Source organism: Megascapheus bottae, chromosome 6, assembly GCF_031878675.1.
Source record: "Megascapheus bottae isolate mThoBot1 chromosome 6, mThoBot2.hap1, whole genome shotgun sequence".
Taxonomy (NCBI): domain Eukaryota; kingdom Metazoa; phylum Chordata; class Mammalia; order Rodentia; family Geomyidae; genus Megascapheus; species Megascapheus bottae.
Window position 1 is genome coordinate 67,694,749 of NC_143514.1, and position 143,024 is coordinate 67,837,772.

At 44.7% G+C, this 143,024-nt stretch overlaps 3 protein-coding genes and 1 non-coding gene across 5 annotated transcripts; all 4 read right to left on the reverse strand.

Moving 5' to 3' along the window:
* Window positions 1-9,354: 9,354 nt before the first annotated feature.
* On the reverse strand, window positions 9,355-33,527 carry Ppp1r8 (protein phosphatase 1 regulatory subunit 8). Of its 2 annotated transcripts, XM_090335462.1 has the most exons (7): window positions 33,420-33,527; window positions 31,206-31,266; window positions 22,662-22,815; window positions 19,016-19,236; window positions 16,480-16,624; window positions 13,379-13,443; window positions 9,355-10,705 (listed from the first exon to the last, which is right to left on the reverse strand). In XM_090335462.1, exons 1-7 carry the CDS (start codon window positions 33,473-33,475, stop codon window positions 10,352-10,354), a joined length of 1,056 nt encoding a protein of 351 aa, XP_090191588.1. In that variant the 5' UTR covers window positions 33,476-33,527; the 3' UTR covers window positions 9,355-10,351. The 2 variants fall into 2 exon arrangements, with proteins under 2 accessions (XP_090191588.1, XP_090191589.1); XM_090335463.1 differs by lacking the exons at window positions 22,662-22,815; window positions 33,420-33,527 and having other exon boundaries at window positions 31,206-31,254.
* On the reverse strand, window positions 27,683-27,846 carry LOC150062245 (small Cajal body-specific RNA 1). Its single transcript, XR_016536060.1, has one exon.
* Window positions 33,528-37,196: 3,669 nt separating the features above from the next.
* Window positions 37,197-70,464, reverse strand: Stx12 (syntaxin 12). Its single transcript, XM_090335464.1, has 9 exons — window positions 70,228-70,464; window positions 58,038-58,107; window positions 55,279-55,378; window positions 52,999-53,136; window positions 51,219-51,262; window positions 47,781-47,886; window positions 44,080-44,152; window positions 41,094-41,176; window positions 37,197-38,984 (listed from the first exon to the last, which is right to left on the reverse strand). The coding sequence occupies exons 1-9, from the start codon at window positions 70,343-70,345 to the stop codon at window positions 38,892-38,894; spliced, it is 825 nt and encodes a 274-aa protein (XP_090191590.1). The 5' UTR covers window positions 70,346-70,464; the 3' UTR covers window positions 37,197-38,891.
* An 8,992-nt stretch (window positions 70,465-79,456) lies between these two features.
* Window positions 79,457-105,213, reverse strand: Fam76a (family with sequence similarity 76 member A). Its single transcript, XM_090335465.1, has 9 exons — window positions 104,838-105,213; window positions 103,644-103,708; window positions 98,707-98,761; window positions 96,710-96,862; window positions 94,080-94,231; window positions 89,606-89,692; window positions 83,630-83,765; window positions 81,304-81,405; window positions 79,457-80,359 (listed from the first exon to the last, which is right to left on the reverse strand). Exons 1-9 carry the CDS (start codon window positions 104,916-104,918, stop codon window positions 80,273-80,275), a joined length of 918 nt encoding a protein of 305 aa, XP_090191591.1. The 5' UTR covers window positions 104,919-105,213; the 3' UTR covers window positions 79,457-80,272.
* Window positions 105,214-143,024: the final 37,811 nt, after the last annotated feature.

The window sequence follows — 143,024 nt, forward strand, 5'->3', positions numbered from 1 at the left end:
TCGGGTGAGATTTCATCAACCAATAGATTTTAGAACCGTTAAGCAGCTAAAGGAATCCGTTGTGGCTTATGGACCCCAAGCGCCTTTCACTATTAGTATGTTAGACTCAGTGGCAAATTTAAATTTGGTTCCCAATGATTGGAAAAAATTATGTAAGGCAGTGCTGAGTGGAGGACAAGATTTGATTTGGAAGACTGGCTGGCAGGAGTTATCCTTAGAAACAGCACATAGAAATGCACGGCCTGTTTCCCACAAAGAAATATTGAGATGCTTACAGGTGAGGGTCAGTATGCCGCGATAGAGGCCCAGCTTCAGTATGAACCAGGAACACATGCGCAGATTGCTACTGCAGCTACCAGAGCATGGAAGACTTTACAAGGTTCTGGTGATTTACAAGGTAATCTCTCAAAGGTTCTTCAGGGACCTAACAAGCCTTATGCAGATTTCGTAGATACTCATTCAAACAGCTACCGGTGTCTTTGGCGACACTGACACTGCGATGCCACTAATACTTCAGCTGGCATTTGAAAATGCAAACAAATGGTGTCAAGCTGCCATAAGACCATGGAAAGGGAAGAAGGGTTTATCAGTTTACATAAAAGTAAGTCCATAGGGACATTAATGATGCAGTGGTCACAGGACAGGTGATTGCAGCAGCCATGAGGGGTGTATCTCCCTTGGGCCCTGCAGGGGGAGCTAGACAAAGAACGTGTTTTCACTGCGGCCAACTAGGACATTTTGAGAAGCAATGTCCTAATAAGGTGCTCCAAAGAGCTTCAGTGTGAAGACAGAAAAGTCCCCAGTGTCAGGGATCTGTTCAAAGTGTAGAAGGGGTAAAATTGGGCAGATTAAGTGTAGACCTGTCACTGGTATCGATGGGAACCTGGTAAATAGGCCTGAGTCAAAAAACGGAAGGCGGGGCCCTTTGCCTTGGGGCCCGCAAATGTACGGGGCTATGGAGATGCCAGTGCACCATACTCCAGGCCTAATCCAGACCATTCCTCGTCACAATCCTTTCTTTCCATTGACTCCCTCGTCCGAGGAACCTCAGGCAGCGCAGTATTGGACCTCTGCTCCACCTCCCAACTCGTATTAACACCTGAGATGGGAGTCCAATTAATTCCTTCAGGGGTGTCAGGACCTCTCCCTCCAAATTCAGTAGGCTTACTTCTTGGATGTAGTTCGCCTACTCTTTCTGGCCTTCATATCTTTCCAGGGGTTATAGATTGTGATTATACAGGTGAAATTAAAATTATGGTGAGTTCTCCCTGCGGTATCTCAGTCATCAGTCCAGGAGATAGAATAGCCCAATTAATCTTACTTCCAGGTATGCATATGCCTCAAAACAGAGAATCCAAGGGATTTGGGTCAACTGGGAAAGAACAAATGGTTTGTTGGGTGCAGGATTGTTCAAAAAGGCCTCTGCTCAAATTACTTGTGCAAGGAATGAACATTGAAGGTCTCCTTGATACTGGAGCAGACATATCCATTATCAACGCTCAACATTGGCCTAAGCAATGGCCTCTTCAGAAGGCTGATTGCACGCTGAGAGGGTTAGGATTTTCACAAAGTCCTGATCGGAGAGCTCAAGTTTTATCCTGGCAGGATGAGGAGGGACATAAAGGCACTTCTCAGCCTTATGTGTTGGCATCATTGCCTATCACATTATGGGGCAGAAATATATTACAGCAAATGGGAGTACATCTTACCACAGAGCCTGTCAAGAATCAGGATATTATCCAGGTAAGAAGGCCTGGACAATGATGCATAAACAGGGTTACCTGGAAGGGAAAGGTCTAGGAAAACATCTTCAAGGAAATCCTCAACCTCTTTCCATAACCCAAAAAAATGACCACTGTGGAGTTGGTTATCCTTTTTATTAAGGGCCACTGCGAAATCACCATTAAAAATAACATGCAAATTTAATAATCCTATTTGGGTCCCTCAGTGGCCCTTGTTAAAGAAAAAACTCAAAGCGGCCCAATAGTTAGTACCAGAACAATTGCAAGCTGGCCACATTGAGCCTTCTACTTCTTGGAATTCCCCTATTTTTGCAATAGAAAAGAAGTCTGGAAAATGGCGACTTCTTCATGATTTGAGGGTTATTAATAATTCTATGCAACTTATGGGTCCCACCCAACCTGGCCTCCCTAATCCTGTAGCTATTCCAAAGGGATATCAAATTATTACTACTGATATTAAGGATTTTTTTTTCTATTTCATTACATCCTGAGGATGTTCCAAGGTTTGCCTTTTCAGTGCCCGCTATAAATAATGAAGGTCTTTGTCAAAGATTTTATTTTATTTTTTTGCCAATATGTGATCATTTTTTTTAAAATTTTTTTTATTGTAATTAGTAAAAGGGTTACATGATATTTGCCATAGAAGGTGCATTAATTCACATACATTGATACCCTTTCACATGTCTTGGTACCCATTTCCCTCCCCCCCCTTGTCAAAGATTTTAATGGAAAGTCCTACCCCAGGATATGGCTAACAGCCATAGAGAAAGTTATCGTGGTGTAATAGTAATACATTATATGGATGATATTTTATTAGCACACCCTAATTTAAATTTACTTTTAGAACTTTTTGGCTTGATGTCGGATATGTTATGGACTTCATATAGCTGAGGAAAGGGCACAATCAGGTTCTTCCATTCTGTATTTGGGATATCAAATTATATGTATTAAGCCACAAAAGATTCAGATTGCTAAAGATAAATTGATTAAATGATTTTCAACATCTCTTAGGGGATATTAATTGGCTACGGCTTTCCTTGGGGCTATCTTAAACCCTTATTTGAGATATTACAAGGGGATCCTGATCCCTCATCTCCTAGGGAGCTTACTCCAGAAGGAAGAGAAGCCTTGCTTATTGTAGAAAAAGCTATAGAAAGAGTTCATTGTGATCATATTGATTTTTCTAAAGAGCTCATGTTTATTGTAATTTATTCTGCTTATAAACCTACTGGAGTTTTTTGGCAAGAGGGCCCTCTTTTATGAGTCCATTTTTTAACTTCTCCAAAGAAAACTATTATGCCTTATCCATCTATGATAGCTGAATTAATTATGCAAGCCCTTACTACTTCCCTTAAGGTTTTTGGAGTTCATCCTTGTAAAATTATTACCCCTTATACATTTCAACAATTGGGACGTTTAATCGGAAATACCAATGAATGGGCCATTATATGATGCTCTACTCAAGCCTGCTTTGATAATCATCTTCCTAAATCTAGTTTATTATCATTCTGTTTAGAACATCCGGTTATAATTCCCACTATAGTTAAAAAAGACCCCATCCCAAAGGCTTTGACAGTATTCACAGATGGATCTTCTCTCGGTATTGCTGCTGTACACATAAGTCTGCTCAGTTAGTAGAACTGGAAGCTATTATTGTAGCCTTACAACGCTATCTTTCTGTTCCCTTAAATATTTTTTTCTGATAGCTTATATATTGCTCAACTTTTTCCTTCTCTGGAAACTGCTAGACCTATCTCACCACAAACTCTGCTTTTTCTGTTTTTCCAAATTCAGAAAATTTTGTGGTGATCCTGTTTTTACTGGGCATGTATGAGCTCATACAGGATTGTTAGGTCCATTAAGTAAGGGAAATCAATTAGCTGATTTGGCTACGAAAATTATTTTCATTTTTTCAGTAATGGAACAGGCTACTCGTTTTCATTCTCAATTTCATGTTAATAGTATGACTCTTAAACAGCGCTTTAATATTACAAAGGAGCAAGCCCGAATGATTGTTAGATAATGTCAAAAGTGTGCTCCCTTCCTTCCAGTGCCTCATCTGGGTATAAATCCAAGAGGTTTACAACCCAATCACAGTTGGCAAATGGCTGTTACTCATGTGCCTAGCTTTGGTACTCTGCAGTATGTGCCTATTCTGGATTCACATTTGCTTCCTCTCATGCTGGAGAAAAGGTCAAGGATGTCATATGTCACATGCTGCATGCATGTGCATCCATGGGGATGCCTAAAAGTATAAAAACAGATAATGGTCCGGCCTCCTTTGCTCAGTTTTGAGCAACTTTAAATATTGTCCATAAAACAGGTATTCCTTATAATCCTCAAGGACAAGGGATAGTAGAGGGTGCACATCAGACATTAAAATTACTTTTAAAACAAAGGGGGAGACTGGAAGACTCCCAAGGATAGACTTGCTATAGCTCTTTTTACTTTAAAATTTTTAACTCTTGATGCTGAAGGACGTTCTGCAGGAGATAGACATTTCAATCCTCCTAGAAGTCATAAACCTTCAGTATTGTGGAAAGATATTCTTTCTGGAAACTGGAAAGGACCAGACGGTGTCCTCATGTGGGAGCGAGGAAGTGTTTGTTTTTCCACAGGATGCTGACAGTCCCATTTAGGTGCTGGAGAGACTGAGATGCCAGACGGTGGAGACTGCTCAGAAGCATGTCGGTCAAGATGAAGACTCTTCTACGAGTGCGGCTCCCCGAGTGAATCCACGCAGCAATGACGACCCTGTCAACGTCGCTGAGGACCACACTGCTAGGACCTAAACAGTCTTAGCCACTTCCTCTAACCAATGCTTCTTCAGTATCTATCCTCGTTTTCCACTGATTTTTTCTATTGCTTTGCTATGATAGTTTGCTTGTGTGATAGTTTTTGTTTCAATCTCTGTAAGTAATGCTTTTTTAGCTGATGTTGGAATGCTTCCCTGTCTTCTCTGGCTATTGTAGTCAGAGCCCCTCAGTATACACCAGTGCCTGTACAGGCGGAGGAGAATGCTTTCCCGCTTATCAGTAGAGGAGACTTTGGTATTTTCCTGACCGTGGCAGTGGCCATTGCCACATCTGTAGCTGCTGTTACCGCCGCGAGTATTGCCCTTGCCACTGCAGTTTCTACAGAGAATGCTTTGAATACTGCATTGCAGACCCCAGAAGCCATTGAACATCAGCATGTGAGGACTGGAATTATGCTTGGTCAATGAGTCTTTATTGTAAGAACAACTGAATATTCAGGAGCAGGTGATGAGCACCTTTTGTGTAGCTGCTTGTTCCAGATTTTGCTTGACGGAACTGCCATATAACATTTTCAGTTGAGCGATTTAACCTGTCTAATGTGCAGTTTGACAACTTTTCTATGTACACAAATAATTATTGTTAATCAGACACATGTTGAACTTTAGGTGATTCGTTATCTTTACTAGAGACTATTTTGGGACTTGATCAAAGATGGACAGAATTGATGAGTTTGGATTTTTGTGTGCTATAATTGTAATATGTTTGTATTGCTTGCTTAAAATAATACAAAGTCAACGCAGAAAGTGAATGCTAATGTGACAGGTGTTTGCTCCCATGGAAATAGGTGCATTCCCTCAAGTCTGGTTTGCTTAAATAGACGGCTGTAGTCAATGACGGGCAAGTCCCAGCTATTAGCCTATCAACCTAAGACAGGAGCCAAGTAAAAAGGACTTGGTGATCCCATGACGGGTAAGAAGACTAATGAGCTTGGAGACACCCAAGGCAGGCACAGCTGATCTAATACGGTGGTAGCCCCACATATCCTAGGTTTTGTCTTTTTTCTAAGGAGGATGTTGGGAGCCGTGTAAAGCCACATCCTGATCACTCTCTGCTGAGGCTTGTAGTAGGGATAAAACACGTGGACCTCTTTGTCCTGTCCATCTTTTATACTGATAGGCTCCCGCACCCAATATAAGGAGGAGGGATTTGGGGAATAAAGAGAGAGATTTTCCTGCCTTGAAGCTGCGTGGCGTCTCTGTTCGTGCTCCGGGGTAAGAAGGCTGAGTGCGGGAGGACAGTGGGCCCTTTCCTTCATGGCTTGGACTGGTCGGGGTGTGTTTTTCCTCATCCCCCCTACTAGTAGAGAGGGACCGGGGATGAAGGACCCCGACATACAGTGAGACCAAAACAAAGAGGACAGTCTTAGGAGAAAAGCACCAAAGTGTAATACCTTAGCACTTTTTTTTGCCAGTCCTGGGCTTGAGCTCAGGGCCTGAGCACTGTCCTTGGACTTTCTCAAGGCTAGAGCTCTACCACTTGAGCCTCAGCACCACTTCTGGCTTTTTTCTATGTATGTGGTACCGAGGAATCGAACCCGGGTCTTCATCCATGCTAGGCAAGCACTTTAACCACTAGGCCAAACTCCCGGCCCCCTAAGCACTTCTTATGTACATAATATACAGAATGAAAAGAACCCCAAAGATAAGGAAACAAAGGAACCCATCTTAATCTGTCTTATCATTTTGAGATGACTCTATTTTTTAAACTCATATGGTAGATACGCACAAGCACACCTGAGGGAGTGTGAGAAGAGGGCACAGAATCAGTGGCAAGCAGATGAAAAAGTGCAACAGCGGGGGCCCAGCAGATGCACCAGACAATGAAATGAAACTAAGCAGTGCAAGGGCAGTGATGGGAGGGAGACAATGAGAGAGGAGGGAACAGCTAATACTCAGCAAAAGGAAAGAAATGTTCCTATCACCCAATCTGGAAGAAAATTTATTTTTAATATTCGAAGAGTTAAACTTTTTATGTAAAACTTGAGGTTTTTGTAGTTTTCGTCATTTGTAAGTTTTGTAGATTATAATAATGCTTATTGTGAAAGTAAAAATTTGTGACTCTAGCTAAGTATTATTACCCTCAGTATTGTGAAATATATATAATTAAGCTCAATAATCTTTGGAAAAAAAAAAACCCAAAACAATGATGCCCACCTAGGTATAATGACGCATCCCTATAACCCTAGGCAAAGACAGGATTGTGGTTCAAAGTCAGCTAAGGCAAAAGGTTACTGAGCCAGGGCCCCTGTGGCCCTCACGGCTGCCTTGCCAGAGCCAGGTGCAAGTCAAGTGCTGCTGCATCACCATGTGTCTGCTGTCATTTTGGTACTTGGCCAACCTCCTTTCAGAGATGTTGGGGGAACTGAGGGTTCTATAAACCAAATGCTCTCCAGGGTGTTGAACTGTGACTTTTTTTGTTGCTGTTGTGTGAACTCAAGGCCTGAGCTGTTTTTTGTTCATTGCTAGTTATGTGGTCTTTCCTGCCAGGGATGCAAGCTTTGAACCACCACCTTCAGATCTCAGCCTTTTTTTTGGTGCCAATCCTGGGGCTTGAACTCATGGCCTGGGCACTGTCCTTGGAAATGTTTTGCTCAAGGCTAGTGCTCTGCCACTTGAGCCACAGTGTCACTTGTTTTTTTCTGTGGTACTAAGGAATGGAACCTAGGGCTTCATGCATATGAGGCAAGTATTCTACCTGGCCCAGATCTCATCCTCTTAAGTAGCTAGAATTACAGGTGGCGTGAGATACCAGCACCCAACTAAGCAGATTCTTTTCTTTCCTTTTCTTAACCCAGGGGCCCAGGGGCCTTGGCTAACACAGTGGTTCCAAGGGTGGCCATGGGACCACCTGCTGGTGAACTCTGGAACTGCATGTATGTCTCAGCATTGGGAGCTTCAGGTGAGTAAGCAAGAATGGTTTAGCAGGTCTGAGGGAACTCTGTAGGCACCAATGGGCATTGGCAGCATTGCTGCACCTGTCACGGGCTCTAGTCCACTTGCCCCATCTTTATCTCCTTAGCACACATTAGCTGTACAAGGAAGGTTTCATTGTGCCATTTCCACACATGTAAACAATGTACTCAACCTCCTCGTGTCTCTACCCACTTCCCAGCCACAGGCTACCTCCGTACCATGTCCTCCTTACCTTTCACGGAAGCCCCTCCACTCCCCAGGAGAACTTCGCTCCACACTCCTGGGATCTTCCTTGATTCGGGCCTTGCTCTTCTCACCTCATCATCCCTCCATTACAGAACAGACTGTGTGCAGCTGTCTCCTCTGTGTCTGATCTCCAGATGCAAACATAGGGAAGCTCACCCTTGACAGCTGTAGGAAGTGAGTCCCCACAAACAAGATGGCAGCTGTCCGGACTGGGTCTCCTATCTCTGACTCAGAATTCCATGATGTGCACGTAAGAGAAGTGTATTTTAGACAAGCAATAATCAAACAGCTGATCCTGAACGGGGATCCCCATGGGCGCCAGCTGGTCTGTCAAACTGGGCTCCCTAGGCTTCCCCACTTTCAGCCTAAAGAAAACACGGACTCCATGCTCTTCCCTCCTTGGCTCACGGCTTCACACAGCAGGGGCTGACCTCAGTCATCCAGACTGGACAGGGACAAGGGGAAACTGAGGCTACTCCTGTGTTGCTGCTTCCTTGGGTGGTCATCTTTGAGGGGCACATTCATGCCTCTCATCCTAGATATGAAATGCAACATCCTGCCCGCCTTGACTGGGGCCTTGCAGGTCTGTTCCATGAACACCTGAGATGCCAGCACTCACTTCATTCTGAGTAGAGGGAAGGAGGAGCGCAGGGTTGAGAGATGTGGCATACATTTTCCTCACTGGGAAGGATATATTTTGTCTCAAATACAACTACTACAAATAACACCTTAAGTGTATTTCTAGTAAGTTATCTCTTTTACACTTCAGAATGGGTCAGGAGTTTGGCCTAGTGGTAGAGTGCTTGTCTAGCATGCACAAAGACCAGGGTTCCGTTCCTTGGTACCACATACATAGAAAAAGCCAGAAGTGGTGCTGTGGCTCAAGTGGTACAGTGCTAGCCTTGAGAAAGCCCAAGGACAGTGCTCACGCCCTGAGTTCAAGCCCCAGGATTGGCAAAATAAGTGAGAAGTAGAGCTCTAGCCTTGAACAACAGCAGCAAAAAAAACCCAGGAGCAGCACCCAGGCCCTGAGTTCAAGCCCTTGCCAGGATCAAACCACTTGAGCCATACCCTCAGCTCAGCACTCTCAAGTCAAGGGGTTTCATTGGAGTGCTGGAGTACAGGTGTGACCCACAACTCTGGCTTCACCCATGGGATTTGGAATGTAGTTGCCATCTTCCTCAGGGAGCCATAGCTGCCTCATCACACAGTGCTCATAGGGACGAGATTCTAGTACACAGAGCCATCCATGGCCACCTCACTCTGGCTGAAATCCTGCTAAGCTGAGCCATCTCTCACCTTCTTTGGCTCCTGTGCCAAGAGCCATAGCATCTGCACATGCAGAATGGGGACCAGGCTTCCACCATGCTCAGTCCAGCACCAGTGCCTTAAGGCCCGGTCTCCCCTGGCAAGTCCTGCTCCATCCCCTGCTCAAGGGCAGCCAGAACTTCTCATACCACTGCTGTGAGGCCTCAGCCTGTGGGTTCCAGTTTCGAATTCATTTCCACATTCTCAGGGCCATCTTTACCTGTGGTAATAAGAGGGAGACAGAGCACCACCTCCCAAGGCCGAGTTTCTGGCAGATGCTCCCCAGGGGATGGCAGCAGTGGTGGAGAGGTACTTAACACTGCACCCAAATGACAAAAGTTACGTTTAATTTACAATGTAATAAAGGTTACAGGTAAAAAGCTACACATAAAGCGTGAAAAGGCCTATTACACAAATGTACAAATCTCTGTACAAAGCTCCTCCCTTTGTCTCCTGTGTTAGCCAGTGCTGCTACTGCAGCTTTGAGTGAGCAGAGCACTCAGCCCGGGGTGGGGGGGGAAGAGCCTCCAAACCAACTGCTAAAAGTCCTCTAAGAGAAACCAGTTCCTTACAAAGTAAAATCTTTTCCTTTTAAATTTGATCTGCCCCAACCCGTCACAGCCTTTAAAAACTGCCTTCCTAGCACACTCAAATAAGAGCAAAATAATGCCTTAGAGAGTAGAGGACAGCACTCTGGAATTAAATTTAAAAAAAAAAAAAAAAAAAGGCAAGTGGAGTGCTTCAGGTTGGACAAGAAAAACAGGTAAAGGTCAAACAATACTGTAGGTTAAAAAAGCCTAAACCTGTGCCAGGGCACTGGTCACAGATGAAGGGAAATCAAAATGTTCTTACTCCAACAGAAAGGACAAAAGAGAAAAGCCTAACTATTGGACCTCAAAACCACTGACCCAAGAAAACACTTTTGAGTTTAAACCTTAGCTTAACTGATCAACCTGAAATCCGTGGCAACTCCTTTGCTACCTGGGACCTGAGAGGCCACGTCACCTCCCCAGGCCCGGACTCCATCTGTGGCATGTGACTCCACACAAGAATCACGCTAGGGAGGAGAGGAGGGGTAGAAGAGCCAGGGCAGGCTGCTTAGAAGCACCCATGAAACCTCTGTCTATAGGACAGCGTTCTCAGGACAGGTGTTTGTGGGCTAGAGCAGCCCCCGCCCCCCCGCAGGCTCAGAATTACATGGTTTAGGACCCAGGAGACATTCAAAGACGATACTGCACACATGGACATTTTCCTCCCTAGTTCATTAGTTCTGTCACCCTTCCACCCCCTGCCCACCCAATCCCACGCTTCTCCATTACCACAACTATCAAATTAGTAAGGAAGGGGTGGGCTTCTTGCCCGGCCATGCCTCTTTTGCATATTTCTTCTTTTTGGGTTCGTTTACAGCTTCAGGATTATAGACGGCAGGGTTTGGTGTGGGGTTCATGTTCACTGCTGATGGCACAACAGGAGTCAAGTCCACGTCAGGGGCAAGATTTGGGTAGGGCATGGGCAAGCCACCGATGAGCGCTGTCCCGTGGATTCCGTGTGGCTGGGAGCCGGCTTCACTGTGCGTGGGGGGCAAGCCCCCATAGAGTCCTCCGCTGAAGGCAAAGTTCTGCATGCGCCGGCTGCCTGACTCCTCCAGGCCCAGGGTGCCGTGGCCCTCGACCCGCTTCTTCTGTGGTTTTCATGAGGGGATAAAAGAAGAGGGGAGTTAGGAAGTGAAAGCACTACACAAGTTTGGTTTTGTACTCAGACCCAGGAACACGGCCTTCTGGCCTGTTCGCGTTTCCAGACTCCAGTGCATGCTCCTGAAATCTTAGGGTTTAACAGACCTCCCACTAGTCATCTCACACCTTGGTTCTCAGTAGCACCTCACTGCAACGCTTTCACCATCCGATACCAAATGAGACATTTTTCATCTATCTAATTTAAATGACTAGTCTTGGAAGTGGTGCTATGGCTCAAAGTGGTAGAGCTCTACCCTTGAGCAGAAGAGCTCAGTAACAGCACCCAGGCCCAGAGTTCAAGCCCCAGACTGACCAAAAATTAAAAATAAAAAAAAAATTAATAATGCTGCGTATCGATGGCTCATGCCATCTCAGGAGGCTGAGATCTGAGGATCGGGATTCAAAGCCAGCCCAGGCTTGAAAGTCTTTGAGACTCTTATCTCCAATTAATCACCAGAAAACTGAAAGTGGCACTGTGGCTCAAGGGGTAGGATGGTAGCCTACCCCTGGCTGAAGAGCTCAGGGACAGTGCCCAGGCCCAGAGTTCAAGCTACATGACCAACAAAAAATAAAGAGTGAGGTTTTTTTTTTGTTTTTTGGTTTTTTTTTTGCTATTCCTGAGCTTGAGCTCAGAGCCTGGGCACTGTCCTTGGACTTTCTCAAGGCTAGAGCTCTACCACTTGAGCCTCAGCACCACTTCTGGCTTTTTTCTATATATGTGGTATTGAGGAATTGAACCTTGGTCTTTATGTATAGTAGGCAAACACTCTTACAACTAGGCCAAACTCCCAGCCCCAATAAGAGTGAGTTCTGAAGCTTGCCATTAATTCCAGATAGGATACAACTCCACTTACATTCAAGTTACCAAAAACAGCCAACTTGCTCCTACAGGACACATAAAGCTTAAAAAAAAGCCCAAGGACAGTGCTCAGGGCCTGAGCACAAGCAGGGGAGTGGCAAAAAAAAAAGAAAAAAAAGTGCTCAAGGCCATTTATTACTCAAATCTGCATGCATGCATGCATGTATGTATGCACACATCACTAAAACAAAAAACCCAAATACAAAATATATATTTAATGTTGCTCATTGATTATTTTACGTACATCAAACCACTAGAGAACTAATGTAAAATACAAATAGCTATTGACTTTATATTTTAATGACAATAGAACATTACAAAAGTAAGAATAAAGAGAGATAAAGAGCTCAAAGTTAAATGTGTCAGGAATATAATGGAGTACTGCAGAAAAAAAAATTTTGTTTTACTTTGTATTTATTTGCTTCTCTTTTTATGGTACTAGGGAATGACCCTCATCTGAGCTATGGGCCTCAGCCCTTCCTCCTTTCTTCCCCCCCCCCCCCCATTACTGGGGCTTCAACTCAGGTCCTGGATGCTGTCCCTTAGTTTTTTCATTCAAGGTTAGTACTCTGACACTTGAGCCATAGCTCCACTTCTGGCCTTTTGGTGGTTAACTGGAGGTAAGAATCTCATGGAAGGGGGTGGGGGGGGAGGGTAACGGGTACCAAGACATGTGAAAAGGTATCAATGTATGTGAATTAATGCACCTTCTATCTGGCAAATATTATGTAACCCTTTTATTAATTACAATAAAAAATTAAAAAAAAAAAAAAAAAAGAATCTCATGGACTTTCCTGCCTGGGCTGTCTTCAAACCACAGTTCTCAGATCATGAGTATTAGGGTTATAGATGAGAGCCACTAGTGCATGGCTTTTCTTTTCTTTTCCTGGTGGTGGGGCTTGAACTGTGGGCCTGGGTGCTGTTCCTGAGCTCTTTAGCTCAAGGCTAGTGTTCTACCATTTGAGCCACAGTGTCACTTCTGGTTTTCTGGCAGCTAACTGGAGATACAAGTATCACAGATTTCATGCCTGGGCTGGCTTTGAACCTCAATCCTCAGATCTCAGCCTCCTGAGTAGCTAGGATTACAGGTGTGAGCTACCAGCATCCAGCTTTCTTTTCTTTTTTTCCTTCCTGTCCTGGGTCTTGATGGGCCGGGGCACTGTCCTTGGACACTTTTTGTTCAAGGCACTCTGCCATTTGAGCCACAGCACCACTTCTGGCTTTATCTGTGTATGCGGTACCAAGGAATTGAACCCAGGGCTTCATGCACACTAAGAGAGCACTCTATCACTAGGCCACACTTGCAGCTCCTCTTACTTTCTTGTACCGCATCAAAATTAATGAAAGCGTCTCTTGGCTCGAGACTCCTTTACGATTAAAACAAATGAGCAGGAACTCTGATATATGTTGTCAATTTGGACTGTCATAGATGAGTTCCACACCTGCAGATTAAATCAACTAAGAGCTGAAAATACTTGAGGAAAAAATAGTACCGATCTTCATTAATTTATTTTTTCACCTGAAACTCTTCTGTGATACTCCAGGATTCTCTACACAGAGGAAGGTAAAAGTGTTGCTACAAAGTAAAAAGTGGTAGAGGAGCACAAACTATGTTTCAGAGTGCAACATATTGTAGTATTTCTCTGCACAGCACAGTGTCTTCTTTCTTTTATGTGTAGTGCCGGAGCAAAGCAAGGCCTTGCTACACAGTCTACCACAGAGCCTCAGATTATGTTAAATACTGTTAAAGTGTGTTTCTTACCTTTACTGGAACCACTGCTGTTTGCACCATGTTCCGGAAGCGACCCACTGAGGGATCCACATCCTCTGCAGAAAGAGAGGAGGGTACAGGTTGGGTTGGCACTCTAATGGGAGGGATAAGGGCAGTGGGCTCACTACAACGACTTGTTTAAAAAGAAAAACACAAAGCTGGACACTGGTGGTGGTTGTAGGTTCAATCCCCAGGAGTGAAAATAAATAAAACCAAAACATTCTAGAGCAACCTGTGGAAGCTCTTACTCACACTTAAGCCACACCTTTATTTCTTTTTGCTGGTTCTTTTGGTTCAATGGAGGTAAGAGTCTCTCAGGACTTTGCTGCCCAGATGGGCTTTGAACCACAGTCCTCAGATCTCAGCCTTCGGAGTACTAGGATTACAGGTGTCAGTCACCAACACCAGGCATACCTCATCAGAAAATGATCTTGTAGCCATTAGAACAAATGGATGGCCCAGAGCGTGGCTATATACTAGCTTGCACCAAGCACTGGGCTCGATTCTGCAGTACCACATATACTGAAAAAGCAGGAAGTGGTGCTTATGGTTCAAATAGTAGAGCGCTAGCCTTGAGAAAGCCCAAAGACAGTGCCCAGGCCCTGAGTTCAAACCTCAGGACTGGCAAAGAACAAATGGAACTATCTCTTTCAGAGGAATGTATCAATTCTTCTAAATCTAAGCTAAGGATCTACTACTTCTTTTTCTTTGAGCCAAAACTTGGTAACCTGTGACTCTAATTGTGGTTCATTCCATGCTGGCCACAGAGCTGGGTTTCCTCTTCTCCCCTGATACATGTGTCTCCAATATTCCCAGCATTCAAGGGACTACATTCCACAGCTCTGAGCATCCTCCCTCTCCTCTACCCCATAATAGACTATACAATACATCTGGGGGAATTATGGTCTAGCACCCAGCTGTAATCTTTTCATTTTTCCTTTTTTTTTTTTTTGCTGGTCCTGGACTTGAACTCTGGGCCTAGGTGTTGTCCTTGAGCTCTTCAGCTCAAGGCTACTGCCCTACCCTTGAGCTACAGCCCTACTTCCCATTTTCTGGTGATTAATCAGAGATGAGAATCTTTCAACTTTGTAGTGCCTGGCTGACTTTGAACCATGATTCTCAGATCTCAGCTTCCTGAGTAGCTAGCATTATAGGTGGGAGCCACTACACTAGGTCTTGAGCCTTTTGCTCAAGGCTAGCACTCTACCATTTGAGCTGCAACACCATGTCCAGCTTTTTGGAGTAGTTTTGAAGATAAGAGTCTCATAGAACTGGCATTGGTGGCTCACTCCTGTAATCCTAGCTACTTAGAAGACTGAGATCTGAAGATCTCAGTTCAAAGCCAGCCCAGGCACTAAAGTCTATGAGACTCTTATCTCCTATTAACCTCCAGGAAACTGGAAATGGGACTGTGGCTCCAGGGGTAGGGCGGCATCCTTGACCTGAAGAGCTCAGAGACAGCTCCCAGGCTGAATTCAAGCCCCATGAGCAACAAAAAAAACTGGGGAGGGGAGTTTGGCCTAGTGGTAGAGTACTTGCCCAGCATGCACGAAGACCCAGGTTCGATTCTTGGTACCACATACATAGAAAAAAGCTGGAAGTGGTGTTGACGTTCAAGTGGTAGAGCTCTAGCCTTGAGAAAGTCCAAGGACAGTGCTTAGGCCCTGAGCTCAAGCCCAGGACTGGCAAAAAAAAAAAAAAAACAAAACAAAAAACAAAAAACCAAACTTTAGGGCTAGGATGTAGCTCAATGGTAAAGCGCTTGCCTAGCAAGTGGGACATCCTGGGTTAGATCCCCAGTACCAAAAAAGAAAAGACTAAATAAAAATTTCAATTCTACCATTACTGTTTAAAACACACATATTTACCACTCAGCAGCATCCATCTACCAGAGCAGTTGAGATGAACAAAAGCTCCTAAATGAATACTGAGTGATGGGAAAACTGACAAACATAGTAGCCTTCCCTATAAACCAATACTCTCATCTTGCTGAGCTGGCATGTGTACTACATGTAAGTGACTTCCTTACAGAAGCAATTCTTCAGTAAATGGTGGCAGAGCTACTAATAACTTTTTAACGATAGTAATGTTGGGCTGGAGGTGTGGCTCAAGAAGTACAATGTCTGCTTAGAAACTGTGGAGGCCCGAGTTCAAAATTCCAGTATCACCAAAACCAACCAACCAACAACTTCCATTAGGATACAGACATACTGGGCAAGCAGAAAAGAAGCAGCCTTATACGATATACTGAATTCTTTAGTTTTTCCTCAAGTACTTTCTTGGCTTTTTCACTCAAAGATGATTGCTACCACTTAAGTCACATTTCCACTTCTGGTTTTTTGCTAGTTAACTATAGGTAAGAGTCACACAAGGGCTGGGAATGTGGTTTAGTGGTAAAGTGCTTGCCTACCATGCATAAAGCCCAGGGTTCAATTCCTTAGTACCACATAAAAAGAAAAAGCTGGAAGTGGCACTGTTAGTCAAGTTGTTAATAATAAATACTAGACTTGAGCATAGAGAATTTCAGGGGTAGAGCCCAGGCCTCGAGTTTCAAGCTCCAGGACTGGCCAAAAAGAGTCAGACATATTTGTCTGCCCAGTCTGGCTTCAATCTGTAAACCTCATATCTCACCATCCTGAGTGGCTAGCATTGTAGGTATGACTCCAGTGACTCCACCTTTCTTCATTCTTTTGTTTCCCACAGAAATCAGGCAATGCTTGAACTGACCTCTTATCTCAATAAAGTTTTTTCTTTTTTTTTTTTTTGGTGGGTCATGGAGCTTGAACTCGGCCTGGGCTCTGTCTCAGCTGAAGGCCATTATCCTACCCTTGAACCAAGCCCCATTTCCCATTTCTAGAGGTTAATGGAGATAAGAGTCTCAGGTCCTTTTGTGCCAGGCTGGCTTTGAACCTTGATCCTCAGATCTTAGCCTCCTGAGTAGCTAGGATTACAGGCGTGAACCCTCACACCTGGCTTTTTCTATGTATATGGTACTGAGTAATCAAACCAGGGTCTAGGTGCATGCCAGGCAAGTACTCTACCACTAGGCCAAATTCCCAGCCTGCTATTTTTTTTTTTTTTTTCCATCTCACCTGGGTTGATGATTTCATCATCCTCACTGAAGGTCACTCGTGAGTTCTTCCTCTTCCTCTTTGGTCTCTGGATGTCCAGATTTCCTTCCTCAATGGTGAGGGTCGAAATCCGCTTGTTGTGGGCAGTGTTGAACTCTGTCAGGTTCTAGGCCAGGAAAAACAATAGTTAGTATACAAGGAGTTTCATGGTGAAGCATTTGTGGCTTACTCTAACCTTCAATGGCAAACAAGACTCCCTGTGCTTTTAGAAAAGATGAATGATGTCCTAAAACCACCAGTACTCAATACTAACAAATATCACTGAAAAAAGGAAAACATCATGAGGAGTGCTACTCAGGAGGAGGTACACTTGTCGCCTGCATAAATACCCTTGAGATTCTTGTTGGTTTTTAGTGAAGGATGACAGATTTTCAAGAAGAGGATTAAAGAAATGTGAGTGTGAAGAAGAACCAGAATTTAAACTAAACAGAATTTTAAAGTAACAATTGAGAGATGAAAAAGGACATAGCCAGGTACTTGTGGCTTACGCCTATGATCCTTGCTACTCAGGAGGCTGAGCTCTGAGGCAATTTGAAGCAAGCCAGGGCAGAAAAAGTCCACAAGACTCTTATCTCCAATAAGCTATTCAAAAAAGGCTAGAAGTGGTGCTGTGGCTCAAGTGGTACAGCACTAGCCTTGAGCACAAAGAAGCTCAGGAATAGTGCCCAAGCCCTGAGTTCAAGCCCCAGGATTGGCAAACAAACAAAAAACATACAACTGACTGCTTCTCCTAAGAGCTTTCTCCTTTAAAATTCTTAAGGACACTGCTGCCAGTGCACTTCATTTTTGGCATTACTATTTCATCACTGCCCTTCCTGCATCTGCCCCAGTTCTGTTCATTAGCATTCATTCATCTATCTTGATAATTAACCTGGCCTTAGCCTTGCTGCCTGTGTCATCCAAGCCACTGGATTTCTTCCAACCTGCAATGCAGTTTGAGATGTTATAACATTTCAGAATGAAGCCCCAGAGAGAACCTAACACATTGAACTAAAACAACATGGAAGGGCCAGGAATTTGGCCTCAGGTAGAGTGCTTGCCTAGCATGCATAAACACCTGGGTTCCATGCCTCAGTTCCACATACATAGAAAAGCCAGAAATGGTGCTGTGGCTCAAGTAGTAGAGACCTAGCCTTAAGAAAGCCCGGAGGTTCAAAGGCATCCCAAAGGCATCCGACACTAAAGAATGTGAAACTCTTATCTCCAATTAATCTCTAGAAGATGGCAAATAGGGCTGTGGCTCCAGGGCTATGGCAGTAGCTTTGAGTTGAAGAGCTCAGGACCTCAGGGATTCCAGAGCCAAAAGCAGTCTTGTTTTCTTATCAGACTCTTGGGCTATTTGGACAGTATCAAAGAAGCTTGATAAATGGATGAAAAATATCAATTTTGTTAAGCCAGTGGTTTTTGGTTTTGGGCTTTTTTTTTTCTTTCTTTTTTTGCCAGTCCTAGGCCTTGAGCTCAAGGCCTAAGCACTGTCCTTGGGCTCTCTCAAGGCTAGAACTCTACCACTTGAGCCACAACACCACTTCTGGCTTTTTTCTGTGTATGTGATACTGAGGAATCGAACCTGGGCCTTCATGCATGCTAGGCAAACACTCTACCACTAGGCGAAACTCCTGGCCCCAAGCGAGTGCTGCTCAAAAGAACTTTTTTTTTTTGGCCAGTCCTGGGCTTGGGCTCAAGGCCTGAGCACTGTCCTTGGGTTTTTCTCAAAGCTAGCACTCTACCTGAACCACAGCACCACTTCCAGCTTTTTTCTATATATGTGGTAACAAGGAATTGAACCCAGGTCTTCGAGCATGCTAGGCAAGCATTCTACCACTACGCCAAACTCCCAGCCCTCAGAAGAACTTTCTATGGTGATAGAAATATAGTGGTTCCAGGGTACTGAATGTGGTTTGATTCCTAGACTTCTGGTAGATACCAAAACCTACAAATGCTTTAAGTACTTCAAATAAAACACATATAACCTAGGTATATTCTCCTATTTTTGAAATCATTTCCAGATTACTAGTAGTAATATAATGCAAATGCTGTAACCCCCCCAAAAAAACCCACCTTATACTGTATTGTTAAGAGTGATATACATATGTACTTGTTCTGCACATATACCATTTTTCTCCCTCACTGAAAATCTTCAATTTGCTTTTAGTTGAATCTGAATACAGAACCTGTAGACAGACTTGCCTATATTCTCAACACGGTATCCACATGTGGCTACTGAATACTTCAAATGTGCTTATAGGCTACTTCATTGGACAGCATAACTCTTAAGCTGTCACAAAGGTATGAAAATATAAGCCCAGGATCCCTAGGAAGGTCTCTGGTGGCAGGGAGACTCAGCCACAGTTGAAAATATCATACCATCAGGGGCTTATTAATGGGCTCTTTTAAGAGAAGCTCCTGCTGCTAAGTCACTGGACTTCACGCTACATAAAACAGCTAAATACTGGCAGAACCAGGGTTCCAAAGACAAAACCATGCGACATGGAATTACATCAAGCTCTGTTTCCTCTTCTGGAAGCCCCAGTAAGCCCTTGAGTTCATCATCCTCTCCACCCATCTTCTCATCTCCTTTCACAGCTGATGGCAATGTCTGAGGCTTCTCCCGCAGCGTGTATGCTCTTGTGGAGGCGCCAAACGAGACTGTAGAATCGATGGGGATTTGCTGAGGTTTGTGAGGTTCCAGCCGAATGTGACCTAAGAAAGTGCCATGTGCTGGGAATTTTCAAATCAGAAATGTAAGAGAAAAAAGAAAAAACAAAAACGAAGTTTGAATTTTAGAAAGGATAGATCATCTTTGACTCTCACATTGTTAGCTCCTCCCAGAACCACTAATGCTTGTTTTTTGTTTTGTTTTGCCAGTCCTGGGGCTTAAACTCAGGATCTGAGCACTGTCCTTGGGCTTTTCCAAGGCTAGTGCTCTACCTCTTGAGACATCACAACACTTCTGGCCTTTTCTATATATGTGGCACGGAGAAATCGAACCTGGGTCTTTGGACGTGTAAGGCAACACTCCTGCTCCGCCTCCCCACTTTTTTGGTCAGTCCTAGGACTTGAACTCTGAGCCTGGGCGTTGCCCCTAAGCGCTTCAGCTCAAGGCCACTGCCCCAACACTTGAGCCACAGTGGCACTTCCAGTTTTCTGGTCATTAACTGGAGATAAGAGTCTCACAGACTTTAGTGCCAGGGCTGGCTATGAACCGTGATTCTCGGATCTCAGCCTCCTGAGTAGCTTGAATCACAGGTGTGAGCCATTGCACCCAGCTCTTATTAGTTTTAAAGTCATAAAAAAAAAATGACACTCAAAAAAAAAAAAAAAAAGACACTCAAGAGGCCAGGAATTTGGCTTAGTTATAGAGTAATTGCCTTGCATGTATGAAAACCTGGGTTCAGTTCCTCAGTACCACATACATAGAAAAAGCCAGAAGTGGTGTTGTGGCTCAAGTGGGAGAGCTCTAGTCTTGAGAAAGAACAAGGACAGTGCCCAGGCCTTGAGTTCAAGCCCCAGGACTCGGGCGGGGGCGGGGGAGAGAGACTGTTTAGAAAACCAATTTGTGTGTGAGAAACAGTATTGATGACTGAACCTAGAATCATGCTGTGCATGTTAGGCAAGAGATCTATCCTGGCGCTACAATCCCAGCCCCTTGTTTTTAAACAGCCTGTCACTATGCAGCTCAAGCTGGTCTAGAACTGGGTATGCAGCCCAGGATGGCTTCAACCTTAAAATCACCCTGCCTTCAATTCCCAAATACTAGAATTACTAATATATAGAAACATGCCCAGCAGAAAACAAGTTGTACTGATAAAAATGGCACAGAAACTTGACTCTCTTTAGATTTCTTCCTTCCTATTTTTCCTGCTCACAGCTAGCACTCTACCATATCACCCACATCTTGGTCCAGTTTTCGATAATTGGAGATTCAGTCTGTGGGACTTTTATGACTGAGCTGGCTTCAAATCATGACCCATAGATTTCAGCCTCCTTCAGACAGGAGCCACAAGCACTCAAACTCTTTAGTTGCATGAAGATATATGGTTTATACATCTTCAGACTCGTTCCTCCCTCCCCAAAACAAATACCACTGTCTTTTCTCCGCAGTCAAATAGGCTTGGTCACATGCTGTATCTAGAGGAATGGTTCTAATCCAGCCAAAGCCATGCAACCCAAGACAAGAGATGAGCATGACACCCTCTTCCAGCCCCAACCAGAGTACCAGGAAATTTGCTAACTTGTATCTTATGTTTTCCCAGGTCAAGAAAGGAACTTGAGGGCTGGGAGTTTGGTCTACTGGTAAAGTGCTTACCTAGTATGCACAAAGACCTCACTTGATTCCTGGGTACCAAACACACAGAAAAAGCCAGAAGTGCTGGGTGAGGTGGCTCACACTTGTAATCCTAGCTACCCAGGAGGCTGAGATCTCAGGATCACAGTTCAAAGCCAGCCCAGGCACTAAAAATTATGAGACTCTTATCTCCAACTAATCACTAGAAAAATGGGAAGTGGGGCTATAGCTCAGGGGTAGGGCAGTAGCCTTGAGATGAAGAGCTCAGGGACAGTGCTCAGGCTGACTTCAAGCCTCATGACCCACCAAAAAAAAAAAAAAAAAGATGATGATAAAGAAAACGCCAGAAGTGGTGCTGTGGCTTAAATGGGAGAGCTTTAGCCTTGAGAAAGCCCAAGGACAGTGCTCAGGCCCTGAGCAGAAGCCCCAGGACTGGCAAAAAAAAAAAAAGAAAAAAAGAAAAGAGTCTGGGACCGTGGCTCACATCTGCAATCCTAGCTACTCAGGAGGCTAAGATCTGAGGATCAAGGTTCAAAACCAGCCCAGGCACAAAAGGACCTGAGACTCTCTATTTCCAATTAACCTCTAGAAAACGGAAATGGGGCTTGGCTCTTGGGTAGGGTGATAGCCTTAAGCTGAAGAGCTCAGGGACAGCACCCAGGCCTACTTCAAGCCCCATGATCCACAAATATGAAGGAACTTGATCAATACAGGAACAATGTCAATGACAAAACAAGCCAAAATCTTACTAGAGATTCTATTTTTTTTTCTCATTTTGCATGTTATAGAATAGAAAGGAAAGATCAGATAAGTACTTGAAGAGCAGGCTCATCAGATCACTGATACAGACTGAGGAGGTAAGTATGCCTGTGTATATAGTGGGGGTGGGGTAGAGAGCAGCGGTCACAAGCTCAGGACACAGAACTTTTGACATTCTGAATTTATACATGGGCAAAATAGACAAACTTCATGAAATTAAAATCGATATAATCCCCAGTTAAAGCAAGATGAAGCTGGGATAAAGAACTTCCTGTATGTAAGTATTACTGAAGGTTTCAACATTATTGTTTTACTACATGAGAGAAACTAGTCATGGCTTCTGCTTTAAGTAGGCCTCAGTCTCTTATGGTCCTTACCACACTAGAGCATTAATACTTCCTAATTCGTGGATAACATTTTTGCTCTCTATACCCACTGTGCTTCCTGCAGAATCGTGTTTATCAAAATGTTCTTTTGGGGGCCAGGAGTGTGGCCTAGTGGTAGAGTGCTTACCTAGCATGCACGAAGACTGGGGTTCGATTCCTCGGTACCACATACACTGAAAAAAGCCAGAAGTGGTGCTGTAGCTCAAATGGTAGAGCCCTACCCTTGAGGAATGCCCAAGGAGAGTGCTCAGGCCCTGAGTCCAAGCCTCAGGACTGGGAAAAAAAAATGTTCTTCTGTCATTAATACTGTCACCAACTACTCGAGAAAGAGAAGAAATCACAGAAATAGCAAAAAGCTAATTTATTTATTTATTTATTTATTTATTTATTTATTGCCAGTCCTGGGCTTGAGCTCAGGGCCTGAGCACTGTCCTTGGACTTTCTTAAGGCTAGAGCTCTACCACTTGAGGCTCAGCACCACTTCCGGCTTTTTTCTATATGTGGTACCGAGGAATCGAACCCAGGTCTTCATGCATGCTAGGCAAGCACTTTAACCACTAGGCCAAACTCCCAGCCGCAAAAAGCTAATTTAAACAAAATAAACTTTTTCATGGATGAGCAATAGAACCTGTTTTCCAAAGTAAGAACCCTAACAATATTTTTATACTGCCCACATGGAAAACTGGCATGTGAAATGGGAGGGAAATACTTACTACTGTTGAGATCTATCAGGAAAACTCTCTTCAGATGCTTGTGGTAGACCAGAGCAGCATGGACTCGAGAGCAAGACTGGTGGTCAATGGTAAAGTCACACAAATCAGGGTTTCTCCCAAATAAGTAATATTTCTTCTCATCAATAATCAGTTTCTAAATAAATATTAAATTAAATATTGTTTAAATCTTATTGCAACAGAGTTACCAAAAACTTTCAACTAAAGAAATATAAAAACTTTTTTTTGGTCAGTCGTGGGACTAGAATTCTGGGCCTAAGTGCTATCCCTGAACTCTTCAGCTAAAAGTTAGTGCTCTATCACTTGAGCCACAGCATCACTTCCAGTTTTCTGCTGGTTAATTGGAGGTAAAAGTCCCTGGGACTTGAACTGGGAGTTTGGTCTGGTGGTAGAGTGCTTACCTAGCATTCATGAAGATCTGGGTTCGATTCCTTGGTATTACATACACAGAAAAAAGGCACAAGAGCCAGAATGACAGAAGTAGTGCTGTGGCTCAAGTGGCAGAGCTCTAGCCTTGAGAAAACCCAATGGCAGTGCTCAGGCCCTGAGCCTAAGCCCAGGACTGGGAGGAAAAAAAAAAAGTCTCATGGACTTTTTAGTGCCAGTGCTGGCTTTGACCCTCGATCTTCAGATCACAGCCTCCTGAGCAGCTAGGATTACAGGCTGGAGACACCAGTGCCTAGCAAGTATATAATCTTAAGTAGATAAAATTTCTTGCCCAGGAGAAAAAAAAGAATCCCAGCTCTTTTTTTTTTTTTTTGCCAGTCCTGGGCTTCGGCTCAGGGCCTGAGCACTGTCCTTGGACTTTCTCAAGGCTAGAGCTCTACCACTTGAGCCTCAGCACCACTTCTGGCTTTTTTCTATGTATGTGGTACAGAGGAATCGAACTCGGGTCTTCATGCATGCTAGGCAAGCACTTCAACCACTAGGCCAAACTCCCGGTCCGTCCCAGCTCTTTTTTTTTTTTTTTGCCAGTCCTTGAGCTCAGAGCCTGAGCATTGTCCTTGGACTTTCTCAAGGCTAGAGCTCTACCAATTGAGCCTTGCCATCACTTCTGGCTTTTTTCTATGTATGTGGTACTGAGGAATCGAACCCAGGTCTTCGTGCATGCTAGGCACACTACCATTAGGCCAAACTCCCAGTCCCCCAGCTACTGTTTTTGTAAATTAATTCTAAGGCATTAAGAAAAAAAAAATCAGTTCAGGGGTTGCTTTTTTTTTTCTGGGTGGGTGATGGAGCTTGAACTGGGCCTGGGCGCTATCCCAGGGCTCTTTAGCTCAAGGCTACCACCCTACCCTTGAGCCAAACTCCCCTTCTCGTTTTCTAGAGGTTAACTGGAGATAAGAGTCTCAGGTCCTTTGGTGCCTGGGCTGGCTTTGAACCTTGATCCTCAGGTCTCAGTTTCTTGAGTAGCTAGGATTACAGGCGTTAGCACATCTGGCAGTTCAGGAGTTTTTGGTACTGAAGAATGGTCCCATACTTTTTCCTGTATCATGCTCCTAAGCAATCTTTTCTTTTTATATGTTGTCTATTAACAGTTAAGAAGTCAGTATTTTCTCTTTGGGCTAAAAGAGTGCATTCTGGCCCACTAGTTCACCTACTGGCTGAGCATGAATCAACTCTGTTATCACAAGCCACCAACATCATTTTGAATGATAAGTCTAGCTAATATCCTAGCTCCTTTTTTCTTTTTTTTTGGGGGGGGGGCGGGGGGGTGTCAGTTGTTGGACTTGAACTCTGAGGCCTGGGCAGTTTCCCTGAGCTCTTCAGCTCAGGGCTACTGGCCTACCCCTTGAGCCACAGCACTACTTCTGGTTTTTTGGTGGTCAATTGGAGAGTCTCATGGACTTTTTAATGCCCAGGCTGGCTTTGAACCAAAATCCTGAGATCTCAGCCTCCTGAGTAACTAGGATTACAGGCGTGAGCCACCCCACCTGGCTCCTAGCTCCTCCTTTATGGCAAATTTTTCAGGTCTGGGAAGAGAGGAGGAGAGGATTAATACTCACGGAAGGACTATTCATGCTAGCTACTTTCTTTTTTTGGGGGGGGAGTGGAGGTGGTTATGGGACTTGAACTCTGGGCCTGGGCATTGTCCCCGAGCTCTTCAGCTCAAGGCTAGCATCCTATCCCCTGAGCTACAGTACTACATCCGGTTTTCTGGTGGTTAACTGAAGATAAGAATCTCATGGACTTTCGTGCCTAGGCTGGCTTTGAACCAAGATCCTCAGATCAGCCTCCTTAGTAGCTAGGATCAGACGTGAGCCACTGTGCCCGATAATGCTTGGTATTTTAAACACAACCTCATCCAATTCCTAAAAACAATTTTGTGAAGCAATTATTACTTCCAGTGTTAAAGAGGTAAGAGAGATAAGCTGGGCTCCATCTGGCTTACACCTGTAAGTCTTAACTACTCAGGAGGCTGAAATCTGAAGGCTATAGTTTAAAACCAGCCAAGGAAGAAAAGCCTGTGAGAATCTTATCTCCAATTAACCATCAAAAAGCTGGAAGTAGAGCTATATAATTCAAGTAGTAGCTGATAGCAAAAAAAAAAAAAAAAAAAAAAAAAAAATTAAGGAACCGTGCCCAGACCCTGAGTTCAAACTCCATTACTAGCACAACATAAAATAAAAGAGGATAGAGATTACTGATTTAAACTGCTAATATTTTAAGCACTATGGGTCTGGAAATTCAAAGTGAAGAGCTCCACAATGATTTCAGTTACCATTATTAGTGGTGTGGTAATCTAGTTTGGCTACCTACTAAACCTCATTTGAATACGCTGCCTTTTTCCTTGGAAAGGAAGAAGCTCTGTAACACACATTTCACACTCTACATCCCTGAGAAGCGAGCTAAGACATATTTACTTTCAAGGCTGAGCAGGAGGTATATGTTAAAGTAATGAATATTTTAAGGAGTAAGTACTGTGGGTCATAACCTTAAAATTTTTCCTTTCCTTTTCTAAAAAATGTAATTTTATTGCTATTATTAAGGTATTGCACAGAGGAGTTACCATTCATAAGTCAAATAATGAGTACATTTCTATTTTTGGACAATATAACCTTTCCTTCATTTTCCCTGTTTTCCTTTCCTATCTGTGCCCACAAGTCACAGAGTTCATTTTCCACATATTGTACTTTTTTTTTTTTTTTTGCCAGTCCTGGGCTTTGAACTTAGGGCCCTTCAGCACTGTCCTTGGGCTTTCTCAAGACCAGAGCTCTACCACTTTAGCCTCAGGACCACTTCTGGCTTTTTTCTATGTATGTGGGTGGTATCAAGGAATTGAACCCAGGTCTTTGTAGGCAAGCACTCTACCAGTAGGCCAAACTCCTGGCCCCTGTACTTTTTCTTTTTAAAATTACTTCTCTAGTTTCTTTCAAGCTAGCCTATGTATGTTATTCAGGAAGACCTAGCATCAGTGTCCACCTGCTAGGCAGCAGAGCTTGCTCCAGGGACATGCTACTCCAGCGTGTGAAAATTAAACAGCCCGACAGTGGAATGCTATGGTCATTCTCTGTGTGCTTGGACATAACCTTTAAGATTTAGGTTAAAAATTCAACATTATGGGCCTGGGAGAATGGCCTAGAAGTAGAGTGCTTGCCTCGCATGAAAAAAGCCCTGGGTTTGATTCCTCGGTACCACATACACAGAAAAAGCTGGAAGTGGTGCTGTGGCTCAAATGGTATAGCACTAGCCTTGAAGAAAGTTCAAAGACAGTGCCCAGGCCCTTAGTTCAAGCCCCAGGACTAATCAAAAAAGAAAGACATTATGAAGGGATGACACTGATCAAGGTGTACTATATTCACAAACTGCTTTGTTAAATGGCAACTCCTTTGTACAACTACTTAAAAATAATAAAAATTTAAAAAGTATGACATTACAAACATGATGTGGTGGCACATGGCTATAATCCCAGTATTCAGGAGGCTGAGGCAGAAGGCTCATAAATTCAAGACCAGTTTGCAAGCCAGGACCCAGGGGCTCATGCCTGTATTCATGCCTAGATACTCAAGAGGCTGGGCTCTGAGGATCACAGTTTGAAATCAGCCAGCAAATTTAAAGCCTTTTTATCTCCAATTAACTATCAAAAAAACCGAAACTAGAAACTAGAGAAGTAATTTAAAAGAAAAGCACAGGGGAGTTTGGCCTAGTGGTAGATTGCTTACCAAGCATGCACAAAGACCCAGGTTTGGTTCCTCAGTACCACATACATAGAAAAAGCTGGAAGTGGCACTGTGGCTCAAGTGGTAGAATGCTAGCGTTGAGAAAGCCCAAGGGCACTGCTCAGGCCCTGAATTCAAGGCCGAGACTGGCAAAAAAAAAAAAAAAAAAAAGTTTGAAGATGTGGCTCAAATGGTAGAATACCATCTTTGAGCAGAAAAAGTTGAACACAAACACACACATACACACAACCAACTTGGGAAACCTAGTAAGATCCTATTACCTTTCTTCCAAAAAAAAAAGGATACTGTTTTACAATCAAAGGGGAGTCTTGGAATGATGCTGCATTTTTCACTCACATTTACATGTACAATTATGTTCTCACAAACTTAAAATGTGCTTACAACAGTTCTCACAGTGCATCACAGAAATAAGTAAGACCTTCAGTTCGACTGTGTGTGTGTGTGTGTCCAGTCCTGGGGCTTGAAGTCAGGGCCTGGGCACTGTCCCTGAGTTTCTGGTTCAAGGCTAGCACTCTACCACTTGGGCCACAGTGCTACTTCTGGCTTTTTCTGTTAATGTGGTGTTGAGGAGTTGAACCCAGGGCTTTGTGCATGCTGGGCAAACACTCTACCACTAAGACACATTCCCAGCTTCAGTTCTTGTGTTCTTAAATAATGAGAAATTTCTATGGCTCTACGGCATCACAGACATACCAGTGAATGAAGGATTTGTTTTTGGTGAGAAGACTATGGAATTTTAATGAAAAATAGTACATGCAATACACTGGTCATTCTATGGTCATTAAAGTCGTAACTTCTTAAGGAAGTAGCTATGTCTATTTAAATTGTGCCTATGAGTTATAACTCAGAGTGTGTCTCTACACTCTGGGCTTAACAGACTCATGGCTTGTTTTAATATTGCACTTCTTCTACCCAGCTATCACCACATATCACAAGCCTTGGACACAAGGCTACGATATAGATAGCTCGGTGAGTATCAAGTGCTGATGAAGTCTAAATCCTAAAAAAACAAAACAAAACAAAAACTCTACTGGGCTGGGAATATATCTTAGTAGTAGAGCACTTGCCTAGCATGCATGAAGCCCTGGGTTTGATCTTCACCATTGGAAGAACAAATACATAAACACAAACACACATCTCAGGCTTATTCCCTTTAAGAACAGTAGGACTGCAGCCGGGCACTGGGGCTCAGGAGGCTGAGATCTGAGGACTGCAGTTCAAAGCCTGCCTTGGCACTAAAAACCATGAGACTCTCTTTTTTTTTTTTTGCCAGTCCTAGGCTTGAGCTCAGGGCCTGAGCACTGTCCTTGGACTTTCTCAAGGCTAGAGCTCTACCACTTGAGCCTCAGCACCACTTCTGGCTTTTTTCTATATATGTGGTACCGAGGAATCGAACCCGGGTCTTCATGCATGCTAGGCAAGCACTTTAACCACTAGGCCAAACTCCTGGCCTCAACCATGAGACTCTTATCTCCAATTAACCACCAGAAAACCGGATAGCAGCCTTGAGCTAAAGAGCTCAAGGACAGCAGCTAGGCCCAGAGTTCAAGTCCCACAATTGAGCCCCCCCACACCAAAAAATAAGGATTGTAACTTGACAGTGATGTGGCAACTCATATGTAAGAGTACTGACAGAGAATGTTATCAGCAAATGGAAAAAGTGGAGTACGAGGCCCTGAATTCAAGCTCTAGTACACATGCATGCACACATGCACGCACGCATGGGATACTGATTAAGTGTGCTTTGAAAATATAAAATTATTTCACAAAATAGATTTCTACATGTCTTCAAGCTTTATGCTATTCTGTATGGCAACAAAAACCTTACTTGCTTTATAGACACTTTTAGTTAAATTATTTCCTTGAATACTATTGATATTTTTGAATATAAGAATTTGCTGGGTGCCTTTGGTTGACATCTGTAATCCTAGTTACTAAGCAAGCAGAAATCCATAGGCTTGCAGTATGAAGCCACCCTATACAGAAATCCCTAAGACTCCACCAAATTAACCAGCAAAAAACAACCTGGAGGTGTGGTTCAAGTAATATAATGCAAAGAGAGCGAGTAAACTGAGCAAGGATAAGACTGAGTTCAAATCCAAGTAATCAAATCACCCCTGACAAAGGAGCTCTGAATGACAGGCTGAATCTCCTTCCTCTTCCTCTCCCCCTCCCCCTCTCCTTCCTCTCTCTCTCCCTCTCCCTCTCTTTGCTGTCGGTTGTGGGACTTAAACTCTAGGAGGGTGTTATCCCTGAGCTCTTCAGCTCAAGGCTACCACCCTACCCCTTCAGCCACAGCACCACTTCCTCAGATATACTTTCATACTTTGCAACATACTGGTTATCACAGCATTCTAAATGTGACAATTATACATTTACAAAACATCCTTCAGAGATCACTAAGTCTTAGCATTTAACTCACTAGTATAGTTCTTACCTAGTATATATGAAGGCCCAGGTTCAGTTTCCAGCAACACATACATATACATACACACACACACACACACACACACACACACACACACACACACACACGCAAATTCACTAGCTTTTCAAACTAGTAACCATAGATTTATAATTTCATTATATACACCAAATAAAAAGAACTGCCCTGGGCCAGGAGCTTGACCTAGTGGCAGCATGTTCGCTTAGCACGCATGAAGCCCTGGGTTCGATTCTCCGGAACCACACACACAGAAAAGCCAGAAGTGGCACTATGGCTCAAGTGGCAAAATGCTAGCCTTGAGCAAAAAGTTTCCACGCCCTGAGTTCAAGCCCCAGGACTGTGAAAAACCACCACCACCAACAACAAAAAAAACAACTGCCGGGAGTTTGGCCTAGTGGTAGAGTGCTTGCCTAGCATGCACGAAGACCCGGGTTCAATTCCTCGGTACCCCACATACATAGCAAAAAGCCGGAAGTGGTGCTGAGGCTCAAGTGGTAGAGTGCTAGCCTTGAGAAAGTCCAAGGACAGTGCTCAAGCCCTGAGCTCAAGCCCAGGACTGGCAAAAAAAAAAAAAAAACAAAAAAACAAAAACCAACTGCCCTCAATAATGGAGACTTGAACTAGTGGGTTTAATCTTCATTTCATGTGATCTAACAATGAAGACATTAAAAATCAGACACAATTTGATAGTTAACCAAAACTCATGTTGTCTTGACATTCTATATGGTATACAGTTTAGAGCTTTCTCAAGGCTACAGCTCTACCACTTGAGCCACAGTACCATTTCTGGCTTTTCCTATGTATGTGGAATTGAGGAACAAACCCAGGTCTTCTTGCATGCTAGGCAAGCACTCTACCACTAGGCCAAATTCCCAGCCTTGAAACTTTATTTCACAGCACTCCCCTCACTGTAGTTATGTTTTTTTTTTTTTTTTTTTGCCAGTCCAGGGCTTGGGCTCAGGGCCTGAGCACTGTCCTTGGACTTTCTCAAGGCTAGAGCTCTACCACTTGAGCCTCAGCACCACTTCCGGCTTTTTTCTATATATGTGGTACCGAGGAATCGAACCCGGGTCTTCGTGCATGCTAGGCAAGCACTTTAACCACTAGGCCAAACTCCCGGCCCCTTATGTAATGTTTTGTGTGTGTATTCCCATTGGTTATTTTGAATGATTTTTAGTACTATCTCACTTTCCTTTTTGAGCAAGTTAGTTAAGTTTATCGCTTCCCCCCCCCCCCCCCATCATTCATGGGGCTTTAACTCTGGGCCTAGGCACTGTCCCTCAGCTCTTCAGCTCAAGGCTAGGGCTCTACAACTTTGAACCACAGTGCCACTTTCCTGTTTTCTGGTCGTTAACTAGAGATAAGAATCTCACTGACTTTTGTGCCCAGCTGGCTTTGAACCCTGATCCTCACATCTCAGCCTCCTGAGTTCTAGGATTACAACTGAGCCATCAGCACCAGACTTATCATACTTCTTGGGGATAGCTAAACCTGAATCTTATAAAAAAAACAACTTTCAAGCTTAATTCAATCAATATCTTCATTTTCTTCTTCAGTTGTTGTATACCTTGTTCATTCCACACAATTCCAGGTACTCAGAGAAGAGCAATTCACCAAATTAGAGGGCTTCCGTTTGACTAATAAGGGCCATACGCCCATGACCTATTAAAATTGTTCATTTGCAAGGTGAGAGAAAAAAAAAAAGTGGAGTGTCTGTAGTATATGAGCTTTGTTTAAATGTGTTATATCATCATGAGCTTTTAATAGGAAAACTCAGGATGACCAAAAGTAGCATTGCCAGAAAACAAAGCACAGGAGAGGAGGTGGAAAAGTGAGTCACTGGCAAAAATCTTTAGAATGGGGAGGGGGGAGGAGAAGATAAGACATTTATTTCCATACCTCAATCAATTTGTCTCCTTTGACTACATCCAGATGTAAGCCAGGTGGGGGTTTGCCTGCCCTGCAAAATTAGAGTGAAAAAAAGCACTTTCAGGATGGGTTCATAAATGTTATTTACAAACTTTGTCTCATTCAACATCACTGCTCTTCTATCAGCCTATAATTAGTTCGCGTGCAAGCAGAAACATCCATCTACTTCACTGTTATAGTTCCTGTCTACACTGACACTTCCCAAGTGATTCAACTGCTCTAAAAAAGAGATTTCACTGTATCAGAATTTAGAGCAGCACCAAAGAGACCTATATTTTAACACTGGATAGTCACGTTAAAGATAAAACAGCAGAGAGTCTAAGTACTATAGTTAGGATAGGCCCATCACCTGGAGTTTCCTCGTACCTTAATATCACAGAAAGTCAGAATAAGTTAGCTGTTTTGGGTTCATCAAGATTAGTCCCAGCTGGGTGCTGATGGCTGTAATTCTATCTACTCTGGAGGCTGAGAACTGAGTAGTTCAAAGCCAGCAAGAAAATCCATGGGTCTCTTTTCTTCAGTTAATGACCAAAAAGGCAGGACAGGTGGCTCAAGTGGTAAAACACTAACGGACAGTGCCACAAAAAAGAAAAACAAAGCAAAAGTCTCATTACAAAATAAGAAGATATTGATCTGAGCGCTGAGATGAAATCTGAGTGTACAAGGAGGAATGAGGACAACTCAAAAATCATGCCCATGAAACAAAACACTCAATAAATATAGAAAGCATGTTAACTTTTTCTGTGTGTGTGAAACAGTCTTAGGGCTGTGTCTGAGCTTCTTTTGCTCACTTGTGGCTCAAGTGAGCTACAGCATCACTTTTGGCTTTTTCTGAGTACTTGGAGATAAAGAGTCTCTGTCCCTTTCCAGCCCAGGCTTGCTTCAAACTTTGATCCTCAGATTTCAGCCTCCTGAGTGGCTAAGATTATGGGTGTGAACGACGGGCATCTGGCTGGAAGTATGTTACTCCAGCAGTATAATTAAGCAAGCTTCTTTCTGCACTTCACCAGACTGTGTTACTTAACACAATGCTTGCTATCTACCAGATTCTGAGGGGAAAAATAGGTGATCCCAAGGAGTCTTCCAGTTATATTTGATGTGCTGTCCCAGAGACCAAATGGATAGAGAAGTTGGAAACCAAAGCAAATGGAGATGATAAAAGTGAAGGAAATCCAGAAAACTGCCACACACACATACACACATTCACTTGCTTCCTTTGCTCATCTGAACTTTCCAGAGCTCCTACATTTGCACAGGAGAAATGTATCTAATCTATCTAATGGAAGATGCAACATCATCTCAACAATGAACGATGCTCAAACCATTTTATGGCAGTAGTTTAACGGACAGTCAACGTTGGACAAAAGCCCAGTTTTGTCTGGGAAATAGAAAAAGGAGTTACATCTAAGATGCATTTCGGAATTCCTGTGTGATCGCCTCAGGCCTAGGAACTGGGCATACACAGATACCTGTGCGCTTGCAGAGTTCAACATGGGGGGAGGAAAAGTAACATGTTAACGATACACTGTAATGAGCTACGGGAGAAAAAGCTCCAACTCGGATGCGTCTCGTTGGCAGAGCAACACATTTATTCATCTGTTTACTCAGAAGACTGAAATTAGCCCACCAATTCCTAAGAACTTTACAAGGACGAAAAGGGTTTCACGCCAGCAATCCTTGCAAATCTTTTGTGGAGAGCTTTGTGCTGGGCACTGAGAACAAGGGGTCAGCTCGGCGCCATCCCTGTCCTCAGGGATGCTCCCTGAGGTGGGAGGGGGAGGGGACGGGCTGCAGCTCGACACGAGGAGGGGCGCAGGGCTCCGAGGCGGGCCGGGCCGCGGGGGGCCGGGTGCAGCGGCCCCGGAGCTCCGGGCGCTCGGGCAGGAGTTGAGGGTTAAGTTAGGGGCCACGGTTTGGGGGCATCCCGATGAGGGGCCGGACGCCCACAGGACTGTTAAAATGAGCTCCCCGGAGCCCCCCCAACCCGTGATTCTGGAGTAATCCTGGGCCCGGACTCCAGGCTCCGGTTCCTCCACACGTCGCCCGGCCCCGCACGGGGGACAGTTTTCCCTCAGTCATTCAGGGTCTCTGAGCCGTACGTTTAGGCACGGAAAGAGAAGCCGCCCTTCTGGCTCAGGTTAGCTCCAGCCGGGCCACTCCGTGCCCGGCAGCCGCGCCACTCACCAGGTCGGGCAGTCGAACAGCGGGAGGCTAGAGCCGGAGTTCGCGGCTGCCGCCATCTTGCGTCTCCCCCTCCCATTTGGCGGGCCCGAAGCACGCCGGGAAACTGGGAGACTGGGAGGGAAGAGGGGGTATCCCAGCAGCCTGTGCGCACGCACGCGCGCAGGCGCAAGCGCGCGCACGCACGCACGCACGCACGTCCGTACGTCTGTGGGGCGGTCCTTCGAGCGGGGCCCGTTTTTGAAGTCTGCGCCGGCTTCCGTGGGCTGGTGAAAAGTTGGGTCTTTCCGGGAGGCAGGTGAGGGAGGAAAAGGGCCCGAAACGACTGTCTCCCCTTCCCTCCTCCTGCGAAAAAACGGCCTCGCCCCCAGGCTTGCGCCGGCATCCTGTCAGCCGTCCGTCCTCAAGCCAGGGGAAAGCCAGAGGGCGTGGCCGTCCCTCAGTCTGATTGTTTCCTCTCTCCCCGGCCTTCCACAGGAAGCTAGAGCAGCACTCTTTTTTCTTTTTGCCAGTCCTGGAGCTTGGATTCAGGGCCTCAGCAATGCCCTTGGGCGTTCTCAAGGCCAGGCTCTTCCACTTGAGCCATAGCACCATTTCCTGCTTTTTCTATGTATGTGGAACTGAGGAACCGAACCCGCGTGTTCGTCCATGCCAGGCCAAACTCCCGGCCACAGCATTGTCTTGGACTCAGGGCCTGAGCACTGTCCTTGGGGCTTTCCTCAAGGACTTGAGCCACAGCACTACTACTGGCTTTTCTATGTATGTGGTACTGAGGAATCGAACCCGGGTCTTCCTGCGTGCTAGGTAAGCACTTTACCAGTAGGCCAAACTCCCGGCAGCACTGTCCTTTTTGATGGGAATCTGGGCCTGCAGGGCTTCTGTAGATTACCTGGAATTGTATCCTAGGTGTAACTTAGCATGCTCATGAAAACTGTAGACAAGCTGGATCCAAGAGTAAATCTGCTCAGAAGGCAAGAGTTAAAAACTTCACTGCCTAGCTCGAATGGTGAGTCAGGAGTGGACTCAAGAGATTTTCAGCATTGAGTCTGCGCTGTTGCCCTAGGCCACAGGCTGGGTAAAGGGAACTGTCGAGGTACAGCCCCAGCTCTTGGTTGCAATGTCTACTGAATGCTTCTTACCTATGCAGTTTGAACTCAGGGCTTGGGCACCGTCCAGAGCAATTTTGCTCAAGGCTGCAACTCTACCACTTGAGCCATAGCTCCAGAGCTTCAGGCTTTTTGACGGCTAATTGGAGAAAAGAGCTGCGAACTTTTTTGCCTGAGCTTGCTTCAAACTGCAGTCCTCAGATCTCAGCATCCTGTGTGTAGCTAGGCATACAGGCATGATCCACTGGTGCCCGGCATCCCTTTTTTACTTTTATAGAAAATTTGGGATGATCACCTGACTTGTGCATAATCACTGTTCAAGCAGAAAAAGGCCATGCCTCAGCAAGTTAAGGAATCTCTTTAATCAAAGTATCCATTTTCTTGATTCCCTGCTACTAGTCTTCTAGATCTTAAATCGAAAATCAACCTATTTGAAAAGTTTTAGTCCAGGGTGAAGTCTCAAAGTCTCCAGATTAAACTACAACTAAGCTCTTAAAATTATCACCTTCTGGGGCCCGGAGTTTGGTCTAGTGGTAGAGTGCTTTGCCTAGCATGCATGAAGACCCAGATTTGATTCTTCGGTACCACATACATGGAAAAAAGCCAGAAGTGGTGCTGAGGCTCAAGTGGTAGAGCTCTAGCCTTGAGAAGGTCCAAGGACAGTGCTCAGGCCCTGAGCCCAAGCCCAGGACTGGCAAAAAAAATTATCACCTTCTGGGTAGGTTGGAAAATTTACTCTTTCCCCTGGTGCATGCTTGAACACAAATTATCCAGTAAGAATGGTAACTAATCAGATCATTGTCAAAAACTCCTTTACAGCTTTGTGATTCTTTTTTCTTTTTCTGGTCCACCCCTTGATTTCAAGAAAACAAACTACCATGACTCCCCTCTTTTGTACATGACATGGTACATGACAAGGAATAAAGTGTATTAAGGAGCCAGGAGTTTGGCCTAGTGGTCGAGTGCTTGCCTAATATGCATGAAGACCCAGGTTCAATTCCTCAGTAGCACATACATAGAAAAAGCTGGAAGTGGTGCTGTAACTCAAGTGGTAGGGTTCTAGCCTTGAGAAAACCCAAGGACAGTGCTGAAGCCCAGGACTGGCAAAAATAAATAAAAAATAGAGTATCAAAAGATTAAGACTTTTATCTACAGAGATTGTATTATGTGGGCCTTAGAGTTCCATGCCCTTTTCTGAAGCCATTTCTACCTATAAATGACCCGATAAAAACCTTATGTCAGTTTTGCTTTCCAATCTCTTAGTCTCTGTGTATAATCCTCTACTATCTATACACCCAAATCCTAAAAGCTATTTTCATACTCTTCTAGTTACTTACTTCTTAGCCATGTTCCCATTTCCAGCATAACTGATATACTAGCTTCTGGTGGCACTCATAAAGCAAATGTTTTGTTTGGGCACCAATGATGTCAGTATAGACCAGCAAACTGGAAGGCAGCAGTATAAAGTCATAGTTAAGAACCACCATCCCACATGTGGAAGGGTATCAATGTATGTGAATTAATGCACCTTCTATCTGGCAAATATCATGTAACCCTTTTATTAAATACAATAAAAAAATTAAAGAAAAAGAACCACCATCCCAAACCACCATGATAAGGAGAGTTCTGTGAATAGGTTTATTAGGACCATCTAGTAGGACCCCAAGGACAAATTCTAGGCCAAATTTATGTTTTTTTCCCACATGACCACAGGTCTATCACACAGTATTATAGAACTATGATCTCCTGGACCAGGAGTGTGGTCTAGTAGTAGAGTGCTTGCCTAGCAGGCACAAAGCCCTGGGTTCAATTCTTCAGTACTACATACACAGAAAAGGCTGGAAATGGTGCTGTGGCTCAAGTGGTAGCCTTGAGAAAGCCCAAAGGCAGCCCCAGGATTGGCACAAAACAAAAAAACTATGATCTCCTTATTTTGCCCAAATTCAAATAGATTTTCACAATAAGTACTTCATTGGAATGTTTTACAAATGATTTATCCAAGTCCAAACGGGAGTCCATCTCCTCAAAGGGGAGTGACCATAGAACCAGGAAGTTACTCTGAAGCTGCTGCTGGATCACTGTAAAACCCCAACCCTCTGTCTAGTTTTTATTTGGTGCCAGTCATAGGGCTTAAACTCAGGACCTAAACATTCTCAGTGCTTTTCTGTTCAAGGCTAGTGCTCTACCACTTGAGCCACAGCTCTACTTCTGGCTTTTTTGGTTGTTAATTGGAGATAAGAGTCTCATGGGCTTTCCTTCCTGGGCTGGCTTTGAACCTTGATCCTCAGATCTCAGCCTCCTAAGTAGCTAGCATTACAGACATGACCTACTCGCACATGGCTTATTCTTTATTTTTTTTGCAGCCTCAAATTTGACAACTTTTTTCAATCTCCTGGCTAATCGATTACAAACTGCCACACTTGGCTCAGTTCAGTTTTTCTTCCTTCTGTCAGTTGTGGGGCTTGAACTTGGGGCCTTGCCATAGCACCACTTCTGGCTTTTCCTGTCTATGTGGTACTAAAGAACCAAACCTGAGATTTAATGCATGGTAGGCAAGCACTCTACCACAAAATCACATTCCCAGTCCTCTCCAGTGTCCTTGAAAGTCTGTTTTTTTAGTTTCTTGACAATACCTACCTTATGAGGATTTTACTCACAAAAAATTACTACAAAGGATCTTTAAATATTTATTTGTGTTTTAAGGAAGTAGGATGGTGTAAAAGTGCAAAGAAATGTATGCATTTGAGCCCTTGTTTCCCTACTGTTCACATTAGTGTAGAATATGGAGATTAAGTAAGGTCAAGGGGAGTGGAAAAAATAAATATAAATATACCTGATGTGGCTAGATCCTCTAAGTCACTAAAGAATGGGCCAAAATTCTTGGCCCGATTCACATCCATGTAAGAGCCTCAACCTTTAACTGTTTTATGTTTTAGCCCTTGAAAAAGGGAAGTGGACAACATATTACAAGACATCAATCTTTTATTGAAATTTTGTCTAAAACTATGCATGGAGAGAGTATCCTCTTGTTCATAAATTAGGATAAATCGAACACCACTAAACGAGTATTATTTACAAAAATGAACCTTTTCTTGCTTTACCATTCAGGTTCACAAAGCTAAGTCTTAAAATCAAATGTGGTCTGGCTTTTAAAAGCTTTCTGCTATCAACTGTGCATTGACTCTTACAGGGTCAGGAAGAGCTTTTTTGACAGGAATACTCATCATTCACCAGGAATGTTAAGAGCCACAGCGAACAAGACAACAAAAAGATGAAATCATCCTAAACAATTCCTATTAGCTTTTCAAAAGCATGCTATATCTAATTCTCCTGGTCTATGCAGACAGGTGTGAGAGGGACCTCATTGAGTACAGCAATGTTAATTCAATTAACCTCCTTAAAAGGGAGCAGAGCTAGTGCTGGTAGCTCACATCTGTAAGCCCAGCTACTCAGGAGGCTAAAATCTGAGGATCAAGGTTCAAAGCTAAACTGGACAGAAAAGTCTGTGAGACTTTTATCTCCAATAAACTACTCAGAAAAAGCTGGAAGTGATGCTGTGGCTCAAGTGATAGAATGCTAGCCTTGAGCACAAAAAGGCTCAGGGACAATGCCCAGGCCCTGAATTCAAGCCCCAGGACCTGAAAAAAAAGGGGGGGGAATGGGCAGTGGGATGGCTTACTATGTACAAGGATGAACTCCTGTGGAGGACACTAGCAGTCAACTAAAGTCAACTTTAGTCAACTTTAATCCCAGATGATAACACAAACCCCAGCAACTGGCCAGCTCAAATAGATAGGATGCTGGTTATTTAATCTGAATCACATGTGCAATTTTTGTTACTTTCCAGGAAATGTAGTGCCAAAATCTTCCAAACAGAGAGAATAGATGTCTTAGAAATTTAAATTAAAGCATTAAATAATAAAAATTGCCAGATTATTTACAGTTTCTGACAGACTCCAATAATGCCAGATGCTAGAAAGAAATGCATCTCAGTTGCTAGTAAAAAGGAAATTTTTATATATACATAAAAAGAGAAGATTATGAGACTGTAGTGTCACCTGTCAGAAAGAATACCTAGAATGGACCTTTTAGTAAACACTTGAGAGAAAGGGCAATCAGAATACAAGAAAGAGCAAAATTCACATTAATTCCTAATTTGAGAAATCAATAAAATGTATACATAAATTGATAAATACTGTTTCCATAGGTCACTAATTTCAAGGACTAGTTAGTAGTTAGTTTCTAACTAAATGATTACAGGACATTCTGATATATGTGGTCTTCGTGGGATCGGTTTGTTCTGGAAAAGCCTCCGGCAAGCACTTGTCCTGAAAAACAACTGAGCAGAAGGCTCTGAGGCAATCAAACTTCAGGTAGAAAATTTCCAGATAATAACAGCCAACACAGTAATAATCACCGACAGCACAAGCACCAGGATACACATCTTCTTGCGAGATTTTTTCTGAGAAAAGAAATATGCAAAGACACTTGTGAAACAAGTAACATGTTTTATATCATATCTGAGACTTCCAGAGCGCTTAATGAATCTGCCTCCCTGTAATTCATGATTTATTCTTTCCATACACAAACACACAGATACCTTCCCCCCAAATCTCAGTAGTCACTAGTGCGAGGGAGGAGGGCGAGTTTTTTTTTTTTTTTTTTTTGGACAGTCATGGGGCTTGAACTCTGGGCCTGGGTGCTGTCCCTAAGCTCTTCAGTTCAAGGCTACTATACTACCCATTGAGCCACAGCACAACTTCCAGTTTTCTGGTGAGTAATTGGAGATAAGAGTCTCAACGTCTTTAGGGCCCAGGGTTGGCTTTGAACCTCGATCCCCAGATCTCAGCTTCCTGAGTAGCTAGGATTACAGGTGTGAGCCACTGTACCTGGCTGAGGGTGAGTTTTAATTGCCCCCAAATGCCATTTTGCAAAGAAGTTATACTTACATTGTTAGGCATTAATTGCAAAAAATTATTTGTTCAAATATATTTTTTGTCAGTCATAGAGCTTGAACTCTGGGCCTGAGCGCTGTCCCTGAACTCTTCAGCTAAAAGTGATTGAACTACCATTTGGGCCGCAGCACCACTTCTGGTTTTTTGGTGGATAACAAGAGATGAGTCTCATGGACTTTAGTGCCAGGGTCCTGAATCATGATCCTCATCTCAGCTTCCTGAATAGCTAGAATTACAGGTGTGAGCCACTGGCACATAGCTATGCATATGTTTTTATCTCTATTTATTTTTGCCAGTCCTGGGGCTTGGACTCAGGGCCTAAGCACTGTCCTTTGGCTTTCTCAAGGCTAGAGCTCTACCACTTGAGCCTCAGCACCACTTCCAGCTTTTCCTATGTATGTGGTACAGAGGAATTGAACCCGGGTCTTTGTCCATGCTAGGCATGCACTCTATCACTAGGCCAAACTCCTGGCCCTATCAGTTGTTTGTTTGATTTTTTTTTCAAAGGAAGTACCATTATTAAACACAAATTTCCCTAAGAGCATTTTCTAGGTAAATTTCAACTACTATGGGAATACAGAAAATTACTCAAATCTTTAGGAACATGAAAAAAATGACCAAAATACTATTTACTTCTAAGAAACCATGCAATGCCAAATTGAGGACTTCATTCACAGTGTCTGAGATAAAGGCTTTGAAAAGTCATAAGCAAGGGTTTTAACTAATGTAGTCACTGCGCGGTGGCTCACGCCTGTAATCCTAGCTACTCAGGACAACAACTTCTAGAAAACAGGAAGTGGTATTTGGCTTAAGAGTAGGGTGGTAGCCTTAAGCTGAAGAGCTCAGTGACAGTGCCCAGTTCAAGCCCCGTATCACACACACACACACACACACACACACACACACACACACACACACACACATTTTAAGTAGTATGTAGAGGAATTTCACTTTATAGGCACTGTCCCATACTGCCTAAACACTGTTTACATATGAATGGCCATCACAGATGATTCTATTCTATCCTCTATGGCAACAATCCACACACAGTATCTGGAGCCCTATATTTCCTGCATTTCTTAACTATCCTAATGGAAACATAGCTCGTCTCTAAGATTCATGCAAGATTTAGGTATCATGCTAACTCTTGGAGTTAGCTTTGCAGCCGAATCTTCTATATAAGTGTGTTCAAGATTTGATGGTTTGGGGCCAGGAGCCAGTGGCTCACACCCATAATTCTAGCTACTCAGGAGGCCAAGATCTGAGGATCGCAGTTCAAAGCCAGCCTGGGCACAAAAATCGGTGAGACTCTTATCTCCAATTAACCACCAGAAAACCAGAAGTGGCGCTTGTGGCTCAAGCGGTAGAGTGCTAGTCTTGAGCAGAAGAGCTCAGGCATAGTGCAAAGGCTCAGGGTTCAAGCCCCATGACTGATCACCCCCAAAAAAGATATGATAATTTTGTAGTTCTCACTACAAAGGGAAATACTAAAAATACATAACTGGGACTGTAAACTATGATTCCCTGTCCAAGAGGTCAAACCTAGTCTCAGTGTACCCGGAGGGCTCATGAAGTCTGCAGCCCAGAGGAGGGACTTTGTTGAAGACCAGTTTTACCTGATAGTAAGCAGCTTGCTGTAATTGGTCAGTCGCTCTTTCAACATGCACTTCTGAGCTTTCCACATTGGCTTCTATGCTATCTGCAAGAAAGACAGTAGATAGCTGTAGCACATACAGGTGTTTCAAGAGTGTAAGCTGAATAGGCTTCTGATGTTGTGGGGTCCTAGCTTCATAATCACCACCACCTCAACTGTCCAGCCAAGAAACCAAAAGATATTACCTTTGTAAGAGAATAGCAGTGTTCTTTGGAAATAAAAATTGAAGTGACGGCTCAGCACATAATTCACCATTAAATGGTCCAGATAAAAATATTTCTGGAGAGCCAGGAGTTTGGCCTAGTGGTAGAGTGCTTGCCTAGCATGCATGAAGACCCAGGTTCGATTCCTCGGTACCACATACATAGAAAAAAGCCAGAAGTAGTGCTGAGGCTCAAGTGGTAGAGCTCCAGCCTTGAGAAAGTCCAAGGACAGTGCTTAGGCCCTGAGCTCAAGCCCAGGACTGGCAAAATAAATAAATAAATACATACATACACACATAAATAAATAAATAAAAAATATTTCTGGAGAAGTAGTGCTGGAGCACAAGTGGTAGAGTGGTAACCTTGAGTGCCAGTGGCTCACACCCGTAATGCTAGCTACTCAAGAGATCTGAGGGATCGCAGTTCAAAGCCAGCCTGGGCAGGAAAGTTGGTGAGATTCTTATCTCCAATTAACCACCAGGAAACTGGAAGTAGTGCTATGGCTCATAATGGTAGAGCACTGGCTGGGAGCATGGCCTAGCATGCACAAAGCCCTGCGTTCAATTCCTTGGGGTACCACATACAACACACACAAACACCAAAAGCCAAAAGTGCTATTGTGGCTCAAGTGGTAGAACCCTAGCCTTGAGAAAGCCCAAGGACAAATGGTCAAGCCCTGTTCAAGCCCCAGGACTAGGGAAAAAAAATGGTAGAGCACTAGCCTTGAGCTGAAGGGCTCAGGGACAGCGCCTGGATCCAGACTTCAAGCCCAATGAGGGGGGAAAAAAATCTGTACATACAGCTACACAAATAACCCACATGGAATGAAGTTTCATCACAGAATAGGGCAGAAAGGAAATGAGAGGTCAGTTCTAGAGACTAATGAAGTTTCTTGTGTTATTACTTTCACAACTCTTTTTTTTTTTTGCCAGTCCTGGGCTTAAGCTCAGGGCCTGAGCACTGTCCTTGGACTTTCTCAAGGCTAGAACTCTACCACTTGAGCCTCAGCACCACTTCTGGCTTTTTCTAAGTATATGGTACCAAGGAATCAAACCCGGGTCTTCGTGCACGCCAGGCAAGCACTCTACCACTAGGCCAAACTCCCAGCCTGCTTTCGCAACTCTTTATAAATGAGATTATTTTCACATTAAAAAAGCTTTTAAGAAGTTACTAAGTCCTTGAATATTTAAGTTCTGGAGAGAAAAGCTGAGTTAGGCAATGGTGGCTCATGACTGTAATCCTAACTGCACTGGAGATTGAGATCTGAGGAACACAGTTTAAAGCCAGAGGGGTTAAGAAAGTCTGTGATACTCTTATCCCCAATTCACCACCAAAAAGCTAGAAGTAGTGCTATGGCTCAAGTGGTAAAGCACAAACGTGGAGTACAAAAGCTCAGGGACAATGCCCAGGCTCTGAGTTCAAGCACCAGGACAGGCATGCATGCACACATGCTGATAACTATTTGTTTTTCTTTTCTTTTTTTTTTTTTTGTCAATTCTGGGGCTTGAACTCAGGGCCTTGGCACTGTCCTTGGGCTTTCTCAAGGCTAGGACTCTACTACTTGAGCCACAGCACCACTTCTGGCTTTTTCTGTGTATGTGGTATCAAGGAATTGAACTCAGGTCTTCATGCGTGCTAGGCAAGCACTCTACCACTAGGCCACACTGCTGGCCCCTGAGAACTATTTCTTTAAACAAATACTTACCAAGAAGCAAGTGAATGGGGCTGAGTATAAAAAGAACCCACTTTAATTTCTGCATTTGACAATACAAGAAAAAGCTCAGAAAATGAATTTGTGGGTAGGAGTTTAGCCTAGTGGTAGAATGCTTGCCTAACATGCACAAATACCCATGTTCCCTCAGTACCACATACACAGGAAAAACCCTGAAGTGGTGCTGTGGCTCAAGTCGTAGAGTTTGAGCCTTGAGAAAGCCCAAGAACAGTGCTCAGGACCTGAGCTCAAGCCCCAGGACCAGAAAAAAAAAAGAAAAAAGAAAATGAATTTGTCCAGATGCTCACGCCTATAATCCTAGCTACTCAGGAGGCTGAGATCTGAGAATCGAGGTCTCAACCCAGCCTAGCACACAAATCCATGAAACTCTTATCTCTAATTAATCAGCAAAAAGCCAGGAAGTGGAACTGTGACTCAAAGGGTATCTTCAGCACTTTGTTAAAAAGGCAAGTGAAAGCTTGAGACCCTGAGTTAAACCCCTAGTACCAGCTCATACGCATACACGCACTCAAGTGAATTTTTTTTTTTTTTGGTCAGTCCTGGGGCTTGAACTCAGGGCCTGATCCATTGTTCTTGGGCTTTCTCAAGGCTTGAGCTCTACTATTTGAGCCACAGCACCGCTTCTGGCTTTTTCTATGTATGTGGTACCAAGGAACAGAAGCCTGTCTTCTTGCATGCTAGGCAAGCACTCTACCACTAGGCCAAACTCCTGGCCTGAATTTAATAATTTTAAAAAATGATACTTCTACTAATTTTTTTTTGCCAGACCTCCAGCTTAAACTCAGGGCCCTGGCACGGTCTCTGAGCTTCTTTTGCTCAAGGCTGCAGGCTAATGCTCTACCACTTGAGCCACAGCAGCACGTTGGCTTTATGCATGCCAGGTGAGCACTCTACCACTGTGCTGCATTCCCAGTCCAATATTTCTAAATTCGATGTCTATAGCAGACATGTTGCTGACTTCTTTGCACACAAATATCATTCACCTTAAGGTTAAAGGGATCAATAATACTTACCAATCAGATCACCCTGGTCATGGATCATCATAGCCAAATCTTTAAATATCTGATTGACATCCAAAATGTCAGCCTAAGAAAGACAAAAAACGATTCCCCAACCTTGAGCAACATGTTAGAAGATTCCCATCCTCCACTTACCTCAAGTTTGGCTATTAACATAGCACATGATTTTGAAGCCTCATAAAATAATCTTTTTCTCTAAACAGGAAGTAATCTATTATTAGCTACATAATACTATAATGCAGAAGACACCAAAGCCACCCATTCAACAATATTAACTGGACATACTACATGAGAACCAGTAAGACCATCCAATCTCAGAGCATCTAACCTCAAACAATGATGCAGAAGCTGGAAGTGTTGGATGGACAAATAGTGGTGAGATAGCTGTATGTGGAACCTAAAATGTCTCTTCTAGCCATGGCTTATGACTACCTCACAATGACAGTAAGGACTTCAGGAAAGTTGGGCAACCGTAGCTCGTGCCTGTAACACTTGCAACTCAAGAAGCTGATATCTGGGGAATCACAGTTCAAAGCCAGCTGGGACAGAAAAATCTGTGCAACTCTCATATCCAATAAACCACCCCAAGAGAACCCATCCAGGCCTGAATTCAAGCCCCGGGACTGATACCTAAAAGGAAAAAAAAAAAAAAAGGACTACTTTCAGAGCCTTTGGACTTGAGAATTGAAATGGCTTACACAGAAGTGTGCTACCTGGGAAAAATAAGGGAGACATATGCACAAGCAAGAAGTCCCTTTTCCCCAGCACTTAGTCCAGAAACTGTGTGAGGAGCTGCTGGATTTATAACTACTAGAACAATACTCTCTAAAGAGTTTTCAATGGATGCCCAAGAGCTACATGGTATACGGATGCCAGTTGCAAAGTGAAATGTCAACAGCCTATACAGAGGCCTGAGTCTCAGACTGAAGAAGGGAAAAACGATCAGCTTGGGTGACTGAGCTGCAGGTCGTTTTCCTGGCTGTGATGAAAGGCAAATCCCCTATTTGACTTTTTACTGTCTCCTGGTTGTGCAGAAGGGCAATGAGAACCTGGTCTGTTAAAGCTGTGCTCTGATGGAGTGTGGCCAGTTTTACTCTGGTCCACTATAGTTATGTGTCTGCTATCTGCTACAAATACTCATACCTAACTGGGGTGGGATGAAAGAAATAAGGACACATTAAGATAAATAAGAAGGGTGTTACTTAGGGAACACTTAGTATACAGTCTAGAAGAGAAAGCAGAAAAGGACTATAGACAGGCAGCATGTGAACTGTGTCTTAATGCAAAGGAAGGGCCACAGAAGCCAAAGGCAACTGAGTTCAAGAGCAAATAGCTCAGCATTGCTATGTGGCTATTAGACGGTGGGCTGGTTTTCATTCTGTTGACTGTGAAGGAGTTCATCCTATTCTTTTTTTTTTTTTCTAGTCCTGGGTCTTGAACTCAGGGCCTGAGCATTGTCCTTGAGCTTTCCCAAGGCTAGCACTCTACCCCTTGAGGCACAGCACCACTTCTGGCTTTTTTCTTATGGTACCAAGAAATTGAATCCAGGTATTTGTGCACACTAGGCAAGCACTCTACCACTAGGCCAAACTCCCAGTCTCATCCTATTCTTGATATCTGTTATACGCCATTCCATTCTTTCCTTTAGTTCTACACAGTTGAATCCGTCTCGATTTTTTTTTTTTTGCCAGTCCTGGTGCTTGAACTCACGGCATGGGTACCGGCCTTGGGCTTTCTCAAGGCTAGTATTCTGTCATTTAAGCCACAGCATCACTTCCAGCTCTTTCTGTGTATGTGGTACTGAGTAATCGAACCCAGAGCTTCATGCATTGTAGGCAAGCACTCTACCTACCACTAGGCCACGTTCCCGGTCCCAGCATTTTTAATGCTAGAGAAGTAAGTGAGCAAGAATCAAGGAAAGCTGTGATATCTTTGAAGGCAATAAAAATAGTATGATGGGGCTGGGAATGTGGCTTAGTGGCATGACTTGAGGACAAACTCTCATCTTACAACAGTGGTAGTGGGGCCAGGAGTTTGGTGGTAGAATGCTTACCTATATGCATGAAAACCCAAGTTTGATTCCTTGGTGTAACATACATAGAAAAAGCCAGAAGTGGGGCCCGGAGTGTAGCCTAGTAGTCGAGTACTTGTCTCACATGCACAAAGACCTGGGTTCCATTCCTCAGCATCAGATACAGAGAAAAAGCCAGAAGTGGCACTGTGGCTCAAGTGGCAGAGAGTTCGCCCTGAGCAAAAAGTGTCTAAGGACAATGCCCAAGCACTGAGTTTGAGCCCCAGGACTGGCAAGAGAGGGAGGAAGGGAGGGAGAGAGGGAGTAAGAGAGGGAGAGAAAGAAAGAGAGAGACACACACAGAAATGGTGCTGTGGCTCAAGTGGTAGAGCGTAGAGCTCTAGTCTTGAGAAAGCCCAAGGACTGTGCTCAAGCCCTGAGTTCAAGCCCAAGGACTGGCAAAACAAACCCAGAACAAACAAAAACAACAAAGAAAACAGTGGTGGTCCAGAATAGTGAACTATTCATGCTTAAAATCTCACCTCCAGCGGAGTACGGTGGCTTACGCCTGTAATCCTAGCTACCCAGAGGTTGAGATCTGAGGGTCAAGGTTCAAAGCCAGCCAGGGCACTAAAGACAGTGAGACTCATCTCCAATTAATCTCTAGAAAAGGGGAAGTGGTGCTGTGGGCCAAGGGGTAGGGAAGTAGCCTTGAGCTGAAGAGCTCAGGGACAAGCCTAAGCCCAGATCTCAAGCCCCATGACCTCCCCATCCCCGCAAAAGTCTCACCTCCAACAATTAATAGGTTGTGAATATGTGTCAGCTTTTTTAATCTACCATCCCCAGGAATGGCTCAAGTGGTAGAGCCTACTAGCAAGCACAAGGCCTCACCTTCAAACCCGGTACCATAAAAATAAACAAATTCACATAGTCCAATCCAGGCACTGGTATGTTGGAGGGTGAACTGGGAGATTAGAAAAAAAAAAATCTCCAAGTTTCCACATGCAGTTAGAGTTCAGAATCACTGTTATAGATGAAGGTAAAGGAGGTTGCTCGAGTCCTCATCACCTCTGATCCCTTAGGACAGCTATATTCACGGAAGAGAAGGCCATTCAGGTTTAAGGTTATTTTACTGATCACCGGAGTTAAGCAAGAAGCTCAGTTAGGCTAAGAAAGAACTACGTTCCTCTCACTCAATCTGTGCTTCAAAAACCATTTCCATTTCTGATGGTCTGAAGTGAAAGGAGTTGTACAACTTGGAGTTACATCTTAGAAGGCACACACACACACAAAAAGAGCAAGGTTTTTGGCCTGCCTTATAACCAGGTTGCTCAGATAACATAAAGGGGCTCTCCATAGAGCCCTGTCTAATCTAGAGGTTGCCATTGGTTTTTAGGGGCAAAATCCTAGTAAGCAATAAGCTTTGCTGTTTTCCAGGCATATTTCCCGAACAGGCCCTGTAAGAATTGGTGTGTGAAGAAAGGATTTGAATATTTCTGGGAGCCAAGGCAATACCACCATAGAAATAGTTCCAATTTGCCATGACTAAATTGGGACAAAGAATTACAAACTACACAATGGCTCATTTCATCTGTTTTCATAATAATCCAGGGAAAAGCCAGGCTAGATTGCTCAGCTACCTTCAAGGCTCATGAGTCAACGAAAGATAGGCCCTCACTCTTACCTCCAGCTGCCGGATTGCTGTTTCCCTCTCCTTAATAAGTTCCAGATCCTGTTCAGTGATGGCTGCTTCGTCTTCCTGGCTCTGCATCTGGTTCCAGTCCTCATGGCTGCAGGGAGACAAGAACTCCAGCTGACTCCTTCTCTCTAAGGTGTGAGGAAACACATCTACCTCTCTGCTGACAGTGGAACAGCACCATCTAGGACAGCACCAGGCTCCAACTCTTCAAGCACTACAATGTCCCTGAGGAGCACATGTCCCAAGCCACCAGCAAAGAGCTGACAATGCAAGAAAACAAGTCTCAACCTCCACAGGCAAAACTGAGACGAAGCAGACTCATGGAGAATGGAACTCTCCTCTTATCACTTAGGGGTTTACTCTAACTATACTAAGATTTGTAGACAAGGAAAGTAGGCACAAGTTGGACTGAACTCAGTGAATTTCTCTGGTCCAGTCTCTTCTAGGCCACCCTCCCAAGGCAAGCTGTATTGGTGCCTTGGGCATTGTATGAGTGGAAGAGAACACACTATATAACTTACCAGTGCTAACCAAGTGAGTCTTCCAGGCCTTTGAGGTGCTCAGTGCAGCAGGGAAGGAGTATGTGTATGAATACATATCTATAATAGAACATCTTAAGTTCCAAACTAATACTGTATGAGATTAGCTTGGAGGCTGTGAATATGGCTTAGTGGTAGAGTGCTTGCCTAGCATGTGTGAAGCCCTGGGTTGGATTCCTCAGGACCATATAAACAGAAAAGGATAAAAGTGGTAGTGTGGCTCAGTGGTAGAATACTAGCCTTGAGCACAGAGAGGATCAGGGACAGTGCCCTAGGATTGGCAGGAAAATAGATGGATGGATAGATAGATAGATAGATAGATAGATAGATAGATAGATAATTAGCTTGGAGAAGTTAAGATAGGCATCTTTAAGACTCAAGTTGACTTTTTCTTCTTGCTATTTCCAGAAGTATATATTAACCTCATTTTCTTGGGGGGGGGGCATTTTTGGGGGCTTGAGGCCTGGGCACTGTCCTTGGGCTTTCTCAAGGCTATCTCTCTACCTCTTGAGCCACAACATCACTTCTGGCTTTTTTCTGAGTTGTGGTACCAAGGAATTGAAGCCAGTGCTTCATGCATGCTAAGCAAGCACTCTGCCACTAGGCAACATTCCCAGCCCCTGACCTCTTTTTGTTTTGGTGGGTCATGAGGCTTGAACTTGACCTGGGTGAAGTCCCTGAGTTCATCTCAAGGCTACTAACCTACCCTTCAGCCAAGCCCCTCTTCCCCTTTTCTAGAGGTTAATTGGCGATAAGTCTCTCAGGTCTTTTTTTTTTTTTTTTGCCAGTCCTGGGCGTGAGCTCAGGGCCTGAGCACTGTCCTCGGGCTTTCTCAAGGCTACAGCTCTACCACTTGAGCAACAGCGTCCCTTTGGCTTTTTTCTATGTATGTGGTACCGAGGAATCAAACCTGGGTCTTTGTACATGCTAGGCAAGCACTCTACCACTAGGTCAAACCCCTGGCCCCTCTCAGGTCCTTTTGTGCCTGGTCTGGCTTTGAACCTTGATCCTCAGATTCCACCCTCCTGAGTAGCTAGGATTATAGGCATGAGCCACCGAGCCTGGCCCCTGACCTCATTTTTAAGGTTAATAAACAGACTCCAAAATGTTGAATAACTTAAATTTGAGTTACACCTATGATGCCTGAGACATTCTAATCAGTAGATTTATGGACTTGTACTTATTTCTGTGAATGAAGCTCCCTCTTCACACAGGGTTATTAGGGAACTGTTATAATTTTTTTATTCATCTTACAAATATAATCCTTTCAAGGTTCAAAGATTTTAGAAAAGACCATAGTTATAAGTGTGTGTGTGTGTGTGTGTGTGTGCGCGCGCGCGCATGTGCCAGTCCTGGGGTTTGAACTCAGGTTCAAAGACAGTTTCTGAATTTTCTTTTTTTTTCCCCCCTAGTTCCTGGGCTTGAGCTCAGGGCCTGAGCACTGTCCTTGGACTTTCTCAAGGGTAGAGCTCTACCACTTGAGCCAACAGTACCATTTCCAGCTTTTTATATGTGTGTGGTACCAAGGAATAGAACCCAGGTCTTCGTGCATGCTAGGCAAGCACTCTACCACTAGGCCAAACTCCTGCCCCATGTTTCTGATTCTCTCAAGATGTGTGTGTGTGTGTGTGTGTGTGTGTGTGTGTGTGTGCGCGCCTGCCTGTCCTAGGACTTGAACTCAAGGCCTGGGCACTGTCCCTGAGCTTCTTTTGCTCAAGGCTAGCTGCAGGCTAGCTCTCTACCACTTGAGCCACAGCACCACCTCTGGCTTTTTCTGTTTATGCGATACTGAGGGATTGAACTCAGGGCTTCATGCATGCTAGGCAAGCACTCTACCACTAAGCCACATTCCCAGCCCCAATCTGGCTTTTTGGTGGTTAACTGGGGACAAGTCTCATGGTTTTCCTGCTCCAGCTGGCTCTGAACTGCAATCCCTAGATCCTAGCCTCATTAGAACCAAGGATTACAGGTATGAGCTCCTGATACCCAGCTATGATTATAACTTTTAAATTTTATTTTAAGGATAAAAAACTTCCTATTCCAGCTTCTCCTTTATTTTATCCTCTTTATTATCTACTGATTTTTTTTTTTTTTGAGGCGGGTGGGGGGGGAGTGGTGGTGGTGTCAGTCATAGGGCTTGAACTCAGGGCCTGGGCCTGGGCCTGTTCAAGGCTAATGCTCTACTACTCTGAGCCACAGCACCAATTCTGGTTTTCTGGTGGATACCTGGAGAAAGGAATCTCATGGACTTTCCTGCCAGGGCTGCTCTGAACCACGATCCTCAGATCTTGATCACCCCAGAAGCTAGGATTACAGGTGTGAGCCACCAGCACCTCGCTAGTGATATATATATATATATATATATATATATATATATATATATGTGTGTTTGTTTTTTTTTTTTTTTTTTTTCCAGTCGTGGGCTTGAGCTCAGAGCCTGAGCACTGTCCTTGGGACTTTCTCAAGACTAGAGCTCTACCACTAGAGCCTCAGCACCATTTCTGGCTTTTTTCTATGTATGTGGTACTGAGGAATCGAACCCCGGTTTCGTGCATGCTAGGCAAGCACTCTACCACTAGGCCAAACTCCTGGCCGTATTTTTTTCTTTTACAGAATAAATAAATATAAAGGTGCTTACCATGGCTCATCCCATAATACTAGCTGCTTAAGAGTAGGGAAGTGAAGAGATTATGGTTCAAAACCAGCGTGGGTAGAAAAGTCTGTGAGAATGTAATCTCCATTTAACCAGAAAAAAAATCAGAGGTGTGGTTCAAGTGGTAGAGCAACAGCCACAGCAAGCAAGCTCCAGCACTGGTACAATCAAGCAAGCAATCAACCAGTCACAGCCCTCCATCACTGTCCAGTAGGTTAAGATATTCTTTACCTGTCAAATGAGACGAGCTGTTCCTCTCTTTGCCTGTCTTCTGCCTAGAAAACAATGGCATTATTGCTGCTGATATCCAGAAACTTGTTACAGACACATAAAATAAAGGTTTCCTTAGCTATGGTACAAAAAGGCCACATTCCTGGGCTCCACCAGGATCTCTAAGAATTTTGGCACTCTGTCTCTATTAAGAAATGGATATGAATTAGTACAAAGTACATCTTCATTCCAGTTTGGGCCCAGTCCCTAACCATACTGAGCAGGATGGCAAGAACATGATGCAAAAGAGGGATAAGGTGCTGGGCACTGGTGGCTCCCATCTGAAATCCTAGTTACCCAGGAGGCTGAGATCTGAGGATCATGGTTCAAACCCAGGCCAGGTGGGAAAGTCTATGAGACCCTTATCTTAAATTAAGCACCAAAAAGGCTGAAAATGGAATTGTGGCTCAAGTGGTAGGGCAATAGCCTTGAACCAAAAAGCTCAGGTACAGTGCCCAGGCCCTGAGTTCAAGTTCCAGGACTGGCATAGGAGAAAAAAAGAGAGAGATAAATAGCAACTACAACAACAGCAATGATTTTAAAATATGGGAAGGGCCAGGAGTTTGGCCTAGTAGTAAAGTGCTTGCCTAGCATGCACGAAGACCCAGACTCGATCCCTCAGTACCAAATACCTAGAAAAAAAGCCAGAAGTGATGCTGTGGCTCAAGTGGTAGAGCTCTAGCCTTGAGAAAGCCCCAAGGACAGTGCTCAGGCCCTGAGTCCAAGCCCCAGGACTGGCAAAAAATAAAAATAAATGAAACTATCACAATTAAACATTTATTTTTTTTTAATTATTTTATTTTATTTATTTATTTTTTTGCCAGTCCTGGGCTTGAGCTCAGGGCCTGAGCCCTGTCCTTGGATTTTCTCAAGGCGAGAGCTCTACCACTTGAGCCTCAGCACCACTTCTGGCTTTTTTCTATGTATGTGGTACCGAGGAATCGAACCCGGGTCTTCATGCATGCTAGGCAAGCACTTTAACCACTAGGCCAAACTCCCGGCCACAATTAAACATTTAAAAAGAAAACGAAAAGAAAGAAATTTATATCACCTGAGTTTTTTTAATATCATTTATTTATGTTAGTCATGGGGCTTGAACTCTGGGACTGGACACTGATCTATCACTTTGAGCCACAGTACTACTTCCTTTAATAATTTTTTTTTTTGGTAGATCGAGGAGCTTGGATTCTGGGCCTGGGCGCTGTCCCTGAGCTCTTCAGCTCAAGGCTACCACCCTACCTACCCTTGAGCCACAGCCCCACTTCTCATTTTCTAAAGGTTAACTGGAGATAAGAGTCTCCGGTCCTTTTCTGCCTGGGCTGGCTTTGAACCTTGATTCTCAGATCTCAGCCTCCTGAGCAGCCAGGGTTACAGGCATGAGCCACTGCTCCAGCTTCCTTTCATAATTTTTAATGTGATGGGGTTCTTTTGTCTGTATAGGTGGTATGTACACGTGTGTGCCTGAGTGTGTGTGTGTACACTTGGGTAGGATTACAAGCTTGAGCCACCAGTGCCTTCTAGAAGCTGGATGTTTTAATGTCAATACAAATAACCTAGTCTGCTGTATTCTTATACATACATGTTTCTTTACGTGGGATATGCCAATTTGACATTTTCACAGTAGCTGACAAGTATGTTTACTATTTGGTGTGATAATTAACGAGGCTAACAGTCAGGAAGAAAACAACTTGGGAACAAACATCCTGAAACTGCAGGGGTCTTCTTTGCAGAATCAACTTACAGAAAGACGTGATCCAGCTCTTGCTCTGGCAATACTCTCTTTTTCCTTTTCAGATACCCTTCTCTGCACAGCCTGGAAGTTGTTCAAGGCTGCCGAGAAGTCATTCATGAGACGCTCCTTCTGAAGCTTCTGCTGGCGCTAAGGAAATAAAGTGAGATTGCATATTTTCTCAGAATCATTTGGCTTTAACTCATTAAAAGCAAATTATACTTCCTAAAGCAAAGTAGGAAAATTATTACAAAAGAAGCTCTTCCTTAAATTAGTAAATTTGTTCTTTGCTAGCCCAAGTCCCTGGTTAATACTACAGACCAAGTCAGACATATTCTGACAAATCTGAGAACTGTGTATCATTTACCTTGTAATCTCTGAAGGAATTGCCATCTGGAATATCTGAACTCAAAGTGGACCTATGTAGTCTTTTGCTAAAACATTTTGCTAAACACTTTATTCATTTATATTGAATATATATATATATATTCAATTTCCTTGAAAACCACAATTATTTTTTTTACAAGCTGGTATGTATATGGTGTGTATATATATGTTCTGCAATTTAAAGTCAGTATTTAGCTTTTTCACTCATGGCTGGTGTTCTGCCTCTACTTGTGACTTTTTCTTTTAAGTCCTGGGGCTTGAACTTGGCCTGGGCACTGTCCCTGAGCTCTTCAGCTGAAGGTTACTGCCCTTGAACCAGGCAAGCCCCACTTCCTATTTTCTAGACATTAATTGGAGATAAGAGTCTCAGGTCCTTTTGTGCCTGGGCTAGCTTTGAACCTTGATCCTCAGATCTAAGGCCCCAGAATAGCTAGGATTACAGGCAAAGTCAGACTTTTATCTCTTATAAATCAGTCAAATACTGGAAGTAGAGCTGCAGCTCAAAGTGCTAGCCTTGAGCAAAAGAGCTCAGAGACTGCTCCCAGACCCAGATTTCTAACCCCTAGGATGGGGGGAGGGAGGGGGGGAAGACAACAAACAAACAAACAAACAAAAAACTCTGCAGAGTGCAGTTGGCTCATTACTATAATGCTAGCTACTCAGGAGGCTGAGATCCAAGGATCACGATTTGGTTCAAAACCAGCATGGGTAGACAAATCCAAAAGGCTCATCTCTAATTAACCAGCAAAAAGCCACAAGTAAGCCAGACCTGGTGGCTCATGCCTGTAACCCTCGCCACTCAGGAGGTTGAGATCTGAAGACTGCAGTTCAAAGCCAGCTCGGGCACTAAAGTCCATGAGGCTCTTTTTAAAATTTTTTTGTAGGTCATGGGGCTTGAACTCTGGGCCTGGACACTGTCCATGAGTTCTTCAGCTCAAGGCTACTGCCCTACCCCTGGAGTCACAGCCCCTTTTCCGAGTTTCTAGAAGTTAATTGGAGATAAGAGTCTCAGGTTTTTTAGTACCCAGTCTGGCTTTGAACGGAGGTCCTCAGATCTCAGTCTCCTGAGTAGCTAGGACTATTGGCGTGAGCTCCTGCCTAGCTAATCTGAGAGACTCATCTCCAATTAATCTAAAGTCTGACAAGGACTTTTCTACCCAGGTTGGCTTTTCAATCCTCAGATCTCAGCTTCCGGAGTAGCTAGATTATAGGTTTGAGTCACTGGGGCCTGGTTCTCAGCAGGTTTTAAGTGATATCTAAAATGTTTGAGAACTCAGTAACTATTTTATCTCCATGCTCTCTTTGCTCACCTTGCTAAGTCCACATTTTAAAACAGAAACTCAAAAATCCCTGATAACAGAAACTAAGAATGGAAAAAACTGACAGGAAGGGCACTTCTGACATCTAGAACAGTGGTGAGAAGATGGAAGATGGGCCTAAGGCAGACAAGATGAGGAAACATAAAAGTGTACTCAGCACTACTGGAGAAAGAGAAGGGAATCATATTTCATCAGAGAATGCCTCGGATCTATTTTGTGTTCTTAATGATTCAAGCAAATGGAAGGGAACAATAGCATGCATAATCCAAAAATAACCTATTTGATTTTAGAATACATTAGATGAATTTTTTTCTTGGTAGATATGATTTTCTATTTCTATTTTGCTTGGGTTACCGTTTAACTCTAAGTACTTACAACATTCTGTCTGCATCAGACCCTTAGACTCCTTTTTTATTACAGTGAAAATTTTCAACAAATGTGTATTTCCTAAGTGCATAGCTAAGAGGACAGGAGAATTTGGGAATGAGCTGGAGATACTGGATGGTAGGGGAGACCTGGTCAGGAGGTAATTACACTACAATTACTCCTCCCCTCATTATCAATTTATTCAACACAAGACACCAACCTGTTCTGAAGCAGACAAGGGCAGGGGCAAGGATCCTAATTCCTTCAGCAATTCATTTGTTTCCTTGGCAAGCTGATTTGTGGAGTGTTGTAACTGTTGCCTAAGAGAAAAAAGACATGTTTCAAGATGCTCTAGGGCTATCCTAGTGAGGAATACTTTATTCTCAGAATGTCTCGCAATGTAGGTAATGAAGGGCCATTCCAAAAGAATGGGTACTTCAAATGCCCCTGGTTCACAACAAAAGTTCAGGACTATTACACAGGCAAACCCACTTTAAGACTAAGCTCCTGACTCAAAATTGACTTTTTTTTTGGCCAGTCATGGGGCTTGAACTCAGAGCCTGAGCGCTGTCCTTGGACTTTTTTCAAGGATAGCCACATGGTAAACAGAAAGAGCCTGCCTCAAGGACACCTGCTGAAGGAGGCACAGGTCAGGAGGTTTAACACTTTGGAGAGACCAGAGAAGCTTGTCAGCAGTTCTGATAAAAATAAAAGAATCTGCTATCCACACTTAAATCTCTTATAAAATTCTCACTGAATTTCCCAGGAGTTCAGCATGGTTAGTATCTGTCACAGTTCACTGACTTGAATCCATGCAGAGGTGGCTGGATGAAATATGTATTAAAAGCATAGCTTCTGACCCGCTCTAGGGAACAAGCTCCAAAGATTTATTCCTACATTCTTGCTTTTATTCTTCTATACATTCTTCCCCCCAATCCAGTTTTGTCTTGGATTCCCTCCTTGCTCCTTATGCTTGATTTTCTGACTCTTCCCTCCAAAATAAAGAAGTTGTGTATTGTTTAAAAATACATAAGGCTTGGCACCAATGGCTCACACCTTTACTAGCTACTCTGGAAGCAGAGACTCAAAGGATTATGGTTGTAAGCCGGCTGAAGCAGAAGAGTCCACTAGACTTTACCCCCAAAATAACCAGCAAAATGCCCAGCTGAGCCAGGTGCTGGTGGCCCACGTGTAATCCTAGCCACTCAGGGGGCTAAGATCTGAAGATGATGGTGTGAAGCAGGCTGAAAGTCTGTGAGACTCCAGTCTCCAATAAACTATTCAGAAAAAGACAGAATTGGCACTGGGGCTCAAGTGGTAGAGTGCTAGCCTTGAGCAAAGAAGCTCATGGACAGTGTCCAGGCCCTGAGTTCAAGTCCAGGCCCGAGGGAGGAAAAGAAAAGTGAGGCTGAAGGGGTAGCTCTGAAATGGTAGATGGTCAGCTGAGCAAGCACCATGCCCTGAATTCAAACCCTAGTGCTAGCAAAACACCTAGCTATGCCAGGGAGTAACAGTGCAGAGGCAGAGCACTTCAGTGCGTACATACCTTTAATTCCAGCCCTGTGGGAGGCTTAAGTAGAAGAGTAACTATCTGTAGCTAGCCTTAGACAAAACCATGACACTCAATGTGAGAAATAACTAAAGCAAAAATAGGTGGTATGGCTCAAGTGGTAGAGCACCTGTCTGGCAATCATGAGGCCCTGAGTTCAAATCACATACATACATACATACATACATACCTCATTTAAACACACACACACACACACACACACACACAGAGCTGGGCTTTGGTGGCTCATGCCTGTAATCCTAGCTACTCAGAAGGCTGATATCTGAGGATCACAGTTTGAAGCCAGCCATGGAAGGAAATGTCTATGAAACTCTTACCTCTAAAAGTCAGTAGTCAAGGTGGCTCAAGTGGTAAAGTACCAGTCTTAAGCAAAAGAGCCAGGTACAAAATCATGAGGCTTTGTGTTCTGGCACAAGTAACGACACACCACACACACACATACACAAAGTGTGGCTTTATCAAGTCTAGCCATTTCTGAAGTTTTCCTAAGCTGGAATGACAGCATTAGGAGATGGCATGGGGAAGGGTGGTTCTATCATAAATGGCAGTAATGCCCTCCTAAGTGAGGGCCTCCTGCCAAGGACCACACAGGGAGACATCATCTGTGACGTAGCCAGCACTGCACTGCATTTCGTGGACATGTCAGCCTCCAGAACTATAGGCACATTGCTGCTGTTCATAAACTACCCATTGTGTCTTGTTACACAGCCTAAGAGGACTAAGATACCATGCTATTAGTGCTTTTCCACTCCAAAGAGGCCTCTAGGACTACATTGCAAGGGGGGCAAAAACAAGAGGGAGCCAGTCAAGAGCCAGTGTTGCAGGCAGTACTAAAATATTAAAAGGTATTTCACATCTCCCTGGGAAAGCTCGCAGAAATAAGTCACTCTCTCACTTCATAACATCTAAGAATGAGGAGAATATTGGTCAGGACACTTTAAAGACAAGGAATAGAATTAAAGCAGAAACAGAGTCAAGAAGAATGTGATTTACAGAAAAAAGAATAGTAAGTTAGACTACCAGTCCACTTACTCTCTCCCTCAGCCTTGCCTCTCATTATCCTATTTTTCTCATAGTATGTACGGTTGAAAATCAAACCAGACTAGTTCATCAAGAATCCTGTGCCAGCAGGGAGATTCATTTATAGAGTTTTGGCCACATGGTTTAATAGTAGTAGGAGCACTCACCCAAGCCTCTCTAAATTTTCTGCTAAAAGGACCAGGAGAAGAAAGAAACAGCTCAGGAAGTCCTAGTTCATTAAGATACTTTGTTACTCCTAGTTCCTCTACTACCTCCCATCCCTTTACTCAGGGCTTTGCAGAAGTGAAATCTAACAAGCCACAAGACAAGGATACCAAGTAGTCCTTGAAGAACCTAGCAAAACCCAATCTTGTTGGAAAGCTACTCACAGATTTTCCTGTAGCTTGCTCGAGTCCTGCTTAGTTCCTAGTTGGCTCATCAAATTCTTTATCTGGGCAGCTGAGGAGAAGAAGGGGAGAAGAAGGTTCATTGCGAAGATAAACACGTTCATCAGGAGCACGCTACTTGCGGAGCAGAGCCCTGGTCTCCACATCGTGAATAAGCACATGTAACCAACAGAGTTTATGCTATGATTGAAACCTGCGCAGACACACTCCTATAATAACCAACTGTAGGGGCCGGGAGTTTGGCCTAGTGGTCGAGTGCTTGCTTAGCATGCACGAAGACCCAGGGTTCAATTCCTTGGTACCACATACACGGAAAAAAGCCGAAAGTGGTGCTGTGGCTCAAGTGGTAGAGCCTTAAGAAAGTCCAAGGACAATGCTCAAGCCCTGAATTTAAGGCCCAGGACTGGCACCAACCCCCCCCAAAAAAAAAAACTGTAAAGTTCCCCTTCCTCCTAAAGAGTAACTACAGTACTGAGTAGAAGGTGATGGATTTTTAAATCATCCCCAAAGAATTTCCTAATCTTTCCAAGTCTTTGATAGCAATGAATGGTTAAAAAATTCAGTACCTGCCGGGGCACAGTAGCTCATGCCTATAATCCTAGCTACTTGGGAGGCTGAAATCTGAGGATCAAGGTTCAAAGCCAGCCCAGGCAATTAACCATTAATCTCCAATTAATCTCCAATTAACCTCTAGAAAATGGGAAGTGGGGCTTGCTTGGCTCTAGGGTAGGATGGTAGCCTTGAGCTGAAGAGCTCAGGGACAGCGCCCAGGCCAGAGTTCAAGCACCATGACCACGCCCTCCCCCCAAAAAAATTCAATAGCTTTAGGCTGAAGGAGGTAGCAAATGGGCAAGGCCATATTCAAGGCTCTAGGTTTCATCCACAACACATGTATTTTAAAACAAAAAACCAAAAACAGGGCGGAGAGCATGACCTAGTGGTAGAGTGCTTACCTAGCACGCACAAAGACCTGGGTTCGATTCCTCAGTACCACATACACTGAAAAAGCCGGAAGTGGTGCTGTGGTTCAAGTGGTAGAGCTTTAGCCTTGAGAAAGCCCAAGGACAGTGCTCAGTAAAAGCCCCAGGACTGGGTGGGGAAAGAAAAACAACAACAAAAATCTTTAGAAGGGGCTAAATTCATAGCGATAATAAGTTAAATGCTTGCCAGTAGGTCACAGCCAGCTATTCAAGAGGCTCACAGTTTAAAGCCAGCCTGGGCAAGAAAAGTACTCAAGACCTTGATTGCCAATTAACCATAAAAAGCTAGAAGTGGGGGGCTGTCATTCAAATGGCAGAGCACTAGCCTTGGGCAAAAGAGCTCAATGCTCAGGCCCCAAGTTCAGGCCCCAGTACTATCTCACACACACACACACACACACGCACGCACGCACGCACGCACGCACGCACGCACGCACGCACGCACGCACGCACGCACGCACGCACGCACACACACACACACACACACACACACACACACACACACACACACGCACGCGCGCAAAACAACAACAAAAAACCAAAGCCATTGCTGGTGGCTCACACCTGTAATCCTAGCTACTCAGGAGGCTGAGATCTGAGGGTACCAGAAAACCAGAAGTGGCATGGTGGCTCAAACAGTAGGGAGGTAGTCTTGAGCTTAAGAGCTCAGGGACAGTGCCTAGGCCCACAGTTCAAGTCCCACCACAGACCAAAAAAAAAGCCAGGAAAAATAGTCCTGAAAGTCTTATCTTCAATTAACCAGCAAAAAGCCAGAAGTGGAGCTGTGCTTCAAGTAGTAGAACACTAGCCTTGAGCAAAAAAGCTAAGGGACAGCACCCAACCCGCGTTCAAGCCTTAAGACCTCTCACACACACACACACACAAGCCCACTAATACAAACTAATTTTTCTTCTAACAATACTTTTAGAAAATAATGTATATGTATTATGAAGTTCCTCACTGATAATGTACCTTTCTTAGAGTGTCAAGCACTCTAAGAGCTTCCTATACATTGCCTTATTAGAAATAGCTCTACATTTTAAAGATGAGGAAGTAGTACTTCTTTTCTTTTTTGTTTTCTTTTGCCAGTCATTGGGCTTTCTCAAGACTAGCACTCTATCACTTGAGCTGGGAGTGGCTTTTTCTCCCAGCTTTTTCTGTGTATGTGGTACTGAGGAATCGAACCCAGGACTTCATGCATGCTAAGTAAGCACTCTACCACTAAGTCACATTCCCAGACTATGAATGCTTGTCCTATTCTCCCTGCACTAGTGTCAAAGTTTAATTTGTAGCAGGAACTGGCGGCTCATGACTATAACCCTGGTGACTCAGGACACTGAAATCTAGAGGATCTCAAAAAAACAAAAGTCTGCTATACTGCATCTCCAAAATAATCAGCAAAGGCTTTGCTTGGAGGCGTAATCAAGTGCTAAAGCACCAGCTGAGCAAGCAAGCTGAGGAAACATGAGGCCCTGCATTCAATCACCAATACTGTCAGGAGCTGGTGGCTCACACCTGTAATCCTAGCTACTCAGGAGGCTGAGGTCTAAAGGATTTCAGTTTAAAGTCAGACTGGACAGAAAAGTCCAACTAACTAGCAAAAGCCAGAAACAGATATGCTGCTCAAATGGTACAGCACCAGCATTAAGTGAAAAAAAAAAAAACTAAACAAGAGAGAGCACAAAGCACTGAGTTCAAGCCCGAAGTAGCAGCACTCAACAGTTTACCAACACTCCCCAAAGTACATGAAACAGTGCAGTCTAAAAAAAAAATTTTTTTCTGGGAATTTGGCCTAGTGGTAGAATGCTTGCCTAGCATGCATGAAGACCCGGGTTTGATTCCTCGGTACCCCACATACATAGAAAAAAGCCGGAAGTGGTGCTGAGGCTCAAGTGGTAGAGCTCTAGCCTTGAGAAAGTCCAAGGACAGTGCTCAGGCCCTGAGCTCAAGCCCAGGACTGGCAAAAAAAAAAAAAAAAAAAAATTTTTATGAAGTCCTGAGTTCAAGCCCCAGTAATAAATAGCATACATACACACATACACACACACACACACACACACACGGTGATAAGTTGTGAAGAGAAATAAATTCAGGTGAAGGGTAAAATGAGCAGGTAGGCAGAGAAACTTCTCTATAGAGTGAAACTGAGCAGACAGCTAAAATAAATAAATAAAGCTCAGGCTACACAGCTACGTAGGGGAGCTGCTTTGCAGGCAGAGAATGCAACTAGTACAAAGTCCCTGATGCAAGACACTTGTTTTAGCAAGGAGGGCAGGGTAACTGGAGAAGAGATAAAGGAAGGAGCAAAGGAGGCTGTGGAGAGCCAGATTATTGGAGGTCCAGCAAATAATTATAGGGCTTGCATTTCAATTAAGTGGCAAGTCACTGATGGTTTTGAACAGTGTCTTATGCAGAGTTGAAACCCAGGGCGAATCACAACAGCGATGTTCTTGAGGCACACTATGTTCTCTCAAAGGGCTGAAAGAAAACAGAGTGTGGACACAGAGCAAACCTGGACTGCCCACCCTACTTATCTGACACCGCCTTAGCTTCCTACTCTCTGTCCCAGATAGGCTGATGTCCTACCTCTAACCTGCTTCGCTCCCACCTCCCTCCCACTTACGGCAGTAGCCTCTGTACTAACCAGAGTCTAGCAAAGTGTTAGGTACCCAGTGTGCACATAAATAATTACTGATTGAGTCATTCTCTTCCCTTTGACATCAGGTAGTCTTAAAGATGGCAGTCTCTTTTAAGAGGGAAGATAGGAATTCAGGTAAGTCAGTATAAGAAGATCTGAAATCTAAACCTGGCTTAAACAATTCCATTAGGCAAGTCACTTCATTTTGCTGCCTCTTTTTCGCTACTTGTAGATGTGTATTTGGATTGACTAACAGAGTACTTACTATCTGTGTGGGGTTTTCGTGTTCTGACTTTAAATTTTTACAGTTCTGTGAGCACTGTGATCTTCTAGTACTGATACTCATCAGCTCAATTCTTTTCTTCCCCCCCGCCCCCCAGTCCTGGGCTTCAACTCAGGACTTGGGCACTGTACTTGGGCTTTGTCAAGGCTAGTGCTCTACTACTTGAGCCACAGCACCACTTCCAGCCTTTTCTGTGTACATGGTACCAAGGAATCAAACCCAGGGCTTCGTGTATACTAGGCAAGCACCCTACCACTAGGCCACACTCCAGGCCCTCACTCCATTTAATTCTAAAATTCAATAATGAAACAGCTCTATTCCCAGAATGCTGTTGGGCAACCAAGGAAGTTGTTGTTTTGTTTTGTTTTGTTTATTTTTTCCAGTCCTGGGCTTGAGCTCAGGGCCTGAGCACTGTCCTTGGCTTTCTCAAGGCTAGAGCTCTACCACTTGAGCCTCAGCACCACTTCTGGCTTTTTTCTACGTATATGGTACCAAGGGATGGAACCCAGGTTTTCATGCATGCTAGGTAAGCACTCTACCACTAGGCCAAACTCTGGGCCCCAGCCAAGGAAGTTTTTATAACTAAAAAACTGGGTATCCAGTGGCTAGTTACTAATAATCTATCAAAATCTTAAATACACTAGATAATTATGGAACTTTTACATGTCAGGTTCTGGCTAAAACTCTTAAAAGAATATGAAGCAAATCAATCTACTGTGCATTATAGCTAACATCACCATCAGGAACAATTCTATACTGAACAGTCTTTATGTCCTTTTTAGCCACTATCAGCAGAATCTGAATCTCCCAGTGAACTTCAGTCTAAATCAAAGTCTAATCATATTGAAAAGCAACTGCCAGCACAGATTAAAAAAAAAAAAACTTTCTTCATTTGAGAGCTTCTAATGCTTGTTCTAGTCTATAATAAAAAAAGTAAATTTAGTGAAAAATATTCCTTATGCTAAAACAAAAAAAAAATCAGTACTTATATCAAATGAGAAAACAATGATCTGTATGGTGGTTGTGACACTGAAGTCTCATTGTTTTACTAGGAAAACTAGGAATTCCATTTTTTCTTGCCAGTATATGGATTTGAACTCAGAGCCTCAGTTGCTTAACTTTTTTGCTCAAGGCTGGTGCTCTAAACACATCTTCATTTTCAGCTTTTTGCTGGCTCATTGGAGATAAGAGTTGCTTAGATTTGCCTTGGCTGGCTTTGAACTTTGATCCGCAGATCTCAGCTCCTTGAGTAGTTAGGATTAAAGGTATGAACCCCTGCTGTAAAATTAGGTTTACATTCTAGCTCTAAGAACTACAATGCAAATTATTGGACATCAACCCATCCATCCATCATCCATCCATTCATTATGATACTGTTTCCTAATGTAGTCCAAGCTGGCTTCAAACCAGTTATTTAGGCCAGGCTAGCATTGAGTTTGCAACTTAAGACTCCTGACTTAGTTTCCCCAGTGTAGGAATTTATCTTACTAAAAACACAACAAGGGACCGGGAGTTTAGCCTAGTGGTAGAGTGCTTGCCTAGCATGCACGAGGACCTGAGTTCGAGTTCTTGGCACCACATTCATAGAAAAAAGCCAGAAATGGTGCTGTGGCTCAAGTGGTAGAGCTCTAGCATTGAGAAAACCCAAGGACAGTGCCCAGGCCCTGAGTTCAAGGCCCAGGGCAAAAAAAAACCCCAAAAAACAGCAACTGTACTGGAACAGTAAAACATGAAACTAAACTGAAAATGAGTACTAAATATCAAATGCATCACCTTCCATTTTACGCACTAATCACAGGATAGACCGTGGGGGAAAAAAACCGGCTCTGAATGAAGACTGCCCACATCTTATTCCTGATTCCCCCTTTTCCCAGCAGAGTGATCTTGAACATAAGGCCTGTTTCCTCACCTAAGAAATGGGAATAAGAGATCCTTCATGTGGTTGTTGTGAGGGTGAAGTAAGGTAACACCATGCTAAGTTTAGAACACAATCTGACTCACAAAAACACTCAATGAGGGCTAGCTATTATTATTATCAAGTTTGAGACCAAGATACACACACTCAGCAATGATCAAATCAATTAAGTACATACTGAATGCTAGCGTAGTCACTGCAGTGCCAGGCAGTGCTGCTGTGGGAAAATGGATAATGTGCTCTAGCTCCACAAAACGGACTGCCTAGCAGTAGTGTCAAGGTCAAAGAGCTTGCATTAATTACAGAATACAGAATAGAAGTGGATACTAAGCTATGAGGGAAAACTCACAAATTCAAAGAAAAAAATGAAAATGCTAGCTAACTTTTCCTTCCTTCCCTTCTTCCCCACCCTCCCCCTTCCTTACAGGACCTGGGGACTATCCCTTAGCTTTTTTTTTTTTTTTTCCAGTCCTAGGGCTTGAGCTCAGGGCCTGAGCACTGTCCTTGGGGCATTTCTCAAGGCAAGAGCTCTACCACTTGAACCACAGCATTGCTTCCGGCTTTTTCTATGTATGTGGTGCCAAGGAATCGAACCTGGGTCTTCATGCTTGCTAGGCAAGCACTCTACTCACTAGACCAAACTCCTGGCCCTCCCTTAGCTTTTTTACTCAAGGCAGGCTACCACTTGAGCTACAGCTCCACTTATGACTTTTTCCCCCCCTTGTTAACTTGGGATAAGAGTCACAGATTTTCCGGCTTAGACTAACTTCAAAGCTAACATTTCTTAAGCATTTATAGTATGCAGGAGGCAGTTTTAAGCCCTCCTTTAGTCCTCATACTTATATGGAATAGGTATTCTGTTTATTTTACCTTATAGATGAGCACAATGAGTATAGGTAAAACAGTGTTTACAAAATGAGCGAGCAGCAGACAGGAAGCGGGGGGCAAGTGGCTCACACAAATAATATAAATCTAGCTACTTGGGAGACTTTGATCAGGAGGATCACAGTTCAAGGCAAGACCAAGCCAAAAAGCTCAAGGTGGGCAGGGTGGTACATCCCTATAATCATGGCTACACAGCAGGCATAGGTAGGAAGACTATGGTCTGAGACTGGGATTAGATAAAAACATAAGACACTATCCGAAATAAAAAAGAAAAAAAAAACTAAGACAAAATGACTAGAGATATGGCTCAAGTGGCAGAGAGCCTGCCTTGCAAGCCTAAAGACCTGAATATAAACCCTAGTACCACATAAATAAATAATAAATAAATAAATGTATAAGCTGGCACCAGTAGGCTCATAGCTACTCGGGAGGCTGATATCTGAGAATCCTGGTTCAAAGCCAGACCAGGCAGGAAAATCCATGAGACTCTAAAATTCAAGAAAGAGAGAAGTGGAATTGTAGCTCAAAGTGGTAGTGTACTAGCCTTGAGGATAAAAGGGCAGGGACAAGCTGAGCCAGTGGCTCATGCCTGTAATTCTAGCTACGCAGGAGGCTGAGATCTGAGGATCACAATTCAAAGACAGCCAGGGCACTAAAGTCCTTGAGATTCGTCTCCGATTAACCACCAGAAAACTGCAAGTGGCACTGTGGCTCAAGTGGTAGAGCACTAGCCTTGAGCTGAAGAGCACCCAGGTCCAGAGTTCAAGACCCACAATCAATCCCCCACCCCCTCAAAAAAGGCAGAAACAGAGCCCAGGCCCTTGAGTTCAAAGAAGAATTAGGAATGAAGGCAGGATTTAATCATGATGAAAAAGATCTGTATCATTCATATAATGGGGTAGATAGAAGAAAGATTATTAAAGGAGGAGGAGCAGGAACGGTGGCTCACCCCTGTAATCCTAGCTACTCAGGAGGCTGAGATCTGAGGATCAAGGTTCAAAGCCAGCCCAGGCACAAAAGGACCTGAGACTCTTATCTCCAATTAACCTCTAGAAAATGGGAAGTGGGGCTTGGCTCAAGGGCAAGGAGGTAGCCTAGTGCTGAAGTCCTCAGGGACAGCAACGAGCCCAGGGGTAGGGTGGTAGCCTTGAGCTGAAGAGCTCAGGGACAACACTCAAACCGAGTTCAAGCCTCATGACCCACCAAAAAAAAAAAGGGAGGAGGGCAAAACACAGAATTTGAGCATGTCAAGAAAAATGGCCAGGGCCAGGAGTTTGGCCTAGTGGTAAAGTGCTTGCCTAGCATGTACAAAGACCAAAGACCAGGGTTCCAAGGTTCAATTCCTCAGTACCACATTCATAGAAAAGCCAGAAGTGGTGTTGTGGCTCACATGGTAAAGCACTAACTTTGAGGAAAGCCCAAGGACAGTGCTCAGCCCTGAGTTCAAGCTCCAGGACTAGTAAAAGAAAGAAAGAGAAAGAGAGCGAGCGAGCGAGCGAGCGAGCGAGAGAGAGAGAGAGAGAGAGAGAGAGAGAGAGAGAGAGAGAGAGAGAGAGCGCGAGCGCGAGAGCGAACAAGAGAGAGAGAGAGAGCGTGTGAACGAGAGAGAGAGAGAGACAGAGAGACAGAGAGAGAGAGAGAGAGAGAAATGGGCACAGCTAGGCGCTAAAGGAAAACACATAATTTGAGCATGTCAAGAAAAATGGCCATACTGGTGGCTCACACCTTAATCCTAGCTACTCAGGAGGCTCAGATCTGAGGACAGTAGTTCAAAGCCAGCCCAGGCATGAAAGTTCATGAGACTCCAGTTAACTACCAGAAAACTGGAAGTGGTGCTGTGACTCAAGTGGTAAAGGCTGGCCTCAGGGATAGTGCCTAGGCCCAGAGTTCAAGCCCCTCGACCGAAAACAACAACAAAAAAAGATTACTTTGGGTTAAAACAAATAGTGAGGTGAGGGTCTGGGAGTGTGGCCTAGTGGTAGAGTGCTTGCCTAGCACGCACAAAACTCTAGGTTTGATTCCTTGATACCATATACACAGAAAAAGCAAGTGGTGCTGTGGTTCAAGTGGTGGAGTGATACCCTTGAGACAGCCCAAGGACAGTGCCCAGGCCCTGAGTTTAAGCTTCAGGACTGGAAAAAAAAGAAAGAAAGAAAACCAATAGTGAAAGCAGACTGGTCCCATGAAGTAGAAGATACAGAGCTACCACAAGTGCTGAACTAATAAGCACAGGATGGTCAGGATGAATCTGAATGGTACAAGACTATAACCAGACACACTATGAGTACACTACTGGATGCTGAGATGAACGCTTAAAGGGAACAGCAAGGAAACAACAACAAAAAAAGCAAATATGAAAACAAAACCCCAGAGGACTTCATGAACACTTAAAGATTTCACTGTTTCCTTTTTTTCAATAAACAAAATGTACCAGTAAGCCACAGAAGTAACAGAAATGCTGTTCTTTGTCTCACTGTTCATTTCAAGGCTCCTAGGTTTTTTCTACATCTGCTTCAGTAACAGCTCTCAGACCCTTCATTCCACAATAAGTAGAGTCAAGTACTACAGATCCTGAGAGCAACAGTCTGCACTAGGCAGCCAATCTTAGCTGTACCTGTAAGGTCCTGAGCAGTGGGTTGCCTGATCTCAGGCCAATGTGCTCAGCAATTCTGAAGTCATGCCTATGGCTGAGCAGTTTAGAAAGAAAGAAGTTATTCTCTCTGGTCCTTTAGGGCTGGGTGGGCTGGTGGGTATATGTGTACAGGCCTATCCAAAGGTGTACTTTGGGTATGCCAGCTGTGCCTTGCAGATACACTCACCTGATAACTGGGTAGGCGCAACGTCATCCTACTAATGTCAGATTCCCAATTCATCACCCCACTATCCTAAGGGAAAAGTTTCCACTCACATTACCGAGGGTCATGAAAATATAAGTACCATTTGGTTCTATAAGGGGGAAGAAGCAGAAAGAATTGTAAACTGACAGAAAGGCCTCATTCATTCAAAGTAGATGAATACAATTATTCACATATCTGATCAACACCCTCTCAGAGATGACCACTGGCCGCCTTCTCTGACCTCTCTCCTTTCCTACTTCCCTGTGCTCTCACCCGCAATAGGGGAGGGATTTCTCCACTATTCACACAGCAACTTCCCTCACTCACTTAGTGTCCGCCTGTTCATCGCTTCTGAGGCCTTCCTTGGCCAACTTACTGAAAATAGCACACCCATCCTTCTTGTCCCTTCCTTCTCTATCCACTTACCCTGCTTTATTTTCCTCTTAGCACCTAATGATATTTTTATATATGCACATAAATGTGTATATATATATATACCTACAGGGGTATACATGTATGTAATTAGATATATATGCATACATGTATAATTTCCAAATTCACTACATATGTATTTACACACACACACACACACACACACACACACACATTTCCTCCCAATACCTCCAAATGTTATTTGTATCTCATCTATACTAACAATCCTTTTCAACTTTATATTTTGCTATGGACACCAAAGACTATTGAGAAAATTCTTATCAGTTTTTATACTTACTACATAACCTAATATTCAAAAAAATACAGAACATTTCATAAAAAGAAACTAAAATCAGATTTAGCCTCAACAAAATAACCAGCCTTGAACCAGAATTTTCTAATCTAATCTGTATGGCAGCTCCCGCATTTAAAAAAAAAAAAAAAAAGGAGGGGGGCAGGAGTGTAGTCTAGTGGTAGAGTGCTGGCCTAACATACACAAAGCCCTGGGTTCGATTTCTTGGTACCACATACACAGAAAAGGCCAGAAGTGGTATTATGGCTCAAGTGGCAGAGTGCTAGCTTTGAGCAAAAAGTGTCCAAACATAGCGCCCAGGCTCTGAGTTCAAGGCCCAGGACTGGCAAAAATAAAAATAAAATTAGAAACAAAGTACTGTATTTGCATGTTTTTTTTTTCCATTTTGAAACTTAATAGGCCATACATTCCCCTCTTCCCCCCTCCAAACAAATCCCCTAGGTTCCTTCCCTTCCCATTACACACTCTATCTATTAAGTTCTACAAGCTGGCTTGCGCGCGCCAGCTTGTAGAGAGAGATCTCTCTCTCTCTCTGCACACACACATACCCACTGGGGAGTTTGGGGGGCTTGAACTCACAGCCTGGGCACTGTCCCTAAGCTCTTTTGCTCCAGCCTATCGTTCTACCGTTGTATGCCACAGCTCTACTTTCTGGTTTTTGACTGGTTAACTGGAAATAAGTCTCATAGGGATTTTTTTTTTTCTGTCTAGCCTGATTTTGAACCACGGTCCTCAGATCTCAGCCTCCTGAGTAGCTAGGATTTACAGGCATGAGCCACAGGCACCCAGCTACAAGCTCTATATTTAAATCTTAAAAAAAAAAGGCTATTTAAAAAATGATGATTATTCTTTGAAGTATAGAACATAATCGTAATTCAGGTCTAACTAGTTTTACCTGTTAACAGAATACAATCAAACTCACAGAATAATGATGGGAAAGGGTTATCATCACCAGGCTTTCCAAGAAAAGTTGCTCCTGCAGAAGTCCTGTTTATCATAAGGCTTTGAGCTGATTTTCAAACCAAGTAACAGACTCTACTCTTCTACAATCTCGTTTGGGGCCATAATGGTGAGGAGAGAGTTTTGAAGACAAGCAACGGCATCCTGAGTTACACCACCAGCTCTAACAATCTCTTATTTTCTCTGTGGTGGTGGATGAGTCCCCGAGCTTCTCTGCCTATCTGATTCGTTCAAAAGAGTAGCTTGACGGGGAAGGAAAATAAAATGAAGGTCTCATCTGTATCGAGATCCAAAACGACCGATAAACCAATCTTTGCTCCCAAAGACATGATAACGTAAAACTGCAAGGTGCTCAGTGAATTCTCTTCACTGAAACACAAGTCATCCCACCCTTCAAAATACCATTCCCTGTGTCTGATTTCCAAACTAATTTACAGGAAGAAGTGGGTATGAGGTCATCCGAGCACAGCCCCCCCACTTCCCTTAACTGAAAGTTGCTGAAAGTCAGCCTAAAACCTCAGTCAGTAAACAACCCCGATCCAAACTGGCCAAAGAGGAAAGCGAGGTGGGTGGAGGGGACGGGAAAAACTCGGCGGGCCGCTGCGCCCAGTGCAGGCGCCCGCGGCCGCCAGGGCCACGCCATCCCCTCCCACCCTGGGGAGTCGGACCTGCGGTGTGGACCTTGACTCCGGGACCGCACAGCTCCTCCAGGAACCGCGGCTTCGTCGGGGACGGGGGCCGACGAGACCCGGGGCTGACAGCCGGCCGCCCCGGGGGGGACGCCGGTGACGGCCCCAGGCGTGGCCTCGTCCGCCGTCCAGGCCCGACTCTGCGTCCCGGCAGCCTCGCCCAGGCCTGTCCCCAGCTCGCCCCCCACCCCGGCGCTGGCCCCCACTCCCCGCCGCCGCCCCCACCCCCGCCCAGCTCACTGGCTTGGCTGATCCGCTGAATGTTGCCGCTGCATGTCTGGATGATGCTGTTGAAATCACGGAGCTGGGGCCCCGAGGCCCCCGGGTTCCGATACATGTCTAAGGGACCGTAGGACATGACGGGGGAGCTGACACCGGCTCGCCCTGCACCGCGCTCCAACCGGAAGCAGCCACCAGCCGAGACCCACGGGCTGAGAAGGAAACCGGGAAGAGAAAGGGCGGGGGTGTGGAGGGTGTGGGGGGGAGAGGGAAGGAAGGCGGCGACGCTGCGTGCGCACTGGCCCCACCCACACGTAGTACGCATGCGTCTGTTCCCCCCCCTCCCGTAGTGCGCAGGCGCAACTGGAATGGATGCTTGTTTGGTAGCTTAGATACCGGATTCCTTCGCGCTGAGATGCAGGGCGGGGCGATGACGTCATAGCGCGGAGGCTACGATTGGATGAGCTCGGACGGCGGCGCGGTTTCTCTCAGCACTGGGACGGGAGGCTGAAATGTTCAATTTGCATAAAATTGTACCAGATGTTCTCGGCCCTTACATCCTAGTCTGAGAATTCAGGCCCAAATACGAGAGACCGACTGGAGACCCAAAGCGTCATGGAGGCGCCGGGCGAGGCCGCTCACGCCTGCAATCCCAGCTACTCCGGAGGCCGAGATCCGAGGATCAAGGTTCAAAGCCAGCCCGGGCACAACAGGACCTGAGACTCTTACCTCCAGTTAACCTCGAGAAAATGGGAAGGGGGCTTGGCTCGAGGGTTAGGGCGGTGGCCTTGAGCTGAAGAGCTCAGGGACAGCGCCCGGGCCCAGAGTTCAAGCCCCATGACCCACAAAAAAAATAATAAAATCATCTCTTGGGCCCGGGTAGAGTGTTCACCTAGCATGCACTAAGCCCTAGGTTCGATTCCTCAGTGCCACATACATAGAAAAGGCTGGAAGTGGTGCTATGGCTCAAGTGATAGAGCACAAGCCTTGAGAAAATCCAAGGACAGTGCTCAGGTCCTGAGCTCAAAGCCCAGGACTTGCAAAGAAAGAAAGAGAGAAAGGAAGGAAAGAAGGAAGGAAGGATGGACAGAAAGAAAGAAAAAAAGAAAGAAAGAAAGAAAGAAAGAAAGAAAGAAAGAAAGAAAGAAAGAAAGAAAATTCAGAAACTGTCTTGTGTTCAAGGACACTGCCCACATCTTGAACTCAAGCACCAGGACTGGGAAAAAAAATAAAAGATAAATTCATCTCTTGGCTTCCATCTTCAATGGCTTTGATACTATTTGAGGAATAGTTTGATGGTTGGCAAACCATTTTCGTATCTCAACTTTTTTTTTTTTTTTTTTTTTTTTTTGCCAGTCCTGGGCTTGAGCTCAGGGCCTGAGCACTGTCCTTGGGCTTTCTCAAGGTTAGAGCTCTGCCACTTGAGCCTCAGCACCACTTCTGGCTTTTTTGTATGTATGTGGCACCAAGGAATCGAACCCGGGCCTTCGTGCATGCTAGGCAAGCACTTTAACCACTAGGCCAAATTCCCCGCCCTCAACTTTTTTTTTGTTTTTTTTTGCACTACTGGGATTTGAATTTGCTGTGCAGCTTCAACCTTTCCCAGCTCTTCCCAGCCCTATCCACCCTTCTTCTAATCTAAGCAATGCAATAATATATTTACTCAGCATGTGAATCCTAACTACAGTTCACTCACTGCAAAGCACTTTCACAGCAGGGGTTAATGTTCTATCTATATTTTTAGATAACATAGTTGACATTCAAATTTGAAGATATTGATGTAAAGTCCCCAGACAAAGTATCACTTCTGCTTTTATCAGGTGAGAAAATTAAGACCACAGATGATTAGCTCTTTATTGATATTTTACTGTAAAACCCAAGCACGAAGCTGGCTCTATTATCTTGCTAATTTCCTCCAGCTCATTCCATTGTTCCCAAATTTTTTCTCTGTCTAAATTCCTCCCAAACAGCCTGTTCATCATATCTCAAAAAAGGATTTATTGGAGAGCCTGACTCCTACAATTTAAAACTTGTTCCCTTAAGCAGTTTGGAGTGTAAGTGCTTGATGCTTGCATGAAAGATTTCATTTTGTCCATTATGGTAAAAGGAAAGACACAGAGAAAATTCTAGTTTGGGAGGACCCAGATGATGAGATGTGAAGGGCGTCTCACAGTTTTCTATGTTCTCTGCCCCACCCAGAGTCGTTTTGCAGTCTCAGAAATACAAAGAGAGGAAGCAGCTTGCCTGTGTAGAAGGGCCTCCCAAATGCGTGAATGAATGAGCCTGTATTCAGTTTTAGAGACTTTAAATCAAGGTATCTCTCATTTTCCTTGGTGCACATTTATGAGAGCTTTGTTTTCCTTCTACTGAAAATGAAAGGTGGATGCAGTGTGGTCATAAATTGACACGGTGAACAGAAATCCCTTTATAGACCACTTGCCTAGTATGTGAGAGAATGAATTCCCCAATACTGGGGAAAAAAAATCAAATCCAAACAAAACAATAAAAATATAAATGGACAGATAACCTTTTCTCAGCATTATATTAATTGTACAAAAATATTTTATTGTGACATTTCAATACAAGTATATGATATACTTGAATCAAATTCATCTTTTTTAAATCTTTTTTTGCCAATCCTAGGGCTTGAACTCAGGGCCTGAGTGCTGTCCTTGGGCTTTCTTAAGGCCAGAGCTCTACCACTTGAGCCTCAGCACCACTTCCAGCTTTTTTCTATGTATGTGGTACTGAGGGATCAAACCTGGGTCTTCGTGCAAGCTAGGCAAACACTCTACCACTAGGCCAAACCCCCGGCCCCGAAATTCATCTTTTTATTTCTCTTACATATCTCCCGTTTCCTCCAATCTTGTTTTCTTCTCTTGAGACAGTGATTGGCAATTACCTGGGACTTATTATATGGCACAAACTGTCTTGGAATTCATGATTCTCCTGCCCCCGCCTCCTAAGTGCTGGGATTACAGCTGTACACAACACAGCTGGCTTGTATTCTTATTCTAGTTACTAAAATCCTAGTAAGCTTGATATGGCACACACCTACAATCCTAGCTACTCTGGACGCTGAGGTAGAAGGATTTCAGTATGAGGCCAGCTGGAGCAACAGTGTATGACTGTGTAAATTAAAAAGCAAAATGACAAAGGAGCAAGCATCAAGTGGCAGAGTGCTTGGCTAGAACTTTAATTTTCAGTAAAGCCCCCCAAAATCTTATAATTTGTGAAGTCCATATTATGTCAAATCCTATAGAAATTCATGTACTTTGTCCTTTTGGCCTGTAAAACTTGAGGTCATTTCCTTTACACTCAGTGAAATTAGAGCCTGGCACTGGTGGCTCTGTAATCCTAGCTATGAAGAAGGCTGAGATCTGAAGACCGAGGTTCATAGCTGCCCAGGCAGGAAAGTCCATGAGACTCATATCCTCAATAAGCTACTGGAAGTAATGCTGTGGCTCAAGTGCTAGAGTATTAGCCTTGAGCAAAATGACAGGACTGAGTGCCCAAGCCTGAGTTCAAGCCTCAAGACAGACAAATAAAATTAAGTGAAATTAGTTATACAGGGGAGATTTCATTGTCATATTTCCAAATATGTTTACAATATATTACAATGAATTTTACTCCCTCTTATTCTTCTTGCTCTCATATTCCCTTTCAAAACTTGTCTGTGTGTGTGTGTGTGTGTGTGTGTGTGTGTGTGTGTACTGGGGCTTGAACCTATTAGGGCTTCAAGCTTTCACTTGGCTTTTTCATTTAAGCCTGGTACTCTACCAATTAAGCCATACCTCCAGGCCTGGCCTTTTGGTATTTAGAGATGTCTCTTTGATTTAGCTGTCCCAGGTGGGATTTGAACTGTAATTCCTAGAGCTCAGCCTCCTATGTGGCTAGGATTATAGGCATGAGCCCCTGGCACCTAGTTTGTTTTTTTGTGTGTGTATGTGCCAGTTCTGGGCTTGAACTCAGGGCCTGAGCACTCTCCTTGAGCTTTCTCAAGGCTAGCACTCTACCACTAGAGGCACAGCACCACTTCTGGTTTTCTATGTCTGTGGTACTGAGGGCTTCATGAATGCTAGGCAATCACTTTACCACTAGGACACACTCCAGGCCCCCAAAACAATTTTAATGGATTTCCTTGTTGTTTTCATCATTGCAGTCTCTGTTGACTATATGTATCCTTCCCCTCCCTCTACCCCACCTATTCCTGCTAAGACCGAACTCCCTCTACACTCATGCAGAGCCTAGACCTGATTTATCTTTCCTCACCTCCAACCCCTATTGATCAACAGCTTTCCAGGTTCTTTATGCAGTTTGGGGATATACTTTCAATGTACCTCAACATTATTAATATTTTTTCCTTCTCCTTTTCCCCTTCAGTAAAGGTATTTTTCTCCTAGGTATAGAAAATATAATTGTTTTCTTTCTCTGTGGAAAATAAAAGTTTCCCATCTGTGTGTGTCTCACAGAAATAAATCAGAGTCATATAAATACGCCAATAAACACTTATCAGACTAATACATGAATAAATATGTATCAAGTTGCCAGGCACACGTGGCTCATGCCTGTAATTCTAACTACTCAGAAGACCAAGATCTGAGGATCACAGTTCAAAGCCATCCCTGACAGGAAAGTCAGGGAGACTCTTTAATGAATCACCAAACAATAAGCCTGAAGTGAAGCTGTGGCTTAATAGTAGAGTGCTGCCTTGAACACAAAAGCCTAAGGATAGCATCGAAGTCCCGTGGAATAGGGTGCACGTGTGTGTGTGTGCACACACGTGTGTGTAAAATTATTTGTGTGTGTCTGGTTTTGTGGCATGATCTCTCTCTTTCTTTCTCTCTCTCTTTCTCCCCCCCCCTCTCTCTCTCCTTCTCTGTGTGTCTACCTGTTTATCTACCTATATATCTCTAGACAGACAGATACAGGGAGAATATGTATAAAAGTAGCATTGTGATTGCTTTTGTGGGACTGGGGCTCAATCTAGGGCTCTGAGCAAGCCAGCCAGCAAACACTACTACTGAGCCATGTCCTTAGAAACAGCCTCAAAGCACACCAGGGCTATGTGTAAAAGGATTATCATCAGTTCTGAGCTATCAAGAGAATTCAGGATCCCTGTTTCCTTGGAAACTAAAATGTGAGGATAAACCTGGAAATCTCTTATCTGAAGCTTTGCACCTGTGTCAGAAATTAAGAATGTTTCTCCTTGTCCAAATAACACATTCTCCAAGAATAGCTTTTTCCTGTTCTTTGCTAGCCCTGTGCCTAGGGCTTGAACTCAGGGACTTGGCACTGTCCCTGAGCCTCTTTGTGCTCCTTGCTACCACTTGAGCCACAGCATCACTTCCAGCCTTTTCTGAATAGTTTATTGGAGATGAGTCTCATGGACGTTTCTGCCCAGGCTGGCTTCGAAGAGTGATCCTCAGATCTCTGCCTCCTGAGTAGCTAGGATTATAAAATCTGAGCCAGCAACACCTGGCGTAAGAATAGTATTCTTAGCTGGGCACAGTGGCTCATGCCTGTAAGCTCATCCAAGCTCAGTGCTTAAGTCCCATGACTGACCAAAAAAAAAAAAAAAGAAGAAGAAAATAGAAAAAGAAAAAAAAATATTCTTACTGATAGTTCAAAGGAGCAAAAAATTTAAATATCTAGGACTTTATGTATTTGGATCGTTTTTTTTTTGTTGTTGTTATTGGACTCTGTGCCTAGCCTGGGCGCTGTCCCTGAGCTCAAGGCTCAAGGCTACCACCCTACCCCTTGAGCCACAGCGCCACATTCAGTTTTCTAGTGGTTAATTGTTGTCTTTAGTGTCTGGGCTGTTTTTGAACAACGATCCTCAGATCTCAGCCTCCTGAATAGCTAGATTACAGGTGTGAGCCAATGGGCCCAGCTGGGTTGTGTTTTTTTAACTGTGGTTTTTTTTTTTTTTTGGTCTTTTCTTTCTTGGTACTGGGGGTCAACGTCAGAACATTGTACTTGCGAAGCGAGTGCTTTGCCACTGAGCTATACACATGTCAGCCCGAAACACTGAGGAATTTAGACAAGAACTCATAATGCTAAGTCCTTTTGTTAACAAAAGTAGTCTTGTCAGGCTTGTCTCCATTAAAGTGAGATTAGCAATTTGGTACAGATAAGAAAACTGGCATTCTTAGGGACTGTGGGTACTTGTCCAATGGCATACTAGTTAAGTAGCAGAGTCAGGATTCCTATGTACCCTATGTACCCAGTTATATACCCAAGAGATGACGGACCAGTTGTCTTAAAGCCAAGTATAGTTCACAGCAGCATTTTTTGGTATTCAATTTTTTATTGAATTATAACTGCTTGTGATGGAATGCAGACATGAAGTTCTCTATTCAGTGCATTTTGGCACTTGTGTCCACTCTTGTCACTAAGTTCCAATCACACTAAGATACATTTTTTTTCCTTCATTCTTCACTTCTCTTTCCTTTCATTCTTTCCTTTTTGTGCTGGTACTAGGGCTTGAACCCAGAGCGTAAGTTATGCTGTTCCTTAGCTTTTTTACTCAAGGCTTATTCTACCATTTGTGCCACAGCCCCACTGGTTTTTAGGTAGTTAGAGAGAAGCCTGTAAGAATTTCCAACCAGGCTCGCTTTGAACTTGTGCTTTTAGCCTCCTGAATAGCTTAGGAGTCACCATACCAGGCATTATTATTATTATTATTGCCAGACCTGGAGCTTGAACTCAGGGCCTAGGCACTGTCCTTGGACACTTTTTTTTTTTTTTTTGCCAGTCCTGGGCTTGAGCTCAGGGCCTGAGCACTGTCCTTGGACTTTCTCAAGGCTAGAGCTCTACCACTTGAGCCTCAGCACCACTTCCGGCTTTTTTCTATGTATGTGGTACCGAGGAATCGAACCCGGGTCTTCATACATGCTAGGCAAGCACTTTAACCACTAGGCCAAACTCCCGGTCCCCTTGGACACTTTTTGCTCAAGGTTAGCACTCTGCCACTTAAGCCACAGCACCACTTTCCAGCTTTTTCTGTGTATGTGGCACCAAGGAATGGAATCCAGGGCTTTGTGAATGCTAGGTGAGCACTCTACCACTAGGCTACACTCCTGGTCCTGTTTTTTTCTTTTTCTTTTTTTTTTTTTTGCCAGTCCTGGCTTGAACTCAGGGCCTGAGCACTGTTCTTGGGCTTTCTCAAGGCTAGAGCTCTACCACTTGAGCCACAGCACCACTTCTGGCTTTTTCTATGTACTATATATGTGATACCAAGGAATAGAATCTAGGTCTTTGTGCATGCTAGGCAAGCACTCTACCAGTAGGCCAAATTCCCATTTAAAATTATTTATTAATAGTATTATTTTTTTGTGGTCAGTAGTAGGGCTTGAAGTCAGGGCTTGGGCACTGTCTCTGATCTCTTTTGCTTAAGGCTAGTGCTCTAACCACTTTGAACCACAGCACTTCTGAATTTTCTGGTGGGTAATTGGAGATAAGAATATCATGGGGGGGGGGGAGGGTAATGGGTACCAAGACATGTGAAAGGGTATCAATGTATGTGAATTAATGCACCTTCTATCTGGCAAATATCATGTAACCCTTTTATTAATTATAATAAAAAATATTTAAAAAAAAAAAGAATATCATGGACTTTCTTGCCTGGGCTGGCTTTGAACTGTGATCCTCAGATCTCAGCCTCCTGAGTAGCTAGCATTACAAGTATGAATTATCAGTGCCCCTACATGCTAACTCTTGATAGTTTTGAAGCTTCCTGCTAGCTTACAAGCATGATAAACTGTTTTCAGGATTGAAGAGATAAAGGGATATGACTATTGGTGATCAGGCTAGAACTAAACACAGGGTTACGTGTATAGCTCAGTGTAGAGTTCTTGCTTGGCATGTATAAAGTCTCAGGCTCAGCATGCCCCACTACACACACACAACAGAAAACACAATTACACTTCAATTACACTTGAGTCAATATGAATTTTTATTAACACACATTTGCCAAAGTCTGTAAAACCAAAACATTCTTGTTTTAAAATGTCCATTATTACAAACATACAAAGAAATAAAAGGTGTTACCAAAAGTTAGCTACTTAATTTCATGGTAAAACAGTGTCATGATTTTTAAAAATCAAACTTTCAAGACTTGAGATTACTCCTTTCCCTTTTAAGAATGTTATGGAAAGTTAAAAATGTGTGGATTGATTTTATATTAAATGCCAAGACCTTAAAAAAAGATTTAGTATAAAAACTATGCATTTTTATATTGTCAAACTTTATGTATCTGAATTTCTCAATCTTCAAAATAAAAAACAAGGGAACAAAACCATGACTGTCATTTCTTTTACAATCCTTTCTCCATAGCCAAACACATCTGAAAAATATTTGACATTAAGCTGTAGCTAAAAGTCTCTTGTTCAAAAATTTACAAAACTATTTCACACTGTTTTCCTTGCTGGGATGCAAATGGATAAAAAAGCAACATGGTCCATTGTATCTTGGATGAAAGGGAAACCGCCCACTCCTCATCTGTCCAGCTATATACATGGCTCTTTTTCCCAGAAGGGTATCACAGATTACAGAATATTTGCTTTTAACAAGTTAAACTTACTGTTACAATTTTGAGAGACTGAAGAACAATTGCCCACTGTCTTTATAATAATTACCCTTAATTCTACCTTTCTCCCCACCTCCATATTCATGTTGGAGTAACTGGTTTTGTTCTGTTTCATGACATATACTACACATTCTCAATTTCCTTCACAAACATCACATAGAGGAACCTGGAGAATATGACTAAAAATGTAAATCTTTTTTCCTTAAGAAGTCAACCCATTGGACCTACTGGGTCAGTAAGGGAAGACAGGACACATACACGCTGGTAGAGGCTGCACTGCTCCTGAGTAGCATCTATTTTCCATATACTTCCATTAAAAGGAGGGGCTGCACAGGCCAGAATAAGCAAGGGGTGAGAAGTGATATTCTCCCAATCTACACTTGAGCAGCTCATACTGATTCCCTGATGTCCAGACATTGGCCAGTTTTGAATATGCTAATGTAAAAAAGAAAATCTCTGAAAATTGTCCAGTATGATAATTGATAAAAGCAAGTAAAGGGTATTTTTTTTTAAGAAGTGGCAGTGAGAAAATTTGGAATCAATCACATAAAAGAGTAGGGAAAGGGGTGAGGAAGTGTCCAGTAGAACCTGGACAATCTTTCTTTCTGCCCTTACTTTAAAAAAGACAGACTGTTCAAATCTTTGCAACCTCCTCAAATATCTCTTTAAATGCTCCTCCAAGAAAACACTCCAAAAGGCACTTAGCTCTGTACTTCTACATCAAATATTTCAACTTAACGATCATTTTTTAAGACTGTAAGGTAACAAGAAACCATCTGATTCTTTTGCTAAAAGCTAGAGAATAGGACTTCTTATTTTCAAGAGACATCACTTTTATAAGAACTAGCTCAGCTACCATTATTCCTTTATCAAGAAAAAGTTTCTTTTTTTAAAAAATAAATAAAACTCTGGCTATACATAGTACAAAGTTCATACATAATATACCTGGAAAAAAAAAAAAACCCCGAGGATACCCTGAAGCAAAAGCTTTATTGAGAGAGAAAGCCTCTCTCATTGTACCAAGTCTTAAGGTGGCAGTTTTCAAAGTTCAGAGAGTGGCAGTGATAAACAATGAATGCAAACAATTTGCCCCTGGGTATAGCAGGACCCAAGGATGGACAGAAAACAGCACTGTACATAAAACATGGAGCAGTGACCACCACACATAAAAAACACCAAAAAAGTAGTACAAAGAGAAAAATGGAGGGAGGAATGGAACGACAGACAGAGGGAAGAGAGAGGAAAAGGACAAGGCAGGAGGAGGTAGGAAGAAAAAAGTGAGCTTGAAACCCCAAACACGCAAGCATGCAGTCATAACACAGCACAAATCAGATGTTTCCATTCAGCCTCCAACAGTCACACAAAGGATAGCTGTAATAAAATAGAGATTTCTTAAGAAAGCTCGCAATTCCAGAGAGCAGCCAGGTCTCCAGCCCAGGATGACTCCATCTGCTGCTGGGAACCCTGGGTGCTCTGTCATGGAGAGGTTATAGCTCCTGACTTCTCAGACTTCTTGCTCTTAGACAAGGCAGCTGCCTGCTTTAGGAGCTCTCTGTTTTTGGCCTAAAAGAAGAAGAAAAAAAATCAGTGTTAATAGCAAGATAGGTTTTTCATGCAGATGTGAAGGAAACAGATGCAGAAGATAAGGAAGAAAGTCTTTAAGGCTAGATATTTAGTTCAGGGAAAATAGTAATCACTACAAGCTAATTGAGAGCCTCAATCTCTTAGAACTCTTGGAAACAAAAGGATGCTTTTCAGACAGGCATGGGTGGCTCACTCACTCCTATAATCCTAGCTATGCAGGAGGCTGAGGTCCAAGGATCATAATTTGAAATTATCCTAGGTAGGAACGTGAGACTCTTATTTCCAAATAACCAGAAAAAGGTTGGAAGTAGAGCAGTGACTGGTACAGTATCAGCATTAAGCAAAAAAAATCTATATGAGAGGGAAAGGCCTCAAGTTCAAGTCCTACTAGAAAGAAAAACAAGACACGAAAATCATTAAGAGGATACTTTATGCAATATAAACCAATCTGACACACTTTAATGAGTTCAGTAAACATAATCTTTACTTCATACACCGGGAATCATACTTGGTATATTAAAAAATCAAGGAACTCATTTATTAATTCCACTGTGTGTTGTTTTTTTCCTGTCCTGGGACTTGAACTCAGGCATGGGCACTGTTGCTTAGCTTTTTTGCTAAAGACTAGCGCTTTACCACTGGAACCACAGCTCCACTTTCAGCTTTTTAGTAGTTAATTCATAAATTTTTCTATCCAGGCTGGCTTTGAACTGTGATCCTTATATCTCAGGCTCCCGTGTAGCGATAAGCAATATAGATGTAAGCCACTGGCGTTCAGCCATGGTTCTTAAGAGAAAAGAAGCAAAATATATCATAGAGTAAAATAATTAAAGATATCCAAAAGGGAGATTTCATGAGAAGAAACATGAGGTGATTATTTTAAATGCAATCATCCAAGTACCTGTAAATATAAGTAAAGTTACCTGTAATTGTTCTGTGACTTCTTTGTGTGTTTTCTCCATTTGGTTCATTTTGGCCCTCATCTGCGATTCCTGGTACTGAAAATCAGCCTTCAACTCTGTAATCTGAAGGAAAAACAAAACAAAACACATATAAACTAAAAAACAAGAAATTTTGTGTGAGGAAAGTTTTGGTACCAGAGATACATGGCCCCCAGGAGATGAAATCTAAGGCTTTCCTGCAGAACCCTACCTACATCCAAGCCAATGGGATTCTATTGTTTCCTAAAGATCACAGGAAACAATACATGTACATGTCTTTGTTTCTTCTCTCTTTTGTGGTACAGGGGACTGAACCCAAGTTATGTATGTGCGAGTCAAGCACACTACTCTATTTGAGCCATGTCTGCAAGACCTGAGTGTCACTAACTTTGTCTGAGCTGGTATAAAACTCAAGATTCTCTAGCCTCTAGTTTCTGGGTAAATGGAATTGTAAGTATATATCACTACCTGCAGTTTTTGTTTTTGTTTTGTTTTTTTAAGAGACTCTTTTATTTTGGGCCAGTACTAGGGCTTAAACTCCAGATATCCATGACAGGTACCGGTGGCTCATGTCTGTAATCCTAGCTACTCAGGAGGCTGAAATCTGGGATTGTAGTACAAAACCAGACTGGGCACAAAAGTTCATGAGACTTTTTTTTTTTTTTTTGCTAATCCTGGGGCTTGAACTAAGGGCCTGAGCACTGTCCTTGGGTTTTCTCAAGGCTAAAGCTCTACCAGTTGAAGAACAGCACCACTTCTGGCTTTTTCTATGTATGTAGTACCGAGGAATCGAACCCAGGTGTTCATGCTAGGCAAGTACTCTACCACTAGGCCAAACTCCTGGCCTCCTTCATGAGACTTTTACCCCAAGTTAACCACTAGAAAACCAAAAGTAGTGCTGTAGCTCAAAGTGGTAGAGAACTAGCCTTGAGCTGAAGAGCTCAGGGATAGCAGATCAAGCCCCAGCAACAAATAGTAAACAAAAAAAAAGTCCTCCAGGTATCCAGTTCTCACTCATAGCTGTTGCTTTATCACATGAGCCATGACTACAAATTTTTTGCAGGATAACTGGAGATGGAGTCTTGAAGACATTTTTACCCAGACTGGCTTTGAACCACTATCCTCTAGGTTTCAGTTTCTTTTTGGTTTTTTTTTTGTCTTTTCTTTTTTTGGTATTAGGGATTAAACCCAGGGCGCTGCACTTGCTAGGCAGGCGCTTTGGCACTGAGCTACAACCCAGCCCATCAGTTTCTTGAGTAGGTAGGATCTGGGGCCTGAGCCACTGGTGCCCAGCCTCACTTTATTTTTTTGTGTGGTTAATTAATGATAAGAGTCTCATAGATACTTTTCTGCCTAGGCTGGCTTCGAACTGTGACCCTCAGATCTCAGCCCCCTGAGTAGCTAGGATTACAGTTGTGAGCCATTGGCACCCAGCCTTTTCATTTAAGTTTCACTGTTGCCAAGAGCTAGCAACTTGGGAACAATCTGGGCACAAGCAGAGAAATGGAAGATAACTAAGATTATCTGGCTTGAGATAAGGAGGCATGATGCCTATCAAATCATGATGTCTCACATCAGAGAGTATGACCTTGGTCTAAAAGAATAGGACTAAAAGAATAGGTCTGACTTTGTTCAAAGCCTTAATTCAAAGCAGTAGAAGTGTCATTCTGATTGTCTGTAAGAATATACTTGGGTCCATTTTCATCTGTCAGTCACACAGTAAAGTGGACAGAATGTGGGTCTTCCTATGAATCTCTGCTTACTGGCAGGATGAAGCTACACACAGCAGAGAAAGAACAACACCGGGCACTGGTAACTCAGAGCTGTAACCCCTAGAACTGGAAAGGCTGAGATCTAAAGACTGAGGTTTGTAGCCAGCTCCAGCAGAAAAGCCATGAGACTCTAATCTCCAATTAACCACCAAAAAGCCAAGTGGCACAGCACTAGCCCCAGCACCAGACCAGGCCTGGAGTTCAGGCTCCACTATTGACACCAAAAAGAAAAAGAAGAAGCTACTAGTTATTAAAACAAAATGAGATATTCTGAGAACCTGAAAGTAAAGTAGAAATAATAAGCATGAATTAGAATAAGAATGTAAGAAGCTCCCTTCAAGAGGGAGTACAATTCTTGGACCAGAGGAAGATAAGTCTTGGCTGAGGTAGACTGAGCAATGTAATGCCATCCCATGAATCATGTGTCCATGAGAATCTCTGAAAGCGTCAATGTACCTAACCATATGAAACAGGTCCAACAGTTACTATCCTGTCTCAAACCACACAATTTTAATCTCAGATCTTTCTGGCCATACCTTCTTCTCCTTCTCTAAGATCATTTGATCCTTTTGATGTAACATCTTCTTCAGAGTTGCCACCTCTTCCTTCAGCTGGGCAATGATGACAAAGTGGTCAGTGCCTGGTGAGTCCAGAGCCAGATCCGGGGAGAAGCTAAGCAAGAAAGTGAGAGGAAAAAAAAAACCCGTAACTTAAGATGGACAAATTTTCTCTACTTGATGATATACTCTAGACCATGTGACTGAGAACCCTTTAAGGACAGGAGTAAACTATTTGAATTCCCAGCATCAAGCATGGTGGTTCATCCTTACAAAGTTCAACAGTATTGGCTGAACTCAAACTGTACCAAGAAGATGGAAGTCAGAAGGTGATACCAAGAGGCTGGGAGTTTGGCCTACTGGTAGAGTGCTTGCCTAGCACACATGAAGACCCGGCTTTAATTCTTTGGGAATCGAAAAAAAGCTTGAAGTGGTGCTGAGGCTCAAGCGGTCGAGTTCTAGCCTTGAGAAATCCCAAGTACAGTGCTCAGATCCTGAGCTCAAGCCCAGGACTGGCCAAAAAAAAAAAAAAAAAATGGATATCAAAACAAATAACCTGATAGCACCTCTGTCACATTCACTACTAAACTAGATACTATATCCCAAGAGCCACAAACATTGTTTCAGGTCCATTTAAAATCCCCATGTTTTACTTCTGAAACAGCCATGGCTGTGATTAACTTCCTTAGAATTCTAGAAATCAGACAATCTTCAATTGTAAGCATAGGAGACTCTGCACTATGATGAGGTACAGCCAGTCCCTTTTCTACAAAGATGAGGCTTATGGGAAGGAAACCAGCTTCACCTAAGCTACAACTGTCCTTCAGGATGTTATTTACATTGTCAAGAACTGTATCACCTGGGCATGATGGCACACACCTGTAATCCCAGCATTCAGGAGATGAAGGCTGGAGGATTATAAGTTTGAGGCCAGCCTGGTATATAAACTGAGCTATCTAGGTTTGCCTGGGCTACACAGTAAGATCCTATCTCATTAAAAGAAAAAAAAGAATTATGTAACAGGATAGGAACAAATCGGAGAAGACTTCAGAACCACCCCACAATCATGGTTTCCAACAGTTGGTACAGCACCTGAGCACTCCATTTTGTCCAAGTCCCAAGTGGAATCTATGTCCTTTTAGCAGAGTCCTATTTGGGGATTCTGTAAACTCCAGAAATTACACAAACAAAAAACAAAACAAAACAAAAAACCCAAAACAAACTGTCTTCACATACAATGAACAATTTACCTGGTGAGGACCCACAGCTTTCAGGGATTGGTTAAGAGGCGCCTCAGACCCCAAACAAGGGATCACTGCTATTTCTCTAGAGAATCACCAAAGGAAGGAAGGCTTTTTTCCCTCTCAGGAGAGACTTTTCTTTCTGAGTTTTAACAAAGCAAGATTTATTGAAGCAGAGCAAGTGCAAAATCAAAAGTAAATTCTCAAAGTAAGTAGACTGTGGGCAGCTTGACAAAGTAGTCAAGTGGCTCTCAGGATACTCAAAAGCAAAACAAGCTTAAAGTCCTTTTCCAAAGGCTTAGGAAAGCCTTAGGGAGAGTGAGTGTCCCCATATCAACAGAGCAACACCTTGTGGCTCTGCCTGTGGTTGGATCTTTCCTATCTTATACCACATCTGACCACCAGCATTTCTCTACACAGGAAGAAACAAACCCCAAGTAGCAAGCCTGACTACTGGATATAGTTACCAATGCAAACTTTTCTTTCTCTTTTTCCTTCCTTCCTTCCTTCCTCTTTTTGTGGGTCATGGGGCTTGAACTAAGCCTGGGTGTTGTCCCTCTTCTGCCTTGAACTGAAGAGCTCAAAACTACCGCCCTACCTTTGAGCCTGGGTGTTGTCCCTGAACTCTTCAGCTCAAGGCTGAAGAAGCCCTACTGTACAGCCAAGCCCCATTTCCCTTTTTCTAGAGGTTAACTGGAAATAAGAGTCTTAAGTCCTTTGGTGTCCGAGTTGGCTTTGAACCTTGATCCTCAGATCTCAGCCTCCTGAGTAGCTAGGATTACAGGCATGAGCCACCGGCACCAATGCAAAGTTTTGTATGGTAGATTGGAGGACACCATCCATTGTCAAGATCATTGTCATGCACACGCACATATACGCACGCTATGCACGCTCCCACACTCATCTACATAAAGCATAAGAAGAATGTCAGAGGAAGAATGAATGCTGTCATTATTGACAAATGAGATCAATTATTAGATAATAACAAGTAGATGCAGATTAATAAGATTCCATTATAGCTGGAGATGCCCTTCTAGGTGTAGTCTTACATCTGTTCATCTGTTCTAGGACTCAACTGAGGACCTGTGAGGACCTGTCTTCCTTCAACCTAAATCTTTTGCTGTTGTTGGTAAGGCCTGAACTCAGGGCCTGGGTGCTCTCCTTGAGCTTTATTTTTTTATTTTTTATTTTTTTTGCTCAAGGTAGGTTAGCCCTCTACCTCTTTGAGTCACAATGCCACTGTCAGCTTTTTGGTGGTTAATTGGAAATAAAGTCTCATGAACCTTCCTGCCCAAGCTGATCTTGAACTGTGATTCTCAGAACTAAGCCTCCTGAGTAACTAGAATAACAGGCAAAAGCCACTGGCCCCCTGCTCAATCTAAGTATTATTTAAACCTTTAACTACAGCAATGAATAAAGCAAGAAGAATGAGATGGTGATTTCCCACAGCCAAAAAGCTAAGGCCCACAGGGCAACGGTGGCTCATGCTCAGGAGGATGAAATCTGAGGATCGCGGGGCAGTCAGCCTAGGCACGAAAATCCAAGAGACACTTACTTCCAGTTAACCACCAGAAAACCAGATGTGGCGCTGTGGCTCAAGGGGTAGGGGGGAGCTTTGGGCTGAAGAGCTCAGGGACAGCACCCAGGCCCAGAGTTCAAGCCTCACAAACGACAAAAAAAAAAAAAAAGTTAATGCCCAGCTCCGCCTTCTAGAGAGGAGTCTTCTTGTACCAATGAATGGTTGATAAAACCAGTTCTATCTTGTATTAGAATATAATCTCTCTGAGTCTTATGCCTTAGTTCAATAACAACTGTTAGATAAATGAAAAAGACAGCTAGGTTAGTAAGATAGAAAAGCCAGCTTTTTTCTAAATACCTCCAATGATAGGGAACGCCCTACTTTCTCTGGGAAACTTTTTGTTAAAAGCTATTAATTTAAGAACAATCTTTTGTACTCAGGAACAATTCAGGAGAATAAGTGAAGCTACAAGGAAATATGGGTCTTTTAGAAACAACAAGCCACAAGTGAGATGGCTGTTGCTGACTGTGGAGGCTGCTTCTACATTGCCAATGGAAAAAATAAACAAGTAACACTAAAAAGTAGCTGGTACATTTTCTCAAGGAATGAAAACCACACCTAACTCCCGTTTTCTTCAAACTGAAATGATACAATCTCAACAAACAAATTATAAAATACTGAGAGGTAAGTGAGGGATTCTGTAAAATACTAAAACTCAAAAGACTAAGTTAGGGCCGGGAGTGTAGTCTACTGGTAGAGTGCTTGCCTAACATACATGAAGCTCTAGGCTTAATTCCTAGGTTCCACAGAAAAAGCTGGGGGCCAGGAGCATAGCCTAGTGGTAGAGTGTTCACCTCACATGTACGAACCCCTGAGTCTGATTCCTTGGCATCACATACACAGAAAAAAGCTGGAAGTAGCACTGTAGCTGAAGTGGCAGAGCGCTAGCCTGAGTCAAAAGTGCCCAAGACAGTGCCCATGCCCTGAGTTCAGGCCCCAGAACTGGGAAGGAAGAAGGAAGGAAGGAAGGAAGGAAAGGAGGGAAGGAGGGAGGGAGAGAAGCTGGAAGTGGTACTGTGGCATAAGTGGCAGAGTGCTTGCCTTAAGCAAAAAGTGTTCAAGGACAGTGCTCAGGCCCTGAGTTCAAGCCCCAGGACTGGTCAAAAAAATAAAAAGACTAAATTATTATAGATATTAAACCATGAGAGAAAGCTAATGTAATATGCTTTGTCTACAATAAGGAAGACTAGCGGATAAAGGATAAAAGAAGAAACAATTAAATATGTCTTAATGCTAATGAAAAGGGAATGTGATCATATGGAAAAATTGATGAAAACTTATAGGATACATGGAAAAAAAAAATCTAGAGTTAAAAAAGCATGCATTGGGGGCCGGGAGTTTGGCCTAGTGGTAGAGTGCTTGCCTAGCATGCACGAAGACCTGGGTTCGATTCCTCAGTACCCCACATATATAGCAAAAAGCCGGAAGTGGTGCTGAGGCTCAAGTGGTAGAGCTCTAGCCTTGAGAAAGTCCAAGGACAGTGTTCAGGCCCTGAGCTCAAGCCGAGGACTGGCAAAAAAAAAAAAAAAAAAAAAGCATGCATTTAAAAGAATATAGTTTTTTTTTTTCAGTGTTGGGGCTTAAATCTGTAGTCTCATATAGACTAGGCAAACATTATATCACTAAGCTATAATCTAGCCCAAAAGTCTATGAATATTTTATAAGTGCAGTTGGGAAAATGGACTGTGATTAAAGACTATGAGATAGCCAAACACTAGTGGCTCACACCTGTAAGCAGACAAATACTCTTATCTTCAATGAATCAGCACAAAACCAGAAGTAGAGTTATAGCTCAATGGCAAAGTGTCAGCCTTGATAAAAAAAGCTAAGTAAGAGCATGAGACCTTGAGTTCAAGCCCCATACCAACACACACACACACACACACACACACACACACACACACACACACACAAAATCCTCAAAAACATACTAAGAGGCAGCTACAATAAATTATTTCAGATACAAGACCATAAGCTGGGCTCACATCTGTAATCCTATAAAGCTACTCAGGAGGCTGAGATCTGAAGATGGCTCAAAATCAGGCCAGGCAGGAAAGTACAGAAGACTCATCTTAGTCTGGGAGCATGGCCTAATGGTAGCGTGTTTGCCTAGCATGCACAAAGCCTAGAGTTTAATTCCTTGGTACCACATACATAGAAAAAAGCTGGAAATGGTTCTGTGGCTTAAGCAGTAGAGATCTAGCCTTGAGAAAGCCCAAGGACAGTGCTCAATGTTCCAGAACTGGCAAAAAAAAAAAAAAAAAAGCTCAGGAACAATGTCTACATCCTGGGCTCAAGTCCCAGGACTAGATAGAGTTTATACAAACACACCCATACAGGCTTAGTATAATATGTTAACATGTGTTCATCAGGTATATAGGCTTACAGTAATAAAAGGCTGCCCTCCCCTCCACCAAAAAAAAAAGCATCATCAGTCATCAGAATGCTTTTTTCAAAATGCATTAGAAGCAGAAAAAAAAAACTCTCAAGAAGTAAAATGGGCAGCAAAATATAATCCATCTTGTGCTACAAATATTTAAAAATGCACTGGCTGATTTTCTGAAGGCTACAAATTCTGAAATAACCCAGCACATCATGTCTCACCTCAGCCTCTTCAAACCAATCCATGCCCTGCCTAGAGGGAAACACAGGTATAGATCACCATGCAGCACTTGACTTTTTTTTTTTAATTTGGCAGTCCTGGGGCTTGAACTCAGGGCCTTAGGACTGTCGTTGGGCTTTTTTCTCAAGACAAGTGCTCTGCCACTTGAGCCACACCACCACTTCCAGCTTTTCTATGTATGTGGTGCTGAGGAATCAAAGGCAGGTCTTCCTGGCCAAACTCCCAGCCCTAGCACTTGACTTCTTAAAATTGGGATGGAGAATTATTTAGGACTTCAGAATTGAACTAGTATTAAATCCAGCTACAATTTCTTATATTTTAATGACAAGCTTCAATTGATAAACAGTCACTGGTACAGCTTATGTATCAGCCATCAAGTGGGTAGAACACCACCAACGAAAGGCTTATGACAGCTACAGACTAGCTCCCAGCATATCCTAAACAGAACTCCTGTTTCAAGAAGCGTGTATGCATTGCGATGTGTGTGTGTGCACATATCCCAACTGGCTCACCTGTCTCCATTAGCTGTGATTGACTCAAACTTGGACTTTTTCTTTGGTATTTCATTTTGAATTGAAGATGTAGAAAGTGTTTTCTGGCTTTTAATGGCAAAAATAGAGAGACACACATTAGACATCAAAGATTAAGAAAACAACACAATGAATCTGTCAAATGGACCCACATAAGACAGTAGCTCTTCTGTGTAACAGCTTCTTAGTTTTGACTATTTAATAGGTACTGGATAGTTGGGTAGATAGTCTCCATAAGACCAAAAACCATCATCAGCCTAAATTAAAATATCATGTTTCATTAATAACTACGAGAACAGAACTTCCATAGTTAGTATAATTTGTCTTACTTTTATAAGCACCTAAACATTACATTCATTGTCTCACATGCATCTTTCACCTTATGGATCTGGATTATTCCTACTGTGTAAAAACTGAGCCCTGAAGATTAACTGATATACAGCTAGTAATAAACCTGTGACTAGTAACCAGGTTAATGTACTTGAACTCCTTCCTGGTCTTCCTCTTTGTATTTATGAATCTACTACTACTTCAGTCCCACAATAAATACCAGTGTCAGCCTCAATAAGCTCAGCCAAAACTGGTCCTAAAACAAAACCTGAAAAGCTTATCTATCTATCTATCTATCTATCTATCTATCTATCTATCTATCTATCTATCTATAGAGAGAGAAATTTATTGCAATACTGGAGTTTGAACTCTAGCACTTCCTAGACAAGTCCTTTATCACGGAGCTATGCCTCCAGCCATTTGTACACTGGTTATTTTTGACATAGGGTCTTGCTTCCTGCCCAGACCAATGAGCTTAAATTAAACTCTGGGGCAGGGCTATAGGATTTCATACTTTTAAAGTATTCTCTATTTTAAGTGCTATGAGTTCAGATCTCTCTTCCCTTCTCTGAGTTTTAGATTAATAAAACTCTTCTTGGGCCAGGAGTTTGGCCTAGTGGTAGAGTGCTTGCCTAGCATGCACAAAGACTCGGGTTCGATTCCTCGGTACCTCATACATAGAAAAAAAAAAAGGCTGGAAATGGTGTTGAGGCTCAAGTGGTAGAGCTCTAGCCTTGAGAAAGTCCAAGGACAGGACTCTAGCCCTGAGCTCAAGCCCAAGACTGGCAAAAACAAAAAACAAAACAAAAAAACCCCCCAAAACTCTCCTTGCTACCTCAAACTCAGCTTCTGAAACTGAACTCCACTTTTCCCTATGGAAAGAAACACAAGAGCTATATGTTTTTGTTTTGTTTTGTTTTGTTTTTTGCCAGTCCTGGGCTTGAGCTCAGGGCCTGAGCACTGTCCTTGGACTTTCTCAAGGCTAGAGCTCTACCACTTGAGCCTCAGCACCACTTCCAGCTTTTTTCTATGTATGTGGTACCGAGGAATCGAACCCGGGTCTTCGTGCATAGCTAGGCAAGCACTTTAACCACTAGGCCAAACTCCCGGCCCTTGTTTTGTTTTTTACCAGTCCTGGGCTTGGGCTTGGGGCCTGAGCACTGTCCTTGAGTTTTCTCAAGGCTAGAGTTCTACCACTTGAGCCATAGCACCACTTCTGGCTTTTTTCTATGTATGTGGTACCAAGGAACCAAACCCGGGAACCTAGGTCTTTGTGCATGTTAGGCAAGCACTACCACTAGACCAAACTCCCGGCCCAAGAGCAATGTTTATTTATTTATTTATTCAGAGATGCTGGGGACCAAACTCAGAGCAAGAGAAAGGGTAGGTACTCTACCACCCAAACAACCTCCCCCAAAATAATCGTAATCCTTGTCGTCGTCATCCTCCTCGTCCTCCCCCTCCCCCTCCTCCTCCTCCTCTTCCTCCTCCTCCTTCTTCGGCAGTTCGAGAGTTTAAGCTCAGGGCTGGGCTCCTGCTTACTTGCCTCCAGCCAGGCTTTTTTTTTTTTTTTTTTTTGGTGGGGGAGATGGAACTGGGATTCAAACTTGGTACCTGATGCTCAGCTAGTGTTCTGTCATGGAGCCATGCCTCCAGCTCCAGGCCCTTGTTATTTTTGAGATAGGGTCTCACTGCCTGTCTAGGCATGTGCTTGGATCACAATCTACCTATTTTAAGATTCTAACTATTTGGGGGATGGCAGGCAAGTGCCACATCTAGCTTCCCTATATTGAGACAGAGTCTTGAGGACTTTTCAGCCTGGACTGACCTAGACACAAGATTTTCCCAGTCTTGGCCTCCCACATAGCCAGGATGACAGGCACATACTGCTGTGCTCTGCTACTTTAAAAAGTTCAAGGGACTTTTTGGACTCTTCTATCAGGGTTGGCCTTGAAGCACCATTCTCCCATTTTTTTCTTTTTCTTTTTTGTCTTTCTCTTTCTTCTTTTCTTCCTTCCTTCCTTCCTTCCTTCCTCCCTCCCTCCCCTCCCCCCCCCCTCTCTCTCTAGTCCTGGGGCTTAAACTCAGGGCCTCATCACTGTCCTTGGGCTTTTCTCAAGGCTAGTCCTCTACCACTTGAGCCACAACACCATTTCCAGCTTTTTCTATGTATGTGGTACCAAGGAATTGAACCCAGGTCTTTGTGCATGCTAAGCAAGCACTCTATCACTAGGCCAAATTCCTGACCCCCCATTTTTTCTTTTTTTGGGTCAGTTGTGAGACTTGAACTCTAGGACTGTGCATTGTCCCTGAGCTCTTTAGCTCAAAGCTACCACCTACCCTTTGTACCACAGTACCACTTCCGGTTTTCTGGTGGTTAATTGGAGGTAAGAGTCTCACAGACTTTTTAGTGCCTGGGCTGGCACTGAACCACAATCCTCAAATCTCAGCCTCCTGATTAGTTAGGATTACAGATGTGAGCCACGGCACCCAGCTACCATTCTCCTATTTTCAGCCTCCAGAATAGCTAGGATTACAGGCACAAGCCACCAGCAATGAGCTGCAAAAAAAGTTTTTCTTACTCGCCCTCACCCTTTTTCTTTCAATGTACTTCCCACTAGTCAGGGTAAATAATTTTTTAATACAGATTTGGTCTTTTCCAAAGGGACCCCATCCTTTAGTGGCTTTGCACTAACTCCTGGATGAAGGTCACGGTGCTGAGCAGGTCTGGACCCTTTCCTCCCTTTCCCCAGCTTCCAACCCCAAGCTCCAGTAGTGTAAAAGGACTTAGAATTCTTCCAGCTTCTCTATGGACTTATGCCCACCAATTCTTTGCAAATGCCATTTCCTCAAGGTAGGGTGCCTCTGCCCAGTTTTCATTTGATGATTTCAATTCTTTCCAAGAGAGTTAAACACCAGCTTTCCTCTAAGCCTGCCTTACCTGACTTCCTAGGCAGTTAATTACGACTGCCTCTCATGCCTGAATCTTGACATGTTTCCACACTGTGGTACTTGTTTCATTAGCCCAAAATGATTTGGTTATAATTCTGTCTTTTCTATCAGATGGCACAGTTCTGGAGAGCGGCATGACTTTATTTATCTCTGTGTTCCCAGTAGAGTCCCTGGCTTATAAAAGCACTTATAATGTTTACTGAATAAACAAATTCATACTGAAAATAATGTTAAAAAAATAACTAAAATGTGCTGAGTACTTTCTACATGGCAGTTGTCAAACTAATTGCTGTGCATGCACTATATAATTTATCTTCACAACAGCCCCATGAGGCAATACTATTATTTTCCTCATTTACACAGGGGGAAAACATTGTCCAAGAGTCCCACAGAAAACTTGGTAAGACCAGGATTAAATTTGATGGGAGCCTAAGGGTATCTTTTGAGTGGACCCCACAAGAGGCAAACTATTCCTCAATAAGGAGTCAGGAGTATGGCCTAGTAGTAGAGTGTTTGGCTACTATGCTCCAAGTCCTGGGTTCGATTCCTCAGTACCACATATACAGGGAAAAAAAAAGCTGGAGTGATGCTGTGACTCAAGGGTTAGAGCACTAGCTTTGGGGAGGCCCAAGGACTTGGGCTCAGGTCCCGAGTTCAAGCCCCAGGACTGGGTAAAAAATATATACATATAAAAATTGCACTCCCTAGAAAGGGAAATGTTCTGGAGAAATACCCTCACCAATGCTGACAATACAACATGTGAAATTTTCTTTCCCTCTCTCTCTTTCTCTCTCTCTCTCTCAAAGTCAGCACTCTATCACTTGAGTCACAGCTCTACTTCTGGCTGTTGGTGGTTAATTGGAAATAAGAGTCTCATAGACTTTTCTGCTTGGGCTTAGAACTGTGATCCTCAGATCTCAGCCTCCTGAGAAGCTAAGGATTACAAGAGTGAGTCACCAGTGCCTGGCAGTTCTATAGAACTTTAACCTCAACCCAGTGCCAGGAAATCCTAATACCTTAAGGGAGATACAGAAATTGTAAAATTTGGCAAGCTAGCTACTTCCCACAGGCTAGTAATTACAGAGAAAAAGAGGGAAGCTTCTATGAGCTGTGTCTTCCAGGACTGTCAGTGTGAGGAGCAGAGCTTATCTATCAGGCCAGGCAATGGGGTCACCTGTTGTAGTGGCCACTCAGGCGGCTGTACTGCTCCTTCTCCTGATGGCTGCTGCGCGAAGAGCTGCTCAGGTGTTTCCTCTGCTCTTTGGTCTTCTGCAGGACACGTTTGTAAGAAAGTGTGCATAGCCAGCACAGCAATTTCCCATCTACCTGCAAGACCAGAGAGAGAATAAAGAAAAGGAAATGGAGGGCAGTGGCTGAGAATGTGAGCACTGACAGAACTCAGGTTCTAGATGGGCCACTTGTATGCTGCATAACCTTGGCCAAGTTATGGGGGCTACTCAAAGGATGTAGTGTCATAATGTTCATAGAAGGCACTAAGCTTGCAGCCAAGCACATAAACATTGTTTAATAAATACTGCTTTAGGGTTGCACATGTGGATCAAGCCAGAGTGCTGGCCTAGCATGCAGAAGCTGAGTTCACACCCCAGTCAGACAGTAAGACCTCCCCCAAAAAAAGAGAAAGAAAAAAAAAACCAAACACTAATTTATCTTTTTGTTTTGTTTTTCTTCAACCTACCAATTAGACAAGAGTAAATTTCCCATAAGGATTTCAAAAAGTACAAAAATATCTCTATGGTACTTGCTCATTAAGGAAAACTCAGAGGGAGAAGATAAAATAGGCATTATTTCACTTGTATATGTGAGTGTATATGTGTGTGGGGGTAAGACCATTTAAAATCTTAAAATCTACTGTCTTATCTTGGAGCATCAAGGGTTAGCTGAGAAGAGCACTTGACTAGAAGGCACAGACCCAAAGTTCAAAGCTGAGTACTACTGGAAAATAATATCTACTTTCTGAGCAATTCTCAAAAATATAGTACATTAAGATAGACATAGAAATGTATGACTATAATGGCAGAAAAAAAAGACACTGAATAGGCATGGTGGTACACACCTGTAAGGCCAGCACGTAGGAGACTGAGGCAGGAGCATTGTAAGTTTGAGGACAGCTGGGGCTATATAAGCCCCATTTCAAACAAACAAAAGAATATGTACACAGTTCGCTAGCCACCATGTTCCTACTAGTTCCCTTGAACTTATGCTTCCTAACTGATCTCATGCTTTAACTTCAAATCATAAGCCTCCTCACCCCAACTCTCAACTAGCTCAAATTACAAGTACATGCCACCAGTACTACCTGGATTATTTAAAAAATCGCAGTAACTGGGGCAGGAGTATGGCTTAGCGATGCATGCATAGCATGCATGAAGACCTGGGTTCGATTCCTTGGTACCACATACATAGAAAAACCAGTGGTAGAACACTAGACTTGAGGAAAGCCCAAGGACAGTCCTTGGGCCCTGAGTTCAGTCCCCAGGACTGGTAATAAATAAATAAATCAATCTCAGTAACTTTTGCCTGGGCTAGCCTCAAATTGTTACCTCTAATGTCTACCTTTAAAGTACCTGAGATTGGGGATGGGAGTTTGGCCTAGTGGTAGAGTGCTTGCCTTGCAAGCACAAAGACCCAGGTTCGATTCCTTGGTACCACATATATAGAAAAAAAGCCAGAAGTGATGCTGTGTCTCAAGTGGTAGAGCTCTAGCCTTGAGAAAGTCCAAGGACAGTGCTCAGGCCCTGAGTTGAAGCTCCAGGATTGGCAAAAAAAAAAAAACCAAAACAAAAAAAACACCCAAAGTACCTGGGATTATGAATGGACCATCACACCTGGCCTCTGTCTTGTCAACAAAGCCCTCTTTCGCTCCCCACACTCAAACCTGTCAGCAAGTCCATCAATGTGAATCTATCGATTTCCTCTAATTTCACTATTTCCATCCTCATAAAGCCATTCTCGTCCCCTACTACAAGCTCCACCCAGAGGAACACCCTATTTCCTATCTTGAGGCCTTTAAAGGTAGGTGCAGAGAGCAGCCTAAGAGGGCTTCTTCAATGTAAATCCAACTGTATCTTCTCTCCTGAAAGCCCAAGGGCCCAAGGTTTTCTCATTGTATGTAGTATAAAACACAGACTTTTTGCTACAGCCTGTGTGACCTCAATGTAGCACTGGCCTACTTTTATCTCCTTCCTTTCTCCTCCCTTTGTTTTATCTGCCTTCTTGTTGTTCCCCTCTGACATGCAAGCCACAGAGCCACTACCAGTTTTTTCTGTATATGTGGTACAGAGGAATTGAACCCAGGGCTTCATGCATGTTAGACAAGCACTCTACCACTAGGCTATGCTCTGGGCCCAATGTGTTTTCTTTTATCATGTGTCAATTTTTTTTTTCTCTCAGTGGAAATAGAGTAGCTATTTCCTGGAGACATTTGAAATATTTAATGAAATAGAAAAGAAAGAATAGATGGGTGATCTAGACTCAGAAGGTTATGAGTTGAAACACTGGTTCTGTCATTTATTTCCTGGGTGATTTTCAGCAAGTTAATGTACCAGTGCCTTAGTTTCTATCTGTAAATGGAGTATGCAGACAGTAAAGTCTTTAAGATTCTTATTGCCAATGAACCACCCACACCCCGCGTACCTCCTCCCTAAAAAACAAAAGCCAGAAGTGGGGCTGTGGCTCAAATTGTAGAGGGCTGGTCTTGAGACAAAAGCCCAGGCCCTGAGTTCAAACTTCAGGACCAACACACACACACACCAAGGAAAAAATAAGAAAAATGCAGAGCTTTACCTTCTTTCTATCATCTTTCCTGTCAAATGCACACTGCTGCTTGCACTGTTCACAAGAATATGGTGGTCCGTACTTCTTCTCCGAATTTGTGCAGCGTTGGCATTTATTGCCAATAAATGCTGCAATTATGTTGCAGTACTGACAAGGTTTTGGCTTAAAGGGGAGAAAAAGAAGAATGAAGTAAGTATGTTATAAAATACTTTTTAAAGCAGTAATTCCTATAAGTTTATGAGTCAAAGGGAAAAAAATGTATTCCTATATTCCCAATATCATAAATTTACTTCTATACTGATTAAATGAAGGCCAATTCTTAACACTATAATAATGTTTTTTTTAAAGGACTATTGATGTTTTTAATGAATAAATGAACAAATAATAAAAGCCCTGGTGTGTATAATGAGTTTTCTGAGAAATCCAACAGCATCTAAGCTATGACAAAATGAGCAAGTGCTTCCAAATCTCTACCTAACATTAAGAGAACTGTTTCACCAGATGTGGTGGCCCATACCTGTAATCTTAGCTACTCAGGAAGCTGAGATCTGAGGATCACAGTTTAAAGCTACCCCAAGTAGAAAAGGTCATGACTCTTATCTCAATTAACCATCAAAAAGCCACAAATGGAGCTGTGGCTCAAAAGTGGTAGAGCACTAGCCTTGAACAAAAAAAGCTCAGGGATGTGTCCAGGTACTGAGTTCAATTCCTAGGTCTGGTATCAAAAAAAAAAAACACCAAAAAAGTTTTCCAATGTGGAAAGGGGTAACATTGATCAAGACCTATTATAATAAACTGCTTTGTTCAATGGCAACTCCTGAAGCCGGTACCAGTGGCTCATGTCTGTAATCCTAGCTATTTAGGAGGCTGAGATCTGAGGATCACTGTTCAAAGCCAGCCTAGGCAAGAAACTCTGTGAGACTCTTTTTATCTCTATTAAACTACCAAAAAGGGGCTTTGGAGTTTGGCCTAGTGGTGAGAGTGTTGTTTAGCATTCACGAAGACCTGGGTTCAATTCCTCGGTATCACATACATAGAAAAAGCCTGAAGTTGTAGTGTGGCTCAAGTGGTAGAGCTCTAGCCTTGAGGGAAACCCTAGGACAGTACTCAGGTCTTGAGGTCAAGCCCCAGAACTGGCAAAAAAAAACAAAAACAACTACCATAAAAAACCAGAAGTGGATCTGTGACTCAAGTGACTCAAGTGTACTAATCTTGAGCAAAAGAAGTTCAGGTATAGCCCCCCTCTGAGTTCATACCCCAGGACCAGCACCAAAAAAAAAAAAAAAAAAAAAAAGGGTAGGGGTGGGGGGAGGGAAATGGGGATCAAGACATGTGAAAGGGTATCAATGTATGTGAATTAATGCACCTCCTATCTGGCAAATATCATGTAACCCTTCTATTAATTATAATAATAAAAAAAAAGCCAATGCTTCTATACAACTACCAAAAGATAAAAATAAAAAATGGGGCCAGGCCGGGAGTCTGGCCTAGTGGTAGAGTGCTTGCCTAGTATGCACAAAGACCCAGGTTTGTCCTCAGTACCACATCCGTAGAAAAAAGCCAGAAGTGGTACTGAGGCTCAAGTGGTAGAGCTCTAGCCTTGAGAAAGTCCAAGGACAGTGCTCAGGCCCTGAGCTCAAGCCCAGGACTGGCAAAAAAAAAAAAAAAAAAGAAAGAAAGAAGGAAAAAATAAAGATTAAAAAAAGAGAGAGGGAAAATTGTCAACTGTTACCAAACTAAGAAGACTAGTCACTGGATTTATCTTTCCCCTTATTTATGCCAGTTTCCAAAGTCATACAAGAAAAATTATTTTTCTGGTAGTGACTTTATAGTCACACACAGAAACTTCACAGTTGTAGGTATCAAGTAAGTTCAAACTCTGAAACACTAATACATTAACATAACCAGTTCTTCTAATAAAAATGTTCTGATAGTCCAGAGAAGATGAAAGTTTCAAGAGCTACTCACTAGGTACTCACTGTTAGGATCAGAGAAATCCTACTTACCGTTCCATATAGCTGCACGTTCTGAGCACATTTCTTGCATATCGTATTGGTTTTACTGTTAAGAAAAGACACACAAGGATTTTTCTCAGAACCTCTGAAAATTGGTTCCTCCTGAAGCCAAAGGACTGGCTCCATTGCTAAGGCAAGGCAAAATACAACCTGGACACTTGATATTTGAGTAACTACCAAGAATTCTTTTAATTATGTACTTATTAGTTTTGTGATCTTACTAATATGGAGTTATTTTGTTTTGCATGTTTTTTTTTTGTTGTTGTTGTTGTTGTTTTAAGTGGTATTGGCATTTAACCTCAGGGCCTGATACTTCCTTGGCTGATACTCCATCACTTGAGCCATATCTCCGTCCCTGCTTTTTGCTGGTTATCTAGAAGATAAAATCTATTAGATTTTTTTTGACAGGGTTAGCCTCAATCCAAGATGTTTCAGATCTCAGCTTTTAGAGGAGATAGAACTATAGGTGTGAGCCATTGGTGCCTAGTAAGTGAATGAGATTTTTCTTTTTTTTTTTCTTTTTTTTTTGTGACAGTTCTGGGGCCTGAACTGAGGGCTTGAACACTTTCCTTGGGCTTTCTCTTTCACTTGAGCCACAGTACCATTCTGGCTTTTTCTATGTATGTGGTACCAAAGAATTGAACCCGAGTCTTTGTGCTAGGCAAGCACTCTAGGCCAAACTTCCAGCACCAAGAATGAGATATTTCTGATTTTGACATCTGTTAAGTATCCTATGAAAAATTACTAGCTCTAAAGAAGATTCTCAAAATAGGATGTTAGACTGAAATGAACACCAGGAAAGAAAGTCTCTTCAATTCAAATGAACAACAACAACAAAAAAGTAAGATAAGGAAGAAAATATGTGTTTAGAGTACAAACTCTATTGATCCTATTCTATCCAATTCCTGTCAAGTTCAGGTCCAGGAGTGGGTCTAGCATGCACAAAGTCCTGGATTCGATTCCTCAGTACGACATACGTAGGCTCTGAGTTCAAGCCCCACGACTGGCAAAAAAAAAAGTTATGTAAGGTTTTTTACAAAAGGACATTTTTAAACAATATTCTAAAAGGAAAAGGGTATTAAAATCTAACTTCTGTGAAGGTGATTAAAGTTAACATGAACAAAAGAAGCTAAACATTGGTAGCATACATGTGCAATCCTAACTATTTAAGAAGCTGTGACGTGAGGAACTCTGTTTGAAGGCAGCCTAGACAGAAAAGTCAAAGAGACTTGATTTTAATTAACCAACAAAAGGCAGGGCTGGAGATGTAGCTCACTTAATTGGTAGACTATCAACCAATCAAACAAGCCAAGCAAACACAAGGCCCTGATTTCAAGCCCTGGTACCACCAAAATAATACAGATACACATACACACAATCTCAGAGTAGAAATCCTTTAAAAGAAATATTCAGGTGGGGGGGGGAGGGAAATGGGTACCAAGACATGTGAAAGGGTATCAATGTAGTATGTGAATTAATGCACCTTCTATCTGGCAAATATCATGTAACCCTTTTACTAATTACAATAAAAAAAAAAAAAGAAAAAAAGAAATATTCAGGCCAAGAGTTTGGTCTAGTGGTAGAGTGCTTGCCTAGCATGCATGAAGACCAGGGCTCGATTCCTTGGTACCACAAACATAGAAAAAAGCCAGAAGTGGTGCTGAGGTTCAAGTGGTAGAGCTCAAGCCTTGAGAAAGTCCAAGGACATTGCTCAGGCCCTGAGCTCAAGCCCAGGACTGGCAAAAAAAAAAGGAAGAAAGAAAGAAAGAAATATTCAAGGGGCCAGGAGCGTGGCCTAGTGGTAGAGTGCTCACCTAGCATGCATGAAGCCCTGGGTTCGATTCCTGGTGCCACATACATAGAAAAAGCCAGATGCTGTTTCGCAAATGGTAGAGAGTTAGCCCTGAGAAAGCCCAAGGTCAGTGCCTAGGCCCTGAGTCAAGCCCCAGGTCTGGCAAAAAAAAAAAAAATTCAAATGAAGTATTTTCTTTTTTTTTTTTTGCTAGTTGTGGGGCTTGAACTCAGGGCCTGAGCACTGTCCTTGGGCTTTTCTCAAGGCTAGCATTCTGCCACTTGAGCCAAAGCACCACTTCCAGCTTTTTCTTTGTATGTGGTACCAAAGAATCGAACCTGGGTCTTTGTGCATGCTAGGCAAGCACTCTTACCACTAAGCCAAACTCCCGGCCCCTAAATGAAGTATTTTCTAGGACAATTTTCTGACACTTTCAAAAGAGCTCTTACTTAGAAGATCCAAGGCCCTGGGTTCAATCCCCAGCACCACAAAACAAAAAATACACTAAATGTGATTTTCTAGCCACAGTATAAAACATCTGTAATCCCAGTACTTATGAGGGGCAGGAAAAATGATGAGTTTAAGATCAGCCTTGGCACAATGAGATTCCTTTAAAAAAAAAAAAAGTAACATAATGAACCTTAAATGTAAGTATGTTTCAAATGTGGTTACTCTTAACAAATCTTTATCAAGACTGTCACATTTCCAAAAAGTATCTTCTTTAGTTTCATGAATTCTTCAAGCTCTATGTTTATGTATACTGGAGCAAGAAGCTAATGTTTCAATGCTATGGGATTGGTTTCTTAAGAGTCAAAAAGATCCAAGTTTAAGCCCCACAACCAGAAAAAAAAAAAATTCACAACCACAAGTTTGAAAAAATAAGTACCTTTAAAAACTTAGGCTGGGTATGGTACCTCACTCTCACCTGTAATTATAGCTACTCAGGAGGCTGAGATCTCAGGATCAAAGCCAGCCAGGGCACAAATGGACCTGAGATTTTTATCTCCAATTAACCTCTAGAAAATGAGAAGTGGGGCTTGGCTCAAGGGTAGGGTGGTAGCCTTGAGCTGAAAAGCTCAGGGCCAGCACCCCGGGCCAGCTGAGTTCAAGCCCCATGACCCACAAAACAAACAAACAAACTTAGGAGAGAACACAAAAGCACAATGCAGAAAGGCCTCTGATTACATAAAATCAGCTAAATGAACTCCATCAAATGGAAACAAGAGTTTTTCTTTGTGGCTGTTTTTGTTTTCTTTTGTTTCTGTCTTGTTTTGTCCTTTATCTTTTTGGAAGGGTAGGGGGAAAGCACAGAAATGGAGGGACAAACTGTGAACAAATGTAACAGTGGTACTCACTAGACACTATGTTGAAAATGAACTAAACAACTTGTGAGTGAAGATGGGAAGAAAAAACTGGGGACAAAAGGTAACATTGTCCAAACAGAACTGTATTAGGGCTGGGATGTAGCTTAATGGCAAAGCACTTGTCTAGCAAGTACAAAGTCCTGGGTTCAATCTTCAGTACTAAAAAAGAAAAGGCAAAACAAAAATATAGTTTTTAAAAATGCATTCTGCTAGGCACCAAGGGCACTGACTCACGACTGTAACCCTAGCTACTCCAGAGGCTGAGTTCTGAAGATCTCAGCTCAAAGAATCCAGCATGAAAGAATATGAGACTCTTATCTCCAATTAACCACTAGAAAATTGGAAGTGGGGCTGAGGCTCAAGGAGTAGGGTGGTAGCCTTGAGCTGAAGAGCTCAAGAACAGCGCTCAGGCCCAGAGTTCAAGCCCCATGACCCACCCCCCACACAAAAATCTCTCTTAAAAGTAATGAAGCTTGGGGGGGGGGGCAAAAAAACAAAACAAAACACTTGGATCAAACCCTGTTTTACTAATTAAGTTGTAGTTGAGAGTAAACAGACATTTCTATTTTCCTTATTTGCAAAGAGCCAATTGTCCATTAAGTGAAAAGAATTAGCTAATTAAATAAAAGAAAAAGGCTGGGAATATAGCTTAGTTGTAGAGTGCCTGCCTAGCATGCATGAAGACCTGGTTTCGATTCCTCAGTACCACATACAGAGAAAAAGTTGGAAATGGTGCTGTGGTTCAAGCGGTAGAGCAAAAAGAAGCTCAGGAGAAATGTCTAGGCCTTGAGTTCAAGCCCCTAGATTGGAAAAAAAAAAAATTAAGCAACAGCCAGGTGCTGCTGGCTCATGCCTACAACCCCTGCTACTCAGGAGGCTGGGCTGAGCTACTAGGATTGCAGTTCAAAGCCAGCCCAGACAGCAAAGTCTGTGAGACTCTTCAATAAACTACCAAAAAAGCTACAAATGAAGCCGTGGCTCAAGTGGTAGAGCACTAGTGTGAAGCAAAAGGACAGCACCTAGGCCCTGAGTTCAAGCTGAAGGAATGGCACCAAAAAAAAAAAATTAGTAGGGGATTCTAGCTTCAGTGGTAGAGCATGTGTTTAAGCAGGCGTATGTATTCAATCTCTAGCACTAAAAGTAAAGATATAAGTAATCTGCCAGGCCCCAGTGGCTATAATCCTAGCTATTCAGGAGGTTGATCTGAGAATTGTGGCTCAAGCCAGCTCAGACAAATCCAAAAGATTCTTATTTCTAATTAAATGCCTGTAGTATATATATGGCTCAAGTCACAGTGCCACAGACAAGAATGGTGAAAGCTTAGTGAATGCACAGGCTGTGTTCAAGGTACAGTACCACTAAAAGAAAAAAAAAAAATGTAGCCAGGAGCTAGTGGCTCACTCCTGTAATTCTAGTTATTCAGGAGGAAAGATCTGAGGATTGTGGCTCAAAGCTAGCCAGGACAGTATAAGTCCTGAGACTCTTATCTTCAATTAACCACCAAAAGTTAGCTCAAGTGGTAGAGTGCCAGTCTAGAGCTTAAGAAACAGCACCATTAGCCCTGAGATCAAGACACCCCATGAAAAGCAATCATTAGGTTTTATCTACAGTGGTATGTGGATCATACACTTTTCAATATAAACAGGAAACTTCAGACTATGTATAATTGTATGTGTATTACAATTCAATTGATTATATATCTGTACATGAATTGTAAACACAGCTCTTAAGAAAAGCCCATTAACAGCTCTCATGGTGAACAAAAACTCTACCTCTCCTGCTGGTACTCAGTCCTGCAGTAGGTACACTTCACAACAGGGTGTGCAATCCGACATTCCTGAAATGAAACGAGAATATAATTTTTAAAGGAACTCACAACTGAAAACACCTTCTCTAAGAAAAGACAATCTAGATACTGCAGTAATCCCAGCGTAGTCATTATGTTTGAGTGAGTCACAACTTTCTGGGCCTTATTCTCTGACTCTATAATATCTGCATCACTGCCCAACTGTTGATGTGGGCAGAAGAATTCTACAACAAACACATGTATGAATAAGCACAAGACTAAGAATTGGAAGCCCTGATTCTAATGTTGGTTTTGCTACTGTGTGGTTATCATACAGGTTTACTTGTGAAATCAATGTGCTAGATTAAATTCACTTTTATTTATATAAAATTTATCATTTATATATACACATATTTTTTAAATTATATACAATTGTTTTAAGAGCCAAAAGACCGCTCACTCTGTTCTTTCAGCCCTGGCAAACAAGAATGGCACGAGGAAAGTCATGGCTGATTAAGGCCAATCAGTGACAAGAGAAATCAAAGACGCAAAACTGGATTATCTGAGGGTATCTCAACATCTTGGGTGACTTTTAGCTGTTGCCTTTCAACACCTGCGTTTAGGTAAAGTGGAAGGAAGCAACGTCAATGACAAAGACTGGGCGATACGAAGCCATCTGTTTGATTTATAACGCTTGCTGGTGAGTATGTACAGATGCGGGCGTGGATCATTTTTCTTCAGCTAAGGCTTTGCCACTTCCGGCTGAGACGCGATGAAAAGTGCCCGTGAAGTGTCCAAGTTTGAGGCGCTCCTCCCAGGGCAGTACCCAATTGCGGAATTAAGTCCCACGTGGGGCAAGGGATGCTTGTGTGGGGTTCCCCCGGTCTGCCACCAGGGCAACCCCAGCGGATCCCCCGGATGGCCGGTTTGGAGCCACCCAGGGACACGCCGTCCCCTCCTCCCCCGACCTCGCGGGGTCCCAGAACCATCCACGGTTGCTAAGCACCCTGCCACGCCGGCTGCGAGGGCCCCGGGCTCCCTCACGTGCCGCTCCGGGCCTCCAGCCCGGCGGGGTGCGGTGCCTCAGCCAGGCGGGCCGGCCACACCTTGCCTGAGGGGACCCTGCCGCGCGTCCCCCCTCACAACGGAGAGCTCCCGGCCGCCGCCCCAGCCCGCGCACCTTGCACAGCTGCTGCCCCTGAGACAGCGCCTCGAAGGGGAAGCGCTGGTGGCACTTGGTGCAGGCGTAGAGCGCCGCCATGTCAGGCCCAGGCCGTGGTCGCCGCCCAGCCGGCGCGGCCCTCCGACTTAGCTGCCAGTCGGAGACACAATCTGGGGGCGGCGGCGGCGACAAGCGGCGAGCCGAGGCGGGCGGGCGGGCGGGTCTGGGAGGGCCGGGGCGCACCCGGGCGGGCCCGACGACGACGCTGGAGGCCCGTCCACTGGTTCCGTTCGACGTCGATCAAGCCACAAGGGGCGGGGCCCGGAGCCTCGGCCCACTCGATTCGGTCTAGAGCGGAGTACACCACGGCTACGCTCGAGGCCGCGGTTATGTAAAGCCAAGTCACGCGGGGGCGTCGCCTGAAGAGCCGCCGGACCTCGGAAGCGCTCGGGCTCCACCCCACGGCGTTCCCGTTCCCGCCTTCGCCCCGCCCCTCCAGGACCACGCGGGGGGTGGGGGGGGCGACCGCGACTTCTCGCGATATCTCCAAGAAGCTGTGATGTTTTCGGTTGCCATGGAGCTGCCCGCGAGCCAGCGGCGCCACGGGCGAGACTGGGCTAAGGGTGAGGCTTTGTTGAACTGGAACCCGGCCACCGCCCTGAAAAGGGGGTGGGGTGGGGTGGGAAAGCAATCCTCCGTCACCAGAGACCCCCTGAAAATCGAGGGAGCCTGTGGAGGGCACCCCGACGTCGCGGGAGGACACTGCAGAGGTGACAGTTCCTTCAGGAGGGATGCCCTAGACACACTCCCCGAATGGATGTGGAGTGGGCCCCGACCTGGTTCCTCCTGCGTTTCCTCCGGCTGCACTCCTCGGGCCTCCCGAGCCTGGCTTCCCCGGCGGGACCTGGCTGCTGCGGCGGCTGCTGCTGAGGGCGCCCCCCCTCCTGGCCAGGACTGACTGACAGCCTGCTCTGGAGCGGTTGGCAAAGCTTCCTGCTGGGCCCACCTTACCGACGGCTGCTCTGCACCTCTGCTTTTGGCTTTTGGTGCTAAGCAACCGCTTGTACGGTACCCATTGCAGTTTCACCTTGTGATTTGAAAATCGAAAGCACCTACTCCTCATCCTACCCCCCCAATGTATATATTAATAAAATATTGAGGGGCCGGGAGTTTGGCCTAGTGGTTAAAGTGCTTGCCTAGCATGCATGAAGACCCGGGTTCGATTCCTTGGTACCACATACATAGGAAAAGCCGGAAGTGGTGCTGTGACTCAAGTGGTAGAGCTCTAGCCTTGAGAAAGTCCAAGGACAGTGCTCAGGCCCTGAGTTCAAGCCCCAGGACTGCAAAGAAAATAAATGAATAAAGTCTCTGTTGTTCTTGGTGGTGGTGATTGTTTTGCTTTTATATTCTTTTTTTCTGTCTTTTGAGGAGGGTATGGGGGATACAAATGGTAGGGTGCAGGATGAACAAATGCAGGCATGGTACTCAGTAGGCACTATGTGAAAAATGAACTGCAACTTGTGGGCAGGGAATGGAGGCGAAAACTAGGGGAACGTGCAGGGTGGGGGTACATTGTTCAGAAAGAGTTGTACTCATTTTTGAAATTACAAAATGTTAGCCTCTCTATACAGCACTTTAATAATAATCATATATTGAAAATAAAAATGGGGTATCAATGTTCAATGTAACTGTAACCCCTCTATATATTACACGGATGATAAAATACAATAAAAATTTTTTTTTGCCATTTTGAGGACTTGAACTCAGGTCCTGGCCACTGTCCTTGGACACAATTTTCTCTTTACCACTTGAGCCACTGCACCACTTCTGTGTATGTGGTATATATACACTTTTCTGTGTATGTGGTATGGAGGAATTGAATCCAGAGCTTCATGCATGCTAGGTGAGCACTGTATCACTAGACTAGGCTCCCCACCCCACAAAAAAAGTTTTGTTTTTTTTTTTAAGAAAAGAAAAATATTTAGCCTCTGGAATTAGAAAACAAATATTCAAAATCATTTTCCTCATCTACCTACCTATGCAGTCTTGCACCTTAGCACTTAGTACAACCTCTTTTGTGCGTCTCAATTATGCCATTAGGGTATTAAGAGGAGTGAGAGCAGTACAGGACCTGGAGGCAGAGTGTGCCTATAGGTAGATCAATCTCAGAGGCCAGGCCAGCCCTGGAAAAACACTTGAAGTGCGCTCGCTCTCTCTCTCCCTCTCTCTCTCTCTCTCTCTCTCTCTCTCTCTCTCTCTCTCTCTCTCTCTCTCTGTGTGTGTGTGTGTGTGTGTGTGTTGGTACCAGGGCTTGGATTTAGGACAATCTCTCTAGTTTTTCTCACTGAAGGCTAGCTCTCTACCACTTGTACACAAATAGAATTGTGGCTAGCCTTGCACCTACATCCTCAGATCTCAAGTCTCCTGAGTATCTAGGGAATATCTAGGATTACAGGTATAAAAGCTCAGGTGCTTGAGGGGGCTTTACTCTGAAGTGACCAAAATGTTTTATACTTTTTTTTTTTTTTTGCCAGTGCTGAGACTTAAACTCAGGGCCTGGGCTCTGTCCTTGGACATACTTTGCTCAAGGCTAGTGCCCTGCTACTTGAGCCCCAGCACCACTTCTAACTTTTTCTGAGTATGTGGTATTGAGGAATTGAACCCAGAGCTTCATGCATGCTAGGCAAGCATTCTAGGCTACGCTCCCAGCCCCAGTTACACAACACTGTTCTACCAATAGTTGGTTTTGTTTTACAGGTGTGGAGGTTTTTGTCTCTGAATGCCCACTGAATAGGAGGAAGGCACTTGGAATTCAGGACTCCTGATTTTGAGATTTAGAAGGGTCATTACATCACTTGGTTTGGAATTGCTGCAGGGGCAGCCAGATCAAAGGGCCAAGGAGGTTTTTATGAGAGGTTTATGAAGACAAAAGAAGGAAAAGGAAGAGTGGGTTTCCCATCTGCTCACTTTCATCAAGTAATTTGTGCACTTACACAATATCAATAGTATTTGTTACCACAGATAAATTGAAGATTAATTACACACTTCACCAGTAGGCAGTCCATAATGCTCACAGGGTGCATTTGAATTATTGTCACCATTTGACTACAGATAATCATTTGATAGTACTTTGGAAATGTGTAGAACGTAACTATAATAGTTTTATGATTCTGATGATGTTTTTAAAAAATAAAGCTGGAAGCTGGGTGTAGTGGCTCACACCTGTAATCCTAGCTGAGATCTGAGGATCATGGTTCCAAGCCAACCCTGGCACTAAAGAATGTGAGACTGTTATTTCCAATTAATCACTAAAAAATGGGAAGTGGGGCTTGGCTCAAGAGTAGGGCAGTGGCCTTGAACTGAAGAGCTCAGAGACAACACCCAGACTCAGGGGTAGAGTGGTAGCCTTGAGCTGAAGAGCACAGGCCCAGAGTTCAATTCCCATGACCCACAGAAAATATAAAAAATAACATAAAGCTGGACCTAAGGGCTTAGAATGTAACTTGATGGTAGAATGTTTACGTACAATACACAGGTTTTGGATTCCAGCACCAGCACATCAATTTGGGGGAAGTAGATAGGTGAAAGCCAAATATGATCAAAATACTTCATATGAAATGAAATCTGTTAGAAATGTTGTTTGTGTGTCTGCTATTGGGGTTTTAGCTTGTCGCTGGGCTTGTAAACATGGCATGATGTTGCTGTGACCCACCCCAAGCCTTGATTTTTACTGGTTATTTTTAGGATAGGGTCTTGAGTCCCACACCCTGTCTGTGTCATGACCAGCCTACTTTTAGGCACTACTATTATAGGCACTTGCCACAATGTCCAACCTCCTTCCATGGAGATAGAATTTCAAGAACTTTTCTGCTCTGCCTGGCCTAGAACCAAAATCCTCCCATTCTTTGTGTGTGTGTGTGTGTGTGTGTGTGTGTGTGTGTGTGTGTGTGTGTGTGGTGGTGGTGGTGTCATGGGGCTTGAACTCTGGGCCTGGGCTCAAGGCTACCACCCTACGCCTAGAGCCAAGCCCCACTTCCCATTGTCTACTGATTAATTTGAGATAAGTGTCTCTGGTTCTTTTGTCCCTCAGATCTCAGCCTTCTGAGTAGCTAGGATTACAGGTGTAAGCCACCATGCCAGGCAAGATCCTTCCATTCTTAGCCTCCATGATTTATAGGATTACAGGCTCAAGACATCTGAGATGCCTAGCTAGAAATTGTTTTCCAAAGGAGAAGAGGGGAAATAAAGTAATATAAGGTTGAATTTGATCACATGTACAATATATACATGTATGGGAATTTAATGAAACTCCTCTGTACAATTAATGTAGTTAGATATATAATTAATTATATTAATATAATTTAATTTAAAAGGGGAAAAAAGAAAACTAAAAGAATAGGTCTAGGGGCCGGGAGTTTAGCCTAATGGTAGAGTGTTTGCCTAGCATGCACGAAGCCCTGGGTTCAGTTCCTTGGTACCACAGACACAGAAAAAGTTGGAAGTGGTGTTGTAGCTCAAGTGGTAGAGTCTCAGCCTTGAGAAAAATCAAGGACAGTGTGCAGGCCCTGAGTTCAAACCCCAGGACTAGCCAAAACAATTACTAGAAAGTGAAGGGGCAAGAACTGAAGTAAATTGAAAGTCAGACTGCAGAGAGAACAGAACAAAGTTCAGGGAAAGAACTTTTTGAGGCAGTATCAAGACCTGAAGGTTTAGACAGACTTAGCCATAGGACTTAGCTAAGAATGTTCTGGGCTGTGAGAAAGGGCAACTAAGCCTTGAGACAGAATAGAACTCGGCATAATGAAGAATCAGTGAAGAGGCCAGTTGTGGCTGTGGCTTAGTGGCATGGACAGCTGGTGGAGAGGGAGTGGAGACGTGGACTAGGATGGCCAGGCCAGATGTGTGCAGCCTGCAGACCCTGATAATGAATTTCTTTCATGGACGACATAGCAAGTACCCTGGGAAAGAAGCCATTGGCAGTGTTGGAGCAGGCACATAACATGACTGGATTTATATTTTCAAACATTAATCCTCGGCTGGCAGCAGAGAGGGAATAAACTTCTAGAGGCTGAAGTTCATACAAGCCATTCAGGGAGCTGTTGTAGCCATCTTGGTGTGGAGGAAAGGCTTCAGTGGAGAGAAGTGGATGGATTCAGGTATATTTTGGAAGTAGAGTCAACAGGATGTAGGAATGGATTGGATTCTGGAGGTGGTGAAGGAAAGAATACACTGTGTGTATGGTAAATGGCAATATTTCTAATCAAAGGGAAGCCTAGGACAGATTTCAGTGACAAAACCAAGTATTTTGACAAATTGCAGACACCTGTGGACTCCCAGGCAGTGGCTTCTAGTCTAAATATCTCCTTAGAGGATGCCCAAGGCTCATCTGGAATCCTGGCTCCTCAGGAAGCTGAGATCTGAGGATCCCAGTTCAAAGCTAGCCTGGGCAGACAAATCCAAGAGACTTTTGATTTCCTGTTAACCAGCAAAAAGCCAGAAGTGTGGCTCAAGTGGTAGAGCACCAACCTTATGGTGGAAAAGATTAAGCAAGAGCATAAGGCCTTGCGTTCAAACCCCAGGATTAGCACAAAATGAAATAATTAAAAAGAAAACATGAGCCATTCATTTATTTTATTACCTGCAATTTTAGACCATAGCCCAAAGCAAGGCCATGGAGCTGGGACAATCATGGAGACTAGACTTGACTTGGCTGGCTAGGGGTTGGCATAATGGAGGGATGAGCAATGGAAAGGCATCAAGGATGCCTTTAAGCTGTGTGGTGAGCAGCTGGTGAATGGGTGGGATATATGAGACAGACGGGAAGAGCAGTGGAGAAGCGGGCTTGGAAGGGAGCAGTGAGGTATCTGTTGGGCCAGGATAATTTGAGCTGATTGTGAGGCCAGTGGGCTGTGGTAAGACACTAGCCAGGTTGCAAACATATTTTAGAAATCATGAGCATGTAGATGGATTTTAACATCCTGAGTTTACCTGGGGAGTGAGAATTTATAGAGTTTCAAGGCAGGGCTGCAAAGTTGGAGACTAAGGATGGGAGGGCCGCTAATCCAGCAAATCATTCTGAGAAAATACAGTCAGGGAGACAGGAAGAAAACCAAGAGGATGCTGCAATCTCAGAGTTCAAGTCAAGGAATCCATACACTGGTGGCTCACACCTGTAATCTTAGCTGCTCAGGAGGTTGAAATCTGAGGACTGAAGTTCAAAGTCAGGCAGACTCCAATGTTCTGGAGATTCTACTTCCAATGAGCTATCAAAATGCTGGACTGGAGGGGAGGTATGGCTGCAGTTTGGATTTTGTTAGGTAGACAAAAATCTCACTATTGATCTTCCTGCTTCATCTTCCTCTGAGTGCTGGGATTAGAGGTATATACCATCATGTCCAGCTAGAATGTATTTTTCTGTCTTGTGTTCGTAGGTCTAGGTTGAACTTAGTGCCTTATTCTAGGAAGATGCTGTATGAGCTGTGGCTCAGGTCCTATTTTTAGGTTTTTTTTTTGTCAGTCCTGGGGCTTGAACTCAGGGCCTGAGCACTGTCCTTGGGGCTTTTCCCTCAAGGCTAGCACTCTGCCACTTGAGCCACAGCACCATTTTTGGCTTTTTCTAGGTATGTGGTACTGAGCAATCGAACCCGGGTCTTCATGCATGCTAGGCAAGCACTCTACCACTAGGCCAAACTCCCGGCCCTCAGGTTGTTTTTAGAATATGGTCTCACCATTCACTCATGCATATTGTGGCCTGAGCTACAATCCACTTACTTTTAGGTTTCTCTGCTGGGATCCCAGATATGTGCCATCATACATAGATATGGGTTCAGAAAGGGTCTCATGAGTTTTTCTACCCGGGCTGGCCTGAACTACTACCATTTTAGCCTCCCAAGTAGTTAGGATAATAGACATGAAGCATCAGAATGGGATGGGGTGTGTGTGTGTGTGTGTGTGTGTGTGTGTGTGCGCGCCCATGTGCACGCCAGGCCTAGATGCTCTTCCTTCCATCACTCAAGGCTAGCTAGCACTCTACCCCTTGACCTACAGCTCCACTTCCAGCTTTTTTGATGGTTAATTGGAGGTAAAGTCTCCTGGACTTCCCCGCCTACGCTGGTTTGGGCCCTCCATCCTCAGATCCCAGGCCCAGGAGTAGCTAGGATTTCAGGCCTGAGCTGTAATTATATACACCTGGCTTCCTCATGCAGCATTGGAGCTGGAAAGTTCCACATCAAAGTCTGAGAAGAGTTGATGTCCAGTGAGGGTCCAGTGCCTCCCAGAAGGTACCTTCTCTCTGGACCTCATTTAGCAGCTGTGGAAGGCCTCCTTTCTAAAAGCATGAATGAAGCCAGGCATGGTGGCTCACGCCTGTAATCCTAGCTACTCAGGAGGCTGAGGATCAAGGTTCAAAGCCAGCCCAGGCACAAAGGACCTAAGACTCTTATCTCCAATTAACCTCTAGAAAATGGGAAGTGGGGCTGTGGCTCAAGGGTAGGGTGGTAGCCTTGAGCTGAAGAGCTCAGGGACAATACCCAGGTCCAAGGGTAGGGTGGTAACCTCGAGCTGAAGAGTTCAGGGACAGTGTCCAGGCAGAGTACAAGCCCCATGACCCACCAAAAATAAATAAATAAAAATAAATAAAAACATGAATGAGTCCTATCCAGGGAGGCTCCACCCTTCCAGACATCCTACTGCTCCAGACTAGCCCCTTTGGAACTGGGTTTGTTTACAAGTGTGTTAAGTATACTTGCCACTTGGACATCCATTTTTATGTTTAAAACCCTGGCTTACCCCCGTCAACTTTGATTTATTTAAAACTTCCCCTTCTGGTGTAGTCCTTTATGTTATGGGCCACTTCCTCATTCTAGCAATATGAAATTCTACACATCTCACTGTTGTTGGTTGGAAGAACTACTGAGATCAGTAAGTAGGTTATCCTCCCTTCTTTCTTCCCCTGTCCTTCTTTCTCTTCCTCTTTCTTTCGTTCCTTCCCTCTTTCCATCCAGCAGGGTCTCTGTTTCTGAGGCTAGTGCCACACTTTCAATTCTCCTGCCTGAGCCTCCTAAGTACTGGAGAGGACTCATCCAGCAACTCATCCAGACTCATCCAGCTGGAATTACACTGCCACTGCCACTGCCACTGCCACTCCTCCTCTGAGGACCCCGAAATTTGGGCACAACACCTCCCCCTGTCCTGGGGCTTGAACTCAGGGCCTGGGCACTGTCCCTAAGTGGAGCCATAGCACCACTTCCAGCTTTTTCTGTGTATGTGGTACTGAGAACTCAAACCCAGGGCTTCATGCCTGCTAGGCAGGAACTCTACCACTAAGCCACATTCCCAGGCCAGCCCCTGCCTGCCTTCTGAGCTCAAGTAACACTGATGTCCCTCCCTGTTTCCCTGGGCCCTGTGAGGTGCACTTTAGTCAGCCCCCGGAATCTATAAGTAATAAAACTGCTTGTGCTATGTCCTGAATGTTGTGCTGTGTCCTCTGTCTGGCCTGACTGTAAAGTGAAAACTAACTTCTCCCAGTGAGGAGTCATTGTGATAGGGATAAACTGGACACAGGTCAAACAGGAATCACAAGGGCTTCAGCCCTGTGAAAGGCATGTGGGATCACAAGGCAGATGCATAGAGGGCTGCAGCAAGGATAAAGCAGCCCAGGAAAAGCATGCCTTGGTAAACATCCATGATCTTCACCTAAGAGCAGGGCCTGTATATGTGTATGGATGTGTTTATGTATATGTATGGATATACATACGTATATCACTTTATCACTGAACTATATATATACATGTTTTGCTGTCTTTTTTTTTTTTGACAGTCATGGGGCCTGATCTCAGGGCCTGAGCACTGTCGTACTGTCCTTGGGCTTTCTCAAGGCTAGAGCTCTACCACTTGAGCCACAGCACCATTTCTGGCTATATATGTGGTATCAAGGAATCAAACCCAGAATTTCGTGCATGCTAGGCAAGCACTCTACCACTAGGCCAAATTCCTGGTCCTGTCTTGCCATCTTTTAACTTTATTTTTATCTCACTAGTTCACTCTAGACTTGGATTTCTGATCCTCCTGCCTCAGTCTTCTTAGTAGCTGGTATTATAGGTTTGAACCCAGGACCTCGTGCTCTCTCACTTAGTCTCCCCACACCCCTCAAGGCTGGAGCCTTTCCACTTGAGTCATGCCTCTGGTTCTAGTTTTGCTTGTTGAAGATAAGAGTTATTCAGATTTGTCTGCCTGGGCTGGCTTTGAACTGTGATTCTCAGATCTCAACCTCCTTTGTATCTAGGAGGTGTGAGCAAGCAGTTACATTCGTCAGGTAGTGGGTACATTACTTCTCCCACATTGATACCCCTTCTCATGCTTTTGTCCCTGAAAAGTGTGACCCCTCTGCTCCAATCTGTGGCTCACCCGAAGTCAATGCACAAGTCCTTACATGGACTGTGACAGACTAAGCCTGTCAATGCACACATGGCCTGGTTGTCCCTGGCTCATCTCCAAGCATCACTGGCAGCCTCAGTCTCATTGGGAGGCCAAGGCTGGTCTTGCTTTAAGCCTGGGATTGTGGGAACTTGGCAACTTCTGCACTCACAACGAACCCAACAAAGCCTTTGAGGCTCTGGTTTCCCCAGCAACAGTCCACTGGAGTGAGTAAAGGCACCCCAAAGGGCAGACTTTTGCAACCTCAGGATTGCAGCCTCCCAAGGAAACATTAGCACACACCCCTGAATACAGGCTCAGCTCCTAGGAAATGCGGGCTGAACTTTAATGTCAAAGGAAATCCTCAGTGGGAAGTTGGTGGCTCAGGCCTGTAATCCCAGCTCCTCAGGAAGCTGAGATCCATCCAATTCTGGCTTTTTATGTTTATGTGGTACTGAGAGACGAAACCCAGGGCTTCACGCATGCTAGGCAAGCACTCTGCCATTAAGCCACATTCCCAGCCCCCAAGTAATCACCACAAAGCTGGAAGTGGTACTGTGGCTCAAGGCCTAGAGCACTAGCCTTGAATTTAAAAAATAAAATAAAATAAAGCACCCAGGCTGTGAGTTCAAGCCCCAGGACTGGCACACCCACAGACAGACACAGATGTTCAGGGCAGGATTTGTGTGGGAGGAGTCTATCATCTCTGTGGATGCCATAGGGAATCCTATCTGTGGTATAGTGAGTGAAATGCCCCTGGCCTGTGGTGGGCATCTCTATAATTAAATCTCTTCCTCATGAAGGGAAAGTTGTGGACATCCAGAATGAGGACCTGGCTAGAAGGAGCAGAGGCACAGAGGGCCCTGAAGGCTCAGTGCCTGTAGTTCTCCTGTGTCCAAGCCAAGGTCAGTGGCTGCAGATATTGAGGAGGACAAACAAGAATCTCCATCTCACAGGCTCTTGGGCAGTGGGAACAACTCCTTCCAGGAACAAAGATTCCTCTTGAGAATATTGGACGGTTTCGTGTGGACCAGGCTCCTTCTGATTCTGTCCCTTCCCTCGGGAGCCGACAGTGTTCCTCCAGCTCCCATGCTGCCACACCCTGACAGAGAACAGTCCCTCCCCAGCTGCTGTGGGGAGGGTGGAAAGTGGGTCATGGTAAAAAGCCAAGTGACACACCAGAGAACTGGAAAAGCCTATCAAGGCATGTTTCTTAGTGGTAGAATACTCACCTAGCTTATGCAAGACCCTGAGATAGTGAGGGTTTTCTTTGTTTTGGGTTCTTATTGGTTTTGTGCTGGTCCTACGGCTTGAACTCAGGGCCTGGACAATGACACAACTTATTTTTTTGCTCAAGGTTAGCACTCTCGCATTTGCGTCACAGTGCCACTTCTGTCTTTTTGGTGGTTTACTGGAAATTAGAGTCTCACAGACTTTCCTGCCTGGGTTAGCTTTGGAAAGTGATCCCCAGATCTCAGGCTCCTGAGTAAGCTAGGATTACAGGCATGAGCCACCAGTGCCCAGCTAAGGCTCTGAATTTGATTCTTAGTGTGCGCACGCACGCACATGCACGCGCACGCACACACACACACACACACACACGCACACACAGGCTGAAATATATGGAAATGAAATGGTCTTGGATGTTAGACAAGGCAGAATAGGGGTAGGGTTGCAGTCAGCAGTCAGGGCAGAATATACAACTAATGAGGAATACATTGATATTGGTCACTCTTCAGTGACTCAGGCTTCAGTAGTTCAGGGCATGATGGCTCATACCTACAAACCTAGCTACTCAGGAGGAGGAGATCTGGAGGATTAAGGGTTACGACCAGACCATGCAAAAAGTTAGCAAAACCTCTTTCAGTCACTAAGCTGGTCATGGTGGTGTATATCTGTCATCCCAGACATATGGGGGCTATATAAGAAGGAGGATTGTAGTCTAAGGCTGGCTGCTTAGCAAAGGCACAAAAACCTACCAAAAGATAACTAAAGCAAACATAACAAAAATAACTAAAGCAGCTGAGCGCCAGTGGCTCATGTCTATAATCTTAGCTACTCAGGGGCTGAGATCTGAGTAGCAGTTTAAAGCCAGTCCAGTCAGGAAATTTCATGAGACCCCTATCTACAATAAACAACTCAGAAAAAGGCTAAGGCTTAGCTTAAGGCTAAGGCTAAGAAAAAAGCTGTAGCTAAGGATGATAGAGCTATAGCATTGAGCCTAGTCTGGGGTTCAAGCTCCAGAACTGGCAAAAAGAAACAAAAACTAATATGGCTGGGTTATGGATCAAGTGGTAGATCACCTACCTGGCAAGTATGATTCCCTAAGTTCAAACCCCAATAATTATATACTAATTATTATATGTTATATAACTATAAAATGTGTTATACATGTATAATACATGTATTATATTATATAATTATTATGTGTTATATGATTTAACTAAATATTATGTTATATATTACCATATATTATATTATTACACAATCAATATATAATTGATTATGTGATAATGTGTTACATATAAATACATAATTATTGTTACATTATTGTATATTAAAATTATATTTTATACTATAATAATATAATAAGGGCTAGGAATATGGCTTAGGGGTAGAGTGCTTACCTAGCATACATGAAGCCCTGGGTTGGATTCCTCAGTACCACATAAACTGAAAAAAGCAGAAGTAGCACTGTGGCTCAAGTGGTAAAAGTGCTAACCTTGAGCAAGAGAAATTGAGTGCCCAGGCCCTAGGTTCAAGCCCCAGGACTGGCAAAAGACATATATATTATACATAATGTATAATAACATATACTATATATACATATAGAATTCTACATTGTATTTTTGTGTTTTAGAATTATATTTTATAATTCGATATAATTGCTATAAAATATATAATTATTTACAATTAATAATTATATATTACATATATTACACATACATAGTTGGGCATCAGTGGTTTACATCTCTAATCCTAGCTACTCAAGAGGCTGAGATCTGAGAATCACAAGTTCAAAGCCATTCTGGGGCAGGAAAGTCAATTAACCACCAAAAACTGAAAGTGAAGCCATGGCTCAAAGTGGTCAAGTGCTCTGGCTTTGTTTTTTTGTTTTGTTTTGTTTTGTTTTTGCCAGTCCTGGGCCTTGTACTCAGGGCCTGAGCACTGTCCTTGGGATTTCTCAAGGCTGGAGCTCTACCACTCGAGCTTCAGCACCACTTCTGGTTTTTTTCTATGCATATGATACTGAGGAATTGAACCTGGGTCTTCGTGTATGTGCACTGGGGTTTGAGGTCAGGGTCTCATCTTTGCTAGCCAGGCACATGGAGCCCAGCCCCCAGTCCTCTTTTTGTAGGATCCATTTCCTGCCTGGATGCACACCTGGGCTCATTAGTTTATTTTCTGCTTCATGTCATAGCTGGAATGACAGGTGTGTGTGTGTGTGTGTGCCACAATGCCTAGATTCCCAGATTCTTCCTTTGAGATGGAGGTTTTTTGGGGTTTGGGTTTTTTTTGTTTTTTTTTTTTTGGTGGGTCATGGGGCTTGAACTCTGGGTCTGGGTGCTGACCCTGGGCTCTTCAGCTCAAGGCTACCACCCTACTCCTGGAGCCACAGCCCCACTTCCCATTTTCTAGTGATTAATTGGAGATAAGGTAAGAGAATCAGGGTCTCTTGTGCCCAGACAGGCTTTGAACTGCAATCCTCAGATTTCAACCTCCTGAGTAGCTAGGATTACAGGCATGAGTCACCACACCCAGCTTGAGATGGAGTTTTATTGATGTTTAAGCCCAGCCTGGCCTGTTAGCAGAATCATTATCTTCTGGCTCTCAACCTCCCATGCTGCTGGGATGATAGGCCCACTCCACTGCATCCAGCTATTTTTTTGCTGGTCCTGGGTCCTGAACTCTGGGCCTGGATTCTGTCCCTGAGTTTCATTTGCACTATACCACTTTGAGCCACAGTTTCACTTCTAGTTTTCAGTTAATTGGAGAAAATAATCTCACAGACTTTTTTGCCTGAGCTGGCTTCCAATCAAGATCCTCAGATCTCAGCCTCCTGAGTAGCTAGGGTTATAGGTATAAGCCACTGGCCCCTGGCTCCCAGCCATTGATCTGAGGAGTCAGGGATTATATGCCTGGGCTGGCCTCAAATGTTCCTGATATCAGCTTCCCAAGTATTACAGGCATGAGCCATTACCAGGTGCTCCTTGCATTTTATATTTAAAAAACAACAAACAAGAGCTGGTAAGTAGCAGACTGACTCTAATTGCCACAGTAGAAAATCACCATCCCTCAAGATTCTAGATCTAACATAGAACCAGAATCTCTTCACCGCAGGGGAGACCATGCCCCCTTGAGGAGCAACTCTGCAATGACACCACAATTAAATATTCCCCAGAGGGAGCCTGTGCCAGGCAAACCGGTATTGAAAAGGAAGGGTTTTCAGTGTGCACCAGTGGCTCACACCTGTAATCCTGGCTACTCAAGAGGCCGAGGATCGAAGTCCAAAGCCAGCCCAGGTAGGAAAGTATGTTAGATTCTTATCTCCAGTTACTATCCTTGAGCACAAAAGCTCCAAAACAGGACCCATGCCCTCGTTCAAATCCCAAGACCAACACACACACACACACACACACACACAGACTTACGCACACATACACTCATTACTAAAGAGATGAAAATGAGGTGACTTGGAAAGGAAAAGGACGGGGTAGACAATGAAAGAAAAAGCCAGAAGGCAACTATCAGCAAAGTCCAATGGGTCTCACAGAAGCTGACATAGTTTTCTGATGGACTCCATGCCCTGCAAAGTATTGGAGAAGCTAAGCAAAGGCTCCTGATGCAGCCGGCATTAGTCACTCCAAAGAAACAAAATCCATAGGATGTGTGTGTGTGTGTGTGTGTGTGTGTGTTTACACACACATTCTTTCTTCGGGCCTTCAGTTGATTGGATGAGGCCTACAATATTATGGAGAATGTTAATTTCATAAAAATCTAGCTAAAGGCCTGGGGATTTATTTATACAGTGCTTACCTAGTATGCACAAGGTCTTGAGTTAAGTATCCAGTGCTAGACACACAGTACATAGATGCGTGCATATATACTTTCCTAGCAGCCCCCAGACTTGTATAGACCTAAATATCTCATACTGTTTATGCACGAAACTGAGTGAACATATGAAACTAAATATTAGAGCACACATCCATTATTCTCGCACTTGGGAGAAGACTAAGGCAGGAGGATTGAGAGTTCCAGGGCAGCCTGGGATAAATAGTGAGACTTCTCCATAACCATAAACAAACACTGATATTTCCCATCCTACTCCAGCTAGTTTACTTCTGTAGTATTTCTTTTGTGCATTTGGTGATGGTGATTTCCTGTCATAGATTCTTTCAATTCCTCCACATGACAGATGACTGTAAGCCTGGCCAGGCGAGCAACCAGTCATCAGTGCTGCACTACTGCATGTTGTCTCTTTCCTGTTGCATGTGGATACCACATTGTGTCTTCATTGGCCTGGAGAGCTCCTCCCCTTCCCTTCCTTTCCCTTCCTTTCCCTTCCCTTCCTTTCCTCTTTCTTTCTTTCTTTCTTTCTTTCTCTCTCTCTTCTCTTCTCTTCTCTTCTCTTCTCTTCTCTTCTCGTCTCTTCTCTTCTGCTCCTTTCTTGCTGGTTAATTGGATGTAAGAATCCGACAGACTTTTCTGCCAGGCTGGCTTTGAACCATGATCCTCAGATCTCACCTTCCCGAGCAGCTAGGATTACAACATGAGCCACTTTAGCCTAGCTTAACTCTGGTAACTCGGAAACTCTCTTTGCCCGACACCACCCTGGCCTCTAGGAGGCTTGCCTGCACCCGGCGATCCAGGGAGAAAGTCACTGCACCCAAGCCACACCAGAGTCAGGATGGCACTTTAGCACCAGCTGGACATGGATGCCCTCCAAGCCTCAGTGGGAGGTCCCTGAAGGTCAGGGGTGAATCCTTGGGTGGGGGCACAGAACAAGGGTAGCGCGGTAGTATCCTGGTGCATGGAGAGGGATGACCGAGGGGAAGGCACGCCAGTGCAGGCACGTGGCTGGCTAGCTGGGGAGGGGCATGGAAGGCACAGGCTGTGAGTAGAGGCTCTGCAGCCAGATGGTCCGGCTGCCCCTGCCTGTGGATGCCAGCCATCCCCGATGCTCTGCAATACACTTGTCACAGTAACCAAGATGGCAGCCATGGTGGGGGTTACAAAGGAGCCCAACAACTGGACTGAACACCTGCCAGCCACGGCCAAGCTGCCAGACCCAGCAATGAGCATCATGGCTCGGTGTGAGCAGCAGGCACACGGTGGCAGGGCAATTCTATCATTCCTCTTCTATTCATCTGTGCTGGAATCGCCATGTTCTGCACGAGAGGACGCTGCACTCCCAGACTGCATCTGCAAGCACCACTGCCCAAAGGCTTTGTCTGCTTGTGTTTGCAGCCCTGGGAATGGAACCCAGACCCTCAGCTTGCTAGACAGGTGCTGTACCACTCGAGCTACAGCTCCACTTCTGGCTTTTATTTTTTTACTGGTTAATTGGAGGTAAGAATCTCACAGACTATCTTGCCCAGGATGGCTTTGAACCCCAAACCTCAGATCTCAGCCTCCTAAGGAGCCAGGACTATAGGTGTGAACCACCAGCACCTGACCTGATTCATTCATAGGCTTTAATGGGGATCCATTGTTTTAGGGCAAAACAATGTATCCCTTTACCTTATGCCTACCACCCAGGAGCAGCCAGCTATTGTCAGGGTTTTTAGTCCTTGGTCCCTCCTGACCCGAAGGAGGGACAGAGAGAACACGCCCCGACCAGGACAAACTGAGAAAAAAGAGGGCCGACTGACCACCCGCACCCAGCCCTCCCTCGCCGGAGGACAATCAGACGCCTCAGGGAGGACCATCAAGGCAGGAAGTCCTTTCTTGAGGAAGTCCCTTCCAGCTAACATGAGGTGCCGGAGCCTATCAGCAGAAAGGTGGGCAGGACAGGGAGGCCCATGTGTTTACTCTCACTCTAGGTCTCAGCAGAGAGGGATAAAGCAATAACACATTCGTACCCAGTGGTAATCAAGTCTCAGCAGAAAGTGATTCACAATACCGACAATACCGACGATGTAGCTCAAAGTTAGGCATGGTGTCATACATGACAGCTCATTTCTTTGTGTGGTTATCCTACTCAGTGATGCAGATTCATGGGCCAGCCTGACCCTGCACTCAGCTCCCAGCAGCTATGAGAGCAGTAAGATGGGATGACTTCATTTCTGTGGCCTCTGGCATGTCTGTCACAAGGCACTGGGGCAGGAAAGAACTCGAGGCTCTAGTGTGCAAAAGGCTCAATAAGCCATAGGTAGCCAGGGGCTGATGGCTCATACCTGGAATCCTAGCTATTCAAGAAACTGCGAGTTGAGGACAGAGGCTAGAACCAGCTTATATAGAAAAGTTCACGAGCTTTTATTGTTTGTTTGTTTTTGTTATGTCAACCATGGGGCTCGAACTCAGGGCCTGGACACTGTCCCTGAGCTGTTTTGTTCAAGGCTAACACTCTACCACTTTAAGCCCAAGCTCTACTTCTAGTTTGCTGGTGTTAATTGAAGATAAGAGTCTCAGGGACTTTTCTTGCCCAAGCTGGTTTTGAATAGTGATCCTCAGATCTCAGCCCTCTGAATAGCTAGGATTAGAGATATGAGTCACTGGTGCCTGGCCCATGAGACTCTTCAATCAAACACCAAAAAGCCAGAAGTGAAGTTGTGTCTCAAGAGACAGAACTCCAGCTTTGAGGAAAAAAATCCAAGCAAGCATATAAGCCTCTTGCTGGATGCCAGTGGCTTACACCTGTAATATTAACTACTCAGGAGGCTGAAATCTAAGGATAATGGTTCAAAGGCAGCCTGGGCTAGAGAGTCCAGTTAATTAATTACCAAAGAGGCAAAAGTAGAACTGTGGCTTAAATGTGAGAGCACCGATCTTGAGCACAAAATGCTAAGGGATAGTGTTTAGGCCCCAAGTTCAAGCCCCAGTACTAGCACAAAATAAATGAAAGAATATAGAGTCAAATGATGGGAAATGGATTGCATTGTGCAGACCTTTGTGTGGTCAGTTTTGCTAGGCTCTGTGTCCTACTGTGGTATGGCAGGCTTTCCATCTTCTGGTTGTTCCTAAGATCTCTGGCTTGAATGACAGTTTTCTGCAAGCAGGCACTGCGCAGATGCTGCACTGAGCAGAGCTGGAAGAGAAGAGACCAGAATGCTGCGGTGTGCAAGAACTGGAAAGCCTGACAGACATTGGCTGCCTGGGGCAGAGTGGAGTGGATCCAATGTGATTAGAAAAAAAACAGCCTTCAGCCAGAGAAAGGCTTCCTGGCTGTTGAATCCATCTATCAGCAGGCTTGAGGCAGGAAGATGGCTTTGTGTTTCTCCTCCAAAGTAAACCTAGGAGCTGTAAAAGGGTGGGTGCTCAGGTGCCACCATCTTTCAAGCTCACTGTGAGCTTCAGGCCATAAGAGACAGGAAGGAGGGTGCAGCAACCTTGGTCACGGGGTGTGTGGGTGAATGCACACTCAGGCTAGTCCTGGGGCTTGAATTGAGGGCCCAAACACTGTCCCTGATCACTTTGAGCCACAGCTCCACTTCCTGTTTTCTGGTGGTTAATTGGAGATAAAAATCTCACAGATTTTCCTGCCTGGGCTGGCTTCCAACCATGATCCTCAGATCTCTGCCTCCTCAATAGCTAGAATAATAAGTGTGAGCCACCAGTGCCTGGCTTTTTTTTTTTTTTTTTTTTTTTTTTTTTTTGCTACTCCTAAGGCTTGAACCCAAAACCTGAGCACTGTCCTTGGACACTTTTTGCTCAAGGCTAGCACTCTGCCACTTGAACCCCAGCACCACTTCTGGCTTTTTCTGTGTATGTGGTACCCAGGAATAGAATCCAGGACTCTGTGCATGCTAGGCCAGCACTCTACCACTAGGCTATGCTCCCAATCCAGTGCCCAGCTTTTTTTTTTTTTAATTAAAATTGTTACTATAAAGGTGATATACAGAATATATTTCTTAGTGTACATTTCTTTTTGGACAATGTCGCCCCCTTTCCTCACATTCTTCTAGTTTTTCCCTCCAATCTCCATCTACAAATTGTCTAGTTCATTTTCAACGTAGTGTCTAGTGAATACCACTGCTGTGTTTGTTCACCAAAGTCCCTCTATTTCTTTGCCCCTTTATGCTCCCCAAGACAGATAAATAAGCAATCAAGACAGAAGGAAAAGAAAAACCAGCCGGGCACCGATGGCTCACACCTGTAATCCTAGCTACTCAGGAGGCTGAGGATCAGCGTTCAAAGCCAGCTCAGGCACGAAAGTCTGGCATGAAAGTCTTTGAGACTCTCGCCTCCAATTAATCACCAGAAAACTGGAAGTGGCACTGTGGCTCAAAGGGTAGAATGCTAGCCTTGAGCTGAAGAGCTCAGGGATAGGCCTTGAAGCAGGCCCCACCTCCCTCCTCCGCGGATCCAATGACAAGGCTCCGTGCAGCGCCACCATGCGGCAGAAAGCGGAATCGCTCTTGTGGCAGCTGCTCTTGTTCACCTGGGTGGCGAGGGAGGCCAGCAAGCACCCAGAAAGAGGGGAGGGCTACGGGATAAAGAAGGGATTTTCAGGATCCCTGCTCCAGAGGTAACAGGCTTGCTCCTATACTCCAGATCCTATCACAACCCACAGCCCAGGATTCTATAGTCAGGGCCCCTGGTTTGGATCCCTGCTCTGTCAATTCCTTTGTCCTACCAAAATGTATTCTGTGCCTGTTCAGTGCCAGGTGGGGGAAAATCCTTACCTAGTCTCTGTGAGACTCTGAGGTGGTGGTCCTGGTCTCTGGGAGTTTTTTTGAGTTTGAGACACAAAGGGACCCCATCTGTCTGTCTGTCTGTCTGTTTGTCTCTCTCTCTCTCTCTCACACACACACACACACACACACACACGTGCTCACACACTCATGGAGGAGGTAGGTGTACAGGCAGAGTGAAGATGTGTGCATCCTGGCACGGGTGCCCCCTCAGTGCATCCCCTTAGGCCTCATGGCCCAGTTCCACAGCTGCCAGCATCACAACCAAATCAGCCTCCTTGATGAGTGTTGGGAGCCAGAGTGGAATCAAACTGTACCTTGACTTGCATCAGACGATGGCTATATTGTCTTATTGCTTTCTGGCCCTATTCTATGTAAATGACCTGAGAATTACCATATGAATGTAACACCTGGAGGTTGCCTGGGAGAAGAGGAGGGAAGAAGGGGGAGGGGAAAATAAACGCGGCAGTCTAGTCAGTCTTTGCCTGGACTGCGGACATCCCGGACCTAGTGTGTCTGTCTCTCTTCTTTTTCTTCCTAGTCCTTGTCCCCTATTTCAGGAACCCCAATCTGCGAACCCTGGTTTGCTGCCGGTTGGCCCCGGCAGATGAGCTGGTGCTGAGTGGATCGGCAGCCCCTGCTTGGTCACCCTGCTGTGTTTAAGGAGACAGCCAGGTGGTTCTTTTTATAGTCTGAATCCCCCCACCCCCATTTTAGGTGGTCCTGAGGTTTGAATTCAGATCTTTACACTTGCTAAGCAGGCATTCTACCATTTAACCACATACAGAACTCTTTTGGGCTTTAGTCATTGTTTTTGTTTTTGTTGTGTTGTTTTTTTTTTTTTCCAGTTGGTCATGGGGCTTGAACTCTGGGCCTGGATGCTGTCCCTGAGCTCTTCAGCTCAAGGCTGCCACTCTACCACAGCCCCACTTCTGGTTTTCTGGTGGTTAATTGGAGATAAGGGGACTTTTCTGTCCTAGCTGGCTTTGCACAGCAGTCCTCAGATCTCAGTCTCTTGAGTAGCTAGGATTATAGGTGTGAGCCACTGGAGCCCAGACCAGATAGTTTCTTAAGGATCTGCTCCTCTCCCCACCCCTGCCCATGGCCGGCCTGGACTGTGGCCCTGCCATGCCTCCCTCTAGCTGGGATGTAGGCACATGACAGCTTATTGGTTGAGATGGGAATCTTGCTCACGTTTTGCCAGGATCAGCCTCAAACCTGTCTTCTTAACCTCTGCTTCTCAAGTTGCTGAGATTACAGGCATGAGCAATCACCCCCTGCTATCAGACTTTTTCATAAATTAACACAGCTCTGGAGGTATGTATTCTTATTATTTCCATCATACATATGGCTAAATGGCACTATAATGAATCTACTCAATCTCTTCCACCAATTAGATCAAGAGACAGGCTTCAAACTCCATCAGTATCATGCCAGAAACTCTGTTTCTATACCTTCAGGCTGGAGGCCTTCTATGCATTGGTAAATTAACACTAAATCTTGTTCTCTCATCTCTTCAGTGTAAACACCTTTGCCTTCCTGAACCTTCCATTTTGTCTTGATTCTGAATGACATAACCCTAAAAAAAGGAAAAGCCTCCTTGGATGGCCAGAGAAAGAGTACAGGCCTGCAGTGAGCCATGAGGGGTGTGGTTGATGTTGGAGACACCCAGTGCTGAAAGGTGGCACCCTTGTACATGTCATGCCAGGCTGTGGCAGGTTGAAATGAAGACTTGCTTGTCAACCTCCCCCCTCCCTGGCATCACACAGGAAGCATTATTAATAAGTGGCATTTTTATTGCACATGTGAAGAAAGGGACTGCTCGCTTTTGTCATTTTTCTCTCTGACACACATCTCTGATTTGGGGTGGCAAGATGGGAGGAACTGAAAACTCAAAAGCCTTATCTCCTTTCAGGGCCTCTATGAAATCAGAACAAGAGGCTTGGGGTCCGGGGTCTTGGGACTTTGGGTCCTGTGACCTCTTGGCTTGATTTGTAGCCGGTGGCAAAACAGCACCTGGGATATCGTGTCTTTAAGCACCTTGCAAACATGATCCCTGGAGGCAGAGAAGGAGGAGGAATTTGCTGGCAGCTTCCAGAAACCCCTCCTTCCTCCTGGCCCCCCTCTTCCAGCTGCAGTCCACAGCTTTCTCTGATGAGAAAACCCTTTGTCCTGACACTCACCCTGGGGAGGAGAAGCCCAGCACGACCTGGCTCTCCCCCCCACTTCCCCCCCACGCCAACCCGGCTCCCTCCTCCCCATCCTCAACCACAGCTCTTGGAACAAAAGCAGTTGACTTTGTTTCTGGGCCACAGCACAGGCTGTTCCCAGCCTAGAATGTTCTTCTAAGCTCACCTGCCTGAAAAACTCCCTTTTGCTTCCAAACTCAGGGCTGATGTCGCCTCCCCTAAGGGACGCGCCTACTGCTGCCCTGGAGCTGAAGGGAGTGCTTGCCTAGGTGACAGTTCCCAGGGTGCTACAGGGCACAGCACATGTTCTGTTCTCACAACAGAAGCTTCCAGAAACCCTCTGCTAGACAGAGATAGAGAAGCCAGGACTCCATGGTCTGAAGAAATCTTTGAAGTGTTGCTCCCACATGGAACACTCAAAGCAGCCCTGGCGAGCTCAGCAAGGCCTCCCTTCCCCCACCCTGCAACCCAAAGGGGGAGGAGTAGGGGAGGGTGGAGAAGAGCACTGTTTGCCTAGGAAGCCCGCAGATCTGAGTGGGAAAGAAAGAATTACCTATGCTGAGCCCTGTGCCCAGAGCTCATGCCTGTAATCTTAGCCACTCACGAGGTTGAGACCGGAGGTTGGTGGTTCAGGAACGTCCATGAGACTCTCATTCCTAATGAACCAGCGAAAAGCCAGAAGTGGGGGTGTGGCTCGAGTTAGTGGAGTGCTAGTCTTGAGTGAAAAAGCCAAGTGGGTGAGAGAGAGGAAGGAAAAAGAAGAATGAGGGGGGAGGGGGGAGGGGAGGAGGAGGAGAAGAAGGTGGAGGAGGAAGTGGAGGAGGAAGGGAGGGACCAGCAATAATCCACTAAAGAGATTTAAGGTAGGAAGGGGGTTTCATGTCCACTGGTACCCCAGTGTCCAGACCAGGGCAGAGGAAGGGTGCCTGGGTAAGCAGATAGCAGTGACATAGGATAGGGACCAGCCCTAAGGAAAGAAAACTGCTGTGCTTCAGGTTTGCGTAGGCACAGGAGCTCAGTGCCTGCTGGGGAGACTGCACCCCTGGGGTGTGGCTGGCTGTAGCTGCAGAGGCTGTCAGCAAAAGAAGCCTGGAGTCCCTCTGTGGAGAGCCATGAGGGGAAAGCTCAGCCAGCCCCTCTTAGGACCCAGTGACTCTGTCATAGCTTACCCCAGGCTCCAGCCTCTGCAGATGGCAGATGCAGCTCTCCCCAACACGCACCTTTTGTGGTGGAAGCACTGGAGAGAAGTGTTTTGAGCTGGGCAGTGGTGGCTACACCTGTAATCCTAGATAATCAGGAGGCTGAGATTTGAGGATTAGGGTTCAATAGGAAAGTCTAGGAACCTTGTATCTCCGAAACCTACTAAAAAGCCACAATTGGAACTATGACTCAAGTGCCAGTCTTGACGGAAAAAGCTGAAGGGCCATGCCCAGGCCCTAAGTTCAAACTCCAGTTACCAGTGCACGTGCACGCGTGCACACACACACACAGAATTTCAAGTGGAACACACAGTAAACACACCGCCCAAGTTATCCTCATGACAAAGGGCTTGCTTGCATCTTGTCACGTGACAACATAGCCACCACTTGATAATGAGGAATCAGATCCTCTAACTTCTTCAGAAAGAGCTGCCAGGCTGAGGCTCGCAGTTCTTATTCTTCCTTTCTCCCAAAGGTAGGCACCAAATATGGGTCCTTCCCCTTCTGCCATGCACTTACTACCATCCATGGTATTGAGGCCAGAAAGAGCTTTAGATTAGACTTAGAGTCTATGTCCCAGGGTTCAGCAATCCTCAGGCGGAATGACACTGAAAATGACCAATCCTCTAAGAGGAGACTCCACCCCCCCCCACAGGTCCCCTTCGGGCTATGTAGGATAACTCTGCCTTCATTCCATAGGCATTTACTGGGCACTCAGTCTGTGTCTGGCACCAGTCCAGGCGCTAAGGATACCCAGTGGAAGACGTCCAGTTCCTTCCCACCTGGATCTCACAATGTATCCACCACCCATCCTCTGCCTCCTTTTCAGCACCTCCTCCTCTTCCACCCACCTCCACCCTCATCAGACTCAGACAGCCAAAATCATCTCTTCTACAGAGCATGAGGCAGTGTGGTCAGCAAATGCACTAACAGCAAATGCTCCAGGCACTTTCAGACCTCCTCCCTGCCAGCAGCCGTCACAGAAACCCAGTACTGAGCCTTGGCCCAGCCACAGGGCGGCCCACGAGTCAGCTTTCCTGCTCACAGAAAGTCCCAGCTTTAAGGTGAGTGAAGTGGCTACCTGAGCCTCTGCCTTCTTGCTGTAAAACATTTCCTGAGCTGGAAGCACACACCATACATCCTCTCAGCCTCCTCAGGTGCTGGCCTTCTCTGGGTGGATTTTATTTTTGGAAGCAGCCAAAAGCTACCTTGTATCGCCAACTTCTGTGGCTAAAGTGGGTGATACTGTTGGGAGATGCCACGTTAAGTCACAAACAGGGGTGACTAGTTGCCAGAAGGAGGTCCAAAGTCTCACACCATATCTTAACAATCTGGGTTCAAAGCCAGCCTGGGCACTAAAAAAATGTGAGACTCTTATCTCCAATTAACCTCAAGAAAACCAGAAGTGGGGCTGTGGCTCCAGTTGAAGGATGGTTGCCTTGAGCTGAAGAGCTCAGGGACAGCACCCAGGCCCAGAATTCAAGACCCATGACCGACACAAAATAAAAATAAAAATAAATAAATGAAAAGAAAACAGAGGGCCCGGGAGTTTGGCCTAGCGGTTAAAGTGCTTGCCTAGCATGCACAAAGACCCGGGTTCGATTCCTCGGTATCCCACATACGCAACCAAGCCGGAAGTGGCAGAGACGAGACACAACCAAACCGGAAAAGTGGCAGAGACAAGACTGCGACGGCGACAGAGAGCGAAAGAAGCGAGCTGAGCTGAAGTGAACAGAGCCCAACCGAGTGGTGGCCGGAGCGAGCAGGACCGGAGCGTGCGGGAGCGAGCCGAGCCAGAGCCAGCGAGGCCGGAGCGAGAAGGGGCCGGAGCGAGCAGAGCCAGGAGCAAGCGAGAGCTGGCCGGGCCGGAGCGAGCGGGGCCAGAGCAAGCCAGGAGCAGGGCCAGGCCGGAGCGAGCGGGGCCAAGAGCAAGCTGGAGCGAGCCGGGCGGAAGCAAGCGGGGCCAGAACGAGCGGGCCGGAGCGAGCGGGGCCGGAGCGAGCGGGGCCGGAGCGAGCGGGGCCAGAAAGAGAAAGGGGCCAAAAAAAAAAAAAAAAAAGAAAAGAAAACAGATTCATTTCTCACGGCCTGGTTGTGATGGTCACGGTTTTCTAGTCTGTAAAATGGGGGTGTGGCAGGGGTTGGCTTCTCATGTGGGCCCAGAATGTCTTCCTCGCCCACGTGTTGAATTTAAGACTAAGGTCATAGACCAAGTGGTAGAACACTTGCAATCACTTGCTACCAATGCAGACACATTAAATTTACAGGCGTCTCTTAGTATTAGAGTTTGAACTCAGAATCTCCCACCTACCAAAGCGAGCACTGCACAGCTTAAGCTATATGCCCTCAGCCCCCTTTGAGCGAGGTCTCCCTTTTTGCCTAAAGAGACCTGGACTATGATCCTTCTATTTATACTTCCTATATAACTCTTGTGGCTAAGATGGCAGAAATTGACTACCATGCCCAGCTTTTTGCTGGCTAAAATGAAGTTTCAAAGCCTAAGCTGGCCTCAAACCAGGAGCTTTCTAATCTCTACCTCCCTGGGAGCTAGGACAACAGACATTAGTTATCATGACTGGATTTTCCTTTACTTTTTTCCTTTTCTTTTTTTTTTTTTTTTTTTTTGCCTGTCCTGGGGCTTAAACTTAGGGCCTGGGTGCTGTTCCTGAGCTCTTTTGTTCAAGGATAGCCTTCTATCACTTGAACTACTACTACTCCACTTCTGTCTTTTTGAGTAGAGCTAACAGTCTCAAGGACTCTTCTGCCTGGGTTGGCTTCAAACTGCAATCCTCAGATCTCAGCCTCCACAGTGGCTAGAATTATAGGTGTGCGCAACAGCATCTAACTTTTTTGTTGTTGTTGTTGTTTTGTTTTCCTTAGGACAGAGTCTCACTACATTTTCCAGGCTGACCTTGAAATCCTAAACTCAAGTGATCTTGTCCCAGCTTCCAGAGAAGCTATGACTACAGGCATGCAACATCTCACCCAATTTAGAGGTGTCTTGATCTTAATAAAGTTTCTTTCTTTTTTTTCCCTTTTTTTTTGTCAGTCATAGGGCTTGAACTTAGCCTGGGTGCTGTCCCTGAGCTCTTCAGCTCAAGGCTACTGCCTTACCCCTAGGCCTGGGTGTTGTCCCTGAGCTCTTTAGCTCAGGGCTACGGCCCTACCCCTTAAACCACAAGAACACTTCCGGTTTTTTAGTGGTAAATTGGAGATAAGAGTCTCACGGACTTTAGTGCCTGGGCTAGCTTTGAACGGTAATCCTCAGATCTCCTGAGTAGCTATGATTACAGGCCCAAGCCATCATGCCAGGCATAGTTTCTTAACGCGAGGCATAAAGTTTCTTTCTTTCTTTCCTTCCTTCCTTCCTTCCTTCCTTCCTTCCTTCCTTCCTTCCTTCCTTCTTTCTCTCTCTCTCTCTCTCTCTCTCTCTCTCTCTCTCTCTCTCTCTCTCTCTCTCTCTCTCTCTCTCTCTCTTTCTTTCTTTCTTTCTTTCTTTCTTTCTTTCTTTCTTTCTTTCTTTCTTTCTTTCTTTCTTTCTTTCTTTCTTTCTTTCTTTCTTTCTTTCTTTCTTTCTTTCTTTCTTTCTTTCTTTTTCCAGTCCTGGGGCCTGAACTCAGCTTTTTCTGTGTTTGTGGTACCAAGGCATCAAAGCCAGGGCTTTGTGTATGTTAGGCAAGCACTCTACACTAGGCCACGCCCTCATCCCAATGAAGTTTCTTTATCTAGGGAGTTCCCTTACTCTGTGAGGGGCTTCCAGGCCCCCAGGCCCTTGAAGCTCAGCTCCACTCCTCGCTTCAGAGACTCCCATAATTTCCTGGTGTCATGTGCTAACGTAACCACCAGGTGGCAGTGTGGTCCCAGGCTGGATCCTTGAGTGGATCCACATTAGTAACCAACCGTCCCCGGGGGCAGGCTCCACAGTGGTCTTCCCAGACAAAAACGAATAGACCACACCCGTGCTCTGTAGCAGGAACTCCTGAAGCGCAAGAGTGATCCATGCCACAAAGCCTGCTCCCTTCTCACCCTCCCCAGCACCACAGTCCTACAATTCAGAGATCTCCAAACTCTCAAGCATGACATTCAGGACCCTCAGCCTTCAGTCTCACTTTCAGGCCCACTACAGCTGTGCTCTAAATCCAGAAGGATTTAAAGGAGCAGTCCACACATTTCTTGGCTGGGCAGCAGAGGGCGGTGCTCGGAACAGGGTGTCTCCAGGCCCAGCTTGGAAAGGGGCCTGGACCCACAGAGGGCCTGGACCTGCGCGGCGGGAGGTTGCTGAAGCAGAAGAGGCCTGTGGCTTCCTGTGAAGAACTCAGGAGCCACTTCCTTTGCACAGATGGCTGGGGGAGGGGTGGAAGATTACTTATGTAGGCTTCCTGGCTAGCGGGAGGGAGGAGGGTCCCTGGAAGGCTTCCTGAAGAAGCTCAGAGAATCTTCTCTAGCATTGTTCCCTCTGGCCTCTCCACAGAGCACACAGTGAAGAAAGGCAGAGTCATGCATATGAAGCCACTGGCTAGAGAGTCAAGGTAGGAAGCAGGTTTACTGTTTAAACCCACAAAGAAACAGAACCTTAGCCCGGCCTTGGTGGCTCATGCCTATAATCCTTGCTGTTCTGGAGGCTTGAGATCTAAGGATCGTCCTTCAGAGCCAACGGGGCCAGGAAATTTCTGGAGACTCTTACTTCCAATTAGCCACCAGAAAACAGGAAATGGAGCTGTGGCTTAAAGTGGTAGAGTGCTAGCTTTGGGCACAAAAGCTTAGGGATGGCGGTGAGTATAGCTTCACAGTGCTCTCCTAGCCCTGAGTTTGATTCCTTGGAACCACATACACAGAAAAAGCCAGAAGTGGTGCTGTGGCTCACCAGTAGAGTGCTAACCTTCAGAAAGCTCAAGAACAGTGTCCAGGCCCTGAGTTCAAGCCCCACCATTGACAAGAAGAAAATTGGTTTCTTCAAAAAGTAAGCGCAGTCAGGTGATGATGGCTGACTCCTTTATCCTAGTATCTGAGGATCGTGGATGGAAGCCAGCCTGAGCAGACAAATCCAAGAGGCTCGTCTCCAGTGAGTCAGTAAAAAGCTTGAAGTGGAAGTGTGACTAACGAGCACAAATCTTGAGGGGAAAAAGGAGTCAAGTCCCAATACTGGCATGCACATGCACACGTGTACACACACACACACACACACACACGTGTGCAAATACCCAAGGCCCTGTACCTAGCCTCAGCATTTAGTTCCAGAAATCCAGTCCCAAGTACTTGGCCTCAATGCTCATCCCCAGTTCCCAACTGCAAGCAGGAACTCCCAATGGAAGAGCTAGTGCCCAGTCAGAGGCTGGCAGGTGCCCAGTGGCTCCTCATCTACAGGAACGGATGGCCTCATGGGACAGCTTGTCCCCAATCATTCTCCCAGGATGTATTTACTGCACTCATTTCCCTTGTAGCCAATGCCAAGGGAAATGCCAGTCTAGCCATTCAAATAATCCCCAAACCCAAACTGGGCCGCTTCCACAGCTTGTGTTCTGGTATGCACAATTGCTTGTCCAGGGTGGCGCCTGGGTTCCATGTACCCACACCCCAAGCATGGGGATCCAAATCTCCCCAACGGATCACAGAGTGGGGGTGGGAGGTGACCGGCAGGGGAACATAGGCACTGGTGCACCCAGCGGTGAACATGGAATTTGCGGTGCTTTTTTGGTTTGATTTGGTTTGGGATTTTTGAGACATCATCGTATGGAAGCTAAGCTGGCCGGAAACTCATGATCTTCCTGGATCTGTCTCCTAAGTGCTAGGATTGCAGATGTGTACCACCATGCCTGGCCTTGTAAGCGTTTCTTTCTTTTCCTTCCCCCCTTTTCCTTTTTTCCTTTCAGTAATGGGAATTAAACCCAGAGCTTCCTGCCACTGAGTTATATCTCAACAGTGAGCACAAATTCCTTTTTTTTCTTTTGGAGACAAGGTCCAATGTAGGCCAGGCTGACTTGGAACTGTCTATCTTTCATCACGCTTGCCCTTAGCCTCCTGAGAATAGGGTACAGGAGTAAACTACTATATCTGGTTAAGAATAAATTTATTTGTGAGGTGTGTGTGTGTGTGTGTATGCTGGAATGGGGGCTTGAAAACTCCTTTTTTTTTTTTTTTGCCAGTCCTGGGCCTGGGCACTGTCCTTGAGCTTCTTTTTGTTCAAGGCTAGCACTCTACCACTTGAGCCCCAGTGCCACTTCTGGCTTTTTCTAGGTATGTGGTACTGGGGAATCAAATTCAGGGCTTCATGCTAGGCAAGCACTCTACCACTAGGTCACATTTTCAGCCCCTCATGAGGATTTTAAAGTAGCCTCCTTGTAGCCCCCTCACTTCCATGGTGGATCCCTAACTTGTCAGCACCTGGAATCTCCTGGAGGCTTCAGAACACACTGCCCGTGTGTCTCCCCTGTAGACACTGTCCTCTAGTTGGTCTTGGGTGCAGTCTGGACTTTTCTTTTTTTGCCAGGACTGGGCTTGAGCTCAGGTCTTTGTGCATGCTAGGCAAGCACACTACCACTAGGCCAAACTCCAGCCCCCCCCCTTTTTTGTGGGTCATAGGGCTTGAACTCTGGGCCTGGACGCTTTCCTTGAGCTCTTCAGATCAAAGCTACCTCCCTACCCCTGGAGCCAAGGCCCCACTTCCCATCTTCTACTGATTACTTGGAGATAGGTCTTTAGTGCCTGAGCTGGCTTTGAACCTTTGAACCAAGATCCTGAGGTCTTAGCCTCCAGAGTAGCTAGGATTACAGGTGTGCCAGGCTTTGTTTTTGTTTTGTGCTAGTACCAGGGCTTGAACCCAGGGGCCTGGCTAGCACTCATTCCACTTGCTTGTTCATGGCTAGCACTCTACTACTTGAGTCACACCTCTAATCCAGCTTTGTGCTAGCTAATTGGAGGCTAGAGTTGTACAGACTTTCCTGCTTTGGCTGGCTTTGAATTGTGATCCTCTGACCTCAGCATTCTGAGTAGCTAGGATTACAAGCATGAGCTACTAGTGTCCAATTGTGAATTTTAAGAAGGCTACTGCCCACAGATGAGAGTGGAAATAATGCTCTAATGTAATCTCTTTCCTTCCTTCCTTCCTTCCTTCCTTCCTTCCTTCCTTCCTTCCTTCCTTCTTCCTTCCTGTATAAGGGCAACAGAGGAATGGAAACTAGCTGGGATGCTGATGGCTCACTCCTGTAATCCTAGCTATTCAAGAGGCTGAGATCTAAGGACTGAAGTTCAGAGCCAGCCAGGGAAAACAAAATGGTGAGACTTGTATCTCCAACTAACCAGCAAAAAATGGAACTGGAGGCTTAGTTCAAGTGGTAGAGTGCCAGGCTTGAGGAAAAAAGCCAATAGAGATCGAGAAACCCAGAGTTCAAACTCCTGTACCAGCACAGGAAGACAGGAAAACAGGAAGACAGGAAGGAGAGACGCAGAAGAGGAGGAGGAGGAGGAGGAGGAGGAAGAAGAGGAAGAAGGAGAAGAAGAAGAAGAAGAAGAAGAAGAAGAAGAAGAAGAAGAAGAAGAAGAAGAAGAAGAAGAAGAAGGAGAAAGAAGAAAAAGTGGAGGAGGGGGGAGGGAAATGGGTACCAAGACATGTGAAAGGGTATCAATGTATGTGAATTAATGCACCTTCTATCTGGCAAATATCATGTAACCTTTTACTAATTACAATAAAAAAAAAAAAGAAAAAGTGGAGGAGGAGGAGGGGGGAGAGGAAAGAGGGAGGAAGGAAGGAAGGAAACAGAATCCTTGGTTACTCCAAGAAGCAGACCTAAGCACATAGCCCATAATGTCCAAGTCTACAGCCTCAGAACCCAGATCCAAGGTTTAACATGTGTCACCTTTCAACTCTTTCAGTATTCTTAGGATCCACATTTTCAGATAAAATCAAAGCAGAGAGAAGCTAATTAACTTCACTGAGGCAACCAGGAGCAAGTAACAGGGCCAGCATTTCTCCCAGAGAGTCTGCCTGTTTAAAACAGTTCCTGGAAACTGCAGGGAACGTGAACACCATAAATAATTGCCCAATGAAGGAATGATATCAACTCCCCTCTGCCTCACCCACCTCCTCACTCAGTCCGTCAACTCGCCAGCAGATTGTCTCTTCTAATTATTAGTTATTTTTGTTTGTTTTTGCAACGCCTGGAATCACAGTCGGCCTCACCTCCTGTATACTAGGCGAGAGCTCCACCACTGAGCCACAATCCCAGCCCTATTTCTTGAGTTTTGCTGGAAGGCGTCCACACCTCCTCAGCAGTTTGGTCTTCTGTCATCCTTACTGTCCTCCCAATCCACTTTTGCTCCCCTGGGCACACTCGTCTACTCTCCACACACAACTAGGAAGTGTGTGGGATGTGTTTGTTGGCAGTATTGGAGTTTGAACTGAGAGCCTCATATCTGCTAGGCAGGAACTATCATTTAAAGCCATGCCCACAGCCCTAGAAAGGTCTTAAAACACAATTCCTAGAGATTTCCCATGATGGCCTTCAAGTTTTTGTTTGTTTGTTTTTGTTTTTTGTTGGTCATGGGCCTCTAGGCCTGGGTGCTGTCCCTGAGCTCTTCACCTCAAAGCTACCACCCTACCCCTGGAGCCTCAGTCCCACTTCCTGTTTTCTGGTGGTTAATTGGAGATAAAAGTCTCATGGACTTTAGTGTCTGGGCTGGCTTTGAACCAAGATCTTCTGAGTAGCTAGGATTACAAACCTGAGCCACTGTGCCCGGCACCTTCAAGGTTTTAAAGGTTTCCTTTTCCCTCTCTTACTAGCCTGGTGTCTTTTCCAACCCTGTACCCTCTGAGTGCACTCCAACCTCACTGGTGTGCGTGTGTGTGTGTGTGTGTGTATGCACGTGCACACCAATACTGGAGCTTGAACTCAAGGTCTGGGCATGTTCCTTGAGCTTTTTTACTCAAGTCTGGTATTCTACCATTTGAGCCAGAGCTCTACTTCAGGCTTTTTGGTGAATAATTTGGAAATAGTCTCATAGACTTTCCTGCTGGAGCTGGTTTCCAGCCATCCATCCTTAGATCTCAGGCTCCAGAGTAGCTAGGATAACAGACACGAGCCACTCACACCCAGCTCTCAGTGTTTGTATCATCAGCTCCATCCTCTTCCTGGAACACTTGTTGCTTTAGAAATCAGCAGCTTCTCCAGGGACCTGAGCTGCAATTGAAATTGGAAATACTGCTACAGCACCAACCTGTTCTTTAATGTTCCTAAAATTGATTGTGATTGTAATAAAAGCCTGACTGGTGTAGGCATTTGTTATTGTCAGGCTTTCTCTATACACTACTCTTAGCTCCTTAAGGACAAGCACAAAGTGAAATGTGTGCTTTTGGTTTTGTGTTGTTGTTGTTGCCAGATCTGGGGCTTGAACTCAGGGGCTGCACGCTGTCCCTGAGCTTTGGTGCTCCTGCTCTACCATTTGAGCCACCTCTCCACTATGGCTTTTTGGTGGGTAATTAGAGGTAAGAGCCTCACAGACTTTACTGCCTGTGCTGATGGGAACCCCCATCCTCACATCTAAGCCTCCTGAATAACTGGGATTACAGACACCAGACACCAGTACCTGACTGCGTGTGTATGTATGTATGTATATATGTATATACACATACGCATACACACACACACAACAATACACATACACAACAGTACAAGGCCTGGGGTATAGGAGGCCACTTCGGCTGGGGAGGAGGGGGTTGCCCACACAGATGCCCAGATGAGGAGTGACTGAATAAACACATCTTAAAATTAGAAGGCGCTTTCCTCTGCCTGTGTCCATTAGGGTGGTGACAACATGTGCGATTCACATGGGAGTTATTTTCATCCTTCCAGAGACTGCAGCGCCCACCTGCCCACCATCGCCTTACACACACACACACACACACACACACACACACACACACACACACACACACACACACACACACACACACACACACACACCTGCCCCCAACGCGAAGCCACAGGCACTGGGCGGGCTTCCCAGTTGAGTGACGTTCTGCCCAGAGGCGTGGTCTGTCAGGTCAGCTCTGTTTTCTGATTGGTGGGCCTGGAGGAGGGGTGGACCCCACTCAAGGGCGGGGCAGTTCGAGTGGGCACGGTGGGAGCCGCCGCCGCTTCGGGGCCCTGGGGAAGGGGGACGTGGCTCAGTGAACCGCCCGCGTCGCCCCGGGTGGAGAGGGGGAAATGCGATGGCGGCGGGGCCCCAGGGTGTGACCCAGCCCCGGTGCTCACCAGAGCACAGCTATTCTGGGGACTCTGACCTCAGCGAGGAAAAGTCCCAGAAATCCAGCCCCACCCGCACTCGGTGGCAGGCTCGGTCTCTCCCCACCCCACCCGACCCCAAAGAGCTGGGGCCTGGCGGCTGCAGGCCTGATGCTGCCCAAGCCTGCTCCTCCAGACCTGGGTGACAGCTAGACAGACACCTCTACTCTGGCTCATGGACCAGGAAATGCCCTGGGCTCCAGGCAGCTGAGGGAGGAGTCAGAGTCCCCGGCCAGCCCAGTTCCAGAGTCTCCAAACAATCCCAGGAGGGTGCTGGTGGCTCATGCCTGTCACCTAGCTACTCAGGAGGCCCAGATCTGAGAAGAAGAGTACATGAGACTCTTTATTTCCAAGTTAAAAAAAAAAACAGCCGGTGGCTGAGAGTTTGGCCTAGTGGTACAGTGCTTGCCTAGCATGCATGAAGACCTGGGCTGGATTCCTCGGTACCATATACAGAGAAAAAGCCAGAAATGGTGCCCTGGCTCAAGTGGTAGAGCTCTAGCCTTGAGGAAAAAGCCCAGGGACAGTGCTCAGGCCCTGAGTTCAAGCCCCCCCCAAAAACAAACAAACCCAGAAGTGGAAGCATAGTTCAAGTCGTGGAACATCAGCCTTGAGTGGGAAAACCAAAGCAGGACCCTGAATCGCTCAGTCTTGTTGCCCTGCTCAGGAGGACTTCAGTGACTCTCCAGGGCCTCCCTTCCCCATTCTAGGCTAGGAGGACTGTCCTCTAGCCCCTAGGTCCTGGGACCTAAGACATGTTGAGTCCTTGAAGGTCTGTTGAGCTGAGATCAAGCTGACCTTAAGGTGTGAGGTGAAGGACAGATCCTTCATGAGTCATCACCCTCTTCTTTCCTCCCTGGGTCCCCAGGCCCCAGCTCTGGGCCTCTTGCAGTGTGACTTCTCAAACAAATGAATTTCCTCATCCTTCCTGGAATGACCCTTAGGCTGTGTGAAAGAGCACCAGGCTTCCCAGAGGGCTTGTTTAGTCCCTGAAGGTGGCAGGGTAGGTGGGTGCTTACCACTGAGGTATGAGGTCAGCATCTCTAGCAGTTTTCAATGAGGGTGGATCACTCCCCAACATAAAAGCCTCCTGTAGCTCCCTACTGCCTCCAGGCCACTAGGAAAAAAACAACACGCACACACACACACACACACACACACACACACACACACACACACACACACACACAAAAGTGCTGAGTCTCTCTGTTCTCTGTTCTCTGCCAGCTCCCCTCCTCACCCTTTCTGCCAGGCTTTAGTCAGACCCAGCCTCTGTCAGCTCTTTCCTTTAAGTATCTGCAGGAAGCATGCTGGACCACTTCTCCCTGCCAGACCTCTTCCCTTCTCAAGCCTTGCTTGCTCCTCACCCTTGATCATTGGGAGAGAGCCCCTAACTCTGGGATGGGCCCTCATTCAGCTGAGGTCTCACCCAGCTGATCTCACTGAGCCTACCTTACCCCTTTTAGCCTCTGAACATGTTGAATTTGCAGCTTTGAAAATGCAGTTTCTTGTTTCTGGGCTTTTTCGCTCTCCTGTTCCTTCAGACCTAAACACCCTTCCCTTTTCTACTTACCTGGTATTTGTCCTTCAAACCTTCATTTAGAAGTCATATCCTCTAGGGAAGAAAGAGATCCATGGCCAACCCCTCATATATCTAGCACATGATTTTTTTTGGGGGGAGGGGTTTTTTCTTTTATTAGAAGGTAAGCAACATGAGGGGATGATTGCTTTGTCATTGTGTCCCTCAGGAACAGTGGTGGGCACAGAATCTGGGTGAAAAATCTCTTCTGAGTGGGAATTTATCAAGTGGGTGAATCTTTCCCCAGCATTGGGCCAGCCTCAGCTTCATGCTGTAGAGCCAGGTCTACTCACTTGTGTTGAGCACACACGTCAGTCCAGCGGGCTCTAACAGGCCCATGGATCTCACCCTGGCCAGCTGCCTTTCCCTCAACCCTGCCACTACCTAGCCTAACACAGTCAGTTCCTCTGGTGAGCATGCGTGGGGCCAGGCAGGCCAGGATGGGAGCACTTTCAGACATCCCTGGACTCCTGTGATCTCATCTGACCCCATGGCTGCCTTACATTCTTGTCATTTTCCAGATGCACAAGCTGACGTTTCTGGATGGATGCTGCTGCTGATCCAAGGGCCCCACAGGGAGGCAGTGGCAAAGCCAGGCCCAATTTCAGAGCATGACCTGTTTCCTCTTTTCCCTCAGCTTAGTGGCTCCCTTCACCTGCCTTGTTCCCTGCCATTCTGTCTGCAGCATATGAGTCCTGTAGGTTTCATGGTTCCTGTTTTACACAGCTGGGCCCCACCCCCTCAGCAGCTGGGTCTTGGCAGCTCCCCCCTCCCCCCTCCCCCCAGGATTGGCTGAAAAGCAGATGCTGTCCCTTCCCTCTGTGTTTGGTCACTCTCTGTGACTCTACAGAGGGACCCACACCAAATTAGGCAGAACCCAAGGAAAGGGCTGGCAGACACCAGGCCCTGAAACTGTCTGACCACTCGTTTGCTGTCTGACCCTGAGTGGGTTCCTTCCCTTTTTGGAGCATCGGTAGGGAGCGAGTTTATCTTTTTGCAGGGCCTCTAGGTGTCAGAATTCAAGAACGCTGCCTTCTCGCTCCAGATTTCCTTGACTTGAACCCTCATCTTAAGAAACCCAGTTCTTCTCTAGGGGTCCTTATGGTAGCAAATGCCACCATAATCTATCTGTAGTCTGGACTTTTTTTTTGTCTGTTGTGGAGTTTGAACTCATGGCCTGGGTGCTGTCTCTGAGCTTTTTTTCCCCCCCTGGTGGTTAATTAGAGATAAGGGTCTCACAGAGACTTTCGTGTCTGGGCTGGCTTTGAATTGCGATTCTCAGATCTCAGCCTCCTTAGTAGCTAGGATTACAGGTGTGAGCTATGGGCGTCAAGTTGGAGATGGGTGTGGGGGAAGAGGAGTACATGCTGGTCCTGGGGCTTGAACTCAGGACCTGGGCACTGTCCTTGAGCTTTTTTCTCAAGGCTAGCACTCTACTACTTGTGCCACACCTTCACTTCTGGCTTTTGGCTAGTTAGAGTTAAGGATCTCATGAACCCTTCTCCCTGTGCGTAACTTCAAACTTAGACGACCAGAGCTCAGCCTCTTGAGTAGCCAGAATTACTGTCATGAAAAATCAGCACCGTCTTCTACATTTCCTATGTTTTGTTTTATTTTGTTTTGTTTTTGAGACAGGATCTACGTAGCCCAGGCTGACTTCAAACTCAGTCTTTCTATCTCAGCCTCCTGTGTACTGGGATTACAGGTTTGTACCACTAGGCCTGGATCTTTTATCACTCTAATTACCTGGTTCTTGAATGAAGGGGTTGTAGATCCTAGACAGTAAATTGGGAAACCCTGCCCCCAGCTTCAGCCTCTCTGGCCTTCGTCCCTGCTGCAGAACTGCCTTTTTCACCATGTTTGGCATCTTTACTTTCTGGGGCCTTCAGAAAGTGGTTCCCCAAGGACCTTCTCTCTGCTTCCCTTCCTCTCTGTTCTCTGATCTCTCTCTTCCTTTCTCCCCAAGGTGTACCCAGGCTTACCCTGTGCCCTGCACTGGGAAGGCTTGGTGCCTGCCATGCAAAGCCATATTATGGTGGCAGGAGATGGACAAAGTAAACCCAAGGTACAGTTTGTTTCTACCTTCCACACTACCACCCTTGCCATACTATCACACCCTCCAGATGGTTTCCGTCACCCCTGCTGTCACACGACCAGAAACACTGTGTGAAAACCAAGGTGCGGACAGGTCACCCCTACTTGGCTGCCAGAAGGGAAAGCCTTGCTATGACCCCTGAGGCTGGACTTCTGCTCCCTCATCACCTCCTGCCCTCCCCTCCGAGGCTCCATTCCCTCTGCTCTGGCCTGTAAGCCACTCTCCCTCCACTTGGCAGGCAGGCTCTAACCTTGGGACTTGGTGTTTGTTCCTGTTTCTGCCTGGACAGTCTTCTCCTGGGTATCTGTGAGGCCTCCCTTCTCTGTTCACTCTCCACCCTCACCCTTCCCCTACTGCGCAGCTCCTGACAATATATCTGCTTTTCTTTAACATGACCAAATGCATTTAATTAATGCTTATTTTGTTTCCTACTGCAGTATAAGTCCCATGAGAGCTCCTGAGGTTCCTCCATCTGAGAGAAAGAGGGAGAGAGAGAAAGAAAAATTCTGATAGGAAGGAAAGAAAGAAAGAAGGGCCAACCTTCCTACAGTTAGTAGTACTTAAACTTTTGAATTGTGAGTATAGTTTAGTGGCAGTAAGTTTGTGTGTGTGTGTGTGTGTGTGTGTGTGTGTGTGTGTGTATGTGTCAGAGTCCTGGCTTGAACTCAGGGCTTTCTCCTTGGGCTTTCTCAAGACTAGTGCTCTACCACTTAAGCCACAGCACCATTTCGGACTTTCTCTCTGTATGTAGTATTGAGCACTTGATAGAAGGGGCATCCTAGGGTGGAGAATGATTCTTTAACCCAGGTTGGGGATGGTTGGTGGCCAGGGGGGTGGTAGGCCAGATAGATTATCACTCACCTAGAACAACAGGATGAGCTCCAAAGAGATCAAAGATTTAAGAGCTAGGAAACCCCAAAATAAAAACTATAAAAGCAATGGGTAAAAACAGGGGAGAATTTATCATCTCAGAGTGGGAAAAGTCTTAACTCATGAGTCAAAAATCAAAAAACCATAAAAAAGATTGATAAAGTCACCTACATAAAAATAAAAAAAAACCTTCTGCATGGGGAAACACTGTGAATCAAATTATAAGATACATGACAGAGGTGGGGGGGCATTAAGTTAGAACACTATAACTTGGATGAAGAAGTCTCTCTCCCCCTCTCTCTCTCTCTCTCTCTCTCTCTCTCTCTCTCTCTCTCTCTCTCATAGGGCCTGAACTTTGGCCTTGGGCACTGTCCCTGAGCTCTTCAGCTCAAAGCTACCGCCCTACCCCTTGAGCCACAGCACCAGTTGCCACTTCTGGTTTTCTAGTGATTAATTGGAGATGAGTCTCCTGGTCTTTAGTGCCTCGGCTGGCTTTGAACCTCAATCCTCAGATCTCAGCCTCCTGAATAGCTAGGATTAGAGGCATGAATTTCTGGGCCCTGTGAAGAACTATTTCTCTAATTTATAATGAATTCCTGGAAATTGATTAGAATGACCAATAATCTAAGGGAACAGATAGTGATGAATGATGGTTCCCAGAAAAGCAAGACGAATGGCCCTCAATGTTCAAAAGGAAGCTAAAATCCACTCAGAAGAAATACAAATCC

Excerpts from the sequence above, each read along its gene's own strand:
- Ppp1r8 (XM_090335462.1), bottom strand. The coding sequence starts at position 33,475 with ATGGCGGCAGCCGCGAACTCCGGCTCTAGCCTCCCGCTGTTCGACTGC. Across the intron at positions 31,267-33,419 it reads CTGTTCGACTGCCCGACCTG|GGCAGGCAAACCCCCACCTG; the intron begins GTGAGTGGCGCG and ends CTAATTTTGCAG. Across the intron at positions 16,625-19,015 it reads AAGAGGAAACAGAGCTTGAT|AACCTGACAGAGTTCAACAC; the intron begins GTAATTCCATGT and ends TTCCTGGCCTAG.
- Stx12 (XM_090335464.1), bottom strand. The coding sequence starts at position 70,345 with ATGTCCTACGGTCCCTTAGACATGTATCGGAACCCGGGGGCCTCGGGG. Across the intron at positions 51,263-52,998 it reads GAGCTGGATCACGTCTTTCT|GCAGAAGACAGGCAAAGAGA; the intron begins GTAAGTTGATTC and ends ATTGTTTTCTAG. Across the intron at positions 41,177-44,079 it reads TGACCAGGGTGATCTGATTG|ATAGCATAGAAGCCAATGTG; the intron begins GTAAGTATTATT and ends TCTTTCTTGCAG.
- Fam76a (XM_090335465.1), bottom strand. The coding sequence starts at position 104,918 with ATGGCGGCGCTCTACGCCTGCACCAAGTGCCACCAGCGCTTCCCCTTC. Across the intron at positions 103,709-104,837 it reads AGGGGCAGCAGCTGTGCAAG|GAATGTCGGATTGCACACCC; the intron begins GTGCGCGGGCTG and ends GTTTCATTTCAG. Across the intron at positions 89,693-94,079 it reads CTGAGTGGCCACTACAACAG|CCAGAAAACACTTTCTACAT; the intron begins GTGACCCCATTG and ends TGCCATTAAAAG.